The sequence below is a fragment of the Oncorhynchus mykiss genome, chromosome 13 (genome assembly GCF_013265735.2).
Source record: "Oncorhynchus mykiss isolate Arlee chromosome 13, USDA_OmykA_1.1, whole genome shotgun sequence".
Lineage (NCBI taxonomy): Eukaryota > Metazoa > Chordata > Actinopteri > Salmoniformes > Salmonidae > Oncorhynchus > Oncorhynchus mykiss.
In genome coordinates, this window is record NC_048577.1 from 31,152,696 (window position 1) to 31,285,384 (window position 132,689).

Here is a 132,689-nt window from a genome sequence, read left to right on the forward strand (position 1 = left end):
CTGTTTTGGTGGGACGAAGTTTTGGCCTGCCTGGCGGTAAATGAGTTTATAGACCATTAAGAAAGAGTTCTAAACCTCTCTGTCAATAACAGCTACTGTAGTTTTTTAGGTTTCCCCTCCCACCCAGACCACTCCTAGACAGTCCTAGCAAAATTATTTATTGAGAAATTTCCCTTTGCTAAGAAGCAATTTTTTGTTTCTTTTTGACCATTTTAAGGTTACCCAGAAATTATTTGACATTGAGATAAAAACGTCTGCATTGCACCTTTAAACATCCTGTGTTGTGTCCTTGTTCTTTTACCATATATTCTAGGCTATTTTCAGACCTTAAGGAGCATCAGGTACAGCTGGACTGTCTACCAATGGCATGTCCATCTTCTTGTGAAAAGTTACACGGGTCACTCAAAACATTTCTAAAGTACCTATAAAGTGTAAATAGCACACACTTTAGACGAGGCCATGCAAAAAGACGTAACTAATGATTATTAAATGGTTTAAATGACCTATATTAAACCTCTTACGAATGGAGTAATTATGAATAAATTATGAATAATCTATTTACTAATCCATTACAAATTCTTTATTACGTAGAGTTATTATGAAGTGCTACCAGAGTTTCTATTGGATATATTCAGGTAGGTCCCGCCCCGCTTGGTTCAGTTTGGTTTCTGTTGAAGACAGTGTGCACGACTGGAATTTTCACGGAAGTCCTTCTGTTGATTATCATTACAGTACATGTTTTGATGCAAATTATACATACAGTATAGGCCTTAATTATGTAAAGTCAAGATTTGGCCCTGTATATAGACAGTGCGTATGGACAGTGTGCGAGTAGGCCCTTTGATGAGCTTTTCATTTATGTGCATCACTGTGATGAGTTACAGTACCAGTCAAAAGTGTGGACACACCTACTCATTCAAGGGTTTTTCTTCATTTTGTAGAATAATAGTGAAGTCATCAAAACTATGAAATTACACATATGGAATCATGTAGTAACCAAAAAAGTGTTAAACAAATCTAAATATATTTTATATCTGAGAATCTTCAAAGTAGCCACCCTTTGCCTTGATGACAGCTTTGCACACTCTTGGTATTCTCTCAACCAGCTTCATGAGGAATGCTTTTCCAACAGTCGAAAGGAGTTCCCACATATGCTGAGCACTTGTTGTCTGCTTTTCCTTCATTCTATGGTCCAACTCAACCAAACCCCCCCAAAAAATGATAGTACCAGTAAGCGCAAACCAGATGGGATGGCGTATCGCTGCAGAATGCTGTGGTAGCCATGCTGCTTATGTGTTTTTTTAAAAAAGTGTGCCTTGAATTCCGCGAACCGGGAGACCCATGGGGCGGCGCACAATTGGGCCAGCGTCGTCCGGCTTAGGGGAGGGTTTGGCCGGCAGTGATGTCCTTGTCCCATCGTGCAGTAGCGACTCCTGTGGCGGGCACGCTGACATGGTCGCCAGGTGCACAGTGTTTCCTCCGACATATTGGTGCGGCTAGCTTCCGGGTTAAGTGGGCATTGTGTCAAGAAGCAGTGCGGCTTGGTTGAGGTGTGTTTCGGAGGATGCACGGCTCTCTATCGTCGTCTCTCCCGAGTCCGTACGGGAGTTGCAGCGATGAAACAAGACTACCAAAACAAGACTACCAATTGGATACCACAAAATTAGGGAGAAAATGGGGTAAAATAAAAGTGTGCCTTGATTTTTAAATAAATCACTGACAGTGTCACCAGCAAAGCACCATCACACCTCCTCCTCCATGCTTCATGGTGGGAACCACACATGCAGAGAACATCTGTTCACCTACTCTGCTTCTTACAAAGACACTGTGGTTGGAACAAAAAAATCTAAAATTTGGACTCATCAGACCAAAGGACAGATTTCCACCTGTCTAATGTCCATTACTTGTGTTTCTTGGCCCAAGCGAGTCTCTTCTTATTATTGGTGTCCTTTAGTAGTGGTTTCTTTGCAGCAATTCGACCATGAAGGCCTGATTCACGCAGTCTCTTCTGAACAGTTGATGTTGGGATGTGTCTGTTACTTGAACTCTGTGAAACATTTATTTGGGCTGCAAACAGAGGTGCAGTTAACTCTAATGAACTTATCCTCTGCAGCAGAGGTAACTCTGGGTCTTCCTTTCCTGTGTCGGTCCACATTGTTTATGTGACTGCACTTGAAGGAACATAAAAAATTCTTGAAAATTTCCGGGTTGACTGACCTTCCTGTCTTAAAGTAATGATGGACTGTTGTTTATTTTTGCTTATTTGAGGTGTAATAATATGGACTTTGTCTTTTACCAAATAGGCCTATCTTCTGCGTACCACCACTACCTTGTCACAACACGATTGGCTCAAACGCAATAAGAAGGAAAGAAATTCCACAAATTAACTTTTAACAAGGCACACCTGTTAATTGAAATGCATTCCAGGTGAGTACCTCATGAAGCTGGTTGAGAGAATGCCAAGCGTGTGCAAAGCTGTCATCAAGGCAAAGGGTGGCTACTTTGAAAAATATAAAATATATTTTGTTCAACACTTTTTTGGGTTACTACATGATTCCATATGTGTTATTTCATAGTTTTGATGTCTTCACTATTATTCTACAATGTAAAAAATAGTAAAAAATAAAGAAAAACCCTTGAATGAGTAGGTGTGTCCAAACTTTTGACTGGTACTGTTCTGTATTTATGAGTATTCTGGAGTAATCATGTATGTTCTGTATTTATGAGTATTCTGGAGTAATCATGAGCGGATGTAAATTTTCACTGTATTTGTAAAAAAACATTTGAAGTTACACAGTACAATTCATCCCTTCTAGGGGTTTAACCATAGAAATAGAATCCTGCCAGTCACGAAACGTTGATTTGAATGAGGAATGTCCATTCTCGAATGTGGTTCCAATTCTATGGTTTAAAGTTTCATCCTTCCTCAGACAAAGTGTTGCTGCAGTCCTGAGGGGCTGCGTCTGAGCTTCAGTCCTGACAGGATCCTCTGGCCCGGGCCACTCAGACCCTCCTCTCCGCCCTGTCTCCGCCTCTCACCCAACCACCCCTGACTGTTATTGGACTGGTTCACGTTCAGCTGAGACAATGTGGCTAACCGACTCCTAAGCCACGCCTCCTGAGCACCGGTGCTCGGTGTCGCTACTGCTGTTGCAACTATTGAGGGTTCTACTACCACTGTCGCCGCCCGCAGTCTGCCCTGTGGAACCTCATATGGGCGTGTCTTCTCTCTTTCTGTCTGGTTCTCTGGTGCGTGGCCTCCAGCCTGGCTGAGCAGGTGGTAGGCAGTGGTCTCGGGGTGGAGCTCCAATCGAAGGCTTCTCCTTCTCTGGCTACCAGGGTCAGGGGAGGGGCTACGACTGCTGTCTTCGCTCCTCGACTGGTTTCTCCTCCTCTCCTCCTCTTCATCCTCCTCTTCTTCATCCTCCTCTTCCCCGAGCAGCCCAGCCCTGGTAGTACCCGCGGAGCGGCGGAGACCCGGGGTGGGCTGGCGCTGGTATTTGACAGGCGGCCTACTGAAGTGGCTCTGTGGCTGGGTCCCCACAGAGGGAGAGTCCCCTGGTTCTGGACTCCACACCAGATCACCCAGAGCAGCAGCCTCTGCTGATGCCCCCCTCACAGCCACGACTGGGGAAGCAAAGGGGAGGAGAGAGGGGAGGAGAGGCGACAATAAGGCAAACCAGAGAAACACAGATTAACCACTGTATTTCACTTTTAGCTTGGCAAAGTAAATACTCTGTCTCTTTCTATCATAACATGTGTGAGTATAGCCTTGCTTTTGAGAGGCTGTTGAATTTTGGCAAAAGAAAGCAGAAAATGCCTACAGTCAAGCCAGCAGAGGGCGCTATAACATGACAAAAACAGTGAGCAGCGAGCAGACAAAATATCTGATGGTAGCAGAGAAAGGTTATGTAAAGAAATGACAGATCAGGTAAGAACAGCAAAGTCCTCTAGCCCACTTGTTTACCAACAATGCCCATTAATCCAATCATTCCTCTGATACTAAAGTACATCCTACCTACCTGCTCTCTCATTGGCTTCAGGGCTGAGCTGGTCCACTGCCTCATTGGACGACGACTTGTCAGATATATAACCCTCACTCAAGTCTCTCTTGATTGTGCGAGTCTGTTGAAATGACACAAACTCTAAGTTTTGAGGAATAGATACCAGATATTTAGGGTAGGAAGTGTTGGGAATGGAATGCTGTAGCGAGATACATGCTATAGCTCTAGGTCTAGAAAGTGAACCCCAGTGGATTAAAGAGATATTGGCAGGTAAATTGTGGATGTTGAGTAGCCTATTCATTAAACAGGGATTTTTATTCTTATTGAATAAAATCAAGTTGCCTGGTCACTGGTTCTCCTAGTTCTATTTTTCAGGCAAAACATTTGATAAATTCCTTGTGTCCCTAAACAACTCTAAATTATCATGTAGAGGGCAGGGCACTAACCTTCTCTTCCACCCCCACACCTCCCAGTATTTACCAGTGGTCAGTGTTGTGTATTTAGTGGCCAAGAACACCAATGCTAGGGCTGTGTCTCAATAGCTTTAACTTGCTTCCTCTTCTCATGTTCTTTCCTACCCATGAAACCTACAGTTTCCACAGTATCCAGTCCTTTGGTCTATCAGTGGTAATGAAGGAGAGGAGAAAGGAAACAAAGTAATTGTACAATAGAGGAGGAAGAACAGGTAGAATTTGACAATCAATTATATTTCACAGAGGAAGCCATTGACCAGTATTGAAATCCAGCCAGGATAGATCTGGTCCAGTCAGAGGTAGCGCGCGCGCACACACGCACACGCACACACGCACACGCACACACACACACACACACACACACACACACACACACACACACACACACACACACACACACCAATGTTGCACTGTGTTAAGCTTCACAAAAAAAGCATGGAATCCCTTCCGGATTGGCAACAGCAGAGTCACAGCATGGCGAGCCAGGAGCATTAAATTGGCAATCTGGGATTGGTACATCTGTTTTGGGACTTTGAATAAATTATATAGCCATGCCTTATTAGTTACATTTCTTCAGCCCCATCCCTCAGCTGTTTACCAAAAAAAGTGACTGGAGTGACCGCTTTCTTGTTGTTTGAATCCCAGATTACCTCTTTGAGACAACGACAGGTAACAGAAGCAAAAGGAAGGAAAGCAGCTCAAGGCAGCAGGCTGAGGCTGAACTCCATGAACCCTGGCTGAGAGGCAGACTTGGGTTCAAATACTATTTGAAATCTGTCAAATACTTTGAGCACTCCTTCCTGGAGTGTCAGATGGGCTGGGTGGGCAGATGGGCTGTGACTATTATATTGGTACTATTGCGGCAGGCAAGGTCAATGAAGCCTGGCGAAAGTATTTGAAATCATTTCTAATAGTATCTGAACCCAGGTCTGACTGTAGGGCATCAGGAGCCGTCCCAATGTTACTTAGACTTAGAGGACCAATCACTGGCTGACAAACCTACAGCTGCCAGACATGTGATCAAGAGGCCTCAGATTCAAAATTAAGTGTTTGATTGAGGTTAACATTGCCCTCCTATTCAAAACCTTGAAGAACATTGGAGAAAATCAGTATTTAAATTAACTTCAGTATAGGGGGTCTATGAAAAGTATTTTAAAAGTATATATTTGTCTATCAGCCCAGGGTTAACCCATCTGTTAACCAGACCTGGGTTCAAATGTTATGTTTGAATTAAAAATACTTAAGCTGCACCTGATTGAGCTTGTCTGACACAATGGTATCCACCCTCAGTGTGTCCCTTACCTCTAGAGAGCGGGGGCGTTCTCTGGACAAGGCTCCTCCAGCGGGGGGGTCCTGAGAGCCAGGGTCAGCCCCTGCAACAGTCTTCTGGGCCCCGCCTGAACACGTCGCCCGGGGAGGGGTGTCAGGGAGGGGGGTGGTGGGGGCAGGAGGTGGAGCGTTGAAGATGTGTTGGTGGTGTGTGATGAGGAACTCCACCAGTAGGGACTGGTAGGTGGTCTCCAGTAGGGCCACCATGGACACGTCTACAGACACCAGCGGGCGCAGCAAGGTCGGACCAAACACGATGCCCAGGTTACTGGGAGACATCTTGTTCTCCTCGTAGTTCTCTGATACTCTGTGGAGAGAGAGAGAGAGAGAGAATGTGAGAGGATAGAGTATGGTCCAAAAAATACCATCTGGAGGAGGGCTCAGCACCCCTCTTATGACCATGTGACCATGTGTTCTGCTGCACGCAACAATAATCTGTTTTCCCAGTGAGCTGAAGCAGAGGAATAACTTTGGGGAGCTAACACTATGAGCATGGTTCACTGAGCCATCTCCACAACAACCAGGTTTGCTAATTGTGTAGGTGACGCATCATGTGCTGCAGTGTGCAGTAGTATCTGTGTAGGTGACACATGTGCTGCAGTGTGTAGTAGTATCTGTGTAGGTGACATCTGCTGCAGTGTGTAGGTGACGCATCATGTGCTGCAGTGCGCAGTAGTATCTGTGTAGGTGACGCATCATGTGCTGCAGTGTGCAGTAGTATCTGTGTAGGTGACGCATCATGTGCTGCAGTGTGCAGTAGTATCTGTGTAGGTGATGCATCATGTGCTGCAGTGTGCAGTAGTATCTGTGTAGGTGATGCATCATGTGCTGCAGTGTGCAGTAGTATCTGTGTAGGTGACGCATCATGTGCTGCAGTGTGCAGTAGTATCTGTGTAGGTGATGCATCATGTGCTGCAGTGTGCAGTAGTATCTGTGTAGGTGATGCATCATGTGCTGCAGTGTGCAGTAGTATCTGTGTAGGTGACGCATCATGTGCTGCAGTACGTAGTGGTATCTGTGTAGGTGACACATGTGCTGCAGTGTGTAGTAGTATCTGTGTAGGTGACATCTGCTGCAGTGTGTAGGTGACGCATCATGTGCTGCAGTGCGTAGTAGTATCTGTGTAGGTGACGCATCATGTGCTGCAGTGTGCAGTAGTATCTGTGTAGGTGACACATCATGTGCTGCAGTGTGCAGTAGTATCTGTGTAGGTGACACATCATGTGCTGCAGTGTGCAGTAGTATCTGTGTAGGTGACACATCATGTGCTGCAGTGTGCAGTAGTATCTGTGTAGGTGACGCATCATGTGCTGCAGTGTGCAGTAGTATCTGTGTAGGTGACACATCATGTGCTGCAGTGCGTAGTAGTATCTGTGTAGGTGACACATCTTGTGCTGCAGTGTGCAGTAGTATCTGTGTAGGTGATGCATCATGTGCTGCAGTGTGCAGTAGTATCTGTGTAGGTGACGCATCATGTGCTGCAGTGTGCAGTAGTATCTGTGTAGGTGACACATCATGTGCTGCAGTGCGTAGTAGTATCTGTGTAGGTGACACATCTTGTGCTGCAGTGTGCAGTAGTATCTGTGTAGGTGATGCATCATGTGCTGCAGTGTGCAGTAGTATCTGTGTAGGTGACGCATCATGTGCTGCAGTGTGCAGTAGTATCTGTGTAGGTGACGCATCATGTGCTGCAGTGTGCAGTAGTATCTGTGTAGGTGACGCATCATGTGCTGCAGTGTGCAGTAGTATCTGTGTAGGTGACGCATCATGTGCTGCAGTGTGCAGTAGTATCTGTGTAGGTGACACATCATGATAAGAGTCTGCGTGTGTAGCATGAATGTACTGTGTGCGTGTGTGTGTGCTTGTGTGTATGTCTGCGTGGGCGTGTATGTGTGCTAAGGTGTGGAGAGTCAGAACAGGTGGTCAGTCCTGTTCAGTAGTTTGATTGCTTGTGGATAGAAACTGTCTCTGAACCTGTTGGTATCAGACCTCATGCTCCGATACCGTCTGCCTGTCGGTAAGGGAGTGAACGGCTCGTGGCTGTGGTGTGTGGGGTCCTTGATGATGCTGCAGGCATTCCTCAGGCACCATTTTGAGTAGATGTCTTGAATGGGTGGGAGCATGGTGCTGCACTGTGTAGTAGCGTAGTACCTGTGGAGGTGACGCATCATATGCTGCAGTGTGTAGTAGCGTAGTACCTGTGGAGGTGACGCATCATATGCTGCAGTGTGTAGTAGCGTAGTACCTGTGGAGGTGACGCATCATATGCTGCAGTGTGTAGTAGCGTAGTACCTGTGGAGGTGACGCATCATATGCTGCAGTGTGTAGTAGCGTAGTACCTGTGGAGGTGACGCATCATATGCTGCAGTGTGTAGTAGCGTAGTACCTGTGGAGGTGACGCATCATATGCTGCACTGTGTAGTAGCGTAGTACAGTACCTGTGGAGGTGACGCATCATATGCTGCAGCGTGTAGTAGCGGTATGGGGGCAGTCTCCCCAGCAGGTCTCTCAGGCTATATGTGAGGTCCTCCACTATCCCAGGAGTCTCTGCTGTCGCCTCCCTCTCACTGAGACGCTGGATCTCCTTGCCCACCCAGATGAAGTCATTGTACAGGTCAAAGGTCAACAGCGGCTCTGGAAGCTGAGGATGAAGATGGTTTTATTTCTAATAAATAATGACAATAGATTGTTATTCACACATAATAATAATAAATGCTTTGATGCATCGACTGACAATTGTACCACATGATGTTCACTAATAGGGAAATCCTGAGATAAGATATGTCCATTTTACTTATAGGCTGGCATAATCATGAAGGGGAGCTTTGTGTGAGAGTTTAAATAACAGTGTATGTCCATTCGACACTTAATTGTCTTTATTAACTGTGTCGTTGGCTCTACAGTATATTGTCTGTATTAACTATATTGTCTGTATTAACTGTATCATTGGCTCTACAGTATATTGTCTGTATTAACTGTATCATTGGCTCTACAGTATACTGTCTGTATTAACTATATTGTCTGTATTAACTGTATAATTGGCTCTACAGTATACTGTCTGTATTAACTGTATCATTGGCTCTACAGTATACTGTCTGTATTAACTATATTGTCTGTATTAACTGTATCATTGGCTCTACAGTATACTGTCTGTATTAACTATATCATTGGCTCTATAGTATACTGTCTGTATTAACTATATTGTCTGTATTAACTGTATCATTGGCTCTACAGTATATTGTCTGTATTAACTGTATCATTGGCTCTACAGTATACTGTCTGTATTAACTATATTGTCTGTATTAACTGTATCATTGGCTCTACAGTATATTGTCTGTATTAACTGTATCATTGGCTCTACAGTATACTGTCTGTATTAACTATATTGCCTGTATTAACTGTATAATTGGCTCTACAGTATACGGTCTGTATTAACTGTATCATTGGCTCTACAGTATACTGTCTGTATTAACTATATTGTCTGTATTAACTGTATCATTGGCTCTACAGTATACTGTCTGTATTAACTGTATCATTGGCTCTACAGTATACTGTCTGTATTAACTATACCATTGGCTCTACAGTATACTGTCTGTATTAACTGTATCATTGGCGCTACAGTATACTGTCTGTATTAACTGTATCATTGGCTCTACAGTATACTGTCTGTATTAACTATATTGTCTGTATTAACTGTATCATTGGCTCTACAGTATACTGTCTGTATTAACTATATCATTGGCTCTATAGTATACTGTCTGTATTAACTATATTGTCTGTATTAACTGTATCATTGGCTCTACAGTATATTGTCTGTATTAACTGTATCATTGGCTCTACAGTATACTGTCTGTATTAACTATATTGTCTGTATTAACTGTATCATTGGCTCTACAGTATATTGTCTGTATTAACTGTATCATTGGCTCTACAGTATACTGTCTGTATTAACTATATTGTCTGTATTAACTGTATAATTGGCTCTACAGTATACGGTCTGTATTAACTGTATCATTGGCTCTACAGTATACTGTCTGTATGAACTATATTGTCTGTATTAACTGTATCATTGGCTCTACAGTATACTGTCTGTATTAACTGTATCATTGGCGCTACAGTATACTGTCTGTATTAACTATACCATTGGCTCTACAGTATACTGTCTGTATTAACTGTATCATTGGCGCTACAGTATACTGTCTGTATTAACTATATCGTTGGCTCTACAGTATATTGTCTGTATTAACTGTATCGTTGGCTCTACAGTATACTGTCTGTATTAACTATATCATTGGCTCTACAGTATACTGTCTGTATTAACTATATTGTTGGCTCAACAGTATATTGTCTGTATTAACTATATTGTTGGCTCTACAGTATGTTGTCTGTATTAACTGTATCGTTGGCTCTACAGTATATTGTCTGTATTAACTGTATCTTTGGCTCTACAGTATATTGTCTGTATTAACTATATTGTTGGCTCTACAGTATATTGTCTGTATTAACTGTATCGTTGGCTCTACAGTATATTGTCTGTAATATCAGTGTTCTTTGTTGTCTGGGAAACAGTGAAGTACCTCCTTGAAGAAGTGTTTGAGGACTGAGGTGATGTCATGAGGTGAAAGGTCAGAGAGGTCGACCTGGTCCTTTTGGGTCTCGAAGACCTGACACAGCTTCTGGATGCGAGGCTTCGACCCACTGATACGATACACCCCCTGGGTGGGAGGGATGGATGGATGGGGGGAGGGAGGGAAAGAGAAAATAAGAAGGATTGAGATAAGGGCACTGTACTATCGCTTCTGCAAAACAGTTTTACTGTTTGCTTCAGTACTTATTCTAAGCCATATTACATCCAGGTTAATACAGTACCTGTAGAGTGAGGGCCCTGCTCTCTATCTCGGCCGTGCAGCGCTGGACCACGAAGGGCACTTCGTCAGGCCGGTCCCGGGGCAACAGGGAGAAACCCACCCCAAATAGAACACCCTTCCTGTTCTCACACTCATGCTGTAACACCTCCAGACACTTCCTGTGAACCGCCATGCCACACTACAGAGACGGCAGGCGGGACAGAGGACATGGATTAGCAAACCACAGGGTGGAGCTCAAATCACACCCTATACAGTGGGGCAAAAAAGTATTTAGTCAGCCACCAATTGTGCAAGTTCTACCCACTTAAAAAGATGAGAGAGGCCTGTAATTTTCATCATAGGTACACTTCAACTATGACAGACAAAATGAGAAGAAAAAAAATCCAGAAAATCACATTGTAGGATTTTTAATGAATTTACTTGCAAATTATGGTGGAAAATAAGTATTTGGTCAATAACAAAAGTTTATCTCAATACTTTGTTATATACCCTTTGTTGGCAATGACAGAGGTCAAATGTTTTCTGTAAGTCTTCACAAGGTTTTCACACACTGTTGCTGGTATTTTGGCCCATTCCTCCATGCAGATCTCCTCTAGAGCAGTGATGTTTTGGGGCTGTTGCTGGGCAACACAGACTTTCAACTCCCTCCAAAGATTTTCTATGGGGTTGAGATCTGGAGACTGGCTAGGCCACTCCAGGACCTTGAAATGCTTCTTACGAAGCCACTCCTTCGTTGCCCGGGCGGTGTGTTTGGGATCATTGTCATGCTGAAAGACCCAGCCACGTTTCATCTTCAATGCCCTTGCTGATGGAAGGAGGTTTTCACTCAAAATCTCACGATACATGGCCCCATTCATTCTTTCCTTTACAAGGATCAGTCAACCTGGTCCCTTTGCAGAAAAACAGCCCCAAAGCATGATGTTTCCACCCCCATGCTTCACAGTAGGTATGGGTATGGTGTTCTTTGGATGCAACTCAGCATTCTTTGTCCTCCAAACATGACGAGTTGAGTTTTTACCAAAAAGTTATATTTTGGTTTCATCTGACCATATGACATTCTCCCAATCTTCTTCTGGATCATCCAAATGCTCTCTAGCAAACTTCAGATGGGCCTGGACATGTACTGGCTTAAGCAGGGGGACACGTCTGGCACTGCAGGATTTGAGTCCCTGGAGGCGTAGTGTGTTACTGATGGTAGGCTTTGTTACTTTGGTCGCAGCTCTCTGCAGGTCATTCACTAGGCCCCCCCGTGTGGTTCTGGGATTTTTGCTCACCGTTCTTGTGATCATTTTGACCCCACGGGGTGAGATCTTGCTGCTTACCTATTGCAGATTCAGTCTTCCCAGCCTGGTGCAGGTCTACCATTTTGTTTCTGGTGTCCTTTGACAGCTCTTTGGTCTTGGCCATAGTGGAGTTTGGAGTGTGACTGTTTGAGGTTGTGGACAGGTGTCTTTTATACTGACTGGCTAGGCCACTCCAGGACCTTGAAATGCTTCTTACGAAGCCACTCCTTCGTTGCCCGGGCAGTGTGTTTGGGATCATTGTCATGCTGAAAGACCCAGCCACGTTTCATCTTCAAGCCCTTGCTGATGGAAGAAGGTTTTCACTCAAAATCTCACGATACATGGCCCCATTCATTCTTTCCTTTCCCCAGATCTGTCGTCCTGGTCCCTTTGCAGAAAAACAGCCCCAAAGCATGATGATTCCACCCCCATGCTTCACAGTAAGGTATGGTGTTCTTTGGATGCAACTCAGCATTCTTTGTCCTCCAAACACGACGAATTGAGTTTTTACCAAAAATATATATTTTGCCCACCGTTCTTGTGATAATTTTGACCCCACGGGGTGAGATCTTGCGTGGAGTGTACCTATGATGAAAATTACAGGCCTCTCATCTTTTTAAGTGGGAGAACTTGCACAATTGGTGGCTGACTAAATACTTTTTTGCCCCACTGTATACCTGGTTCAACCTGAACCATACTGTGCTGGCGCCACTATGGAGGATAGCGTACAGCTCAGTTCTGCTTGGCATCGGTCAGGCTCTATGGTGTGACTGTGAATCAGGCAATAATGTTATACATTTGTCATTAAAGAGGCTGCCACTTAAATGTCTGTCAGTTATTCCTCTCTCCTTCTATTCCTCCTCTTTCTCACCTCCTCACACTCGATGCCGTTGACAACGATGTAATTGTCACACTGTTTGCACTTCACCATCTTGCTCTTCATCTTCCTGAGTCGGTGTGTCAGTGCGGCTCGGGACGTAGTCCGTACCTTTCCCGCCGTACCGTTCCCTTCTGGAGTGGAGTCCACACAATCTACGAGGAACCACAGGACAGGACTCAGTCATGGTGGGAAACACTACCCACCAAATTTACCCCTAGTTCCAAACAAACCCTACTCCCTAGCAACTCCTGTAGACCTGAGAGGATTGTGGAAGAATATGGAAACATTTCCACCTAGCCAATCAGTAGACAAGAAGCAATTGCCACAATGATGATCTAATCCTCTCAGATCTACAGGAGTGGCTAGGGTGTAGGGGTTAGGGCAGCGTTTCCCAAACTCGGTCCTGGGGACCCCAAGGTGTGCACGTTCTTTTGATGTCCTAGCACTACATAGCTGATTAAAATAATCAAAGCTTGATGATGAGTTGGTTGGTTATCTGAATCAGCTGTGTAGTTCTAGGGCAAAAAAACAAAATATGCACCCTTGGGGGTGCCGAGGACCGAGTTTGGGAAACACTGGGTTAGGAGTAGATTCAGAATTCAGCAGGAGAATTTACTTATAGAGAGCCATTAGTTGGTGTCTGTTGTGGGAGTTAGGTGATGACGCTGACATTCACCTCCTTCCAGGACGGTGCCTATGTCCCTCTCATCCAGGTCGTCTGATGACATTGTCCCTGTGGAGGGGGCTTTAGGAAGCCTCCTGTTGCCATGGGCTACAGGGTTCAGGGTTCAATGTGGGTAAGACACACAGAGAAGGAGGAGAGACCAGTCAAACAGGACAAGGTGAGTTTCCCGTAAGCTTCGTAGCGAATACATTATTTCTCTCCACTACCAAATATGACATTGATGTTTGATGATTGGTCAATCTTCTGAGCATGATTAAATGAAATCTGCAAAATGAAGCACACAGGCTTACCTGGGCTGGACAGAGACTCCAGACTGCCTCCGATGCTCTCACTGTCACTGTAGCCCTTACGTTTAACCAGACTTTCTTCAGGCAGGGAGGAGTCCTGTAGAGAGCTAGGGTTGCTGGTCTTACGACGGCCACTTGGAGGAGCAACACACAGATTCGGACACACACACGCAGGCAAGCAGACACACAATTAACATTTACAAATAAAATCTTGACAGCAACTCTAAATACAAGACAATAGGCACTAATGGGACAAACAGTATCATCCATTAGAGTCGTAGCCTATAAAGAACAGGACAAATCATCCATCCGTCCGTACCTTTTGTTCTGAGGGACAAACTCCTGGAAGGTGAAGGTTTGTAGGGGCTGTTCTTGGCTTCTCTTCCTAAAGATGTAGAGCAGGTAGGGCTCCCCGGGTTCACACGGCCTGCAGGTCAACTCCAGGTTGTGGTAGCCCAGGGGAACCGGCTCTGTCTGCTGACGCTGGAAGTAGAACATGTTCACTGTGGCCTAGGGGTGGTAGAGGTACATGATAAGAGGGATTATTTGAAAATGATTAATCCCATTGAGCTCAAGACACCTCTGTAGCTCAGTTGGTAGAGCATGGCAACGGCAGCATATTCGGTTAAATCCCAATTACCACCTGTATGTAAAATGTATGCACGCATGACTAAGTTGCTTTGGATAAAATGGTCTGCTATATGAGATATATTAATATATTATTTAGAAAAGGAGACCTGGGCCATATTTTAATATATTTTTGTTGTTGTTGTATGGGCGATTGGCAGTCTTAAAAGACTATTTGAAACGGCTACTGGCTGCTTGCCTTGAGTCTATTTACTCTTATGCCCACTCTTATGCTATCACTATCCCTATTATGCACTCCACTTGTTGCATCCAGCACAGGGGATATCTCGATCTCCAATAGGCTTGGACACCCACCTCCTTGAGCACAGTGTCCCCCTGGCAGATGAGTTTGCGGGTGTGAACTATGATTTTCTCCTTCAAGCTCTCCAGCTTGTCCTGGTGGTCCTGGGCCTCACACACACACTGTCTGTACTGCATCTCTGCCTCCATCACCTGGTTGTAGGGGATGAATGAGAGAGGGAGAGAGAGAAAGAGGGATATATGCACAGTGAGTCACATGATGACAAAAAATAACAATTATAATTTTCCCATAAAAAAAAATGTAAACCTAAAAAGTGGGATATGTTTCTGTGAACCCCATGTGGCGGTTGGACCCGCTGTACCACACCTTTGACTGTGCGTCGTCACGTGACTTCCTCCTCTTGTCCAGGGTCTTGTGTCCCGCTGTGAGCTCGTCCCCGGCCTTGGCCGTCACAGCCTTGGTCTTCTCCAGGTCCTCACTGCGCTGCAGGTACTGCTGACGAGCCTTTTTCAGAGCCGCCACCGCCTCATTCTGACCGATGAGAGAAGTTGTTAGTTAACGCAATGTTCTGATCAATGGGATAAGCTGTTAAAACACACAGGCACGTGAGTGCACATACACAGTAGCATCTAAAACAGCACTTACCATCTTCCTCTGTTCTCTGGACCACTGCTCCTTGAACTCCCTGCGCCACTTATCAATCTCATTCTTCTTGGATGCCAGGGCCTTCAGAATTAAGATGTAGGATTAACCACATCATACTAAATCACTTAACATATTATTCCACATTTTCTTCTTCTTTCTTCTTTCTGCATACAGGAATGTTTGACACATTGGGCTTGCTCATTGCGCCTGCCTGCCTGCCTGCCACCCAGAGTGCCTGCCTGCCTGCCAGAGTGCCTGCCTGCCTGCCTGCCGTACCTGCCTGCCTGCCTGCCGTACCTGCCTGCCTGCCTGCCGTACCTGCCTGCCTGCCTGCCGTACCCGCCTGCCTGCCGTACCTGCCTGCCGTACCTGCCTGCCGTACCTGCCTGCCTGCCTGCCGTACCTGGTAGCAGCGTTGCTGCAGCAGTTCTGATGTCTGTTTAGTAGATTGGCTGGTCTTCACATCGTGCTCCAGGGCCATGGTGTAGATGTACTGCAGAGGCATCATGTCCTGTAACAACAGCACAGTAAGAACCAGGTCATAGATATAATTTCAATACGTTATTTATAGATATATTTCAGATATATTAGAGATATTAGATATCAGGAACATTTACTGTCTTGGTAAGCAACTCCAGTGTAAATTTGGCCTTGTGTTTTAGGTTATTGTCCTGCTGAAAGGTAAATTCATCTTCCAGTGTCTGGTGGAAAGCAGACTGAACCAGGTTTTCCTCTAGGATTTTGCCTGTGCTTAGCTCCATTCTGTTTCTTTTTTATCCTGAATAACTCCCCAGTCCTTAACGATTATAAGCATACCCATAATATAATGCAGCTTCCATTTTGCTCGAAAATATGGAGAGTGGTACTCAGTAATGTGTTGTATTGGATTTGCCCCAAACATAACACTTTGTATTCAGTACATAAAGTGAATTGCTTTGCCACTTTTTTTGCAGTATTACTTTAGTGCCTAGTTGCATACAGGATGCATGTCTTGTAATATTTGTATTCTGTACAAGCTTCCTTTTTTTCACTCTGTCAATTAGGTTAGAATTGTTGAGTAACTACAATGTTGTTGATCCATCCTCAGTTTTGTCCTATAACAGCCATTACACTCTGTAACTGTTTTAGTGGTGAAATCCTGGAGTGGTTTCCTTCCTCTCCGGCAACTGTATCTTTGTAGTGACTGGGTGTATTGCTACACCATCCAAAGTGTAATTAATGACTTCACCGTGCTCAAAGGGATATTCAATGTCTGTTTTTTTTTACCCATCTACCAATAGATGCCTTTCTTTGCGAGGCATTGGAAAACCTCCCTGGTCTTTCTGGTTGAATCTTGGTTGAAATTCACTGCTCAAATGAGGGACCTTACAGATAATTGTGTGGGGTACAGAGATGAGGTAGTCATTCAAAAATCATGTTAAACACTATTATTGCACACAGAGTGAATCCATGCAACTTATTATATGACTTGTTAAGCACATTTTTACTCCTGAACGTTTTTAGGCTTGACTCAAATATTTCAGCTTTTCATTTTAAATGAATTATTTCTAAAAACATAATTCCACTTTGACATTATGGGATATAGTGTGTAGGCCAGAGACATTTAATCAATTCTAAATTCATGCTGTAACAAAAAATGTGCAAAAAGTCAAGGCACTGCAAAACATTTTCTATTGGTAATTTAGCAGATGCTTTTATGCACAGCGACTTTCAGTGTATTCCACTAAGGTAGCTAATAATAAACCTGAAGAGTAATCTGATAGGGATTTAATACGTTTCTATGCAATATTGTACACATCATCACATGTACAACCTATACAGCCCCATACACACGCGAGACAACAAAAGCATCCATACCTGCTGAGCCACACAGGACTTAGCCGTTTCTGCTGCCTTTATGATGTTCTTGGCAAACTCTTGCTCTGTAAACAGACCAGAATAAGTCAGTATGATGGATTATGTGATTGATTTTAGTAAAAAAAGATTTATTAGCATTACAATATTGTCAGGCAGTCTTATCAAAAGCTTTTATCCAGACAAATATCAGTATGACTTTTGGAGCTGTTGCATGTTCAATTGAGGTCTTTCAATGGTGATATAACAACCAAAATGTAACATATTAGATCTCATATCAGGCAATCAGACCTCATAGAGAGGAGAGGTCAATTCAGATTGTTAGCTTACATCACCAAATATCAAAATCAATGCTCTGCTTTGGCTGCCTAAGTGCTGCCCTACTTCAAGTACACTAATCTGCAGATTAATATTGATGCTGTGGTGTCAGCATTGCAACCATTCAACCAGTGGAGGCTGGTGGAAGGAGCTATAGGAGGATTAGCTCGTTGTAATGGCTGGAATGGAATAAATGGAACGGAACATGTGGTTTCTATAGGTTTGGCGTGTGATACCTGCCCATTTATCCCATTCCAGCCCAATGAGCCCTTCCTTCCACCAGCCTCCACTGCATTCAAGTGTCCACAGTGGCTCAGACCTTTCCCTTTATGGTGACCACTACCCCTCCATTGTCACTCTGACCTCTACCCATTTCCTATACACAGCTATCCAAACGCAGGTCTGCTTGGCAGCACCTTGGTGAGCTGATCCCTTTGCCCTCCTACAGTACAGAACAGTGCAGTAACCGTATATTACAGTATTGTATTTTACAGTACGGTATAGCAGAGTACATTACTGTAAAGAAGGCTACAGTACAGAGCAGAACAGTAGGCTGTCCATCCTCCTGCGGTGGCCCGGTTAATCTGCCCTGTAGTCTCTGTGGGGTTCCCATGACAGGAGTGGCTAGCCCACTCCATGTTATCCTCATTGGCTAAAAACCCTATAGATCTACTTTGTTGTTGTTATTGCGATCATCTCTGAGTAGGTTTACCGCTCCGTAATACCCTAACAGTGTTTCTCAGGGTAGGTTTACCGCTCCGTAATACCCGAACAGTGTTTCTCAGGGTAGGTTATACCGCTCCGTAATACCCTAACAGTGTTTCTCAGGGTAGGTTATACCGCTCCGTAGTACCCTAACAGTGTTTCTCAGGGTCTGTTATACCGCTCTGTAATACCCTAACAGTGTTTCTCAGGGTAGGTTATACCTGTTACGGTGCGTGAATGAGGACCCAAAAGCGAATTAACGTAAACAGAGCTTCTTTAATAACAAAACAAAACGTAGGCTCAGATGGACCGGCAGGTTCCGACAGGACAGGACAAGGTTGCAGCAAACATGACGATAGTCTGGTTCAGGCATGAACAACACAAACAAGAATCCGACAAGGACAGGAGCAGGAACAGAGAGAGATATAGAGACCTAATCAGAGGGAAAAAGGGAACAGGTGGGAAAAGGGGTGACGAGGTAGTTAGGAGGAGACAAGGCACAGCTGGGGAAAAGAGGGGGAGAAAAGGTAACCTAACAACGACCAGCAGAGGGAGACAGGGTGAAGGGAAAGGACAGAAACAAGACACAACATGACAGTACATGACAGTACCCCCCCACTCACCGAGCGCCTCCTGGCGCACTCGAGGAGGAAACCTGGCGGCAACGGAGGAAATCATCGATCAGCGCACGGTCCAGCACGTCCCGAGAGGGAACCCAACTCCTCTCCTCAGGACCGTACCCCTCCCAATCTACTAGGTACTGATGACCACGGCCCCGAGGACGCATGTCCAAAATCCTACGGACCCTGTAGATGGGTGCGCCCTCGACAAGGATGGGGGGGGGGGGGGGAAGACGAGCGGGGGCGCGAAGAACGGGCTTGATACAGGAGACATGGAAGACCGGGTGGACGCGACGAAGGTATCGCGGAAGAAGAAGTCGAACTGCGACAGGATTAATGACCTGAGAAATACGGAACGGACCAATGAACCGCGGGGTCAACTTGCGAGAAGTGGTCTTAAGGGGAAGGTTCTGAGTGGAGAGCCAAACTCTCTGACCGCGACAATATCTAGGACTCTTAGTTCTACGCTTATTAGCAGCCCTCACAGTCTGCGCCCTATAACGGCAAAGTGCAGACCTGACCCTCTTCCAGGTGCGCTCGCAACGTTGGACAAAAGCCTGAGCGGAGGGGACGCTGGACTCGGCGAACTGAGATGAGAACAGCGGAGGCTGGTACCCGAGGCTACTCTGAAAAGGAGATAGCCCGGTCGCAGACGAAGGAAGCGAGTTGTGGGCGTATTCTGCCCAGGGGAGCTGTTCTGACCAAGACGCAGGGTTGCGAAAAGAAAGACTGCGTAAGATGCGACCAATAGTCTGATTGGCCCGTTCTGCTTGACCGTTAGACTGGGGGTGAAAGCCGGAAGAGAGACTGACGGAAGCCCCAATCAAACGGCAAAACTCCCTCCAAAATTGAGACGTGAATTGCGGACCTCTGTCCGAAACGACGTCTGACGGAAGGCCATGAATTCTGAAAACATTCTCGATGATGATTTGTGCCGTCTCTTTAGCAGAAGGAAGCGTAGCAAGGGGAATAAAATGAGCCGCCTTAGAGAACCTGTCGACAACCGTAAGAATAACAGTCTTCCCCGCTGACGAAGGCAGTCCGGTGACAAAATCTAAGGCGATGTGAGACCACGGTCGAGAGGGAATGGGAAGCGGCCTGAGACGGCCGGCAGGAGGAGAGTTACCGGACTTAGTCTGCGCGCAGACCGAACAAGCAGCCACGAAGCGACGCGTGTCATGCTCCCGGGTGGGCCACCAAAAGCGCTGGCGAATGGAAGCAAGCGTACCCCGAACGCCAGGGTGGCCGGCTAACTTGGCAGAGTGAGCCCACTGAAGAACGGCCAGACGAGTAGGAACGGGAACGAAAAGAAGGTTCCTATGGTCAGTCCAAACGACAAAAGGAACGGTCGCCCCCTCCAACCACTGTCGCCATTCGCCTAGGGCTAAGCGGATGGCGAGCAGTTCGCGGTTTCCCACATCATAGTTACGTTCCGACGGCGACAGGCGATGAGAAAAATACGCGCAAGGATGGACCTTGTCGTCAGAGAAGGAGCGCTGAGAAAGAATGGCTCCCACGCCCACCTCTGACGCGTCAACCTCGACAATGAACTGTCTAGAGACGTCAGGTGTAACAAGGATAGGTGCGGATGTAAAACGATTCTTGAGGAGATCAAAAGCTCCCTGGGCGGAAACGGACCACTTAAAGCACGTCTTGACAGAAGTAAGGGCTGTGAGAGGGGCTGCCACCTGACCGAAATTACGGATGAAACGACGATAGAAGTTCGCGAAGCCGAGAAAGCGCTGCAACTCGACGCGTGACTTAGGGACGGGCCAATCAATGACAGCTTGGACCTTAGCGGGATCCATCTTAATGCCTTCAGCGGAAATAACAGAACCGAGAAATGTGACGGAGGAGGCATGAAAAGAGCACTTCTCAGCCTTCACAAAAAGACAATTCTCTAAAAGGCGCTGGAGGACACGTCGAACGTGCTGAACATGAATCTGGAGTGACGGTGAAAAAATCAGGATATCGTCAAGGTAAACGAAAACAAAGATGTTCAGCATGTCTCTCAGGACATCATTGACTAATGCCTGAAAGACAGCTGGAGCGTTAGCGAGGCCGAAAGGAAGAACCCGGTATTCAAAGTGCCCTAACGGAGTGTTAAACGCCGTCTTCCACTCGTCCCCCTCCCTGATGCGCACGAGATGGTAAGCGTTACGAAGGTCCAACTTAGTGAAAAACCTGGCTCCCTGCAGGATCTCGAAGGCTGAAGACATAAGAGGAAGCGGATAACGATTCTTCACTGTTATGTCATTCAGCCCTCGATAATCTATGCAGGGGCGCAGGGACCCGTCCTTCTTCTTAACAAAAAAAAAACCCCGCTCCGGCGGGAGAGGAGGAGGGGACTATGGTACCGGCGGCAAGAGCTACAGACAAATAATCTTCGAGAGCCTTACGTTCGGGAGCCGACAGAGAGTATAGTCTACCCCGGGGGGGAGTGGTTCCCGGAAGGAGATCAATACTACAATCATACGACCGGTGTGGAGGAAGAGAGGTGGCCCTGGACCGACTGAACACCGTGCGCAGATCGTGATATTCCTCCGGCACCCCTGTCAAATCACCAGGCTCCTCCTGTGAAGAAGAGACAGAGGAAACAGGAGGGATAGCAGACATTAAACATTTCACATGACAAGAGACGTTCCAGGAGAGGATAGAATTACTAGACCAATTAATGGAAGGATTATGACAAACTAGCCAGGGATGGCCCAAAACAACAGGTGTAAAAGGTGAACGAAAAATTAAAAAAGAAATGGTTTCGCTATGATTACCAGAAACAGTGAGGGTTAAAGGTAGCGTCTCACGCTGAATCCTGGGGAGAGGACTACCATCCAGGGCGAACAAGGCCGTGGACTCCCTTAACTGTCTGAGAGGAATGTCATGTTCCCGAGCCCAGGTCTCGTCCATAAAACAGCCCTCCGCCCCAGAGTCTATTAAGGCACTGCAGGAAGCTGACGAACCGGTCCAGCGTAGATGGACCGACAAGGTAGTGCAGGATCTTGAAGGAGAGACAGGAGTAGTAGCGCTCACCAGTAGCCCTCCGCTTACTGATGAGCTCTGGCTTTTACTGGACATGAAGTGACAAAATGACCAGCAGAACCGCAATAGAGACAGAGGCGGTTGGTGATTCTCCGTTCCCTCTCCTTAGTCGAGATGCGGATACCTCCCAGCTGCATAGGCTCAGCACCCGAGCCGGCAGAGGAAGATGGTAGTGATGCGGAGAGGGGGGCAACGGAGAACGCGAGCTCCTTTCCACGAGCTCGGTGACGAAGATCAACCCGTCGCTCAATGCGAATAGCGAGTTCAATCAAGGAATCCACGCTGGAAGGAACCTCCCGGGAGAGAATCTCATCCTTTACCTCTGCGCGGAGACCCTCCAGAAAACGAGCGAGCAAAGCCGGCTCGTTCCAGCCACTGGAGGCAGCAAGAGTGCGAAACTCAATAGAGTAGTCTGTTATGGATCGATTACCCTGACATAGGGAAGACAGGGCCCTGGAAGCCTCCTCCCCAAAAACAGATCGATCAAAAACCCGTATCATCTCCTCCTTAAAGTCCTGATACTGGTTAGTACACTCAATCCTTGCCTCCCAGATTGCCGTGCCCCACTCACGAGCCCGTCCAGTAAGGAGAGATATGACGTAGGCGACACGAGCAGTGCTCCTGGAGTAAGTGTTGGGCTGGAGAGAAAACACAATATCACACTGGGTGAGGAACGAGCGGCATTCAGTGGGCTCCCCAGAGTAACACGGCGGGTTATTGATTCTGGGCTCCGGAGATTCGAAAGCCCTGGAAGTGGCCGGTGGATCGAGGCGGAGATGGTGAACCTGTTCTGTGAGGTTGGAGACTTGGGTGGCCAGGGTCTCAACGGCATGCCGAGCAGCAGACAATTCCTGCTTGTGTCTGCCTAGCATCGCTCCCTGGATCTCGACGGCTGAGTGGAGAGGATCCGAAGTCGCTGGGTCCATTCTTGGTCGGATTCTTCTGTTACGGTGCGTGAATGAGGACCCAAAAGCGAATTAACGTAAACAGAGCTTCTTTAATAACAAAACAAAACGTAGGCTCAGATGGACCGGCAGGTTCCGACAGGACAGGACAAGGTTGCAGCAAACATGACGATAGTCTGGTTCAGGCATGAACAACACAAACAAGAATCCGACAAGGACAGGAGCAGGAACAGAGAGAGATATAGAGACCTAATCAGAGGGAAAAAGGGAACAGGTGGGAAAAGGGGTGACGAGGTAGTTAGGAGGAGACAAGGCACAGCTGGGGAAAAGAGGGGGAGAAAAGGTAACCTAACAACGACCAGCAGAGGGAGACAGGGTGAAGGGAAAGGACAGAAACAAGACACAACATGACAGTACATGACAATACCGCTCCGTTATACCCTAACAGTGTTTTTTAGGGTAGGTTATACCGCTCCGTAATACCCTAACAGTGTTTCTCAGGGTCTGTTATACCGCTCCGTAATACCCTAACAGTGTTTCTCAGGGTAGGTTATACCGCTCCGTAATACCCTAACAGTGTTTCCCGGGGTAGGTTAAACCGCTCTGTAATACCCTAACAGTGTTTCTCGGGGTAGGTTTACCGCTCCGTAATACCCTAACAGTGTTTCTCAGGGTAGGTTATACCGCTCCGTAATACCCTAACAGTGTTTCTCAGGGTCTGTTATACCGCTCCGTAATACCCTAACAGTGTTTCTCAGGGTCTGTTATACCGCCCCGTAATACCCTAACAGTGTTTCTCAGGCTAGGTTATACCGCTCCGTAATACCCTAACAGTGTTTCTCAGGGTAGGTTATACCGCTCCGTAATACCCTAACAGTGTTTCTCAGGGTCTGTTATACCGCTCCGTAATACCCTAACAGTGTTTCTCAGGGTAGGTTTACCGCTCCGTAATACCCGAACAGTGTTTCTCAGGGTCTGTTATACCGCTCCGTAATACCCGAACAGTGTTTCTCATGGTAGGTTACACCGCTCCGTAATACCCTAACAGTGTTTCTCAGGGTAGGTTGTACCGCTCCATAATACCCTAAAAGTGTTTCTCAGGGTCTGTTACACCGCTCCGTAATACCCTAACAGTGTTTTTCAGGGTAGGTTTACCGCTCTGTAATACCCTAACAGTGTTTCTCAGGGTCTGTTATACCGCTCTGTAATACCCTAAGTGTTTCTCAGGGTAGGTTATACCGCTCCTTTATACCCTAAATGTGTTTCTCAGGGCAGGTTACACCGCTCCGTAATACCCTAACAGTGTTTCTCAGGGTCTGTTATACCGCTCCGTAATACCCTAACATTGTTTCTCAGGGTAGGTTATACCTCTCCGTAATATCCTAACAGTGTTCCCCGGGGTAGGTTATACCGCTCCGTAATACCCTAACAGTGTTTCTCGGGGTATGTTATACCGCTCCGTAATACCCTAACAGTGTTTCTCGGGGTAGGTTATACCGCTCCGTAATACCCTAACAGTGTTTCTCAGGGTAGGTTTACCGCTCCGTAATACCCTAACAGTGTTTCTCAGGGTAGGTTATACCGCTCCATAATACCCTAAAAGTGTTTCTCAGGGTCTGTTATACCGCTCCGTAATACCCTAACAGTGTTTTTCAGGGTAGGTTTACCGCTCCGTAATACCCTAACAGTGTTTCTCAGGGTCTGTTATACCGCTCTGTAATACCCTAAGTGTTTCTCAGGGTAGGTTATACCGCTCCTTTATACCCTAAATGTGTTTCTCAGGGCAGGTTACACCGCTCCGTAATACCCTAACAGTGTTTCTCAGGGTCTGTTATACCGCTCCGTAATACCCTAACATTGTTTCTCATGGTAGGTTATACCTCTCCGTAATATCCTAACAGTGTTCCCCGGGGTAGGTTATACCGCTCCGTAATACCCTAACAGTGTTTCTCGGGGTATGTTATACCGCTCCGTAATACCCTAACAGTGTTTCTCGGGGTAGGTTATACCGCTCCGTAATAACCTAACAGTGTTTCTCAGGGTAGGTTTACCGCTCCGTAATACCCTAACAGTGTTTCTCAGGGTAGGTTATACCGCTCCGTAATACCCTAACAGTGTTTCTCAGGGTAGGTTATACCGCTCCGTAGTACCCTAACAGTGTTTCTCAGGGTCTGTTATACCGCTCTGTAATACCCTAACAGTGTTTCTCAGGGTAGGTTATACCGCTCCGTTATACCCTAACAGTGTTTTTTAGGGTAGGTTATACCGCTCCGTAATACCCTAACAGTGTTTCTCAGGGTCTGTTATACCGCTCCGTAATACCCTAACAGTGTTTCTCAGGGTAGGTTATACCGCTCCGTAATACCCTAACAGTGTTTCCCGGGGTAGGTTAAACCGCTCTGTAATACCCTAACAGTGTTTCTCGGGGTAGGTTTACCGCTCCGTAATACCCTAACAGTGTTTCTCAGGGTAGGTTATACCGCTCCGTAATACCCTAACAGTGTTTCTCAGGGTCTGTTATACCGCTCCGTAATACCCTAACAGTGTTTCTCAGGGTCTGTTATACCGCCCCGTAATACCCTAACAGTGTTTCTCAGGCTAGGTTATACCGCTCCGTAATACCCTAACAGTGTTTCTCAGGGTAGGTTATACCGCTCCGTAATACCCTAACAGTGTTTCTCAGGGTCTGTTATACCGCTCCGTAATACCCTAACAGTGTTCCTCAGGGTAGGTTTACCGCTCCGTAATACCCGAACAGTGTTTCTCAGGGTAGGTTATACCGCTCCTTTATACCCTAAATGTGTTTCTCAGGGCAGGTTACACCGCTCCGTAATACCCTAACAGTGTTTCTCAGGGTCTGTTATACCGCTCCGTAATACCCTAACATTGTTTCTCAGGGTAGGTTATACCTCTCCGTAATATCCTAACAGTGTTCCCCGGGGTAGGTTATACCGCTCCGTAATACCCTAACAGTGTTTCTCGGGGTATGTTATACCGCTCCGTAATACCCTAACAGTGTTTCTCGGGGTAGGTTATACCGCTCCGTAATACCCTAACAGTGTTTCTCAGGGTAGGTTTACCGCTCCGTAATACCCTAACAGTGTTTCTCAGGGTAGGTTATACCGCTCCATAATACCCTAAAAGTGTTTCTCAGGGTCTGTTATACCGCTCCGTAATACCCTAACAGTGTTTTTCAGGGTAGGTTTACCGCTCCGTAATACCCTAACAGTGTTTCTCAGGGTCTGTTATACCGCTCTGTAATACCCTAAGTGTTTCTCAGGGTAGGTTATACCGCTCCTTTATACCCTAACAGTGTTTCTCAGGGTCTGTTATACCGCTCCGTAATACCCTAACATTGTTTCTCAGGGTAGGTTATACCTCTCCGTAATATCCTAACAGTGTTCCCCGGGGTAGGTTATACCGCTCCGTAATACCCTAACAGTGTTTCTCGGGGTATGTTATACCGCTCCGTAATACCCTAACAGTGTTTCTCGGGGTAGGTTATACCGCTCCGTAATACCCTAACAGTGTTTCTCAGGGTAGGTTTACCGCTCCGTAATACCCTAACAGTGTTTCTCAGGGTAGGTTATACCGCTCCGTAATACCCTAACAGTGTTTCTCAGGGTAGGTTACACCGCTCCGTAATACCCTAACAGTGTTTCTCAGGGTAGGTTTCACCGCTCCGTAATGCCCTAACAGTGTTTCTCAGGGTAAGTTACACCGCTCCGTAATACCCTACAGTGTTTTTCAGGGTAGGTTTACCGCTCCGTAATACCCTAACAGTGTTTCTCAGGGTAGGTTTACCGCGCCGTAATACCCTAACAGTGTTTCTCGGGGTAGGTTATACCGCTCCGTAATACCCTAACAGTGTTTCTCGGGGTAGGTTATACCGCTCCGTAATACCCTAACAGTGTTTCTCAGCCTAAGGGTTCATGGAACCAGTCCGTGATATCTTACTGTCCCTGCAATGGTTAACTGACAATTATTTTCTCTGATATCTTTTCAACCAGTTTTGCTCACCCAAAATGCAAACGGTTCCTATAACAGTCCTTGTAATACCTAAGTTCTACCACCAGAGGGTACTGTGGAGGATACTGTTCATCCTTTCACACAGGGTTCAACCACAAGGTCTATTATCCTATTACTTTAGACTCGGCTGTCTTTTCCAGGAATAGAGTGACTGACTCCTAGTCTTTCTTAGGAGAAGAGCTTTGGTTGCTGTAGTTACTGCAGTTCCATACCAGCAAAACAACTTTTGTTACAGAGTTATAACAGAGCCTTTCATGTTGTCCTAAAATTATTCTTGTTTATCTTACGTCTTGAGAAGGCTACCTGTCTATGAATGCCAGAAACATGGTATGTACTTCACATTTGGTATGTGAACTATTTCATTTGTTTACACGTAAAGCAAATAGTTAACATACAAGACCATATTTACAAATATATGTGTTTGTGAATATGTTATAGTAGTTGTAGTTGAATGAGTCTGTACCACATTACAGTGACACACTATGGGCCATGCCCTCATTTGAGATAGGTGCACTTAGCTTTAATTAAATCATGTGTTTATGTCAATGTAAGATTTGCAAATAGGAATGAGGAGACAGACAGGCAGACAGACACAGAAAAACCCACGTCTCCACTCACCCAGGCTGATTCTCTTTTCCATCCAGGCCAGCAGGTCCTTGGCGTAGCGGCACCACATCTTGGCATACTGCAGGGCCAGCTCCACGCCTCCCTCACAGCGACACAGGGCCAGGTCTGCTTCCTGGGCTGAGAGTGAGTACATCAGCATCACTGCATATCTTCTCTACCTCACCCTGATAGCCCACAGTCAGGAGGTTTCTAACCCCAAAACACACACAACTGGCCAGTCTGGACCCCCACGGGGCATCCAAGACCCCTCTCCCCCCTGACTCCCAAGGAAAAAGCTGGGCTCACAGGTATGCTTTGTGTAATCCGAATAATTTGTCATCCAAGAAACGACCACAAAGGAATAAAATTTCATCAGAAACATAGCTGTTTCCACAGCAGGTTTGTGGTTTAGCCAAACAAACTCTATGGAGAAGAGAGACTGAAAACGACTGGTCATCAGGGCTAGTCCTCAGAGTCCGCAAGGTCCAAGTGCTGCCGTTGTCCACAGGGTCTCTGTCTCAGCACAAGTGGTCACTACTACACCAACACCGGTGGAGGTCTGGTAATCTCAAAGCATGCATAGCAAGAGGTCATCACGTGGGAAATCTAAATGTCAGAAGGAAATTCTCCTGTCCAGTCTAGATTAGGCCTGGAAGCAGCTGAACAGACAGTGCTTCAGCAGTCAGAAGTACAGAAAGGAAAAGAGAGAGAAAAGGTTTGCCTGAGTGTTCCAAACAGTCTTTTTAGGTATAACTCCTCTCCCCGCTCTACCTCTCTCCTCTCCCCCTCGCCTGTTCTTTACCGCTCCCCTCCTCAGTCAGAGAGAGAGAGAGAAAATGTGACGGTCTGAGAAGATTACCGTGGCAACATCATAGCAGGTGTGTTGTGGTTGTTATGGAGTCAGGGTGTTGGTGTGACTGACAGCAGTCTGAAGTCAGTCAGCTGCTCTCTCTCTCTCTCTCTCTCTCTCTCTCTCTCTCTCTCTCTCTCTCTCTCTCTCTCTCTCTCTCTCTCTCTCTCTCTCTCTCTCTCTCTCTCTCTCTCTCTCTCTCTCTCTCTCTCTCTCTCTCTCTCTCTCTCTCTCTCTCTCTCTCTCTCTCTCTCTCTCTCTCTCTCTCTCTCTCACACAGTGAGACAGTGGCGATGTGCAACAATCCTGCAATGCATGTCATGTGCTCCCTTCCTCCCTCCCTCCCTCTCCTTTCTAATCTCTCTTTCCCCCGGTCTCGGTCCTCTTCTTCCCCTCCCTAGTTCTCTTGCAACCTCACTATCAGCACCGCTGTCCTTTCACATGTCCACAGTCGAGCTGCATGCAAAGAAATCTAGCAATACTGCAGTCTTCTGACAAGTCGAATTCCTGTTTCACTTCTTCTCCAACACAGATGTGTAGTCCTACTCTCCAATTCTGAGCCCAAGTCCTCTCTGTGTGTTGTCAGACGTCCCTCTCAGTTCCAAAAGTGAGAGCAGAGAAAATATGCTCCTACAGAGCATAGAACAGGCTTCTCTCTTGAAACAAGTAACTCCATGTCTGAGAAAAAATCCACAAAAACGGTTAAGACTCTGGAGCGAGTGTTGTTCGGCTTGATCTCGCTCTCTCTCTTGCTCCCCGTCTCGTTCTCGTGGGCACACCTTCACACTTCAGCAATAAGTGTCCCAGTGCCACCTGTGTGTGTGTGTGTGCGCGCCCGTCCCCCTTCCCTTCGCTCTGCCTGTGCTGGCTTCTGGGACTATGGATTATCCAGAGAGGGCAGGTCCAGATTGTGGAGTGACAGGCTTTAGATCACAAACAGGTTTTACCTCCTGGTGTGTGTGTGTGTGTGTGTGTGTGTGTGTGTGTGTGTGTGTGTGTGTGTGTGTCTGACAGACTCTGTCAGGAGGACTAAGAGGGTGGATGGGGTGAGGAACTGGTTAGAGCTCAGTACAAACTGTTTATTGGTGCTCCTTCTTACAGCGTTTTTTCCTGTACTTGATCTTTCCTCCCCATCTCTCTCTTTCTCACCCTCTCCCAATCTCTCCCTCTCCCTTTGTCTCTCTGTCTCAGTTGAGAGAACGTCACAGCTGTAGGTTAGTGGAGTTACAGTATCTCAGGAATATTGATATGACTGTCAGAATGTCAACTTGTGTTACACAAGTGCCAAAACTAGTTAGTTACAAAAGCTCAGAACTTGGTCCATGCTGTTATTTGCCCTTGACACCTATTAAGACAGTTAAACAACACAGTTGACACGCGCACATATACAGTGCAAGGATCAATCAATGTCAACCCGACGGGACTGACAACAGGCATTACAGAAAGCAGGCCACGCCATGGTCCACTCAACTCATCAGCCCTACCACCCTACCCCCACCGCTCGCTCCTATCCACAGCCCCACCCCTCGCCCCTCCATTTGGCTTATTACAGATAATCTCCAAACTGGTGGGGGGGTAGCTGAGAGAATTTGGGATTGGGAAGAATGGATTGGGTTAGGGTGAGGGCAGAAAACTGCATTAGATGTAACTGAATGAAGAGAGAGGAGGAGGGCACTCAGAGGGAAGGTATAGCTAGCTATATGCTTAGTAACATGATAAATAAGAGGTGCTCCGGGGTGAAGTTTCTCCAAGCTGCAGATCTAGGATCAGCTTCCCCTCCCCCAATCCTAGCCTTAATCATTTGTGGGGAAAATGTCAAACTGACCAAAATATAGTATTTGATAGTTTCAAATACATGCAACTTAAAAGTTACCTATTACGATTTCACATCTTTTGGACATCAGAGCAACCTTTAGGGAATCTTATTTGAGTCAGAAAAGGATGTTCATATGATAGGGAAGATATAAACTCAGCAAAAAAAGAAACTACATCCCACTGCCAACTGTGTTTATTTTCAGAAAAGTTACCATGTGTAAATATTTGTATGAACAAGATTTAACAACTAAGACAAACTGAACAAGTTCCACAGACATGTGACTAACAGAAATGGAATAATGTGTTCCTGAACAAGGGGGGGGGGGGGGGTCAAAATCAAAAGTAACAGTCAGTATATGATGTGGTAACCAGCTGCATTAAGTATGGCAGTGCATCTCCTCCTCATGGACTGCCCCAGATTTGCCAGTTCTTGCTGTGAGATGTTACCCCACTCTTCCACCAAGACACCTGCAAGTTCCCGGACATTTCTGGGGGGGGGAATGGCCTTAGCCCTCATCCTCCGATCCAACAGGTCCCAGGCGTGCTCAATGGGATTGAGATCTGGGCTCTTCGCTGGCCATGGCAGAACACTGACATTCATGTCTTGCAGGAAATCACACACAGAACGAGCAGTATGGCTGGTGGCATTGTCATGCTGGAGGGTCATGTCAGGATGAGCCTGCAGTACCACATGAGGGAGGATGATGTCTTCCCTGTAACGCACAGCGTTGAGATTGCCTGCAATGACAAAAAGCTCAGTCCGATGACTGACCTTCCACCTCCAAATCGATCCCGCTCCAGAGTACAGGCCTTGGCTCATTCCATCAACGATAAATGTGAATCCGACCATCACCCCTGGTGAGACAAAACCGCGACTCGTCAGTGAAGAGCACTTTTTGCCATTCCTGTCTGGTCCAGCGACGGTGGGTTTGTGCCCATAGGCGACGTTGTTACCGGTGATGTCTGGCGAGGACTTGCCTTACAACAGGCCTACAAGCCCTCAGTCCAGCCTCTCTCAGCCTATTGCGGACAGTCAGCACTGATGGAGGGATTGTGCGTTCCTGGTGTAACTCAGGCAGTTGTTGTTGCCATCCTGTACCTGTCCCGCAGGTGTGATGTTTGGATGTACAAATCCTATGCAGGTGTTGTTACACGTGGTCTGCCACTGCGAGGACAATCAGCTGTCCGTCCTCTCTCCCTGTAGCGGTCTTAGGCGTCTTTATTTCCCTGGCCACATCTGCAGTCTTCATGCCTCCTTGCAGCATGCCTAAGGCATGTTCACACAGTTGAGCAGGGACCCTGGGCATCTTTCTTTTGGTATTTTTCAGAGTCAGTAGAAAGGCCTCTTTAGTGTCCTAAGTTTTCATAACTGTGACCTTAATTGCCTACCGTCTGTAAGCTGTTAGTGTCTTAACGACCGTTCCAACAGGTGCATGTTCATTAATTGTTCATGGTTCATTGAAAAAGCATGGGAAGAACAGCCCCTAATCGTGGTATTTTGGCTTTATACCACACCCTCTCCTGCCTTATTGCTAAATTATATCAGTCATCAGTCAAAAGAGGGTGTCTTGTCCTGCTCCTGAAATCTGCTCCTGTATTCATCCCAGTCATCAGCAGCAGAGTATTGGGGTAGGTGCATGTCTGACATCAATGTTTGCACAATTACAATGGTAGTTTAATTTCCCCATTATCTCACTAGTCTTCCTTTCTGTCTCCTTTGTAGTTTTTTTTGTCTCTCAGGCTGAACAATGCTGTTTTCAATCCTCACTCTGTGCTCACTCTTCCCTTCGGTCTGTTTCTCTCTTTCCCTTCCCATCCCTTTATGGAAAAACCACATGATTTCACATGTGTAAAATCACATGATGTTTTGCACATGTAAAATAAAATGTCACATGTGAAGTGTCACATCTAAAACCATGTGGTTTTGGAACACTTCACATGTGATGATATTTCACATGATCACATAACCTTTCACATGTGGATTAACATTTTCACATGATGCCCTGCAGACAAAAATGAGTTGTAAGGATGTCGCCGGAACATCACAAAATTAGCTGCAGTGTTTTCAACTTACACACTTTGACATACATGATTACATTGTGTACGTTTATTTATACAGTAATTATTATTCAACATGTCCTCACGTGCGATTTGAACTCAGAACCTCTTGGTTCACAGCATTCCAATCTTCCTGCTACGCCACCATGTCTGTGTCATTGACAGATTTCACCTGTATTCTTATACTTTGGACTTCAAAGTAAATCTCAGCTTTGTATAATACACCCAATAAAAACAAATATATTTATCATAGTGATTCAGGAGTAACATTGAAACAGAATAATACACTTCACCAACATTAGACAACTATACAGAAAACCCTCAAATTGCAGAATTAAGTAAATAAAATCAATGATGGGAGAACAGTCAGATTAACGGATATAACAAAAGCAGTGCAGATGGCAGTCTTTTAAGTGCAGAGACGTATTATAGGTAATTAATTCATGTGTATGGAACTTCTGAGAATGCTACAGGTTTTGTGGCGCAGCAGAAAGCGTACTTCAAACCCCAGGTGGTGTCATATTGAAAAGTCAGTACTAAGTGACATTGCTTGTCCTAATACTTATATATTTCTTAATTCCATTCTTTGACTTTTAGATTTGTGTGTATTGTTGTGAATTGGTAGATACAACTGCACTGTTGGCGCTAGGAACACAAGCATTAAGTTACACCCGCAATAACATCTGCTAAATATGTGTACGTAAATTTGATTTGATGTCAAATGTAATCATATTATCGTAATTATTTTTTAACTATACTATTTTAGCTGATCAGCGTGTCAGATAACTTAAAACCCCTATACCATTTCATTATTTCCCTTAACTGTTTTCACATGTTGAGCTGACATTTTCACGTGAAAACCAAAAAAGACACATGAAGTCAGTTGTTCACACGTGAAACTACATGTTCACATGTATTCACCACCTGTTCATGTGAGGAAGAAAATGTGTTCTCACCTCACATGTGGAATATGCAGTTTCACATGTGAAAACCTAACTCTCACGTGGAATGCGTGAAATGAGTGAGTAAAAATCTAATTTGCACTATCACGTGAAAAAACGTTAAAATGTTGTCATGTGTATTTTCATGGCATCCCCATGTTGTCACATTTATTTCACGTTCTCACTTGTGCTTAAATGTTTTTACGTGTTGTCACATGTTTCTTTAACATGTTGTCGCATGTTGTCATATTAACTTCACATAAGATCACGTGAAATTAATGTCGTTTTTCCATAAGGGATCTCTCCCCCTCTCTTTTTACCATCCCTCTCATATCCCTCTGTTTTTCCCCCCTCACCCACATTTCTCCCTTCCTCTCTCCCTCTCTCTCCTGTTTGATGGATATGTCTGAGGGGTAAACTAGCGAGCATCTGTCTGCAGCTCTAATCCTCTCTCTCCCCCCACCCTCTCCAGTCGTCTCCCAATCTCGTTAACACAGAGGCAATTAGCGCCACCTCAACAAGAGAGGTTGAATAGTTGGAGATGAACCACCGTGACTGGCTGTCACCCCACTAGTCCCGCCCACACCACTCATCACATCCCACCTGGATTGGCTGTCTGTTAGTGTCAGTCACCGGGCAGTGTTTCCAGAAGAGAATGGCTTGGACTCTTGCATCCCTTTCACATAAAGACCAAAACCCCACTAATTTACCATGCCTGCATTTTTATACCAGCTTTTTTGTTTATCTGAAAAGCATAGGGGTAGAAAACATGGAAAAATAAAAGCCACCTAAAGACCTAGCCATGATTCCTGCATTTTCACAGACCCTGTAACCAAAATACAGGTATCGGGTCTGTGTGAATGGTTCTCTGATTATTTACAGGGAAATTCATTAACACTTCCATTGTTTAACACATCCCTAATTTGAAATGCCCCCATGGTTTAACCACACCCCCCCAACCCTCTGAATTACCCACTGATTACACATAAAATGGGTATACCTGCAAACAAGTGGCAAATAAAGGTCTGTTTGAAATAAACATTGCCTAAACGTTTTTCTATCGTTATTGAGGGAAGTAATTACGTTGATAATTCCTGATATTGATTTATCGCCCAGCCCTGCTCTTAGCCCACTGAGCTATAGCCTAAGTAAGATTTAGCTGTGGGAGCTAAAGCAAGTATTCATGTCTCTGGCAAAGTTACTCATCACACTGAACCAACAAACCACCTCTGTTACTCACACCAGGGTTGGGGTCAATTCGAGTCAGTCCAATACAACTGATTTGAATTTAACTAAAAAAAATGAAAAACACACATGCATACAACACACCACGTTCTGTATAAGCACACTGTGACATCTGCTGATGTAAAAAAAAGCCTTTTTAAATGAATTTGATTTCATTACAAACATACCTGATAGACCTCCATCTTTGTCATCACCATCTGGGGGGTAGACATCCTCACACTGCAGGGCAGAATACAGACCATTACACAGAGAAATGGATTTGGAGACAAGACGATACACACTGTACTTCATATCAGTAGAATATGAGCAGAACCCAAGTTCAAATGATTCCCCTGTTGGCTAGTACAAACGGTACCAAAGGTATCAACACAATGGAGCACCAGACTAGAAAAAATGTGATTGACTGACAGAGAGAACATAGTAACGATTGATTGATCGTTTGTTTTTAGGCTGGGTATCTGTAAAGCACTTTGTGACAACTGCTGGTGTAAAAAATGGCTTTCCAAAATAATTTTGATTAGTTGCTTGATTGACTGATAGTACTGCTCCCCTACCGTCAGATGATCCAGCTCAGTGTTGTCTGTGGTTTCCGTAGAGACGGTCTCAGCAATCGACTGGGAGTCAGGGTCTGGAAACATTTCCTCTACAGTGCTGATGGATCAGAGGGCCGATACATGTTATAATGGCTTTGTGAAGCCTTCGTAATGCCTAGATGCTTCACTTATTATTTATGTGCAAATTCTTACTATACTTAACAAAAATATAAATGCAGCATGCCACAATTTCAACAATTTTACTGAGTTGCATATAAAGAAATCAGTCAATTTAAATACATTAATTTGGCCCTAATCTGAATTTAAGTATGCTCTCTCTAATTCTCTCTCTCTTTCTCTCTTTCTTTCTTTCGCTCTATGGAACCCTGACCTGTTCACCGGACGTGCTACCTGTCCCAGACTTGCTGTTTTCAACTCTCTAGAGACGACAGGAGCGGTAGAGATACTCTCAATGATCGGCTATGAAAAACCCTCGACAACTACTGTAATTATTATTATTTGACCATGCTGGTCATTTATGAACACTTTAACATCTTGGCCATGTTCTGTTATAATCTCCACCCGGCACAGCCAGAAGAGAACTGGCCACCCCTCATAGCCTGGTTCCTCTCTAGGTTTCTTCCTAAGTTTTGGTCTTTCTAGGGAGTTTTTCCTAGCCACTGTGCTTCTACACCTGCATTGCTTGCTGTTTGGGGTTTTAGGCTGGGTTTCTGTACAGTACTTCGAGATATCAGCTGATGTAAGAAGGGCACACTGAGGGAAAGATTTTGTGTGTATATATCTCTGTGCTCCGTTTAGTTAGTCTGCCTTTATAATTAGTTTGTAGCTGTACAAATCAAAATATATTTGATATTTGATATTCTTCAAAGTAGCCACCCTTTGCATTGATGACAGTTTTGCACACTTGTCATTCTCTCAACCAGCTTCACCTGGAATGCTTTCCCAACAGTCTTGAAGGAGTTTCAACATATGCTGAGCACTTGTTGGCTGCTTTTCCTTCCCTCCGCGGTCCAACTCATCCCAAACCATCTCAATTGGGTTGAGGTTAGGTGATTGTGGAGGCCAGGTCATGTGATGCAGCACTCCATCACTCTCCTTCTTGATCAAATAGACCTTACACAGCCTGGATGTGTGTTGGGTCATTTTCCTGTTGAAAGACAAATGATAGCCCCACTAAGCACAAACCAGATGGGATGGTGTATCACTGCAGAATGCTGTGGTAGCCATGCTGGTTAAGTGTGCCTTGAATTCTAAACAAATCACTGACAGTGTCACCAGCAAAGAACCCCCACACCTCCATGCTTCACGATGGGAACCACACTTGTGGAGATCATCTGTTCACCTACTCTGTGTCTCAAAAAATCTGGACTCATCAGACCAAAGGACAGTTTTCCACCGGTCTAATGTCCATTGCTTGTGTTTCTTGGCCCAAGCAAGTCTCTTCTTATTGGTGTCCTTTAGTCGTGGTTTCTTTGCAGAAATTCGACCATGAAGGCCTGATTCACTCAGTCTCCTCTGAATAGTTTATGCTGAGATGTATCTGTTACTTGATCTCTGTGAAGCATTTATATAGGCTGCAATTTCTGAGGCTGGTAACTCTAATGAACTTATCCTCTGCAGCAGAGGTAACTCTGGGTCTTCCTTTCCTGTGCCGGTCCTCATGAGAGCCAGTTTCATCATAGCGCTTGATGGTTTTTGCGACTGCACTTGAAGAAACTTTCAAAGTTCTTTAAATGTTCCGCATTGACTGACCTTTATGTCTTAAAATAGTGATGGACTGTCATTTCTCTTTGCTTATTTGAGCTGTTCTTGCCACAATATGGACTTGGTCTTTTACCAAATAGGGCTACCTTCTGTATACCACCCCTACCTTGTCACAACACAGCTGACTGGCTCAAACGCATTGAGAAGGAAAGAAATTCCACAAATTAACTTCTAACAAGGCACACCTGTTAACTGAAATGCATTCCAGGTGAGTACCTCATGAAGCTGGTTGAGAGAATTCCAAGAAGTGTGCTAAGCTGGCAAAGGGTGGCTATTTTGAAGAATCTAAAATATAAAATATGTTTTGATTTGTTTAACACTTTTTTGGTTACTACATGATTCAATATGTGTTATTTCATAGTTTTGATGTCTTCACTATTATTCTACAATGTAGAAAATAGTCAAATATATATATATTATATATATAAATATATATATATAATATATATATATATATATATATATATATATATATATATATATATATATATATATATATATATATATATATATATAATATATATATATATATATATTATATATATATATATATATATATATATATATATATATATATATATATATATATATATATATATATATATATATAAAAAAATGAGTAGGTGGGTCCATAATTTTGACTGGTACTGCATGTACACAGATGTAAGCGGAAGAATATACTCGGTTTACAATCCCACGTAGGTGTACACTTCCTCTCTGGCAACTAGTAGCAGACAACCCACCCCCAACAAATAAAAAATATGTAACTAAATATGTAGCTAAATAACTCAAATGTAAAACATGTCAAGGTGTTCTGAATGATGGACTGATTATAATGTGGAGGGTGACAATGGTAATACGTGTACATGATGAGTGAATATAAAAGTCAAGACTTACGAGTTGACCAAAGAGAGTTCAAAATTATCGAAGTCCCGGAAGATCTCGCTGTAGCGCTTAGTCTCTGATTTGTTGGGGACCTTCACCTCTGGGGTAAAAGATGGATGACAAACATATGAGCAAGAGAGGCCAAATTATCACTCTTTTCTTTTCATAAAATAAACATTACACACAAAACACACAAGTTGAAATTGCTTTTTTGCAGCTCCCAAAAAAGTTATCTGTAAAAAAAAAAAAAGCTTACAAAATATCTTCTATTTTTAGAAATAACAAATAAAGGGGTAAACCAACAGCCAACAAACACCCAGTCATAAAACAATGTGTGAGGAAATAAAGAAGTTTGTGGATTTGAAGGTTGGTGGTGGTGGTGGTGGTTATTGAGGCCTCAGATGTGTGATTGTATGTTTGTGTAAAAGGCATTTGTTGTAACACTGTTGTCTTTCAATTCTCCAGCCTCTGGTGAAAAACATATACCACTGTTGGTCACCCATTATAACACACTGAGTACTGCTGAGATGGCTCAGAATGGTTATAAAAACCTTTGTGTGAATGACAGATAAGAACATTTCCTTTTTATATAACATCTAATATGGGAAGGACTGCAACTAATCTGAGAAAAAGAGAAATGCAACTCCAACAAAAGGGGTTCTATTCATTTCCTAGCCTGGTTAGGCCAGACTGAATGCTGTGCTCAGTACTGAGTGCAGTATTCAGTCTGGTTTAACCAGGCTATGCATTTACAGTATACAGTTTACAGTATAGGCTGGGGAAAATACAGGTTGATGACACCCAAAACTGAATGATGGTACATTAACCCTGAGTGAACTACAACCTAATGCTGTAGTCTCTCTCAACATACGTTTGTGGGCTAGCATCATGTGCTGAGACTGCATATGAGGCTAAAAACCTATAGGAATCTGTTACAGTTGAAGCTGACTGTGTATCACTTTAAGGGCAGTTAATATGCAAAAATACTCAACTCCCAGTGTTAACAGATGAAAAGAAATCTACATCTCTCCTCCCTCTCTTTCGCTCTCTGTCTCCATTTAGGTCAACCACATCCTGCTTGTGATGTGTGTCATGTTTTGCTCAGAAGACACAAAGTCCTTGTTTTTCACCTTAGCAGAGTTCTGTTCATATGGCAGTCGAAGACAGGTACGAGATAGTAGAACTGTACACAACCAAGCTCTGCCAAAGCGCAAATTAAATGTAAAAGCAATGTTCCTGCGTGTCCAATGAGACTGCATTCACAGTAAACGCTGCATATGTCAGCTCAATCAGAAATTAACTTCAAATGTTAAGCGAGCTATAGTGCTGAACTTTGTGATATGGATTGAATCAAGCCCTTAGTCTAACAAAAAGCAGGGCCCTATAGCCTACTGTGCATGTCAGAGTTCTAGAGGGAGCTCGAAGAGTGGGTTCAAATAGCATTTGTTTTCCTTCCAACCATTTTCTCTTAAATCATGAGGGCTGATGTCCCTGACTTAATGGTTTCAAGAGCTGAATTTTTTTTTTTTAAGTTTCACGAATGGCACACACCAATATGCAAAATGGAGGATGAGTTCAGGAGGTTCACTGATCCTGCACTGACTGGGAGGATGTAGCATGCAACCACACATGCACGCTCACACACACACACGTTTGTTTTATTATCCTTGTGGGGACCAAACAATTGATCCCCATTCAAAATCCTATTTTCCCTAACCCCTAACCTAACCCTAACCCCCAAGCCTAAAATAGCCTTTTTCCTTGTGAAGACCGGCGAAACTTGTCCGAAGTATCCTTGTGAGAACTTCTGGTCCCCACAAGGACAGCAAAACCAAAAACAAACACATACACACACCTTCCCTGAAACATTTTCTCACCTCCTTTTCTACCTAAATGGATGGTTTCCCAGACCCAGAAGGAGACTATTCTCCATTGAGCATGCTTTAGTCCAGGAGTAGGCTTAATCTGAGCACTGGAAACTGGCCCACATGATAACAATCTTCTGTTTTCTCTTGTTGTTACTCACCTGGGGTTTTGGAGTGCTCCTTCTCTTTAACTTGGGGTTCTTCTTCCCTGTCCATCTCTATTTCAGACTAAATATCAAAAGTGCACCTAGCCCCAAACTACCATATAGCACAGCAACCCCATCAATGTTCCTCGCACCACCAGCAACGTTCCATCAACCTTCTATCAATCAATCTATCAATTCCATCAACGTTAGCAATGCCTACTCGTTCACAAGACAAACAGCAGCTACAGAGCAGGAAATGAGCTCGATTTCCTCTAGATGCACTCAATCCCACTAACATTTGACTAGAACACTGCTGCTGTCTGGTAAAGTGCAAGGGTTTGACCCTTCTCTTCTTGCTCTCTCAGAGTTATCTTCCTCTAGTGCAGAGAGAGGTTGGCCAATACGGTTTCACCATCATGATAAGAGGAAGTGTGATTCTGTACAATCTAGGTCACACCTACATTGTCACACTGAACATAGAGTGTGCAGGAGGAAAAAGAGAGAAAAAGTGATTCTGCGTTTGCAGAAAGTATTAGTGCACTTGCCTCTGTGTTATACTGTTTGTGTTGTGCAGATGTTCAGAGGTCAAACTTTGACCTCTAAAATGATCTCTCTCATGGGTGTTGAAAGATGAATGATATTATGCACATCTCTGCAATTCAAACTCAACGGCAACCTCTTGAAATTGCAATATCATAGTCCTCACCAGTGTCATAGTAGGCAGTAAACATTTTGAAACTGAGTGAAATGGGAATACTAATTGTACCTTTACTAACTGTAACTATGCCCAATAACAACAAAGGTTTCCTTTTTCTGTGGCAAACGTTTTGCTACAGTGTGACCTTACACAACCCATGATAGTGAGATTAAAATGTCCAGGAGATGGATTCTAGGGTGCTGAGACTGACTGACCTGTGATGGAGCGACGCAGCATGGTGAGGGCGTGGCTGACTGGAGGTCGACCCATGGATGGGTAGCATTCCGCCAGGGGCTGGAGAGACTGCTGTAGGGCCTGGAGCCCCATGGACACATGTAGCTGGTTAGGACCACCCAGCTCTGGGAGGGAAGGTGGGAGGGAAAGAGAGAAAGATAAAATATTTAGATTGAGAGATTACGCACTGTAAAATGTAAAAAAATGTTTACTAAAATTGTCTGTGTGTGTGTTTGTGTGGTAATTTGTAAACTAAAACACTATATACGTTTCTATAGTCAATTGGCACAGTGGTGACCCGTCATTCAGGGCCTTTGGGGCAGAGCAGCAATTACAGCCTCGAGTCTTCTTGGGTATGACGCTACAAGCCTGGCACACCTGTATTTGGGGAGTTTCTCCCATTTTTCTCTGCAGATCCTCTCAGGTTGGATGGGGTGCGTCGCTGCACAGCTATTTTCAGGTCTCTCCAGAGATGTTCGATCGGGTTCAAGTCTGGGCTCTGGCTGGGCCACTCAGGGACATTCAGAGACTTGTCCTGAAGCCACTCCTGCGTTGTCTCGGCTGGGTGCTTAGGGTTGTTGTCTTGTTGGAAGGTGAACCTTCGCCCCAGGCTGAGGTCCTGAGTGCTCTGAAGCAGGTTGTCATCAAGGATCTCTCTGTACTTTGCTCCATTCATCTCTGCCTCGATTGTAACTAGTCTCCCAGTCCCTGCCGCTGAAAAACACCACCAAAACATGATGCTGTCACCACCAAGCTTCACCATAAGGATGGTGCCAGGTTTCCTCCAGCTGTGACACTTGGCATTGAACTCAGGGACATTCAGAGACTTGTCCTGAAGCCACTCCTGCGTTGTCTCGGCTGGGTGCTTAGGGTTGTTGTCTTGTTGGAAGGTGAACCTTCGCCCCAGGCTGAGGTCCTGAGTGCTCTGAAGCAGGTTGTCATCAAGGATCTCTCTGTACTTTGCTCCATTCATCTCTGCCTCGATTGTAACTAGTCTCCCAGTCCCTGCCGCTGAAAAACACCACCAAAACATGATGCTGTCACCACCATGCTTCACCATAAGGATGGTGCCAGGTTTCCTCCAGCTGTGACACTTGGCATTCAGAGCCAAGAGTTCAATCTTAGTTTCACCAAACCAGAGAATCTTGTTTCTCATGGTCAGAGTCTTTAGGTGCCTTTTGGCAAACTCCAAGTGGGTTGTCATGTGCATTTCACTGAGGAGTGGCTTCCGTCCATTCCATAAAGGCCTGATTAGTGGAGTGCTGCATAGATGGTTGTCTTCTGGAAGGTTCTCCCATCTCCACAGAGGAACTATTGAGCTCTTTCAAAGTGACCATCGGGTTTCTGGTCACCTCCCTGACCAAGGTCCTTCTCCCCCCAATTGCTCAGTTTGACCGGGCAGCCAGCTCTAGGAATAATCTTGGTGATTCTAAACTTATTCTATTTAAGAATGATGGAGGCCACTGTGTTCTTGGGGACCTTCAATGCTGCAGAAGTGTTTTGGTTCCCTTCCCAAGATCTGTGCCTTGACAAAATCCTGTCTCGGATCTCTACGGACAATTACCTCAACTTCATGGCTTGGTTTTTGCTCAGACATACACTGTTAACTGTGGGACCTTATATAGACAGGTGTGTGCCTTTCCAAATCATGTTCAATCAATTGAATTTACCACAAATGGACTCCATTCAAGTTGTAGAAACTTCAAGGAAGATCAATGGAAACAGGATGCACCAGAGCTCAATTTTGCGTCTCATAAAAAAGGGTCTGAATACTTATGTAAGTATTTCTGTTTTTTATTTATTTTTAATACATTTGCAAAAAAATCTAAAAACTGTTTTCGCTTTGTCATTATGGGGTATTGAGTGTAGATTTCTGAGGATTTGTTTTTATTTAATCAATTTTAGAATAAGTCTGTAACGTAACAAAAAAAAGTAAAGGTGTCTGAATACTTTCTGAAGGCACTGTATTGTTTATATATATATATATATTTGTTGTTGTTCTTGTCTGTTTTGCATGCTATTTTGGCATTAATATGTGTCCCATATCAGTTTGCAAACAATGTAAAAAAATATATAAAATCATTGCGTTAATAAAGCTGCATACAAACATGATCTCTTTTTTGCTTTGTTGAGTAAGGCAGCTCCAAAATGCAGGTGTTGCCATTGGTTTAGTGTTGGTTTAGTGATTTACAAGATTTACATGCTAAAATCGCCACTGAATTGGCATATCAGACAGTATGCCTGCATGCCCTGCAACTTGCATTGGAATCGGAAGTAGGATGGCGACCCCTTGAGGCATGGTCGGTAGTCACATGAATAACACTATTTAACATGTCAAATAGTATACATACGATATGAGTAATGTAAGATATGTAAACATTATTCAAGTGGCCTTATTTAAAGTGACTAGTGATCCATTTATTAGTGTCCAGTAATTGGGTCTCCATGTAGGCAGCAGCCTCTCTGAGTTAGTGATGGCTGTTTAGCAGTCTGATGGCCTTGAGATAGAAGCTGTTTTTCAGCCTCTCGGTCCCAGCTTTGATGCACCTGTACTGACCTCGCCTTCTGGATGATAGCGGGGTGAACAGGCAGTGGCTCGGGTGGTTGATGATCTTTTTTTGCCTTCCTGTGACATCAGGTGCTGTAGGTGTTCTGGAGGGCAGGTAGTTTGCCCCCGGTGATGCGTTGTGCAAACTGCATCACCCTCTGGAGAGCCTTTCGGTTGAGGGCGGAGCAGTTGCCGTACCAGACTGTGACACAGCCCGACAGGATGCTCTCGATTGTGGATCTGTAAATGTTAGTCAGAGATTTGGGTGACAAGCTACATTGAATCAGCCTGCTGAGGTTGAAGAGGTGCTGTTGCGCCTTCTTCACCACACTGTCTGTGTGGGTGAAACATTTCAGTTTGTTGTTGAGGTGTACGGCGAGGAACTTAAAACTTTCCACTTTCTCCACTGCTGTCCCTTCGATGTGGATAAGGGGATGCTCCCTCTGCTGTTTCCTGAAGTCCACGATCATCTCCTTTTTTTGTTGACGTTGAGTGAAAGGTTGTTTTCCTGACACCACACTCCAAGCGCCCTCACCTCCTCCCTGTAGGCCAGGCCTGGCCAACCCTGTTCCTGGAGAGCTACCATCCTGAAGGTTTTCGCTCCAACTCTAATCTAGCGCACCTGATTCGAATAATTAGCTGGTTGATAAACTGAATCAGGTTAGTTACTACTGGGGTTGGAGCGAAAACCTTCAGGAGGGTAGCTCTCCAGGAACAGGTTTGGGCAGCTCTGCTGTAGGTTGTCTCGTCGTTGTTGCTAATCAAGCCCACTACTGTTGTGTCGTCTGCTAACTTGATGATTGAGTTGGAGGTGTGCATGGGTGAACAGGGAGTACAGGAGGGGGCTGAGCATGCACCCTTGTGGGGCCCCAGTGTTGAGGGTCAGTGAGGTGGAGATGTTGTTTCCTACCTTCACCACTTGAGGTGGCCCATCAAGAAAGGCCAGGACCCAATTGTACAGGGCGGGGTTGAGGCCCAGGGCCTCCAGCTTGATGATGAGCTTGGAGGGTACTACGGTGTTGAATGCTGAGCTGTAGTCAATGAACAGCATTCTTAAATAGGTATTCCTTGTGTTAAATATGCTTGTTGATTAATCAGGACCTGAATATGACTGCACACAATTTAATAATTTAACACATTTTTTACGTACTTATTACGCATTGATTACACTATCACTCGTATTTCATATGTCACAACGATTCATTGATGCATATTCTAGGATGCTGGTAAAGTTTTGTCCAGAGCCTCTGCTCTCCACTAGCTCTGTCTGGACAGTGCTGGTCATTAAAAAAAAGCTAGCTAGCTGATGACTGCAAACAATGTTATTCCCCAAAAACATAGCAAAACTTCATCATCTGTTTCAGTAGATATAGTTAGCTAGTGTCATCTAAAATAACCCTAATTTATAAGAAAGTTATCATTTGATTTATGGTGGTCGAACCCATCTGTATGAAAATATCCACAATAAGGAATAGCCACAATAGTGTAATTTGCAATTAGCCTTCAAAATAAAAGTCTGTCATTGACAGTGATGCAAATGAATACAAATAGTGGAATTATGCCATAATTGAATAGATCATGCTAAACGAAGTTCTAATGATGTTATATAAATTCAACAAAATACAATAATTTGTTAATTTGACAAATCTGCTGAAATCGCACTATGTATTAGACTTCAGAATTGCATTGGGGGCATACTTATTTCACTGTACCTATGGATTGTGGATCAATGACATTGGGTATCAGTCTACTCAGGGATACGCAGAGAACATTAGTGTTGTAGCTCTTATTGCGGGACTCTGAAACCGGTGAGAATTGAGCCACATTTATTGTACCAGTTACGCATTGTGTATTATACCACTATGTGTATTGAAGGCTCCCGAATGGGATCTCAGTGCAATATTTGAAGAATCTAAAACACTTTTTTGGTTAGTACATGATTCCATATGTATTATTTCATAGTTTTTATGTCTTCACTATTATATTACAATGTAGAAAATAGTAAAAAATAAAGAAAAACCCTTGAATGAGTAGGTGGGTCCAAACTTTTGACTGATACTGTATATATAATTTATGAGTCCAAAAATGGGATGTCTTAACTACAGATTGCCCCTTTAAGTCAATCAAAAGTTTGCAAGTTTGAGCATGTGTCCATTAGGCCTATGGATAATTTTTTTTTTTTAATATCGGCATGAATGAGAAAGCCCCACTTTTATTCCATAGGCTTGGATCTGCACTATGCATGTCCACCGGTTTCAAAAATATGTTTTTTAACCTTTATTTAACTAGGCAAGTCATTTAAGAAAAAGTATTATTTATAATGACGGCCTACCCCGGCCAAACCCTAACGACGCTGGGCCAATTGTGCGCCGCCCTATGGGACTTCCAATCAGGGTCAGTTAAGATACAGCCTGGAATCGAACCAGGGACTGTAGTGAAGCCTCTAGCACTGCGATGCAGTGCCTTAGACAGCCGCATGACTAGGGAGCCTGAAATGATTGGTAGGCAGCTTAAACTTCTTGAATTCAAGCATTATTTGGTTCAAATACACATTTAGATATGTGAACAGCCATCCACAACAACAATCCGTAAGGTGCAAAAAGATAAATGAGAGAGCAGCAGTGTGATTCACATCCATGCTCTATGTAGATATCAATAATAAGTGATATCTGTATCGCCGTAGATTACACCACTACTGTCATCCTTACCTCGAAGCGTTTATTCAAGTTGGATAATCTTTGAATGCCAACAGCAGTCGCACCATTGGAAGATATACCGTTGAAGTCGGAAGTTAACATACACTTAGGTTGGAGTCATTAAAACTCGTTGTCAACCACTCCACAAATTTCTTGTTAGCAAACTATAGTTTTGGCAAACTACTTTGTGCATGACACAAGTCATTTTTCAAAAAATTGTTTACAGACAGATTATTTCACTGTAGCACAATTCCAGTAGGTCAGAAGTAACAATACACTAAGTTGACTGTTCCTTTAAACAGCTTGGAAAATTCCAGAATATTTTGTCTTGGCTTTAGAAGCTTCTGAGAGGCTAATTGACATAATTTGAGTCAAATGGAGGTGTACCTGTGGATATATTTCGAGACCTACCTTCAAACTCAGTGCATCTTTGCTCAAGCAAAGCATCATGGGAAAAACAAAAGAAATCAGCCAAGACCTAAAAAAAAAATTGTAGACCTCCACAAGTCTGGTTCATCATTGGGAGCAATTTCCAAATGCCTGAAGGTACCACTTTCATCTGTACAAACAATAGTTGGCAAGTATAAACACCATGGGACCACACAGCCGTCATACCGCTCAGGAAGGAGGTGCATTCTGTCTCCTAGAGATGAACATAATTTGGTGCGAAAAGCACAAATCAATCCCAGAACAGCAGCAAAAAACAGACAATGGTTTGCAACTGCAGATGGGGACAAAGATCGTACTTTTTAGAAAAATGTCCTCTGGTCTGATGAAACAGAACTGTTGGCCATAACGACTATCATTATGTTTGGAGGAAAAAGGGGGAAGCTTGCAAGCCGAAGAACACCATCCCAACAGTGAAGCACGGGGGTGGCAGCATCATGTTGTGGAGGTGCTTTGCTGCAGGAGGGACTGGTGCTCTTCACAAAATAGATGGCATCATGAGGAAGGAAAATTATGTGGATATATTGAAGCAACATCTCAAGACATCAGTCAGGATGTTAAAGCTTGGTTGCAAATGGGTCTCCAAATGGACAATGACTCCAAGCATACTTCCAAAGTTGTGGCAAAGTGGCTTAAGGACAACAAAGTCAAGGTATTGGAGTGGCCATCACAAAGCCCTGACTTCAATCCTATAGAAAGAACACTTGACTGCAGTTTCTACTGGTTGTTGTTTTCAGGCTGATTGTATTGGTGCTAGCTAGCTACCAAGCTAAAGCTAGCTACCCCAGAAGTTGCGATCAAACCAATGATGCTTTATTACGAACGCGGTATTGTAAACACATTGTTCGTGGCCGGTGTTTGCAGACATTTTTGTACAGCTTTGACAGTGCTACTGATAGTAGTGGTGGCGCTTGGCTTGCACGGGCAAATTCAGAACACACAACATTCTATAATAGAACTGTGTTATTTGACGTGTCAAATGAAAAGCTTATTTAACGTGTCAAATTGTATTTATTTATTTTATTTCACCATTATTTATCCAGGTAGGCTAGTTGAGAACAAGTTCTCATTTACAGCTGCGACCTGGCCAAGATAAAGCAAAGCAGTTCGACACATACAACAACACAGAGTTACACATGGAATAAACAAACATACAGTCAATAATACAATAGAGAAAGTCTATATACAGTGTGTGCAAATGAGGTAGGATAAGGGGGGTGAGGCAATAAATAGGTCATAGCAGCGAAATTATTACAGTATGGCAAATTAAACACTGTGGTGATAGATGTGCAGAAGATGAGTGCAAGTAGCGGTACTGGGGTGCAAAGGAGCAAAATAAATGACAATATGGTGTTGAGGTAGTTGGATGGGCTATTTACAGATTGGCTATGTACAGGTGCATTGATCTGTAAGCTGCTCTGTCAGCTGGTGCTTAAAGCTAGTGAGGGAGATATGAGTCTCCAGCTTCAGTGATTTTTGCAGTTTGTTCCAGTCATTGGCAGCAGAGAACTGGAAGGAAAGGTGGCCGAAGGAGGAATTGGCTTTGGGGGTGACCAGTGAAATATACAGTGCCTTGCGAAAGTATTCGGCCCCCTTGAAGTTTGCGACCTTTTGCCACATTTCAGGCTTCAAACATAAAGATATAAAACTGTATTTTTTGTGAAGAATCAACAACAAGTGGGACACAATCATGAAGTGGAACGACATTTATTGGATATTTCAAACTTTTTTAACAAATCAAAAACTGAAAAATTTGGCGTGCAAAATTATTCAGCCCCCTTAAGTTAATACTTTGTAGCGCCACCTTTTGCTGCGATTACAGCTGTAAGTCGCTTGGGGTATGTCTCTATCAGTTTTGCACATAGAGAGACTGAAATGTTTTCCCATTCCTCCTTGCAAAACAGCTCGAGCTCAGTGAGGTTGGATGGAGAGCATTTGTGAACAGCAGTTTTCAGTTCTTTCCACAGATTCTCGATTGGATTCAGGTCTGGACTTTGACTTGGCCATTCTAACACCTGGATATGTTTATTTTTGAACCATTACATTGTAGATTTTGCTTTATGTTTTGGATCATTGTCTTGTTGGAAGACAAATCTCCGTCCCAGTCTCAGGTCTTTTGCAGACTCCATCAGGTTTCTTCCAGAATGGTCCTGTATTTGGCTCCATCCATCTTCCCATCAATTTTAACCATCTTCCCTGTCCCTGCTGAAGAAAAGCAGGCCCAAACCATGATGCTGCCACCACCATGTTTGACAGTGGGGATGGTGTGTTCAGCTGTGTTGCTTTTACGCCAAACATAACGTTTTGCATTGTTGCCAAAAAGTTCAATTTTGGTTTCATCTGACCAGAGCACCTTCTTCCACATGTTTGGTGTGTCTCCCAGGTGGCTTGTGGCAAACTTTAAACAACACTTTTTATGGATATCTTAAGAAATGGCTTTCTTCTTGCCACTCTTCCATAAAGGCCAGATTTGTGCAATATACGACTGATTGTTGTCCTATGGACAGAGTCTCCCACCTCAGCTGTAGATCTCTGCAGTTCATCCAGAGTGATCATGGGCCTCTTGGCTGCATCTCTGATCAGTCTTCTCCTTGTATGAGCTGAAAGTTTAGAGGGACGGCCAGGTCTTGGTAGATTTGCAGTGGTCTGATACTCCTTCCATTTCAATATTATCGCTGGCACAGTGCTCATTGGGATGTTTAAAGCTTGGGAAATGTTTTTGTATCCAAATCTGGCTTTAAACTTCTTCACAACAGTATCTCGGACCTGCCTGGTGTGTTCCTTGTTCTTCATGATGCTCTCTGCGCTTTTAACGGACCTCTGAGACTATCACAGTGCAGGTGCATTTATACGGAGACTTGATTACACACAGGTGGATTGTATTTATCATCATTAGTCATTTAGGTCAACATTGGATCATTCAGAGATCCTCACTGAACTTCTGTAGAGAGTTTGCTGCACTGAAAGTAAAGGGGCTGAATAATTTTGCACGCACAATTTTTCAGTTTTTGAATTGTTAAAAAAGTTTGAAATATCCAATAAATGTCGTTCCACTTCATGATTGTGTCCCACTTGTTGTTGATTCTTCACAAAAAAATACAGTTTTATATCTTTATGTTTGAAGCCTGAAATGTGGCAAAAGGTCGCAAAGTTCAAGGGGGCCGAATACTTTCGCAAGGCACTGTACCTGCTGGAGCGTGTGCTGCGGGTGGGTGCTGCTATGGTGATCAGTGAGCTGAGATAAGGCGGGGCTTTACCTAGCAACGACTTATAGATGACCTGGAGCCAGTGGGTTTGGCGACGGATATGAAGCGAGGGCCAGCCAACGAGAGCATACAGGTCACAGTGGTGGGTAGTATATGGGGCTTTGGTGACAAAACGATGGCATTGTGATAGACTACATCCAATTTATTGAGTAGGGTATTGGAGGCTATTTTGTAAATGACATTGCCAAAGTCGAGGATCGGTAGGATAGTCAGTTTTACTAGGGTATGTTTGGCAGCATGAGTGAAGGATGCTTTCTTGCGAAATAGGAAGCCGATTCTAGATTTAATTTTGGATTGGAGATGCTTAATGTGAGTCTGGAAGGAGAGTTTACAGTCTAACCAGACACCTAGGTATTTGTAGTTGTCCACATATTCTAAGTCAGAACCATCCAGAGTAGTGATGCTGGACGGGTGGGTAGGTGTGGGCAGCGATCGCTTGAAGAGCATGCATTTAGTTTTGCTTGCATTTAAGAGCAGTTGGAGGCCACGGAAGGAGAGTTGTATGGCATTGAAGCTTGTCTGGAGGTTAGTTAACACAGTGTCCAAAGAAGGGCCAGAAGTATACAGAATGGTGTCGTCTGCGTAGAGGTGGATCAGAGAATCACCAGCAGCAAAAGCGTCATCATTGGTGTATACAGAGAAAAGTGTCGGCCTGAGGATTGAACCTTGTGGCACCCCCATAGAGACTGCCAGAGGTCCGGACTACAGGCCCACCGATTTGACACACTGAACTCTGTCAGAGAAATAGTTGGTGAACCAGGCTAGGCAGTCATTTGAGAAACCAAGGCTGTTTAGTCTGCCGATAAGAATATGGTGATTGACAGAATCGAAAGCCTTGGCCAGGTCGATGAATACAGCTGCACAGTATTGTCTCTTATCGATGGCGGTTATGATGTCGTTAAGGACCTTGAGCGTGGCTGAGGTGCAGCCGTGACCAGCTCGGAAACCAGATTGCATAGCGGAGAAGGTACGGTGGGATTCGAAATGGTCGGTGATCCGTTTGTTAAAACGTGGCTTTCGAAGACCTTAGAAAGGCAGGGTAGGATAGATATAGGTCTGTAGCAGTTTGTGTCTAGAGTGTCTCCATTTTGAAGAGGGAGATGACCGCGGCAGCTTGCCAATCTTTGGGGATCTCACACGATATGAAAAGAGAGATTGAACAAGCTAGTAATAGGGGTTGCAACAATTTCGGCAGATAATTTTAGGAGGAGGGGGACAGATTTTGCAGCTCTTTCAGAATATCAGCTATCTGGATTTGGGTGAAGGAGAAATGGGGGAGGCTCGGGCAATTTGCAGTGAAGGGTGCAGGGCTGTTGACCGGGGTCGGGGTAGCCAGGTCGAAAGCATGGCCAGCCATAGAAAAATGCTTATTGAAATTCTCAATTATCGCAGATTTATCGGTGGTGACAGTGTTTCCTAGCCTCAGTGCAGTGGTCAGCTGGGAGGAGGTGCTCTTATTCTCCATGGACTTTACAGTGTCCCAGAACTTTTTGGAGTTAGTGTTACAGGATGCAAATTTATGTTTGAAAAAGCTAGCCTTATCTTTCCTAACTCCCTCTGTATATTGGTTCCTAACTTCCCTGAAAAGTTGCACATTGCGGGGGCTATTCGATGCTAATGCAGTACGCCACAGGATGTTTTTGTGCTGGTCAAGGGCAGTCACGTCTGGAGTGAACCAAGTCCAATATCAGTTCCTGGTTCAACATTTTTGGAATATAGCATGCTTATTTAATATGGGGAGGGAAGCACTTTTAAAGAACAACCAGGCATCCTCTACTGATGGAATGATGTCAATATCTTTCCAGGATACCCGGGCCAGGTCTATTAGAAAGGCCTGCTCGCTGAAATGTTTTAGGGAGAGTTTGACAGTGATGAGGGGTGGTTGCTTGACCGCAGACCCATTACGGACGCAGGCAATGAGGCAGTGATCGCTGAGATCCTGGTTGAAGACAGCAGAGGTGTATTTGGAGGGCAGGTTGGTTAGGATGATATCTATGAGGGTGCCCGTGTTTACAGATTTGGGGTTGTACCTGGTGGGTTCATTGATCATTTGTGAGAGCATCAAGCTTAGATTGTAGGATGGCTGGGGTGTTAATTAAGCATGTCCCAGTTTACGTCACCTAGCAGCACGAGCTCTGAAGAAAGATGGGGGCAATCAATTCGCATATGGTGTCCAGGGCACAACTGGGGGCAGAAGGTGATCTATAGCAAGCGGCAAGAGACTTGTTTCTGGAGAGGTGGGTTTTTAAAAGTAGAAGCTCAAATAGTGTTATTTGATACATCAAATAGTGTAAAGGCGTTCCATAATATGCAGACTGTGGTTACTACATGCCACACCCACTACATCCTGCGCCCACTACATGCCACACCCACTGCCATTGACCTACTATATATTTGGCCCACATTTCTGCACAGTAGGTGGCGGTGCAATGTTGGATGCCAACTGACAAAAAAAAAACATTGAAGGAGGCTAAATAAATGTGGCTTGTTACCTAAAACCCTCACAAACTTTTACAGATGCACAATGGAGAGCATCCCGTTGGACTGTATCACTACTTGGTACGGAAACTGCATCACCCACACCCGCAGGGCTCTCCAGAGGGGGGGGGGGGGCATAATGCATCACCGGGAGCAAACTACCTGCCCTCCAGGACACCTACAGCACCCGATGTCACAGAAATGCCAAAAAGATAATCAAGGACAACAACCACCCGAGCCACTGTTCACTTGCTATCATCCAGAAGGCGAGGTCAGTACAGGTGCATCAAAGCTGGGACCGAGAGACTGAAAAACAGCTTATTTCTCAAGGCCATTCATTGGCCACTTTAATAAATGGAACACTAGTCACTTTAATAATGTTTACATATCTTGCATTACTCATCTCAAATGTTGTTGCAGGAATTAAATTCCTCTGTTTTAATACCCAATTCAAATTAAACACTCTGTCAATTCATAAGAATTTGTATGACTCCTATTTGTATAAAATGGACAGAGCCCAGTCTTAAAGTCAATCAGCAGCGTTTATTCACTTTTAGTACTAGCCCGTGTCATCTCCGCTCCAGTACAATGGCTGTATGGTTCTCACATCGTCTCTCCCTATTAAGATAATATATGACCGAGCCAAGGCCAGCTTGTGTAGATAAGTCTTTAGCCAGTCTGGCTATAAGTTCATTCATTTCTACCATGGTACAGACAGTCATTGTTCTAATTCTTGATTATATTTACACACATTATATTCAGTACTAGGATTAAAAAGAAAATTCATACATATACAGTAACATAATAGTATTTTGATTAGTCAGTCCTGATTGAAATGTATACATAATTAGTCATCATTGATAAAAATTCCCTTAACAAGTGTATTCTATACTATTCAACTGTATCTTAGTCTATGCCGCTCTGACATTGCTCATCCATATATTTATATATTATTAATTCCATTCCTCTACTTAGATTTGTGTGTATAGGATATATGTTGTGAAATTGTTAGATATTAATTCTTAGATATTGCTGCACTGTCGGAACTAGAAGCACAAGCATTTCGATACACCGGCAATAACATCTGCTAAACACGTGTATGTGACTAATAAATTTGATTTGATGCCCATCAAGAGTGGCCACGGCATATAGTAAGTGACGCGTAGTGGGCATAGCATGTAGTGGGCACTGCAAAGGAGGAACGTATGATACCCGACTCAGCAGACTGTCAACCAATCGTGTTCACGTTGTGATGCTGCGTCGTATGGTTGCTAAACTAAGAGCCAATTTATGCTTGATCCAAAAATGTGGTTGAAGGTGCAATGATGGTGTGACGCATTTGCGGCGCCTCCGGAGATATACAGAGGCCAAATTGAGCTCTGTACTGCATCACCGTGCACCACCCACATTTTTTTACCAATGCGGAGGGCTCCATATACAGTTGAAGTCGGAAGTTTACATACACCTTAGCCAAATACATTTAAACTCTGTTTTTCACAATTCCTGACACTTAATCCTAGTAAAAATTCCCTGTTTAAGGTCAGTTAGGATCACCACTTTATTTTAAGAATGTAAAATGTCAGAATAATAGTAGAGAGGATGATGTCCTTTGTTGTCCTTAAGCCATTTTGCCACAACTTTGGAAGTATGCTTGGGGTCATTGTCCATTTGGAAGACCCATTGCCACCTAGCTTTAACTTTCTGACTGATGTCATGAGATGTTGCTTCAATTTAATTTAATTTTCAATATAACATAATTTTCCTTCCTTATGAAGCAACCTATTTTGTGAAGTGCACCAGTCCCTCCTGCAGCAAAGCACCCCCACAACATGATGCTGCCACCCCTGTTCTTCACGGCTTAATTCAGACAGGTTTGAGGCAGAAATGGGGTTGAGCAGACGATGTCACATAAGTAATATTTTTTTATGTTATAGCAGCCAGTGGAGGCTGTGGAGGGGAGGACGGCTCATAATTCACTGGAAGAGAGTAAATGGAATGGTATCAAACAGCTTTGATACAATTCAATTCCAGCCATTATTAGGCTATGAGCCGTCCTCCCATCAACTGATTGCAAAAGTAGCCAGACTACTTTCAGTGGTGTAAAGTACTTAAGTAAAAATACTTTAAATACTTTAAATACTTTAAAGTACTACTTAAGTCGTTTTTTACGGTATCTGTACTTTACTATTTATAGTTGACAACTTTTTCAACTCAATTTGAAATTGTACTTTTGATACTTAAGTATATTTAAAACCAAATACTTTTAGACTTTTACTCAAGTAGTATTTTACTGGGTGACTTTCACTTGAGTCATTTTCTGTTATGGTATCTTGACTTTTACTCAAGTATGACAATTGGGTACTTTTTCCACCACTGACTACTTTAGATCTATCCCATTACCCTTCGCAGGCGGAATCCAAAGCGCTATCTGATGTAGACAATGAAGCCATAGGCAGAACTTTACCGCAATCATGACTAGGTCAGTTGGCGGGAAATAAAAGGATAGGCCTTTTCACTTTTATTTTATCAGGGAGTCAAGGTCTCTTTTACAGATGAGCCCTGATTTACATAAATCACTGAAAATACACATCAATATAAATACAAAATGCAAGCAGAAAGAAAAACAGCCATAAAAAAAACAACACATTCTTCAGTAATAAGGTCCTCAATCCGCTTTCTGAATTGCCCTAAATGCACCGTTGGCTACACATCGTGACGTGTTTCATTACGCCGTACGTCATCTTGCCTATTAGCAATCCACAGATCATTGGGCAAGACTGCGTGAAGATGACGTACGGCGTAATGAAACACGTCACGATGTGTAGCCAACGGTGCATTATGCCGCGTTCAGGTGCTAGTTGGGACAAGGAAACTGACATTTCGGACTTGCTTTTTGAACGCGGGATGTGCATAATTACAACAAGTTAGCAAGTCTGACATTTCCGAGTTTCCTAGTTACGACTAGAACATGAACAAAGGTTGGTCCTTTTGTTTGTCCAAGAATGAATTTGGCTATGTGTGGTATGCCTTGGCAAACGCGAAAATCTTCAGATAACATGACAGAACTGCATAGTCATAGGCCTATTCGTCTTGTCTGTAAATCATTAGACCTACAAAATCAAAACAGGTGTGAAAGTCGTAAATATGTTCCATTGACTTACCGCAACAGTCCTCAAAAAGCAGCCGTAGTTGTCTCAGACATTCCGCCACTGTGCGGAGTCTTGACACTGTCCATGTAGCATCGTAGTATTTAATTCTAAGAACACCACTACCGTTTTGACACGGGATAAATGTGGTGTTCATTCCCGGTAAATGAGAATCATTCTCTCCCTGTTCAGTAGGCGTATGTTTTACCCCACGCCGCTGGCGCAGGTGTATATTCAACTCCAACAAAGACATTTCTAGCTGTCTGATTCCATGTAGGCACGCAACACAAAACAATCAGGCATTCAATAGCCTAGCACAAAATGTGGTAGGCTATACATTTAATGCAATGTAGAACAATTATTATTTATTTTTTTATCTATCCATTTCCCACAGAGGTGTGTAATTGTCCGTTTGAATTGGCAGTGTCCTTTGAGCATCACTATAGCCTGGCCCAGAGTCCACTCAGCCGTTATCGGTTGTCTCATATCCGCCGACTGATTTCCTCAATCCCTTTGAGAAGTAAAACTGTGTCATAGAACAATCTTTTCAGGTCTATCAACTAGGGTTTTCCGTCCCTACATACAGTCTTGTTCCGCTAAGCATCTTGTCCGACCGCATTCCTATGTCGCAACATTATTGGCGTCAACTCAACCCTGTTTTTAATTATTTTTCTGAGGGATATAAATAACAGCAGGCGGCGTGACCGTCACGCAAGGGCATTTTTTTGAATGTTTGATTCATAAACCACTTGAAAATTACAGCTTTGGGGCACAATGCCTATCAAGGTAAAATTTTCGAGGGCCATCACACTGGGAGCAAAATAGCAGGTTTAAAGAGCACACACGAAACAGAGTAGGCCTAGCCGGATATGTCTTATTCCCATTTTGCAGGCAGTGATTTAAAAAAAAAATATTTAGAGTTCCCTGACTGTAGGATTCCATTTTTAGTAACTTGTTGGTAAGTAGAAAGCATGGAGATCCCATAGTTATTTTGAATTCTGTTAGTTTGTTCACTGAGGAGTTATGGCACATGTAAAAAGGAACTCTGAAATTATTGCACAGAATATGAGGGGGATGGCAATTTGACACCCAACAACCCTATAATCACAGACAGTAACTTTGATAAGGTTTCAGTGGTGCAACATCTAGCCAATTTGGTCATGACATATCAATATCAAATTAGAAATCTCTAATTTGACAATCTGGAGGAAATGAGACCATAATTATATATTTTTTAACAAAATATTTTATTATTTGGTAAGAAGTTACAAAAACACTGTTATGACAGACAATGTAATCTCTTAGACTACTATGAGTTAATCTCAACTGAATCTTAATATCTCCCGGGTAAATCTCAAAAGTATTTTCCTAGAACCAATGCCTTGGAAGGCAGGGCTACAGCTAGAACCAACACCTTGGGAGGTCCCCAGACCAGGAGTGTCAAGCTCTTTTTTTTATCCTTTCAATTAATACCTAGACAACCAGGTGAGGGGAGTTCCTTACTAATCAGGGACCTTAATTCATCAACCGAGTACAATGGAAGAGCGAAAACCCACAGACACTCGGTCCTCCGTGGAATGAATTTGACATGTGCCCTAGACCAGGGTTTTCCAAACTCGGTCCTGGGGACCCCCGTGGGTGCACGTTTTGTTTTTTTGCAGCTGATTCAAATAATCAACTCATCATCAAGCTTTGATTATTTGAATGTGCTGTTTAGTGCTAGGGAAAAACCCTAGGGGGGCGGGCGGGGGCAGAGCCAAGTTTTGGAAACCATACCCTAGGCAATTCCAGTCCTCGAGGTCCTGATTGGTGTCACAGTTTGCCCCCAGCTAACACACCTGACTCCAATAAACAGTTTAGAATGCAATTTGATTAATCAGCTGTGTTTGCTGGGAAGGGGAAAAAGTGTGACAACGATTAGGCCCCGGAGGACTGGAGTTGCCCACCCCTGCTCTAGATGGACACTTCTTCCGACAGGCCAGCAATAAATAACTAAAATATGAAAAGCATGACGATCCATTGAAGCTTTGTCTCTTATCTGTTAAACACAGGCTTCTATTTAACTGCTACACTACACGGTCCAAAGTGTTTCTGCTTTCCACCTTAATTCCGAGGAGAGCGAGGTGGTGACGCAGGCCGACCGACCAAGTTTGGATGTGGCTGGGAGGAATCACATGGCTCCTCCTCGACCACAAAAGTGTGAGGCATCTACTGCGGTCTCTCCCGCCTGTGACCCTCTGTGTGAAGGCGACAAGCCAGTAGCCTGGAAACAGACCAGAGGTGGCAAGTGGGGGAAAGGAGTAATCCACTGCTATAAACAGCTCTACTGTAACTCAATGGCCATGGACTGACAGGGAAGGCGGATAGGGGTGAATCCTAACGTCCACTTAAATACATTTTTTACTTATAGTGATGCATTGATGTCAATTAACAGATAAAGAAGATTTGACTTAAGTGGAAGTTAGGATTCTACCCATAGTTATAAACATTGGGAGCTGTTGTTTTTTAATGAGATGTACTCCAAAGCTATAAAGAGCACTACTGTAGCTCAATGGTTAGGGTCTGATAGGGAGGGCGGGTAGCCATGTCATTCCTTTTGGGAGATGTTGCTTTTTAATTACTACTGTTTTGGTATTAATCTCATTTGTCATATGATAGGACTTTGAGCTCCGTGGTGAGGTTTTCGTAAAACTATGGGACTTGTTTGCGAAGCAGCACACACAACTTTCAAGCATAAATCTCTAATTGATGCAATAGATGTTAGTTCTAGCTATAGTTTTACAAATGGAAAAAGGTCCTCTTAAAGCTATCTCCAAAAAGCATGCAGATGCTTGTCTTTTCCAGTCCTTTCAGAAAGACTGCTACAGTTCACTGTTATAGTACATGCACACACGTTAATTGATTAACAATTAATAAATGAATTATTCATTCTAGAGGTGACAAGGTCTCGGGTCAGTTGTGAGATTTGGCATGATGAACTAGGCTATAAGGCACTTGAGGAATGGGACCAATCAGAAACAAAGTTCCAGTTCACAGGCCAATCACATCACTGAAATATAATAGACAGTCCAACCAGATCACTGTTGACATACAGATCCCACCCTGTATTTGGGTCTTGTAAATGCAGAAAAAAAAAGGTGAGTCCAACATATTTCTGAAATGAAAAAGTAAAAAAATAATGCAACTAATCCCTTTAACTTGTAATCTTTGGTTAAAAAAGGAAACAAAAACAGGCGCCTACGTATACTATATGTCATGTTGCTGCAATGATGCAAAGAAACGGGGGAAAAAACCCCTAAGAACCATCACTTATGATGGTTCTTAGTCTTCAGCATCTCTCTCCATCGCCAATCCAATCCCCTTCCTCTCCACCCGTTCTCCTCTCATAGTTCATCCCGTGTGGCTGTGCTGTCCAGAGGTGACTGGAGTACGTCAGAGTTCTGGGCCTCGCTGCTGATCTCCGCCTGCTCCTGGGTCTTCCCCGAGCGGGCCCGGTCCCAGTCCGTACGCACCTTCTCGTTGTCCCACACCACGGAGGTCTCTGTGTCGCTGATGTAGCCCGCGTCTCCTGTGTAGTGAGTGGGGAACACTAGCAGGGGCTCGGCCGAGAAGGCCTTCAGGTCCCGCTCCTCAAAGTGCTCCATGTAGTCCAAGCTGGAGAGAGAGGTAAGAGAGAGGAGATAAAGATGTCACGGGATACATTGAAAAGAGGAATGGGTGAATCTCAAGTCTTTTCCTTGATTCCCTTTGTCTTCTCTCCTCGCTGCCTCCTTAAACTGTGAAGGGGAGCTTCGAGAAGAGAATATCTTTCTCCTCTCATGCTCCCTTAGTTTCCTGCAGACACTTTGAAAAGGACGCGAGAAGAGAGGATTCAAGGAATCCAGGAAAATACTTTTGAGATTTACCCGGAGAGACAGGCGACAGAAAGACAAAGAGAGAAAGGGTGCAACAGAAAGAGGTAAACTTACACAGGGTGTTTATTGAACATGACAGGGAGGAACTCATCCACGGGTAATATCCTCTTCAACGGCTCTGCCCTCAGCAGCTTCTGGGCTCCTTGTAATGACATCATATAGCCCAGCGTCCAATAGGAGTAGTCGGCCTCCACCAGGTTGTGTATATTGGGTACGGACTTCTCAGGGCGGTCCACCTGCATCCTCTTTCTGCCGATATAACTGGGAGGAGGAACAGTTGGGGAAGAGAAAGTTGAAGTTTACACCACATGGGAAGGGTAGACAGTAAGTGCAGAGTCAGCAAGCTAGAACGGGGTGCTTAATTCTTAAAAAGGACAGCTAACATTACAATTAACACTTAAGAACTAACCAAATACTGTATCATATGTCTGAGAGATCGGCCAGCGACATCCCAGGGACCAATGCCTGTCCACGGACCAGAGGTTGAAAATCACTGACCTAGAATAGAGGATATCCCGTGTGTATAGTGGATGATGTACAGTCTATGGAACACTTACATCAGGTCCCAGTCTAGACCCTGGCTCTCCACTTCACTCATCAGGTTCATCAGGCGTCGCTTGAAGAAGACCTCGAAACGCAGATCGTCCTCGATCACCAGGGAACTCTTTAGACCCCGCTCTGAGATCTGTACACACACACAGAGATAAAACAGTGACCCTCACATTCAGAGGACGCAAAAATAAACTTCTGTACACCATCTATACCTTAGTGACAGCCAGAGGTGTGTTCCAGGGTTGGGCTCAATTCAGAATTGGCTCCCAGTCAACTCATGAGTTGAAATTTGAATTGAATAGGCCACACCCCACAGGATGTTGAATTTGAGTGAAGTATAATTTAATTCAAAGAAATACCAGTCAGTCATAGAACATGAGTTTCACTGATTCCGACAGGTCACACTTCCAGATACCAAAGACTACATCACTAGAATAGCCAATTATATTTCCACAAACCATTTTATTTCTTTGGCTTCTTTTTGAAAGCCTCAGGGTCAACATGATGGTTAAACTAATACTTTGTGAAATATTGTATTTTCCCCAAATTGAACAAAGTTTCAGTGATTCATGAAATATAGGTTATTCACATACAGGTCAATGTTATTTTTCAATGTTATTCGCATACAGGTTTTGACTTCCTTGACCATTAATTTTAAGAGTTTATCCCGCATGTTTGATGTTTTATGTGGAAGAGGCATTTGAATTTCATTGAATTAAATTCTATTTCCTTTCATTCAAATTTGAATTGCAATTTTGTATCCAGTTTACTACTTCAATTCAAATTCAATAAAAATTCAGTTCAAGAATTGATTTGGAGCATTCTCAATAGTATGATGAATTGAGCCCAACCCTAATGTATTCATTCGGAGAGAACACTGTAGCCAAATTTAAAACAAATAATTAAAATCGGTGTTCTTATTGGACAAGTTCAGATACTACCCCCCCTGTTTCACACAGTTTCTAAAAATGTTCTCCCTACTGAACTCTACCCGGGCCTGCAGCTGCAGGGCTCACCTCTTTCCAGATGTTGTAGTGTGAGAGGAAGCAGCCCAGCTCTCCCTTGGTGAGGGGCCTACCGTGGTACGGGTCACTGTAGCCTGGTAGCATGTGGATCCCCAGGGCATTGATCTCACTGATGTTCATCGCTCTGAGGAGGAGAGAGGGAGGGGCAGGAGAGAGGGGGGTGAGGGAGAAAGAGACAAAGAGACACACACAATAGAGATGGAGAGAGAGATAACGCGGTCATTTTGAGCGCTTGAAGACTTAGCGATATGACATCATAAACAGTGGGGCAACTTCTGCTGTGTGTGATGATGTACCATCACTGAGTCTACCTTTATCGGTACAAGAAGTATATGACGGGCAGAGAGAAGAGTGCCTTCAAAAAGGTCAACTTACTTGCCGTCTACCGCTTGAATGACCTTGCAGGCAATCTCTTGCTCGTACAGAGTCCTCAGCATGCGATCCCGCCGGTCGGTCCGTTTCTTTAAGTTGATCATGAACACCTGCACACACGCAATACATTGGCCTTACTGTACGGTAGTGAGAATACATGCAATACCACATGACACCCACAGAGGGAGACATTTAGAGCTGAAGGGTACAAGAGACATTTTGAATTCTAGTGATAAATTCCAAAACGACAGCTACCCTTAGACACGTGGAAACAATTGGATAGGTGTATGAAATGTGGTGACAATTCAACTGAGCCTACCAGAAGACATGGTGAAGCAATTGCCTTATTGCTTAAACCCATTAGATCCTTACACATCTTCAGGAGTGCCTAGGGCAGGGCTGACAAACTCATCTCATAGAGTGTCTGCTGTTTTTTGTATTTTTATTTCAATTGTGTCCAATTAAGACCTAGACAACGACATGAGGGGATTTCCTAACTAATCAGTGACCTTAATTGAGCAATCAAGTAGAAGGGAGGAGTGAAAACCTGCAGACACTCAGCCTCCATAGAAAGAGTTTGACATTGTGGGCATAGGGGCTCAAGGTCAATAAGGAACAGCAAACATATTCTGAGCTGGCTCATATCCCACCTCATCAAAGCCCAGCTTATCTTGTATCTTTACGGGGGCCGGGATGTACTCCGAAGGCAGCACATGAGGGTTCCGCACTGACGTGAGAAAGGAGAAAAATGATAGGAATGATAAAGAACTCACATGCCAACCAGTAACATTAGTTTGAGAAAAACGAAAAGCTCCAACTTCCAGCTGTGTTCCGATATCCACACTGGCCTACTACTTAGAATGAAGCAATGTATTGAGCATCCATCCTAAGTGGTAACCCAGTGAGATGTCAAAAATACGTAATGTTAACCAGTTTTGCCCATTCGGATGCTAGTATGGACATTAAAGCCTTTTGACCTGTGACAATATGACATAAGACTCACCATTGACCTCCAACAAGGAATGCAGGAAGCTGTCTGCTTCATCTGTCAGGGAGTTGTGGGCTCGCAGTGGCACGGGGAAATACCCATACGTCTCTCTGTTACATAGGAACATCTGCACATCTGAGGAAGACGGAGAGTGTAGAGGGAGAAGAGAAGTTTGTTATTAATGACAAGGTTACTACAAACATTTACACGTTTCTATGCCTATTCACACTGCAAGTCTCACTATAGATTAGGTTCTTTGAGTCACACCTCAAAATATCAACCTTCAAAATTAGACACTTATTTATGCAAAAGTGTATTAAGATATCTTACATAAAGCATACCCTATGTCCACGAATGGAATTAGAAAAAAACAGACTCTGGGAACTAACCACTGTCTGTTAAACCCCCAGGAATTTTGCAAAAAAAACATGCGCAGTGATTCGCCCCTTAGATTTGAGAAATACGTTTCCTGAGGGGTGGGGCAGGGATGAAAACTATGTAGTCGTAGCCTCAGCCTATTCACAAAGCACCTCGAGACCCGGAGAGCTGATCTAGAATCAGGTCCTCCCTGTCCATATAATCTTATTCATTACCGTTGTGGAAAACTCAGATCTAAAAAAGGCAGCAATCCTGAATAACCACATTAGACATACCTGCCATGTAAACAAAATAACAGTAGGCCTACCTGCCATGATAACAGAATAACAGTAGGCCTACCTGCCATGATAACAGAATAACCACATTAGACATACCTGCCATGTGAACAAAATAACAACAGTAGGCCTACCTGACATGTGATCAAAATAACAACAGTAGGCCTAGCTGCCATGTGAACAGAATAACAGCAGTAGGCGTACCTGCCATGTAAAACAGAATAACAGCAGTAGGCCTACCTGCCATGAGAGCGTAGAGGGCAGACACAATGAAGTGTACCAAATCATTATCATGCTGTATGTGAAAGCTACTAAACAGGATAAAAGCGGGAGAACACATTAACAGTACCTGCCATGTGAGCGGAGAAGGCGAAGACAATGATGTCATCGAAGGCCCAGCTGTAGTCTGGGTGAGGGGGGTGGAAGGCCAACTGGCGTGACGCCTCCTTCCTCAAGTCAATCAGGAAGGTGGAGTGCACCATGGGAACTGCGAAGCATCCTTTACGCACCTGCTTTCTCATAGGGATGTAGGCCGGGGTGCGCTTATAATAACCCTGGAGGAGGTAGAGGATACGATGAGTACTTCTGTTTCAATCAAGGTTATTGTGCTAACACTTTAGTGCATGATTGCACGCAAAGTATCTGGGAGGACACGACCGCACGCGCAAACACACACACACACACACACACACACACACACACACACACACACACACACACAGTAGCGTACCTGGGAGGTCATGCCACACCAGAAGTTGGAGTAGGCTGCACGGGACTCTAACATGGGAGCTACGATGGTCTTGTTCTCCTTGATGAGCTTCCACAGTACATTAGGATTGGTCAATAGGTTATCACAGTCCACCACCTAGACAAGAGAGAGTGGAAGTGTGTGTGTGTGTGTGTGTGTGTGTGTGTGTGTGTGATGGAAGGGGGAGCGGGAACAGGGAGACACTTTAACCACTTCAAGCTTTAAAAATCACTCTGCAACATCAACCCTCTCTAGTGACACTTTGAACAATGGATGTCATTGTAGCGGCAGCCTAAGTCCAGCCACCAGAATCAGTGTTAGAATGAGGCAGCATAGGCCACAGCCTTGGGTTCAAATAGTATTAGTTTTCATTCATAAACTTTAGCTGCTCTATTTTAACCCAGTTCTAATTGCACAACATTACTGAAGACAAAAGGCACATTTCAAAAACAAAACGACCTCATCTGTGTTTTCACTCTATCATAAAAAGTACACCCCTGCGGTTCCTGGACAATGTGTTCATGCTTAGGGGTGCAAGAATAGAACTCAAAGCTGTCATATTTCAGATTCTGGAAGGTTTGTTCCAGAATGTTAAATCGTAACACCAAGCCAGATGAATTGGTTTACTCTAAACCAGACGTGAGATAGGAAAGCATGACTCTCGCAGTTCTCTTATTGCGTTATTGTAAGGAGAAGTCTGCGTCTCTGTAAAACAGGGCGGGTAGTCATGGAGAAAGACTTGACTGTATCCCAAATTGCACCCTATTCCCTACATAGTGTACGGCTTTTGACCAGGGCCAATCTGAGTCCAAAATGGTACCCTATTCCCTACACACTATGTAGGGAATAGGGTGCTGTTTGGGAAGCCCACTGTTTATCTGTAAAAGAGGGTGAGGTCGTCATGGAGACTGGAGAAAGAAGTACCATGAAGTAGTCTGCCCACATTTCTCTTGCGGAGTCCAGTGCTGCCTGCCGCAACTTCATCACGTGTGCGTAGCGGAGGTTGGTCCACTGCTTCGGGCTGTCTGCATCCTGGTACTCTCTGAGTGACAAACGTAAACAAACAGGACATTCAGTACATCCTCTCTGGGAACAATTTACAGCAAGGTGCCTCTCCGTAACACTTTACATTAAGGTGCCTCTCCGTAACACTTTACATTAAGGTGCCTCTCCGTAACACTTTACATTAAGGTGCCTCTCCGTAACACTTTACATTAAGGTGCCTCTCCGTAACACTTTAAAAAGGTGCCTCTCCGTAACACTTTAAAAAGGTGCCTCTCCGTAACACTTTAAAAAGGTGCCTCTCCGTAGCACTTTAAAAAGGTGCCTCTCCGTAACACAATACATTAAGGTGCCTCTCCGTAACACTTTACATTAAGGTGCCTCTCCGTAACACTTTACATTAAGGTGTCTGTGAAGGAGGATGCTAAGTGTTTATACGTATTTTGTAGACAGTCAATTAGTAGTTTATAAATCACATATTAACCATCTAGAAATTATTTATAAATGTAATGTAAAGTGTTCCCTCTCACACACACAGTTTATAAAGTGAACATGAGAGGAACTCACGTGGGCTCCTCCTGCGGCCTCCACTCCACATAGTGGTAGAGTTTTTGGACCTTGACGAGCCAGTCACGCAGGATGGCTGTAGTGTTGTCCACATTGTGGTCCGTCGCTACCCTGCACAACACAGAGACAGAGGCACATTATTATTACAGGCACGATTAATTTGTTCCTTTTCTGGTCAACAGTGTAAGGGGTCATAAGCACACAGACACACAGACGTTTATAGGAGCAGTGGCATTGGAAGTAGATCTGAGTAAAGTACAGACAGTGACTGTGAAAGATCATATCAGGGCTCAGGTGACAGTACTTCAGTGTTCACTTCATTGTGGCCTATTGTCAGGAGCCGTGGGATACTGACTCCAGCATTGAATGCCATACAAGCATGTCGTACACCCATACCAAAGCAGCTCTAATATCCACCACCCATCCTTGCCGGTTTACTAAAAAACTGAAAATATACTAAATAAGCAAAAATGCTGGAGAAGTGAAACTTCATGGTTATTAGCTACTGAAAAGGACTGTGTGTGTGTTTGAGAGACTTCTTGTGCCAGACTGACAGTTTGCGTGCCTGATTCCATTCTGCTGAGGTTCCAACTAAAACCACATCTTTCGGTCTATGTGAATAGGAACTGGGAATCCTGTTACAACTAGAGAACGACTGATAAATCAGCCGAGCTGATATATACCCGCCGATATTGGCCTTTTCCAGTTTTTATTTTGTACTTTTCACCCCAATTTTGTGATATCCAATTGACAGTTACAGTCTTGTCCCATCGCTGCAACTCCCGTATGGACTTCGGAGAGTCGAAGGTCGAGAGCCATGCGTCCTCTGAAACACGACCCTGACAAGCCGCACTGCTTCTTGACACACTGCTCGCTTAACCCGGAAGCCAGTCGCACCAATGTGTCGGAGGAAACACTGTACAGCTGGCGACCGAAGTCAGCGTGCATGCGCCCGGCCGCCACAAGGAGTCGCTAGAGCGCGATTTGACAAGGACATCCCAGCCAGCCAAACCCTCCCCTAAACCGGGCGACACTGGGCCAATTGTGTGCCGCCTCATGAGTCTCCCAGTCATGGCCGGCTGCGACACAGCCCAGGATGACTAGAGGTCAACCGATTAATCGGAATGGCCGAATAATTAGGGCCGATTTCAAGTTTTCATAACAAATCGGTAAACGGCATTTTTGGACACCGATTGTGGCCGATTACATTGCACTCCACGAGGAGACTGCGTGGCAGGCTGACTACCTGTTACGCGAGTGCAGCAAGAAGCCAAGGTAAGTTGCTAGCTAGCAATAAACTTAACTTATAAAAAACAATCAATCTTAACATAATCACTAGTTAACTACACATGGTTGATGATATTACTAGTTTATCTAGCTTGTCCTGCGTTGCATGTAATTGATGCAGTGCCTGTTAATTTCTCATCGAATCACAGCCTACTTCGCCAGACGGGTGATGATTTAAGAAACGCATTCGCAAAAAAAGCACTGTCATTACACCAATGTGTACTTAACCATAAACATCAATGCCTTTCTTTAAAATCAATACACAAGTATATATTTTTAAACCTGCATATTTAGTTAATATTGCCTGCTAACATGAATTTCTTTTAACTAGGGAAATTGTGTCACTTCTCTTGCGTTCCGTGCAAGCAGAGTCAGGGTATATGCAGCAGTTTGGGTCGCCTATCTCGTTGCGAACAGTGTGAAGACCATTTCTTCCTAACAAAGACCGTAGTTAATTTGCCAGAATTGTGACATAACATTGAAGGTTGTGCAATGTAACAGCAATATTTAGACATAGGAATGCCACCCGTTAGATGAAATACAGAACGGTTCCGTATTTCATTGAAAAGATTTGACCATATTAATGACCTAAGGCTCGTATTTCTGTGTGTTATTATGTTATAATTAAGTCTATGATTTGATATTTAATTGAGCGGTGGTAGGCAGCAGCAGGCTCGTAAGCATTCATTCAAACAGCACTTTTCTGCAATTGCCAGGAGCTCTTTGCTGTGCTTCAAGCATTGAGCTGTTTATGACTTCAAGCCTTTCAACTCCCGAGATTAGGCTGCTGTAACCGATGTGAAATGGCTAGCTAGTTAGCGGGTGCGTGCTAATAGCGTTTCAATCGGTGACATCACTCGCTCTGAGACGTTGAAGTAGTTGTAGCTGCGGCTTTGGAGTGATGGGTAACGATGCTTCGAGGGTGGCTGTAGTCGATCTGTCCCTGGTTCGAGCCCAGATAAGGGCGGGGAGAGGGACGGAAGCTATACTGTTACACTGGCAATACTAAAGTGCCTATAAGATCATCCAATAGTCAAAGGTAAATTAAATGCAAATGGTATAGAGAGAAATAGTCCTAGAATTCCTATAATAACTACAACCTAAAACTTCTTACCCGGGAATATTGAAGACTCATGTTAAAAGGAACCACCAGCTTTCATATGTTCTCATGTTCTGAGCAAGGAACTTAAACGTTAGCTTTCTTACATGGCACATATTGCACTTTTACTTTCTTCTCCAACACTTTTTTTTTTCATTATTTAAACCAAATTGAACATGATTCATTATTTATTTGAGCTAAATTAATTTTATTGATGTATTATATTAAGTTAAAATAAAAGTGTTTCTTTCATTATTTTTATTTTTTTGTAATTGTCATTATTACAAATATATATATATTTTTTAATTGTCCGATTTAATCGGTATCTGCTTTTTTTGGTCCGCCAATAATCGGTATCGGCATTGAAAAATCCTAAATCGGTCGACCTCCAGTAGTGACGCCTCTAACACTGCGATGCAGTGCCTTAGACCTCTGCGCCATTTGGGAGGCAGGCCTTTTCTAGTCTATCGGCTATTTTCTCATACCCTTTGTCCAATGAACTAAGGCGGAGTTAGTGCCTACAAAAATATGTCTTTACTATTGCTCTCTAGCTGGCTAGATAAACATGGTGCTAAGATATCAGATAGGAGCTAATAGAAAATGTGGCTAGCTAGCTACATGCACCATTTTCGGCAACGAGCCATCTGGTTTGCTGATCTGACCAGCCGCAATCGTATCCGTATATTGACATGCATCATCGTTTCATAGGTAGGAAAAACTTCGCTCTCCTTGTAAGATATTATGCACATTTATGGCTTGGTAGCAAATGTCATCGCCATTGAGCTAGTTCTCGTTGTAGCAGTAAACAGCACCAAGTGATACACTACATGACCACGAGTATGTGGACAGCTGCTCGTCGAACATCTCATTCCAAAATCATGGGCATTAATATGGAGTTGGTCCCACCTTTTCTGCTATAGCAGGAAGCTATAAGAGCATTAGTGACGTCAGACACTGATGTTGGGCGATTAGGCCTGGCTCACAGTCGGCGTTCCAATTCATCCCAAAGGTATTAGATGGGGTTGAGGTCAGGGTTCTGTGCAGGCCAGTCAAGTTCTTCCACACCGATCTCGACAAACCATGTCTGTATGGACCTCGATTTGTGCACGGTGGCATTGTCATGCTGAAACTGGAAAGGGCCTTCCCCAAACTGTTGCCACAAAGTTGTAAGCACAGAATCGTCTAGAATGTCATTGTATGCTGTAGCATTACGATTTCCTTTCACTGGAACTAAGGGGCCTAGCCCGAACCATGAAAAACAGCCCCAGACCATTATTCCTCTTCCACCTAACTTTACAGTTGGCACTATGCATTCGGGCAGGTAGCGTTTTTTTGGCACCGGCCAAATCCAGATTCCTCCGTCGGACTGCCAGATGGTGAAGTGTGATTCATCACTCCAGAGAACCCGTTTCCACTGCTCCAGAGTCCAATGGCGGCGAGCTTTACACCAGTCCAGCAGACGCTTGGCACTGCGAATGGTGACCTTAGGCTTGTGTGCTGCTGCTCGGCCATGGAAATCCATTTCATGAAACTCCCGACGAACAATTATTGTGCTGACTGACATTGCTTCCAGAGGCAGTTTGGAACTCGGTAGTGAGTATTACAACTGAGGACTGATTTTTACATGCTTCAGCACTCGGTGGTCCTGTTCTGTGAGCTACCACTTCGCGGGCTGAGCTGTTGTTGCTCCTAGACGTTTACACTTCACAATAACAGCACTTACAGTTGAGTGGGGCATCTCTAGCAGGGCAGAAATTTGTCGAACTGACTTGATGGAAAGGTGGCATCCTATGATGCCACATTGAAAGTCAGTGAGCTCCTCAGTATGGGCCATTCTAATGCCAATGTTTTCCTATGGAGATTGCAAAGCTGTGTGCTCAATTTTATACACCTGTTAGCAAAGGGTGTGGCTGAAATCGCTGAATACACAAATTTTAAGGGGTGTCCCCATTCTAGAGTATGAGCGATGGAGAGAGATATGAGAAGATGTGAAAGGGAGCGGAGTTACAGCCTCGCTCTATCCAATCGTAGCAGTAGGATCAAGTTACAACCCACCTATTTCTTAAGGGGGCAGTATTTTCATTTTTGGAAAAATAACGTTCCCAAAGTAAACGGGATATTTTGTCTGGACAAGATGCTAGAATATGCATATAATTGACAGCTTAGGATAGAAAACACTCTAAAGTTTCCAAAACTGTAAAAATATTGTCTGTGATTATAACAGAACTGATATTGCAGGTGAAATCCGGAAGTGCCTCATGTTTTGAAAGCTCTGTGTTCCAAAGCGTTCCTATTGAGCAGTGAATGGGCTATCAACCAGATTACTTTTTCTACGTATTCCCCAAGGTGTCTACAGCATTGTGACGTAGTTTTACGCCTTTATGTTGAAGAATACCCGTAAGCGGCAACATTGTGTAAGTGGTCACCTGATGGCTCTCCGAGTGATTCTCATGTAAAATACAGAGGTAGCCATTTTTCCAATCGGTCCTACTGAAAAACCAAATATATATATATTGAATAGATATTTGAAAAACAACTTGAGGATTGATTATAAACAACGTTTGCCATGTTTCTGTCGATATTACGGAGCTAATTTGGAATATTTTTCGGCGTTGTCGTGACTGAAATTTCCAGTCGATTTCTCAGCCAAACGTGAAGAACAAATGGAGCTATTTCGCCTACAAAAATAATATTTTTGGAAAAAAGGAACATTGGCTATCTAACTGGGAGTCTCGTGAGTGAAAACATCCGAAGCTCATCAAAGGAAAACAATTTAATTTGATTGCTTTTCTGATTTTCATGACCAAGTTACCTGCTGCTAGCTGGACATAATGCTATGTTAGGCTATCGATAAACTTACACAAATGCTTGTCTTGCTTTGGCTGTAAAGCATATTTTGAAAATCTGAGATGACAGGGTGATTAACAAAAGGCTAAGCTGTGTCTCAATATATTTCACTTGTGTTTTCATGAATAGAAATATTTTCTAGTAATATTTATGTCTGTTGCGTCATGCTAATTAGTGTCAGTCGATGATTACGCTCCCGGATCCGGGATGGGGTGTCACTAGAGGTTAACACATAGCTGAAATAGCAGATTGAGTTGTTTGGAATTTTGTCCTGCCAGCTGAGTTGTTTAGAGATGCTCCTGACAGCTGAAAAAAAAAGTATTCCCGGTCATGGAAAATGACAAAAGAAAACTAGTTTCATAAGCATCCGTGATCACAAATCATAATGTTACGATGGACCCATTTGCAATGAACAGATGTTATTTTATATTCTCAAACTAAGAGCAGTGCCTATAATGATGTCCTTCTATATAGGTGTGACATGCTGGAGTGATACTTCTATGCAAACGTTGATCAGTAGCAGGGATACAAAATACAATTACAACATACAAGATACAAAATACCATAAAGATCAATGTATCAAAATAAACTACAAAAAGTGCATTTTATAATGTATTGAATTAAAATACATTATTTTTGTTTATTTAAATACAAAAATACATTTGCAAGTAGCTGGCCCGAACAGCAACAACATTCTCAGTAACGGTTACAAAAACGTTTTTCTTGCTATGACTATCATATGTTGTTGTTCATCTACATCAGTTGAGCAAGTCAGTCTGGATAAGAGTGTCTGCTAAATTACCAAAATGTATATGTCAACAGAACATGCCAAAATGAACTGCAAAGCACACTAGGTATTATTATTGGCCTTGTTTCAGGGCAGAGCTCATTAAAATAAATCAAATCAAATTTGCAGATGTTATTGCGAGTGTAGCGAAATGCTTGTGCTTATAGTTCCGAAAGTGCAGCAATATCTAACAAGTAATATCTAACAATTTCACAACAAATACCTAATACAGACAAATCTAAGTAAAGGAATTCAAAATATATAAAATATATGGACGGGCAGTGTCTGAGCGGGATAGACTAAGATACAGTAGATAGTATAGAATACAGTATATACATATGAGATGAGTAATGCAAGATATAAACATGATTAAAGTTACATTATTTATAGTGATTAGTGTTCCATTTATTAAAGTGGCCAATGATTTCAACTCTTTTTGCAGGCTGCAGCATCTCTGTGCTAGTGATGACTATTTAACAGTCTGATGGCCTTGAGATTGAAAAATAGCTTCTGTCTCTTGGTCCCAGCTTTGATGCACCTGTACTTACCTTGCCTTGTGGATGATAACTGGGTGAACAGGCAGTGGCCTGGGTGGTTGTTGTCCTTGATGATCTTTTTGGCCTTCCTGTGACATCGGGTGCTGTAGGTGTCCTGGAGGACAGGTAGTATGCCCCCGGGGATGAGTTGTGCAGACCGCACCACCCTCTGGAGAGCCCTGGGGTTGTGATCGGTGCAGTTGCCATACCAGACTGTGACACAGCCAGACAGGATGCTCTCGATTATGCATCTATAAAAGCTTGTGAGGGTTTTATGTGACAAGCCAAAATTCTTCAGCCTCCTGAGATTGAAGAGGCGCTGTTGTGCCTTCTTCACCACGCTCTCTGTGTGAGTGGACCATTTCAGTTTGTCTGTGATGTGTACGCCGAGGAACTTAACTTTCCACTTTCTCCACTGCTGTCCTGTCGATGTGGATTGGGGGGTGCTCCCGCTGCTGTTTCCTGAAGTTCACGATCATTTCCTTTGTTTTGTTGACGTTGAGTGAGGTTATTTTCCTGACACCACACTACCAGGGCCCTCAACGTTGATGGTAATAAAGCCTACTACTGTTGTGTCATCTGCAAACTTGATGATTGTGTTGGAGGCGTGCATGGCCACGCAGTCATGGGTGAACAGGGAGTACAGGAAGGGGGCTGAGCATGCACCCTTGTGGAGCTCCAGTGTTGAGGATCTGCGAAGTGGAGGTGTTGTTTCCTACCTTCACTACCTGGGGGCGGCCTGTCAGGAAGTCCAGGACCCAATTGCACAGGGTAGGGTTCAGACCCAGGGCCTCGAGCTTGGAGGGTAATATGGTGTTGAATGCTGAGCTATAGTCAATTAACAGCATTCTTACATAGGTATTCCTCTTGTCCAGATGGGATAGGGCAGTGTGCAGTGTGATGCCGATTGCATCGTCTATGGACCTATTGGGGCAGTAAAGCAAATTGGAGTGGGTCTAGGGTGACAGGTAAGGTGGAGGTGATATGATCCTTGACTAGTCTCTCAATGATGACAGAAGTGAGTGCTACCAGGCGATAGTCATTTAGTTCTGTTACCTTTACATTCTTGGGTACAGGGACAATGGTGGCCATCTTGAAGCATGTGGGGACAGCAGACTGGGAAAGGGAGAGATTGAATATGTCAGTAAACACACCAGCCAGCTGGTTTGCACATGCTCTGAGGATGTGGCTAGGGATGCCGTCTGGGCCGGGAGCCTTGCGAGTGTTAACACGTCTTAAATGTCTTATGTCGGCCACGGAGGAGGAGAGCCCACAGTCCTTGGTAGCTGGGAGCAAGGCGTCGGTGTCTGCGACGTAGCTGGTTTTCCTTTTGTAGTCCGTGATTGTCTGTAGACCCTGCCACATACGTCTCGTGTCTGAGCCGTTGAATTGCGACTCCACTTTCTCTGTACTGATGGTTTGATTGCCTTATGGAGGGAATGGCCACTCTGTTTGTATTCTGCCATATTCCCAGTCACCTTGCCATGGTTAAATGCGGTGGTTCAGTTGCCCTTCAGTTTAGGGCAAATGCTGCCATCTATCCACGGTTTCTGGTTAGTGTAGGTTTTAATATTCACAGTGGGTACAACATCTCCTATACACTTCTTGATAAAATCAGTAACCGTTTCGGTGTACACGTCAATATTATTCTCCGAAGCTACCCGGAATATATCCCAGTCTGCGTGATCAAAACAATCTTGAAGCGTGGATTCCGATTGGTCAGACCAGCGTTGAATAGTCCCTTAGCATGGGTACTTCCTGTTTGAGTTTCTGCCTATAGGAAGGGAGGAGCAAAATAGAGTTGTGGTCAGATTTGCCGAAAGGAGGGCGGGGGAGGGCCTAGTATGCATCCCGAAAGTTGGAGTAGCAATGGTCGAGTGTTTTTCCAGCGCAAGTGCTACAGTCGATATGCTGATTGAATTTAGGAAGCTTTTTCCTCAAATTTGCTTTGTTAAAATGCCCCTCTACAATAAATACAGCCTCAGGATATATGGTTTCCAGTTTGCATAAAGTCAAGTGAAGTTCCGTGTCTTAACAAAGGGTCTGAATACTTAAGTACTGACATATGTATAAAAAAAAATATAAAAAAATAAAAAATAAAAAATTTTTTAAAAAACTTTTTTTGTTTTGTCATTATGGGGTATTGTTTGAAGATTGATGATGAAAAAAATGTATTGAATCCATTTTAGAATAACGCTGTAACGTAAGAAGACAAAGTCAAGGGGTCTCAATACTTTCCGAATGCAGGTGAGACAACAACATATCACAATTGTATGAAGTACTTTTTCCCTCATCAAACATTTAAACATATACATTTAGTTAATTTAGCAGACGCTGTTATCACACCATAGTGTATCAGCCTTCTGATACATACATAGTGAACCACTATAAACATTTTTAATAGAAAACTATTTTGTATTTTGAAAATACATTGGAGTGTAGTTCAGCCCAGTGTAATTCCAATTCCAAAGTACTTAAAATACGTATTTCAAATTCATGCAACAGAAATACTGCCCATTTTGGATCAGTTGTAGGCTAAATATAAGTCCCAAATGGAAGACAAATGGATTTTGTTACCTGTAGCACCATAGCTACACTCCACTGATAAGCCAAAACAAGCTCAATAACTCAATGCATGCAGACACTCATATTGAATATGCATTCACCTGCATTGTGAGTATGTCTATGCCATCTTAATTTACCAAGTTTATCAAGAGATTTACCATTCAAGTAAAATAATATTATGTAGTTAGATTATTTTTACCAAAGTCAAATGTATTGTGTGATTTTAAAATGTATGTATTAACGAATACACACTGCTGTCTTACACTGCTGTCATTTTGTCATCAAAATGTTCAAATGTAATGATATTGAATATCAGCCTAAAATAATCGCCCATCGGACTCCTTGACCCCAAAAATTGTTATTGGCCGTAAAAAAAATCCATATCTATAAGGGCACAAGGCGAGACCCAGATGCATACACAGGAGGCAGATGGTAAGAGTCTTTGAAGTTTATTAAATCCAAAAAGTAGTAGGCAAAATAATGGTTGTGTAAAGGCAAAAGGTCAAAACCAGTTCAGAGTCTAGGAGGTCCCGAAGGGCAGAGAGGCTCCAGGTCAGGGCAGGCAGGCGGGAATAGAGTCCAGAAAACTGGCAAGGGTCAAAACTGTGAGGACTCGCAAAAAGAGAATAGAAAAGGAGTACGGAAAACACGCTGGTTGACTTGAAAACATACAAGACGAACTGGCTCAGAGAGACAGGGATAAATACACCAGAGAAAATAAGTGAAACCTGGAGTAGTTGGAGACAATCACAAGGACAGGTGAACCAGATCAGAGTGTGACAATATCGGTCGTTCTCTAGTTACAACACCTATCACTGCTCCTGAGCCCTAGGCCCCGTCAAGAGACAACCCCTATCCCCTACCTCCTTTGGGCATGTAGATCTGAGAGGATTGGCTAGGTAGGCTACTCTGTAAGCATAGGGCAACGAGGAGCTAACTATCGTCATGTGTAATCTGCAGGCCTTCCTGTCAAATTCTTCCAGATCAGTGCCTAGGGGTTAGGTGCTAGGGGCTGCTTCTAGATGGGGCCCAAGGGAGGAGCTACTTCCCATATTAACCTTTCCAAATCATGCAGAATAGTGCCTAGGGGTTGTTTCCAAACAGGCAACAGAGTCAGAGTGCTGGTCTGGCCTAAACCTCTAGGCACAACAGTGCCACCGACAGCACAGCTTATAATTCTCCAGTCCTAATAGCAGGCAGCCAAAGCAGGTTCTATCTTCTCAGTGTTAAGTGGATTGCTGATGTCACACTGGTCTGTGAAAACACTGCAGGTCCTTGCTAAGTTTGTTCACTCCTGTATCCTCACTCTAGCTGTCCAAGATTTACTTACATACTCAACAAACTCCCGATTACACAAACCAAGACCTCTCCAAGTCGTGTACAGTCGAAATCCGCTCCTCCTCTGCTCTCCAGAAACCATATGCATGGGTAGCCAACAAAATGTAATTCTGTCATTGGTTGTGTAGATCCAGATAGGCCTATGCCTTTCATATTGGAGCTGAGGCATATATAGTTGAAGTCGGAAGTTTACATACCCCTTAGCCATATACATTTAAACTCAGTTTTTCACAATTCCTGACATTTAATCCTAGTAAAATTTCCAGTTCTTTGTATATATATTTTTTTACCTTTAACTAGGAAAGTCAGTTAGGTCAGTTAGTATCACCACTTTAAGAATGTGAAATGTCAGAATAATATTAGAGAGAATGATTTATTTCAGCTTTAATTTCTTTCATCTCATTCCCAGTGGGTCAGAAGTTTACATACACTCAATTAGTATTTGGTAGCATTGCTTTTAAATTGTTTAACTTGGGTCAAACGTTTCAGGTAGCCTTTCACAAGCTTCCCACAGTAAGTTGGGTGAATTTTGGCCCATTCCTACTGACAGAGCTGGTGTTACAGAGTCAGGTTTGTCAGCCTTCTTCCTTGCACACGCCTTTCAGTTCTGCCCACAAATTTTCTATAGGGTTGAGGTCAGGGCTGTGTGATGGCCACTCCAATACCTTGACTTTGTTGCCCTTAAGCCATTTTGCCACAACTTTGGAAGTATGCTTGGGGTCATTGTCCATTTGGAAGACCCATTTGCGACCAAGCTTTAACTTGACTGATGTCATGAGATGTTGCTTCAATATATCCACATAATTTTCCTGCCTCATGAAGCCATCTATTTTGTGAAGTGCACCAGTCCCTCCTGCAGCAAAGCACTCCCACAACATGATGCTGCCACCCCCGTGCTTCACGGTTGGGATGGTGTTCTTCAGCTTGCAAGCCTCACCCTTTCCCCCCCAAATATAACAATGGTCATTATGGTCAAACAGTTCTATTTGTGTTTGATCAGACCAGAGGACATTTCTCCAAAAAGTACAATCTTTGTCCCCATGTGCTGTTGCAAACCATAGTCTGGCTATTTTATGGCGATTTTGGAGCAGTGGCTTTTTCCTTGCCGAGTGGCCTTTCAGGTTATGTCGTTATATAGGAATTGTTTTACTGTGGATATAGATACTTTTGTATCCGTTTCCTCCAGCATCTTCACAAGGTCCTTTGCTGTTGTTCTGGGATTGATTTGCACTTTTCGCACCAAAGTACGTTCATCTCTAGGAGACAAAATGCGTCTCCTTCCTGAGCGGATGACAGCTGCGTGGTCCCATGGTGTTAATACTTGCGCGCTATTGTTTGTACAGATGAACGTGTTACCTTCAGGCGTTTGGAAATTGCTCCCAAGGATGAACCAAACTTGTGGAGGTCTACAATTGTTTTTCTGAGGTCTTGGCTGTTTTCTTTTGTTTTTTTCTATGATGTCAAGCAAAGAGGCACTGAGTTTGAAGGTAGGTCTTGAAATATATCCACAGGTACACCTCCAATTGACTCAAATGATGTCAATTAGCCTATCAGAAGCTTCTAAAGCTGTGACATAATTTTCTGGAATTTTCCAAGCTGTTTAAAGGCATAGTCAACTTAGTGTATGTAAACTTCTGTCAATGGCCCCTTGATGTCCAGACGGGGCGGAGGAACCTCCCGCACCTCAGACTCCTGGAGTTGGCCAGCCACCACCGGCCTGAGGAGAGACACATGAAACGAGGGGTTAATACGGTAAATCGGTGAGAAGCTGTAACCTGTAACTCGTTCAGTCTCCTCAGGACTTTAAATGGCCCCACAAACCGCGGACCCAGCTTACAGCAGGGCAGGCAGAGGAGCAGGTTTTGGGTCGAGAGCCAGGCCCGGTACCCCGGTGCAAACACCGGGGCCTCACTGCAGTGACGGTCTGCGCTGGATTTCTGGCGCAGCACGGCGTGCTGAAGGTGAACATGGGCGGCGTTCCATGTCTCCTCCTCGCGACCCGGAACCAGTCGTCCACCGCAGTAGCCTCGGTCTGACTCTGATGCCAAGGAGCCAGAACCGGCTGATACCACAGTACGCACTTGAAGGGGAAGAGGTTAGTGGAGGAGTGGCGGAGCGAGTTCTGGGCCATCTCTACCAGGGGCACGAACACCGCCCACTCCCCCGGCTGGTCCTGGCAATAAGACATCAGAAACCTACCCACATCCTGGTTAACCTGTCTAGGACTGGGGTTCCGCTAACAGCCAATGAAATTGCAGGGCGCCAAATACAAAATCAACAGAAATCTCATAAATCAAATTTCTCAAACGTATAAGGCACCATTTTAAAAGATAAAATTCTCATTAATCCAGCCACAGTGTCTGATTTCAAAAATGCTTTACAGCGAAAGCTCCACAAACGATTATGTTAGGTCACCACCAACTCACAGAAAAACGCAGCCATTTTTCCAGCCAAAGAGAGGAGTCACAAAAAGCACAAATAGAGATAAGATTAATCACTAACCTTTGACGATCTTCATCAGATGACACTCATAGGACTTCATGTTACACCATACATGTATGTTTTGTTCTGTAAAGTTCATATTCATATCCAAAAATCTTATTTTACATTGGCGTGTTATGTTCAGTAGTTCCAAAACATGCAGTGATATTGCAGAGAGCCACATGAATTCACAGAAATACTCATTATAAATGTTGATGAAAATTAAAGTGTTTATGCATGGAACTTTAGATACACTTCTCCTTAACCTCTCTGCGCACGGAACCCGCTAAGCGGGCTGAAATTCCACAACATACGGTGATCGCTACATAAATAGTCATATTAAACATTCATGAAAATACAAGTGTCTCACATGTATCGAAAGCCTAGAATCTTGCTAATCCAACTGCGTTGTCAGATTTAAAAAGGATTTACTGCGAAAGAATATGATGCGATTATCTGAGCATAGAGCCCCATAAAAAAATGTTTTTTAACCAGCACAGGCGTAACAATCAAACTGCATTAAAATAAATTGTTTACCTTTGATGATCTTTGTCTGTTTGCAATTCGAATGCTCATTGTTACACAATGAATTATCTTTTGTTTGATAAAATCAATTTTTATAGCCTAACATGAAACATTTTGTGAACCGCTTATGTCGTGAATTCCGTCTCATTCCATTTTCGACGACACATTCCAGGTAAATATGTTTTCTTTCAAATGGTACCAAGAATATGCATATCCTTGCTTCTGTGCCTGAGCTACAGGCTGTTAGATTTGGGTATGTCTTCAGGCGGAAATTGCACAAAGTAGGGGGGGAGCTGTAAGAGGTTATTAATGCAACCGCTGTCAGATTTCAAAAAATCTTTACGCAAAAAGCATAATCTGAGTATGGCGCTTAGAGCCCAAATCAGCCAAAATAAATATCTGCCATGTTGCGCAGTCAACATTAGTCATAAATAGCATTATAAATATTCACTTACCTTTGATGATCTTCACCAGAATGCACTCCCAGGAATCGCAGCTCCACAATAAATGTTTGTTTTGTTTGATAATGTCCATAATTTATGTCCATTTATGTCCAAATAGCTTATTTTGTTAGGGCGTTTGGTAAACAAATCCAAAAGCGCATTCAGGTCCAGTCGGACGAAAAGTTAAAAAAGTTATATACCAGGTCAAAGAAACTTGTCAAACTAAGTATAGAATCAATCTTTAGGATGTTTTTATCATAAATGTTCAATAATGTTCAAACCGGAGAATTCCATTGTCTGTAGAAAAGCAATGGAACGAGAGATATCTCTCATGTGAAATGCGCGTGACTGAGAACGAGGCTGCTGGCAGACCCATTAGTCAAACAGCTCCCATCCGGCCCCCCTTCACAGGCGAAGCCTGAAACAACGTTCTAAAGACGGTTGACATCTAGTGGAAGTCTTAGGAAGTGCAACATAACCCATATGTGAATTCGATTGAGGTTTGTAGTTTTTGAACCCGATTTACCCACTTCCTGTTTGGATTTTTTCTCAGGTTTTTTCTGCCATATGAGTTCTGTTATACTCACAGACATCATTCAAACAGTTTTAGAAACTTCAGAGTGTTTTCTATCCAATAAAAATATTAATATATTAGCATCTGGGACTGAGTAGGAGGCAGTTTACTCTGGGCACGCTATTCATCCAGAAGTGAAAATGCTGCTCCTCTGTGTCATACAGCCGGGACAGTGCGTCTGCCTTCACGTTCTGGGAACCTGGTCTGTAAGAAAGGGTGAACACAAAACGGGTGAAAAACATGTCCCACCTTGCCTGGCGAGGGTTCAGTCTCCCCGCCGCCCGGATGTACTCCAGATTGCGGTGGTCAGTCCAGATGAGAAAAGGGTGTTTATCCCCCTCAAACCAATGTCTCCACACCTTCAAGCCTTGACGACAGCCAACAGCTCCCGGTCCCCCACGTCATAGTTTTGCTCGGCGGCGTACCCGAGCGCTGAGAGCTCACGGCTCCTATCCACCTCCACTATGAACGCCAAAGAGGGATCCGGATGGGCCAGCACGGGAGCCGAGGTAAACAGAGCCCTCAGGTGACCAAAAGCCCTGGCTACCTCAGCCGACCACTGCAAACGTACCGGGCCCCCCTTCAGCAGTGAGGTCATGGGAGCCGCGCTACCTGACCAAAATCCCGGATAAACCTCCGATAGTAATTGGCAAACCCTAGAAACCACTGCTCCTCCTTTACCGTGGTGGGTCGGCCAATTACGCACGGCTGAGATGCGGTCACTCTCCATCTCCACCCGAGGTGGAAATGCGGTACCCTAGGAAGGAGACAGACTGTTGGAAGAACAGGCATTTCTCAGCCTTGGCGTACAGGTCATGCTCCAACAGTCGACCAAGCACCCTGCACACCAGGGACACACGCGTGTAGCGGAGTAAATCAGAATGTCATCAATATACACCAATACACCCTGCCCGTGCAGGTCCCTGAAAATCTCGTCTACAAAGGCTTGGAAGACTGATGGAGCATTCATCAACCCGTACGGCATGACGAGGTACTCATAATGCCCTGAGGTCGTACTGAACGCCGTCTTCCACTCGTCTCCTTCCCGGATATGCACCAGGTTGTAAGCACTCCTGAGATCCAGTTTGGTGAAGAAGCGCGCCCCGTGCATTGACTCAATCACCGTGGCGATAAGAGGTAGACAACACGGTACCCCACCGTGATCTGATTTAGGTCTCGGTAGTTAATACACGGGCGCAGACCTCCCTCCTTCTTCTTCACAAAAAAGAAACTTGAGGAGGCGGGTGAAGTGGAGGACCGAATGTACTCGACACAGGGATTCGGAGACATATGTTTCCATAGCCGCCGTCTCCGCCTGTGACGACAGGGGAAACACGTGACTCCTGGGAAGTGCGGCGTCTACCAGGAGATTTAGTGCACAATCCCCCTGTCTATGGGATGGTAATTGAGTCGCCTTCTTTTTGGAGAAGGCGAGAGCCAAATCGGCATAGTCAGGGGGAATGCGCACGGTGGAGACCTGGTCTGGACTTTCCACAGTAGCACCTACGGAAACCCCTAAACACCTCCCCGAGCACTCTCGCGACCACCCTGTGAGAGCCCTCTGGTGCCGTGAAACAGTGGGGTCATGACAAGCTAACCAGGGTAGGCCTAGCACCACGGGAATCACAGGAGAGTCAATGAGAAAGAGACTGATTCTCTCTGTGTGACCCCCCCTGTGTCACCATGCCCAGAGGAGTGGTGGCCTCCCTAATTAACCCTGACCCTAATGGTCGACTGTCTAAAGCGTGAACTGAGAAGGGCATAGCCACAGGAACGATGGGGATCCATAAACTATGTGCAAATGATCTGGCTATAAAATTCCCAGCTGCGCCTGAATCGACGAGCGCCTTATGCTGGGAATGTGAGGAAAACTCAGGAAAAGTAACAAACACAAACATGTGTGCAACAGAGGGCTCTGGGTGAGAATCGTGCCTTCTCACCTGGGGTGATGCCAGAATGCCCTGCCTGCTGCCTCGACCACCAGAGGAACCAACCAGGCACCGACCGGCAGTGTGACCTCTGCGGCCACAGATGGTGCACGAGACGGAACTTCCTCCGGTCTCCCTGAGCGCAGCACCTCCCAACTCCTTGGGCATTGGAGCAGTGTTGCTGGGGGATGGAACGGACAGACCCGCTCTGGACGTCCACGGGTAGCCAGCCGGTTATCCAGCTGAATGGACAGGTCCACCAGCTGGTCGAAGGGGAGGGAGGTGTCCCTGCAGGCCAACTCTAGACGGACGTCCTCGCGCAAACTGCAACGATACTGGTCAATCAGGGCCCTGTCATTCCATCCCGCTCCGGCAGCCAGGGTCCGAAAGTCCAAAGCGAACTCCTGTGCGCTCCTCGTACCCTGACGCAGGTGGAAAAGACGTTCACCTGCCGCTCTACCCTCGGGCGGGTGGTCGAAGACTGCCCGGAAACGACGGGTGAACTCCTCAAAGTGGTCCAGCACCGCATCTCCCTCCACCCACATGGAGGGTGCTCGACCAGTCGCGAAAATCAACATCACCCACGCCCTAGTCAGTCCAGGTACATTGGCCTGTACACAACTCATTCACTAACAATATATCTATATCAGTAGTAGCCTAACCATAGTAGAGGTTCCAAGTTAGTGTTTATTTTATTTACCTCAAAACATCATCAATACACTTTTTAGCAATAGGCTACACAGTATTTTATCTGACCCCGGAGGTTAATACCAAGAAATACTCCAATTGACCTCCATCCCACCACCCACTCATTTAGACTGCTAAAATATAAAGATCCACAGTCCCCTCGCCGCTTTCATCATGGGGGACAATCAAGAGATTTTCTGTGGCTATATTTCCTGTAGTCATCATCTCAGTTTAATAGCTGAACTATCTGATCAGTATCTTGCCTATCCCTTAGGGCGACACATTCATAAATCTGACTAGTGAATAGTCTGCAGACTGGGGGTATATGCTCTACTTGGCAAAGGTGAGGAGAAATACAGTAGAAGACGGATAGACAGGTCTCAGCTAGTTACAAGGAGGGGGCTCTATCCTTTCTGTGTTTCCAATGGGTGAATTATTACCACGTAGGCACTGGACAGTAGTAGCTGCTACTACCTCAACAGAAATGCGAAACATGACCAATTCAATTGAACACTATGCACCATGCAGGGCACTCAACGTAATTAATTCGAGAATATGGTGACGTTGCAGGAAAATGACTACCTCGTTTTCCCCCTAAATACTTTCCCAGGCAGTGCAAGACTCAATGAAAGTCGCGCCCACCTCGACTGGATTCATCTTTCCGGAACCTTTGTGATGATAGCTGTAATTCTGATGTTGCATATGTACAATGTGGTTGGAGCTAGGAAAGTTGCTTTTGACTGTCATCTAAAAAATAATTAAATTGACCAGTAACGAGGAATATGACACCCTGCCCTTGTAAATTACAGTAACATTAGCTATCGAACATGCTAGCCACAGCAATACCATCATAAAACAGAGACCATACCTCACATTTAAACTGAGAAACTTACCAAACTGCCACGCGGTCCTTGGGATAATTCAGACGTTCGATAGTTCCAAGGAAATAAGGCAGAGAATGTTCAGAGTTGCGGCAGACAAGGGCAATGAGGACCCGAGGGGCAAGAAGTGGTGATTCGGGGCTCCAGCGTTCTTCGGGGAAGTATCCTTGAGCTGGTCCGGAAAACAGTAACGTCAGGGCGATGGACAGAAGGAAGATGTACCGGTGCATCGCAAAGCACAGCAAATGGAGAAAAAGCAAGTTATACACTAACAAAGACGCACACTATGCAGAAAGAGCAAATATTTCACTGACTTGAAGCCCTTTCAGGAAAATATGTCACTACCGACAAAAACGCAACACCTCAGTGACAACGCTGCAAATAGTCTCAGGCTCTACTCAACCAGAGGATTAAAGGGAATGTCGTTCAATGTTTAAAGGGGATGGGCCTAAATTACACGGTGGTTGTTACAATGTAACAGCAAGTTTATGACAGGTTGAATAATCCTTTTTACATGTGGAAACTATTGGGAATTGAACAAATTCATTTTTTTTAACCTTTATTAATCGATTTGTAATGTTAATATTGATAATAATTCTGTACAAATATTCACTTATTTTCATCACTGTAACCTTTAGCCAAGAAGGGCATGTGCCATTTCAGTTTATCATCAAAATCATAAATGTTTTGGCTAGACAGAAGTGCATGTCATCCATTTTATCGCCCACTGATAGTCCAATGCAAAGTCGGACTTCAAAGTACTGCGGTCAACAGATTAGTAACAAAGTAACAAAGTAAACACTTTCTGGCTGAGGCTACCATTCAAGCAGCTTGTTGGAATCCCATACAATTCCATGAGATAGTACACACTAAAGAACCCTGAAACTTTAACAGTAAATCTATTTGTATTATTATGACATTACACCGTTTCCTCTGAAATTAATCATCCAGCAACTACTTCAAATGGTTTCCCCATCATTATACATACATTCAGCACTGTTCTACAACTGATGTGTAAACAATCCAATGTTTTTCTTAATCATTCATGAATTCACTTAAATCCCATTTTCCTGGTAGGTAAGGGTTTAATCTCATGCCTAAATCATAACACTGTCAAATAGAAACAGGAATGTTCAGTGATATCCTGTACATTTTTCTCTGTGGGTGTTGAGTTTCTGAGCTCCTTTTTGTCCTTCTCTTTGGTCTTTAGAGTTTTGCTGCAGAGCCTGGTCTCTCCATTTGGAGTGTCAAGGAAGCAGTGGCTGGTTCATCTGTGAGCCAGAACAGCTCACTGTGGCTGGGGACCACTCTGGCTGCAGGTAGGGCCGGGCCTTCACCACCCTCCAGCACTTGAAAGGAAAAGCTCACTTGTAGTAGGGTTATCAACAACCACAGAAATGCTCTCAATCCATTACTGTTTTACAGTGAGATCTATTTTTGGGATATATATATTTTTTTTAACAGTAAATTACAGGTAAACATAAATACAAATAACCTGAATCAAGTCTTCATAGTGACATTTCTTGATGCTTAATAGGTTAGGATCAGGGTTAGATATTATTGAGTCAGAGAGGATGCCAGTATGTATGGAGGATAGGATACAGTACCTTTAGCACTGGTGCTTTGCTGCCCCCTGTTGACACAAAGACCACACAATGGGCTAAGTTCACCATGGGAAATGTCATGCTCACACGTTGTGGTGGGGGCTTGGGCGAGTCACAGATTGGGGCCACAATTTTCTAGGTTTCCTAAAAGAGGAGTAAACCCAAAATACAAGAACGGTCCATACATAGCCAGTGGAGTGACTAAAACAACACATGCATGGCAGGACAGGTGTATCCATGTGTGTGACGAAACACATTAAATAAACACTCTACTGGTCAGAACCAGTAGATTTTTTAAAACCTTACACTGAGATGTCACAAAATACTGGCTATACATTCATTTATAGCCCGAAACCTCTGAATCCATATTTTAACCTACTGCATATTATCTATAAGTGTCTTTAAAATATGTTCTAATTATGATAGACTGAAGGGTGGGTTCCCAGGGGGATTTATAACAACGGGTGTTTGAAGTGGTGTGAGATTTTCTAACATGGTTAAAAGCCCCATATGTCAGTATGACAGTCATTTGCAATCATGCATTCATGGCTTTGCACTACAATACATTATGTTTGTGTCGACATGAACGTCTTCCCTTACATGTGCTAAACATAACTATTTGTATTCAACTAACTGTAGAGTGGTTATGGCTCATTTCCAGTTCAGATAACATGAAACTGGGAGAGGGCAGCTGCTTGGGACATGTATGCTGAGGGTTTTCTGATCTCCCATAACAGAAGACAGTTCTTCCTTCATGAAAGACTATCTGATGAGAATAGTACCTAACAGCTTTAATTACACCCAGACCAAGCAACGCCTTTTTAACATTTTTTAACCCCCATTGAGAACAAATGTAATGTCATGATCTGATCTTCACAAGACCATATGGATAAAAAAAGAAGACGTATTAGTAACATTGATGTAAATAGTTATCCGTTTTAGCTCCTTTGATACCAGAATTACAACCTAATGAGTGATACAGGTGGCGTTCCAGGTCGTCTGAGAAGATTTCTTTATCATATAAAATGCTAAACTCTTCTCCAGGCATTGTGAGATTTGATAAACAGTGCAACGCGACTGCAAAAAAAGACAACCTGGGAGTCAACATGGCTACAGTGCAATAAAGACGACCTGAAACTGGGCTGTAGACTGTGCTCACCTACAGCGGGGGATGGTCTGGGAAGAGGGAACAGGTGTGTCCATCAGGCCCCATGTCCAGCAGCAACAGATCAAACACAGAGATATCCTCCTTCAGGCCACAAGCAGCACTGGAGATATTGAGATGAACGAGATGCAACACTTTGCTCTCACACAGTCGCACAAAGTATCTACACGGGTTCCCTTCACACTGTTCACAGCGTGGTAGACAGGGCACCAAATCAGCAGAGAAGTTGAGTCTTGCGATTCAACACTCTTAGTTGTTGCGGACATTGACCCACTATGCTGTTTACTTTCTGCATCTACGTCATATCGCTGAGTCTACCTTTAATACCAAAATAGATTATAATATCTCAATGGTTCATGTCATAACTTTTCTTTGTTTCATAACCATACAAGTGATAAATGAACTGTGTGTGTGTATATATACCTCCTTCAGTTTGCGGGCATAATCCTGTACAGATAAAGAGGGGTCAATCGCCAGGACCCCACTGTCTGGGATGTTGATTTTGGAGAACAACTGATTCTGTTGACAAAAACAAAACATGATTGAATATAAATAGTTATTTAACCTGATCGATGCAGAAGAACTTTCCTTACTTAAGTTTGAATGAGAACTAGAAAAAGGTAAATGCCCTGCCCCTGAATTAAATATGTGTGCTCGCAGAAAAATACAGACATCAGGCTGTAGATAAGAATATGCACATGCATTAACTGTACAAAATATTAGGAACATCTTCCTAACATTGAGTTTACACCTCCCTTTTCCCTCAGAACAGCCCCAATTTGTCAGGGCATGGACTCTACAAGGTTTAGAAAGCATTCCACAGGGATGCTGGCCCATGTTGACTCAAATGTGTCAAGTTGGCTGAATGTCCTTTGGGTGGTGGACCATTTTTGATACACACAGGAAACTGTTGAGGGTGACAAACCATGCAGTTCTTGACACACATTTGAACTGGTGCGCCTGGCATCTAGTACCATACCCCGTTCAACAGCACTTAAATATTTTGTCTTGCCCATTCACCCTCTGAACGGCACACATACTGCACACAATCCATGTCTCAATTGTCCTTTTTCAACCTGTCTCCTCCCCTTCATCTACTCTGATTGAAGTGGATTTAACAACTGACATCAATTGGGGATCTGATAGCCTTCACCTGGTCAGTCTATCATGGAAAGAGCAGATGTTCCTAATATTTGTACATTCAGTGTATATTAATTGTTATATTTTCTACATATCAGGTTTACAGTAAACTCTGTGATTTTAATATATGCAGCTGCCGAGGCAAGGACCAGTAAACTATGAGATTCTGTTACCTTGTGCAGTCCATAGGTATTCTCTCCATCGTCAAAGGGAACAAGCCTGTCATCACAGAAACCTACTAGCCAGTGGCTGCAGTCCAGGTCTGGCAGGGCAGGCAGCTCCTTGCTGAGCATGGACACCTTGTCAGCCCGAGATGCTACCATGTGAGCCAGAGCTGGACCAAGCTCTGCTGCTGAAGAGAACACCACTACTCTTCTGCCTGACATCCTGACTGGAATAGAAGAGGGAAAACAAAGAAGGTTGAGGTAACGGAAAACATTTTATTTTATAATCAGTGATGCACTTACTATACCAGCAAGGAGGAAGTGTCACTGTCAATCCACATCATTGTTTTAAAATACACCATGATATTGCAGAATTTCCCCAATTCCAGAGAAGAGGGCCAGCTACCAATAAATATAGAAAAAAAAGGCAAGACTGGACTGGTCTATAATAATAATGATGATGATGGTGGTGAGTACTCTTCGGGGGAACTTCACATCTCACTGTAGTCAGAATGTGACTACGCTTTCCATTGCCTGTACATCAGCCTAAGTTAAAATGTAATTGTATTAAACATTCTGGCTTGTACAGAAACTTTCCACATTTTTGCAGTGCTTAGTTTCAGGCTGTGTAACCAGAAACTGGTATAACAGTCTGATTTATTAGCAGAATCTCACCGATGCACGTTGTAATAGTGTCCACTATGGCGCATGTAAAAGAGCTTTGCAGTGCCATTGACAGCTTGCATCTCAATCTGGAGAGTAGGTGAAGCTCACCAGTTCCAGACAGGTATCAAATTCATACTATTAGCCATAATAAAGCGTGTGGAAAAGCAACATTTTACTCAAAGTTAATCTTGTGGAATTACTATATATTTTTTTGGGTCGGCGAACATTTTGCCACTCGCAGCACTTCCTGAATCTATTCATCCACTAGCCAATCAAATATCCAGAACCGCCCTGTTATGTTGCATTCTGGTAATTGTAGTAAATGTGATTACCTCAAATCCTATGTGTGTTATGTGCACTGCATATGGATTTAAGCCTAAAAACTGTCTTTACTACACTAATAATCGTCTTTGATTATCTGGATCGTATACAATATTAGATGGAAATCAACCAACTGATAATTAACAGTTTATGAACTACTTATAATAATTTAACCTCCCTTTACTCGATATAGTTATGGTAGTTGTTAAATTAAAATGTTCTAAAATTATTCTCCCAAATGATTTTTAGATACAAAGTTGCCACTTCTCTTTGCTGCGATTTCCCCTCCGATCCTGTAGATGGAACCATGTGTCTTTGTTGTGTGCATGTTTGTACAAAGAACTCGAGGCACACATTGTTATATTTAACAAACTAAATATTTGACAGCTCGTTGAAAGTAATATATACAGTTATCAGCATATTTTAGTTGTATATATACTTTTGCCAAAATGTCGACAGCTTTTTGTTTTCAAGCACAGCTCGTTTCGGTCATGGACGCGTTATCAAAAACAGCTGTTTCAGAAATAAGCAAACTGGTCGACATCGAATCAAAGGTTTTAAAATTAGAAATAACGCGTGGTCAGAATGAAATAGCAGCACTTACAGAGAAACTGCAGTTGATGGAGAATTTGCTTTGGATCGACCGCGGGCACAGGCAGCACGCAACCGCAGATACACGCACGAAAACACCAACAAGAGTGAGAGACGGTTCAATGAACGATTATTGTGAAATACCTCAGTCTGAGCCCAAAACACCTGCAATCAAAAAAAGGTTTGCAAAGTTGACTCTTATTCAATATTCTATGGGCAGGTAATGTAATTGTGTGTGAATGTGAATATATCTGGGTCAAATACGTGTGCTGTGTTTAGTCCCCAAAGTGCACATGCCTAATTTGCTATAGTTTTTAACCCAGGTCTGGATTATACTGGCCACAAATCACAGATATTAGAATGATTCTGCATGAAACCCTGTGCTGCTTGAATCCTGTGGCTTCTGCTTGCTCTTTGGGTTTAGGCTGGGTAACTGTAAAGTAGTTCTTGATAAATGCTGATGTAAAAATAATTGTATCAAATACTTTATTTATTGATTGAACCCAACCCTTTTTATCTGTCAGAATTTAATATATTTGTTTTCTTGTATGCTTAGTGAGAGTTCCTGGGAAAACATTTGTCCTCCCCAAGAGATGCACGTCATCCATCCGGTTGAAGATAGTGCTCTTGTTTTGGAAACAGTGGTAAGTTATGAACTGTCATTCCTTCTGTCAAGTAGCCTTACTGTAATGTCCTTCTAGTTACCATTTTTTGCTGAGCTATTGTTATTTACCCTAAAGCCTACCACAGCGGTGAGAGACCAGCCTAAATTGATTGTGATCAAGGAGGAACCTTCAGAGGTGGACATATGGGGTAGTGGGCCAAAGACTGAACTCATAAATGAAAAGGGTGAGTGTTGATGGGTTAAATCACGAGGGCCTGGGTGCCAAATAGTACACTGTCAGGGAGGACAATGACATGTGTTGGCATTGCTGAACAGTTGGGTAACCTAGACGGTTGGGTAATCTAGTGCAATAATTACAATAGGCAAAATGCAGAAGCATTGGCTTGTCTTGTGTAACTGAATAAAGATTGAACTGTTTAATTCTGTTCTAAAATATATACGTATACATGCCTTCCTGTGTCAAACAGGAGCAGCAACATCACTTGATACAGATGTTGGGTGTCTTGATGTGCATTGTCCAGACGGCTCAGACAAACACGCTATGCTTACTGAGAGCCAAGTGAACCACAGCACTCCGCCCTCATCCAGAGTGCAATTGGAGGACCTGGACACACATTGGATGCCGCCTGCATGTTCACAGAGCCAGGATGCACAGCAGATCACACCTGCTGCACAGAGAAACTCCATAACTGGAAACAGCTCTGGTGGTATAACAAATGTGCCCTTTCAGAGTTTCAGTGTGGCAAAGTCAAACATGAAGATCCACAGCCTGAGAACGTCAGGAGCTAAAAGATTTGGCTGCATGCAATGTGGCAAGAACTTCAGGTGTTACAGTCAGCTGGAAATACACCAGCGAAGTCACACTGGAGAGAAACCGTACCGATGCACGCTGTGTGGAAAGAGATACGCACAGAAAGGGCATCTTTATACCCACCAACGCACCCATACTGGAGAAAAACCATATCGCTGCCTCGACTGTGGCAAGAGCTTCATTCAAAAATGCACTCTCGATATGCACCAGCGCACCCACACTGGAGAAAAACCTTATGTTTGTGTGAAATGTGGGAAGGGATTTACTAAAAACTGTAACCTTAAGAAACACATGGGTGTACATACAGAGTTCAGCATGCATGTTTACAGTGAGTCCAGTTTTCAAGAGGACAGATGGTAAAATAGACCATCAGTACTAGTACCAACCAACCAGCCTCTGCAGTGGATTTGATGGACTTCAGTCATTAAAAGTTTTCCTCATAGAATAGAAGTTTTTGCTTTTCAGAAAAATAAAGGTGTCCCTTTTTCAACATTTGCTAGGTCTCTATTTTGCTGTCTGTCATATTTTTCCTCATTTCAAATGGGTTTGGAGCTGAAATATAGACCTGAAAGTAACAGCCAACTGCCAAGGTGTCTAGTTTTTTAAATTGGCTCTAAACATTACTGCATTGAATTATGGGATATTTGACAGTAAACCATGAAATAAAGCTCAACAGAAGTGTGTCCGTGAAAAAAAAGTCATCGTGACCTTTACTTAATGGTTTACGGTAAAGTATCCCACAATTCAATGCGGTAATGTTTCGATTAATGAGCGAGAGGTCTATTCAGAGATACTTTTGAGAAGATAGGAAACTCCATTGCATTCTTATTAACGTCCATTATCTACGTTGCTCGCGCGTCGTCAATGAGCCGCGCGGTGTATTCTGGGTGATTCTGGGACAAGGAGTGTATATATATATATATATATATATATTATAATAGTTTATATATATATATATAGTATAATATTTTCTTTCAATTAGTGAATGGGAGTCAATTGGGCGCTAGCGCAAAACCCCAATATTCGTCAACAAGAAGTACAACATTACAAATATTTTCCAAGATGTAAGATATTTAACGTGTTCTCTGTAATATCGTATAGCTTTTGCATCGTGACATTACGTACTGTCGAGGAAAATAGGCATACCCCGACTTTGAGAAGGGATTGTGTGACGATTAGTTTAGCAACTGCGTGACAACTTGAACGCGATTGGTCGAGAGTCTGCTGGTGATGCGTTTTATAGGTTATCCATTATTTTTCTAATGGGATTCCTATCTCCTAATGTATCTATTATCTCTGGTCTGTTTGAGCTAGCTAGCCACCCAATCAATGTCTATTATTATTCAGTTTTATTAATATAGCCAGCCTATCATACGCGTTGGACTTAGTTTCTTTTTAAAAACAAAACCATGAATACGATGATAAATCGGGGAAGTTTTCAGACCCAGTTAGTTTCCATTATGGAAATGCTAAGCAAAGCTGCTGTGGTTGAAATCGGTAAACTTGTCGATGAGTGCTCGGCGGTTCTCCGTTCTGAAATATCCCAACAACACATGAACGAGAACGAGGCATTAAAGAAGAAATGTTACCTGCTAGAGATTGAATTAAAGACGGTAAAACTGCACGAACGTAAAAGGGTCATTGCCAGCCGTTGTCAGAATGGAGTTCAGGTCTCGGGACAAATATTTACGCATCAAGCAACTGAGAACCGAGGTGAGCATTTTTAGACTGTAACGTTAGATAGCTTTAATCCACGATAGGTTGCTAGCTAGCAACTGTAGCCGATTAAAATACATTCCATGATTTACGATTTAGACAAGTGTGGGCGGGCTTTAAAGATACACCTAGTGATTTCAGCACCCAAAGAATAGCCCGCAATAGCTGCACACATTGTTCTGTGTAATTGCGGGCTATTCTTTGGGTAATGTAATCAGTACATTATGTTGGTTTTTGTTAACTTTTTATGTGACATCGGCCGAACAGCCACGTACTCCATCTAAACTCAATTCTCAATTTCGGGTACAGTTCTAGAAACATAAAGCTCTCTACTTTCATATCACATCAAAAACATGAAACAAATTCAAATTGTACAGTTAACGTTACTGCACTGTTTTAACACCGTTGCAGCCGACAGTATTTTTCGGTGACAACATGTTTGTTGCGTCCATCTTCCGTTTACACCAAGGTGTTCGGAGACGTCTTCCAGCTGTTTTCCGTAATCAAGCGATGTAAACATGGACATTTGGCACTGTCAGAACCCTAACAATGTGAAGGTGTGTAGTAATTTAACCTTTTGATTTTTGAAAATTATTTCTCGCCGATATGAAAGATGCGTTCCTTATGTTTCCAAAATCATACCGCAAGCGATGCATTTTAACGTTCATAATGAGTGTGGGTGTCTTAACAAACTTCCCACGCCAGACGATCTGATTATCAATATGTACTAATTAGTAGTTACATCTACTAATGTACTAGTTAGATCTAAACCAGGGGAGACTTTAAAGTCCAGACGGATTACCAGGACGTGTACTCAAAGCATGTGCTGAGCAGCTGGCAAGTGTCTTCACTGACATTTTCAACCTATCTCTGACCTGGTCTGTAATACTAACTTGCTTCAAGCAGACCACCATAGTCCCCTTGACCAAGAATTCCAACGTAACCTGCCTAAATTACTATCACTCTGTAACAGTTGCATGTATATAAATGCTTTGAAAGGCTGGCCATTGCTCAAACAGATGACGCAATCTCTATTGCACTCCACACTGCCCTCAGCCATTTGGATAAATGGAATACCTATGTAAGAATGCTGTTCATTGACTAGAGCTCAGCATTCAACATCATAGTCCCCTCCAAGTTCATCACCAAGCTCAGGACCCTGGGACTGATCACCTCCCTCATCAACTGGATCTTGGACTTCCTGACGGGCTGTCCCCCTCCAGGCGGTGAGGGTAGGCAACAACACATCTGCCACACTGACCATCAACCCGGGGCCCCTCAGGGTTGTGTGCTTAGTCAGAGACCTGGCAATGTGGTGCCAGAGCAACAACCTCTCCCTCAACGCCAGCAAGAGAAAGGAGCTGATCGTGGACTACAGGAACAGAGGGGCGAGTATGCCCCCATCCACATCGATGGGGCAATAGTGTAGAGGGTCGAGAGCTTCAAATTTCTTGGTGTCCACATCACTAAGGAATTAACATGGTCCACACATTTGGGAAGAGGGCATGACAGCACCTCTTCCCCCTCAGGAGGCTGAAAAGATTTGGCATGGGCCCTCAGATCCTCAAAGTTCTACAGCTGCACCATTAAGAGGATCTTGACTGGCTGCATCAATGCATTGGAATGGCAACTGCAAGGCACCTGACCGCAAAGCGCTACAGAGGGTGGCGCGTAAGGCCCAGTATATCACCGAGGCCGAGCTCCCTGCCATCGAGGACCTCTACGCAGTGTCAGAGGAAGAACCCAAAAATTTGCAGACTCCAGCCCCCCCCAAGCAATATGGGCTGTTTTCTGCTACCGCACGGCAAGTAGTTCCAGTGCACAAGTCTGGAACCAACAGGACCCTGAACAGCTTCTACCCCCAAGACATAAGACTACTAAACAAGACTTCTAAATAGCAAATCAAATGGCTACCCGGACTACCTACATTGACCCTTTTTTTGTACTGACTCTATACCCACACTGACACCCCAATATACACACACTACATAAGCCCACACACTTTCACACTCGCCACATACGCTGCCACTGTCTTATCTATCCCATTGCCTAGTCACTTTACCCCTACCTATATGTACATAGCTACCTTAATTACCTCGTACCCCTGCACATTGTCTCAGTACGGGTATTCGCTGTATATAGCCATGTTATTTTGACAAGTTATTCACTGTGTATTTATTTATTCCGTATGTCACTGTTTTTATTATTATTAAAACATGTATTTTTTATTTAACGACATTGTTGGGCAAGGAACCGTAAGCAAGCATTTCACTGTTAGTCTACACCTGTTGTTTACGAAGCAAGTGACAAATACATTTTGATTTGATATGACAGATGTCCTCTCTATGCCCACAATGCTTCCATTCATCTTCCCATTAGACAAATCTGCAAGCATATATGACCATCCAAAAAAGGTCTAAATAGAAATGTATAAGCAACCAGAATTGTTTTCAATGTATTGTTTTTGACTGGAAGAGCTACCAAAAGGTACCTCTTCTGGTAAAAAACAATATTTCATTATTTTTTTCAGTTGCTTGTCAATTTTTATTTAAACCTTTTTTGGAAGTACATACCGGGCGTAACAGCAGTAAATGACGATAGTTGCCTGCATATTTGGACATTATAACGCTTGCAGAGCTGTTTAATGGGAAGATGAATTGATGCCGGTTCAGCCACGGTCATTATATTCATGATAGACGTTTCCATTTTCAGAAAAGCAGTCTGCCCCCGCCATAGAGGGTGTCTTTGGTAAGGACTGGTGCATGGACCTATGGAGAAATGGAGGCTCTATCCCTCAGGATAAAGAGACAATTGGATCGGTCATTTTGGGCGATGATGACGTCACTCAGGTCAGATGTATTAATATCCTTGAATAGTGCATCTCTGCTAGCCAGGCTGTCCTACTTTGTTCCCTTCCCCTGACCTTAGTCCTACAATGTTTGCAGATCTGTAAGGTGACAGACCAAGCAATATGGTGGAAGCGCCACACACCCCCACTGGTGTTTATACCTATTCAGATCCAAGGGTTAAGGAGCGAATTGGGACTGGGAAGGGTTATACTCTTGGATCACAACAAAGGTTCCAAAGGTTCTTCTGTTACAGTCGGAATAAAAAAAGAACCATGTGTTGTCTAATAACGGTCACTCACCTGTCTTGTGTAGGCAATAGACTTGGTGGACAATGAGCCCGAGTTGGTGTTTATCAAAGAAGAGCTGTTTGAGGATCAGCCAGTGGACCAGCAGAGGGGACATGCAAGCAACAGAAAAAGTATGTGTGTCGTGATCATTGAGAAATTCTGACAGCTCATTCATATGTAAAATAAACAACATCCTTTCATGACGGATGGGGGCAAGTTGCAATTGTAAGTCAGCATGGTATGCTACTATGACTACTTTAAGGAAATAGGGCTGTGGCGGTCATTACATTTTGTCAGCCTGTTATTGTCATGCAAACGACTGCTGGTCTCACGGTAATTGACTGTTAATCGCCAGGCTCCACTCATACAAGCCACTGATGCGTGCCTATGGAAAGTCTCCATTTTAAAAAAAATATGAATAAATCAATTGACTACAAATCACAAATTCATTCTTTTAGGCAGAGCTAAAAAAACATTATGAAATGAAGAAAATGTATTTCAGAGGAACAGAATGAGTTGGACTACTTACTGTATGTTATCTGGCTATGCACCACGCCATAGGCTTGTTTATTTAGCAGACAAGATATGCTTATAAGATGCGTGCCAGTATTTTAAATTATTTTAAAGTAAGAAGAATATAATTGAACTTACCTGAATAAAATAGAATTTACCTGAATAAAATAGAATGGATGTTGCTCATATGAAGTGGCTATGTTGAGCGTAAAATGTATCATTTGAAACAGGTCATATACGCTAGATTTAGAGTTATTTGGCAACTTTAGTCGTGAACGATTACAAGCCTTAGAAATTAAGACATATGGGCTGCTTGTGCTCTTGCCTCAGGTTGCACATGCTGTTCTCTCATCAAGTGATCATATTTTCACCCATCAGACTTTTCTCAATTTAATCTTGTCTTTACGGCTATGGAAATCAGTTTAGATTTATAAATCCTCATTTATCAAATGGGCAAGATAAAAAATAAAATAAAGACATGTCATCCATATGCACTGGAAAAGTGGAGGAAACTTTACCGTCTGTATGTTTTTCACTCATGTTGGGTAGGCTACTCCAGTAATTTCACTGCGCCACAGATGATACACCCCCCCCCCCCCCCCCCCCCCCCCCCCGTACTCTTTATGCCAAGGGCTCTCCAACCCTGTTCCTGCAGCTACCCAGTGCTTAATTTGGGAAACCAAGTGAAATCTGTTCAGGAACAAGGATAGTAACATGTTTTCTAATGTTTCAACCTATTGTTGAACTTCTTTCTTCAAATTGATTAATCTCAGTTTTAAAAGCACATACTGTTTTGATGTGATTTTTTTGATTGCGTTTGCATTGTCTGTGGTTGGAGGTGAAGTAGTGCCCTGAGTACCAGGCCGTTAGCGACCTGATGAATTAGCGAGTTGGGTACTACTAAGGAGATTACCATGACTCGACTGTCACATAGAATTTTACTGCCGTCGTGACTCACTTATTGAATTGTTTCACAGCTGTGATGCCGGTGTTGAGATTGTTTTAATTTGTACTGTACAGGGAGTGTAGCAGTGGAGGATGCTCCAGCAGTAGAGAGAACAGTTGCCAGTCAACTTCACCTATACCAGGGGGACTTGAACACATACCCTGCAGGCAGCCATCAGGTACAGCCTGACACAGAGCAGCCCACATCCGTTGAGAGCCTCATGGAAGACCCCACTCTGGCTGGTCTGGTTGACAACACACCAGAGCCTGGTCCTGACACAGCCGATGGAATGTACATGGACTATCCTCCCCACAACACATACGCACCAAGAAACCGGCCAAGCCTCCAGCAGGGAACTGGAAAAGACCTGAAGCAGCAGTTTGACTGTTTGTTTTGTGGGAAGAGCTTTGGTTATTTAAGCTACTTGAAAGTCCACATCAGACGCCACTCTGGAGAGAAACCGTTTGGCTGCACAGTTTGCGGGAAGCGCTTCGCTCAGAAGACGTACCTGAAGCTGCATCAGCGTACACACTCTGGAGAGAAACCCTACAGTTGCACAGAATGTGGGAAGAGTTTCTCTCAGAAGAGTTCGTTGAACGTCCACCTCCGGAGTCACACTGGGGAGAAGCCTTATAGCTGTGTCGACTGTGGGAAGAGCTACACCTATAAACACGGTTTTAACACACACCAATGTTTCAATTAAGGGATTAGGGAGTAGTCAATTTGTTTTTAATTTACATTTCAACCTTGTTTTGAAAACTGGCAACCGAAACATCTTTAACCTTATTGTAATCATGGTGGTTTGCAGTAGGTCAAGTTTGTTTTTAAACTGTTGCGCTACTGTGTGCCCTAATGAACATTACCCAGCTGTTACTCTTCACTACATGGCAGAGAACTGTTCCATTCAAGTTTTCCCTCTGCGCCGTCCGTAGGATTGCACACACACTGCCTTCTTGTCACACAATTGGCAAGAGACTATGCCCCACTGTTAGATGAGATTTGAGTGACATTTTTGAACAGTGGTTGTCCTGATACCAGTTTGTGCTACTGTGAAGAATGCCAGTGTGGTAGACCGATCATGTAAACGTGTGCCAAATAATTCTGTCATGAATTATGAAATTAAAGTAATACATTTACTTATTTGTTCACATTACATATAAAAATGTAAACATGGCAAAGATGAAGTTATACCCTTAATGCTGCTTTAATTATGAAAGTTTACAGCAGATAAATATTCCAGAAAAACAACTGACACAATCATGGAAGCATTATGTACAAAATGCACTGCTGGGAACAGAAATTGAAAACATACATTTCATGAGATCTTATGTCAATTGTACCAATGTATACAGAGGACAATGCAGATACAGTACCAACTGCCATCTTGCACCAAACATTGGCAGGTTCAATCCTTGAGCCTAAAATATAGAACAGTGGTAAGTGAACATTACAGTACTTATGAATAGTGCAATACTCATGCACCACATAAAATAAAACTTCATAATTTATCTTTTGTAGGTAAATCATACCAGATCGCCTAAAACATCCTGTTAGTGTTTTAGCTAATTCAGACAAATTAAGTGTAATAAAAAATACACTTAAAGGCTACAACATATTGTAGCGTATTTGGGGGGGGGGGGGACTCCCAGGTCCAGCATCCAGATCCGAACCCCTTGACAAGGTCGTTGGGTTAAGGTCGCGCCAATATTGTGAAGTATGACGTACATTAGACAGTATTTGGTTCTCCAGTTTGAGCAGACACACAATCCTTTAAAGGGGTAATCAGCAGTTCAGATAGAGGCCTCCCCACCCGTTTCAGTAAAAAGCTGAGTGCTGGGCCTTGAGAAATGTAGGCTAACCACTCATTCATAGAGCTATGGATGCAAGGACTGACCATCCATACCAAAATTATAGTTTTAACCATGTTTTGAGGCTATTTAGAGTGGCATGTAGCCTAGTGGCTGAGAGCGTTGGGCCAGTAACCAAAAGGTCACTGGATCAAATCGCAGAGCTGATAAGATGAAAAAGCTGTCGATGTGCCCTTGAGCAAGGAACTTAACCCTAATTGCTCCTGTTAGTCGCTCTGGATAAGAGCGTCTGCTAAATGACTAAAATGTAAAGTGTTTATTTACAAGCTTATTTTGGGTTCTGATGGTGTACAACAGTTCAACTAAGCTCATGAGGGAGGCATAAATAAGTTATGGATTCAAAAATGGATGAAGCAACTGTAGATTGTCCTTTTAAGTCAAGAGTATTGCAATCAACCAAAAATACTTCATTTATTTTTATGAACAGCCATGTGTGTTTGGAGCAGTTGCTGATTGACGAAAGACAACTGACACTTAGAACATTTGTGCACTTGCGTCTTCTTTTTCTTATTTTCTTCCTTTTGACCGTGAGCTTTGGCCAAGTGCTGAGTGAGGTATACTTTCTGGGTAAAACCAATTTCACATGTGAGGCATTTGAACGGTTTCTCACCAGTGTGAAGGCGCATGTGACATTTCAGATTGCCCTTCTGTGTGAATCCTCTCCCGCAGACAGTGCACGTGTGGGGTCTCTCCCCAGTGTGCACCAGGTGGTGTATCCTCAGGCTTGACGGACAGCTGAAAGACTTGCCGCAGTAATGACAAAAGTACTTTGAGGTGTTCGAGGCCAGATAATCGGGAGCAACACATTTGTGTTTTTTGAGCTGAGTTTTCCCAGGATAATAGTTCTTACACACACTGCAGTACAGTGACTTGTGAGATTTCATATGCATCGTCAGATGGTTCTGCCGCAAGAAAGTCTTCTTACAAATCACACAACTTAACTTGTTTGTGTCGGATTTACTATGGGAGTGCAAGTTAAACCTGTTAAAGTAACTGAAAGTCTTCCCAGCTTTGCTTTTTGACTTTGCTAAAGACTTCTTTGCATATGTTGGCTTTGTGATGTGTTCATCTTGTCCTTCATTGGGCAACAGCTCGGTATCGTCTGGTAGGAACTCATTTGTCTCATCGTCCTCAATGGGAAAGACATGTTCGCCATATTCCTCCTCCAATCCGTCAATGGATATGAAACGTAAAGTGTGTCCTGTGGAGACATCCGTAGTAGACATCTCCAGTACCTGTTTATCCCGTCTCTCTGGCCTGTCCTGCCGGAAGGAATCAAAGGATGGATACACGTTGGAGGGCCCTTCTCTTCCATTGTCCACTAAGTCGTCATCTCCTGAAGCAACAGATAAAATACAAAAGTAATACAAATAAGAGTTGTGGTTTCGATTGCCTGTCCACCTATTCATGAAAAGCAATGTCCAACCTCCATGATGACCAAATAAGAGTCACATTGGCTTAAACGCATAGAGTTAAACCTATATGATTTAGCACTACACCAGCCAGGCAAATCAAAAATCTCAGATTAAAACCTCTAACAACTTACCATCTAAAATTATTGTTGGTCTTTCCTGTGGGTCTCTGTTTATGATTTCCACCTCAAAATCCTCCTCTTTAACATCAGCTTGGCCTGAAGGCACCCCTGTTGACTACGAGAATAAGATAAATATTTTTAGAGCCACTTGAAAAATGCAGACACTAAATAATAAAATGCATTGAAGGAAAAAGACTTCTAAATATGACAGTAAGAGTAAGTGTCCATAATGTAGGGTAGCCTCGGATTCACTCATTTCAAAGAGCTGGGCATCTGACAGCATGTCCTCTGGTAAGCCTGAGTCCTCTGTTGGTTTCCACAATCCTGCCTAGTGCTTTCTCATATCAGTGTAGATGAAGGACAGCAGACGAGGCAAGGAAAACTCCTGTCTCCTCACTCACTTTGGCAGTGTGTTGTGGACTGTTCTCTGTGCTGTTGGGATCCCCATGGTTCCATAGATCAAGACACCATTCCTTCCCAAATATTCCTTCGATAGTGGGGGATCCGTTTAGCCCTGGAAGAGAAGGCAGAACTGAATTGACACTTGGGCATATTGTGTCATAAACACATTGTCCCCTATAGGGTAAAGACACTGTATAGACTAAAAGGGAAAGGAATGAAGACTATAATATCCCCATTCTGCATGCACCCTCGTCACGGATGCATTATAAGAGGATCACAACATACCTCTGTCTACTCTGGTGATAGTTTCACCAGTTTGAACACCAACAGAGCGATAGTTTCCAGCCAGCTTGGGAGCTGTGCTTTTCACAATTGTCAGTTCACTTTCCAGATTATGCAATTTCTCAGTGAGAGACTCATTTTCTAAAGATATTCCAGTGTATTCGTCGTCAACCAGTTTACACACATGAGCCATTGCGGTTCTAGACAGTATTTCCATGATGGAGGACAGTTGTGTGTGAAAAGAAGCGCGTTTAGACATGGCTCTGCGTTAATTGTCCAAACACCGTTTGAATTGATATTAAAGTTGTTTAAACTAACCAAATATCTCGCCAATTTCGAACACAAAAAGCTTACCTAACCCAGCTGCTGAACAGTATCTAACCGGGAACAAAAACAAGAGGCAATGGAAATTCAACTTCCGGCCGACGCATATGTATGACGTAAAACAGATTACAATAGCATACATGTGGATAAAAATAGACGTTAACTCGATTTTTTTTTGGGGGGGGGATTAAACATATAACATATGGCTGTGACCCCATCTACTGGTCCAAAATTATTTTACTGTAAAAAAACTTTTTTTTAAAACAACACTCCACATCAGTAAAAGTACGCAAATCAGAGGAAAACAATATTTTTTAAATGACAATCTTGAAACGACAATTGTTGATGCATATTTAACCTGGTCCCAGGCTCTCTTCTCTCTCAGAGAGAGATGGCTGAAGGAGATGAAAGCATATGGTCAAAAAAGCTAAAATGTACTTATTTGAGCAGCAAGATTTTATTTTTATCAACCTTTCTGAGAATCTGAAATGTTGGTGAATTATCCATCCATCATATTGGACAAAAATTCATTTAAAATACATCCCTTAATTATTCAACACGTTTGTCAGAGCCAATTAATGACAGAATGAAAACATTTCCCAGTGATTTGACAAGAGCAACAATGCATCACAAAATAGCTGCTTAACTAAATCCACAAATTAATCTTAGAACATTGAAAAGTACAAAATAATGAGATCCACAGGAGTCTGAGGAACAAGTGGTGTCTACTTCCACAAAATTGGCAGTTCTAGAAAAATAAATAGACAAAACTGGGACAAGGAGCCATGGCTAGAAGGGATCAAGCTTTTGTAAAATTAACGTGAGATTTGGTTTTTCATAGCAGGTTAGGATAATTAGGCTAAGGTTATGAAAAGGGTTATTCATGTGCATTTTGTGGTATTGAGCTAGCGCCCAATTGACTGCCATTCACTCCTTGAAGGAGAGCTCTCCTTGTCCCAGAATCGCCCAGAATGCACCGTGTGAGTCTACTGGGTGAAGCGTTATACATTCCTACATTCATTGCCCAATGGGACTCCCATTTCATCCTTTCTCTAATATCTCTGGTACAGTCTCAGCTGGTCTCAGTTCGATTCCTTCCCCTCCCTTTGCCCCTAACCATTTCACGCTTGCATGTCTGTAAGGTGGAAGAAATATGGTGGAAGATTTACCCCTAGCTACACTGCTTATACCGACCCAAAAGATAAAGATACATGCCAACATTGAGGGGTTATGGCCAAGGGGAGACATATGGCAACAATATGGGATCAGATGTCTGATGTCACAGACAGGCTAGTGGCTGGAAGCAGGCCTCTTCACTCCCATGACACTGAAGGTGCTGCTAGCTATCTTCTCGTAGAGCAGGAACATGAGGGCAGCGGTCAGGACGGTCTGCAGGAGTTTAGCTTCCAGGCCTTTGAACAGGCCCAGCATGCCATACTTCCTATGGGTGGGGGAAAGCATCAAAAAATATAATATGTAGGCAGTGGTAGAAAAAGTACTCAGTAGTCATACCTTAATAGAAAATGACTCAAGTCACCCAGTAAAATACTACTTGAGTAAAAGTATTTGGTTTTAAATATACTTAAGTATCAAAAGTAAATAGAATTGCTAAAATGTACTCAAGTGTCTAAAGTAACAGTATAAATAATTTAAACTTCCTTATATTAAGCAAACCAGACAGCACAACTTTTATTTTTATTGACAGATAGCCAGGGGCAAACTCCCAACAATTTACAAATGAAGCATGTGTTTAGTGAGTTCGCCAGATCAGAGGCAGTAGGGATGACCAGGGATGTTCTCTTGTCAAAATGTAACGAGTACTTTGGGTGTCAGGGAAAATGTATGGAGTAAAAAGTACATTATTTTCTTTAGGAATGTAGTAAAGTAAAAGTTGCCAAAAATATAAAATAGTAAAATACAGATACCCCAAAAAACTTTAAAGTATTTTTACTTAAGTACTTTACACCACTGTATGTAGGAGATGAAAGCATTGGCTGCGATCCAGGTAGTCTTAATTGCAATGGTGCTGCATAGATGATCAGCTCTCACAACTCCTGGAGAAGTGTTTGACATCTCAAGAAACACATTAATATGGTATAGCAATCCTCGGAGATGCACAGCACGATGGCAATAAAGACAATCTGGAACACAACCACTGACTTTAAGTCTGGGTGTGGTACCAGTCATGGTGCTTTTGAAATAAGGTAGGCAGGTGTGTGCGTGTGTGGACCAACCTCACTCTATTGATCAGCAGATACAGCACACTTCTCAGGCTGTTCAGCAATGGTGATCTGTCTGTGTGCTGCTTGTGTTGACCAAACTGAGAACGAGATGCAGACAACGAGCAGTGAAATTAGCACCCAGAGCTTATTCCACTGGAATTAACACTAAACATTGGGATAACCCAATGTTCAGAGCAGAGCACTAAAACGCAACATCCACACTGGCAGGCAAACATATACACAATCACATTATAGACAGACAACCCTCATGAAAAAGTACTACAGAATTACTACACAAAACCTATTTGTGCATTAGTGGCAATGTAGAGACTTGAAGGGATTGTGTAGTTTACACACTACTCAAGATACACAAGTATGGTTTTGTAGTGGTCAGTAGGAAAACAGTGTTTCTAGTGGTAATCAGGTAGAGATTTTTACTACTTGATGTTGGTAGCTGAGGTGTTTGCTAGCACCGTTGAAATGTAGCCCGTTTTTGTTATGCTAGTTAATAAGTAGGTGTTCGTATGCAAATGTACAGTAAGTTCATATTGGTATACTTACCTCCTTTGACCTGTTGCCAAGGAGGCCCTCGACAGAAGACTGGAGGCCATTGTTGGTAAGGTTAATATTGCTTATCAAATATTTATTTGTTTGTCTTATGTGACTTCTGTTAGCAGTGGATTGATAATGGCTTATAATTGTTTGTTTCTTGTACTTGTCTTTATACTCTAAATACAGATAAGGCTTTAAAAGGATTAAAAGTGTAAATATATAATAATTTTTCTATTACATTTGTATAAATGTATTATTTCTTGTTATGATATTAACTACAGTTAAACTCAAGGAAATAACATGCGCACTAGTGTAGTAGTGACACAGAGTGAAACAAGGAGATGTCATTAGTGATTTTGAATAGGCAAACAGTAGTAAATGTGTCAGTTTTCAATAGTCATTCAAAAGGGTTTAATGTAGGAAATGAAAAGGTATCAAGAGCAAATCATTACTGACACAACACTACACACTGAATGTGTAGGCATTATGTACTAAAATAGTGAACTTGTAGGAATTGTGGTAGAATGTGTAGGTTTTAAGTAGTAGATACCCAAAAGCTCAGTAGTTGCACAGTAACTAGAAAATATATAGTGTTCACAAGTCTTGAAACGTCACAATTTATCACTCATTACTACTTACATCACTACTGGTTTACTACACATCTCAATTAGTAAAACCCAGTAGGCTTGTGTAGAGCTTGGGTAGTAGTGACTCAGTAATACTTTTTCATGAGGAACATTCTCACAATCACACGCACGCACGCACACCCACCCACATACATACTGTTCTTACCCTCAGGATGGACTGTACAGTCTGTAGTGGATATGTGAATGTGGTGGCCACTGCTTTGGCTACAGCACCAATCAGAAATATCTCCAGAGACAACAGCTAGAAAAATGGACAGACAACAGTATCAGGATCAGTTAGTTCCAGTTTAATAGGGTTGGGCAGGTATATGATAATACAGAATACCAGGGTATTTTTTTATATTGGAGGTATGACTTCCAATACAATGGAAACGTTTGTTAATAAATGTCAATATTTGTACTTTTTAAAATCAATATTTTCAATCAAAGTGTGTACTGATGCTTATTTATTAAACCCTCTTAGGCCTCACTCCCTGCTATCTGAGATACTGCAGCCCTCATCCTCCACATACAACACCTGTTCTGCCAGTCACATTCTGTTAAAAGGACCCCAAAATACACATCCCTGGGTTGCTCCTCTTTTCAGTTCGCTGCAGCTAGCGACTGGAACAAGCTGCAAAAAACACTCAAACTGGACCGTTTTATCTCCATCTCTTCATTCAAAGACTCAATCATGGACACTCACTGACAGTTGTGGCTGCTTCGCGTGATGTATTGTTGTCTCTGCCTTCTTGCCCTTTGTGCTGTTGTCTGTGCCCAATGTTTGTAACATGTTTTGTCCTGCTACCATGTTGTGCTGCTGCCATGTTGTGTTGCTTCCATGTTGTTGTTATGTTGCTACCATGCTATGTTGTTGTCTTAGGTCTCTCTTTATGTAGTGTTGTGGTGTCCCTCTTGTCGTGATGTGTGTTTTGTCCTAAATTTGTATTTTATTTTGAATCCCTGCCTCTGTCCCGCAGGAGGCCTTTTGCCTTCTGGTAGGCCGTCATTGTAAATAAAAATGTGTTCTTAACTGACTTGCCTAGTTAAATAAAGGTTAAATAAAAAAAATGTAATAAAAAGTACCGGTAGAAAAATAAAACTAATGATTCCACTTTGCTTTTCAGTTATACCATTTTTTGTTAGTGAGGGAGGACTACAGGGCTTTTTCCCATCAATGAGAATTAAATCTAATTGATAATTCTGCCCAGTCTGAAGTACATCCCCCCCTCCCATTACCTCTCTGTGAACCAAGCTTCTCAGCTGCCTCTTCAGGCCCTCATAGATCATGAACTGGACAGCCGGGTTGAGCACCAGCAGGAGAGAGGGGAATGTCCCGTTCCACAGGGCCCCCACCCCTTCGTCCTCAATGATCTGCACAAAGGCATCTGAGAGGAGAAGAGAGGGATACTGTTTAACCTAGAGACAATCTGACATAGTGACAAAGAAACCAGACTAGGAAAACAGTAGTACAATGTGTGTTTTCATGTGTGTGTCTCAAATAGAAAGAGAAAGAAAGACAGAGGGAATGTGTATGTGCGCGATACTTCAGTGAAAGAAAGAATGACATCTACAACTTTATCTGTTTCCAACACGCATACTGCTGCTGCCTTTACCCATGATGCCTGAGTAGTTAGTGGGACGGATGTCTGCATTGCGAAACTTTGCTCCTTGAAGCTTGAGTCGTGTGTTGACCACCCACAACGGAGTGGTCACAAGCACGTTCACTACACCTGCACACACAGAGAGAGAAACAGAGAAACCGAGAGAGAGCTTGGACTCATTCATTGACACTAAGTGTTAATCAAATCAAACTTTGTCACATGCGCCGAATACAACAATTGTAGACCTTACAGTGAAATGCTTACTTACCAACGGTGCAGTTCAAAAAAAAAAGTTAAGAATAATATTTACCAAATAAACTAAAGTAAAAAATAAAAAGTAACACAAAATAACAATAACAAGGCTATATACAGGGGGTACCGGTACCGAGTCAATGTGCAGGGGTACAGGTTAGTCTAGCAGCAGTGTCAATGTAAAGAGTCTGGTGGCCATTTGATTAATTGTTCAGCAGTCTTATGGCTTGGGGGAAGAAGCTGTTAAGGATCCTTTTGGCCCTAGACTTGGCGCCCTGGTACTGCTTGCCGTGCGGTAGCAGAGAAAACAGTCTATGACTTGGGTGACTGGAGTCTGACAATTTTTGGGGCTCTGACACACCTAGTATATAGGTCCTGGATGGCAGGAAGCTTGGCCCCAGTGATGTACTGGGCCGTACACTACCCTCTGTAGCGCCTTGCGGTCAGATGACGAGCAGTTGCCATACCAGGTGGTGATGCAACCGGTCAGGATGCTCTCGATGGTGCAGTTGGATCACTTTTTGATCATCCGGGACCCATGGAAAATCTTTTCAGTCTCCTGAGGGGGAAAAGGTGTTGTCGTGCCCTCTTCACAACTGTCTTGTTGTATTTGGACCATGATAATTTGTTGGTGGACACTCCACTACAGCCCCGTCAATGTTAGTGGGGGCCTGTTTGGCCCACCTTTTCCTGTAGCCCATGATCAGCTCCTTTGTCTTGCTCACATTGAGGGAGAGGTTGTTGTCCTGGCAGTGTCTCTGACCACCTCCCTATAGGCTGTCTCATCGTTGTCGGTGAATAGGTCTACCACTGTTGTGTCGTCAGCAAACTTAATGACGGTGTTGGAGTCATGTTTGGCCATGCAGTCATGGGTGAACAGGTACCAGGAGGGCACTAAGTACACACCCCTGAGGGGCCCCAGTGTTGCGGATCAGCGTGGCAGACGTGTTGTTGCCTACCCTTACCACCTGGGGACGGCCCATCAGGAAGTCCAGGATCCAGTTGCAGAGGGAGGTGTTCAGTCCCAGGGTCCTTAGCTTAGTGATAAGCTTTGTGGGCACTATGGTGTTGAACACTGAGCTGTAGTCAATGAACAGCATTCTCACATAGGTGTTTCTTTTGTCCAGGTTGGAAAGGGCCGTGTGGAGTGCGATTGAGACTGCGTCATCTGTGGATCTGTAGGGGCGGTATGCGAATTGGAGTGGGTCTAGGGTATCCGGGAGGATATTGTTGATGTGAGCTATGACCAGCATTTCAAAGCACTTCATGGCTACATATGTGAGTTCTACGGGGCGATAGTCATTTAGACAGGTTACCTTAGTCCCTGTGCCAAAGGAAGTGAAGTTAACATGCCTAAATGATTACTGCCCCGTAGCACTTTAAACGGGTTAACATTCCCAAGGCCACAGGGTGCGTACTCCGAGCATGCATTGACCAGCTGGCAAGTGTCTTCACTGACATTTTCAACCTCTCCCTGACCCAGTCTGTAAAACCTACGTATCTTCAATCAGACCACCATAGTCCCTGTGCCGAAGAACTCTATGGTGATCTGCTTGAAATATGTAGATATTACAGACTCGGTCGAGGAGAGGTTGAAAATGTCAGTGAAGACACTTGCCAGTAGGCCCACGTATGCTTTGAGTAAATGTCCTGGTAGCCGCGGGCCAGACGGACTTTGTGAATGTTGACCTGTTTAAAAGGCCTTGCACACATCGGCTACCGGGAGCATTATCACACAGTCGTCCAGAACAGCTGGTGCTCTCATGCATGCTTCAGTGTTGCTTGCCTCAAAACGAGCATAAAAGGGATTTAGCTTGCTTGGTAGGCTCACGTCACTGGGCAGCTCGCGTCTGGCTTTCCCTTTGTAGTCCGTAATAGTTTTCAAGCAATGCCACATCCGACGAGCGTCAGAGTAGTAGGATTCAATCTTAATCCTGTATTGACGCTTTGCTTGTTTGATGGTTAGCCTGAGGGCATAGCGGGATTTCTTATATGCGTCCGGATTAGTGTCTCGCTCCTTGAAAGCGGCAGCTCTAGCCTTTAGCTCGATGCAGTTGTTGCCTGTAATCCATGGCTTCTGGTTGGGATATGTATGTATGGTCACTGTGGAGACGACGTCGTCGATGCACTTATTGATGAAGCCGATGGCTGAGGTGGTAAACTCATCAATGCCATTAGATGAATCCTGGAACATAGTCCAGTCTGTGTTAGGAAAACAGTCCTGTAGCGTAGCATCCGCATCATCTGACCATCTCCGTATTGAGCGAGTCACTGGTACTTCCTGCTTTAGTTTTCGCTTGTAAGTGGGAATCAGGAGAATATTTGTCAGATTTGCTAAATGGAGGGCAGGGGAAGAGCTTTGTATGCATCTCTGTGTGTGGAGTAAAGGGGTAACTTGGTAAGTTAGCTAATATCAGCGTCTGGGTCTTATGTAGGCCTACCTGCAGCAATGCCCATTAGCAGGTCTCTGCTTGGAGTTGACTTGTGTCCCCGGAGCCAGCTGGCTCTCAGGCTGTGGAAGCAGTAGAAGTAGACGAAGTTGGAACAGCAGAGACTGCAGATCACTGGGAGCCAGCCCCTGTAGGGCGCCAGCCTGCAGAGGACAGGCAGGGGGACAGACACAACCTCGGGTGATTCTGTTCAAATAAATAAAAACTGCTAAAAGAGCAGAGAGAAAGCAGAGCGAGGGAAAGACAGAGCTCTTGTTTACTCACAACCCTTCTTCCTTGACAATCTCTGACAGAATGGCAGGAGTGGACCTTGCTTTCCTCTTCTCATCCACTATAGAAAAGGAGGAACAGAGAGAAGAATAGACATGAGACTTGCACAGAGATATCTTATGTCCTCTATTCAGTTTTGCACAAAGGCGTAAAGATATAGAGGTAGCTAGCCTTACCTTGCAGCCGTAGTCTTGCAGTGTCAAGTGGGAAGAAAACGGTCATTGCCGTCACACTCCCCTAAAAACATATAATCCTATACTGTCAAATGTAGGGTCTTCAAATGTGAACATTTGCTGATATCAGGCTAACCTTATTTATAGGGGATGCCGGTTTGGCAGTAATGGCCTGTCAGATAGCAATGTAAAGAAAAAAAATACTGCCCCTTGTTTTCATGTATTTCAATAACCTACTGTTAAAAAAAGGCAATGCACATGAACAAAGTTACTTACCGCTGCTCCTGCCATTGCATGCACCAAGCTTTCGTACGAGAAAACTTCAGCAAATCGAAAGGCTTCAGTGCTCATTTTGATTGCGGTAGATACAAATGTAAACTTGACAGTTCTGCTTGCAGTCCACTATGCACAATAGTTAGGGAATAGATATAGTTTTTTTTCCCCCCAGTTCATTCCAGAAAACAACAACGCAGCTGAACTCTTGTGATTGCTTCTCATAGACGTTAACCCAGAATGCGCTTCTCGCTCGTTTTACATCCAGGTCGTTCGTATAGCCAATGGTAGATAGAGTCCCCTTTCCCAATAAGGTGATTGGGCAATAGGTGATTCCGCTTGTTCATTTGATTGGCTTTTCCTTTTGTCATTCAAACAAATGAAACAGCAGGTTTGCGTTCAGTATGGTTTTAAGTTCTGGAACGCTCAATTGAACGGAAACGGTGCTGGACTGAATGATCAGGTGAAGAACGCGGATGGGTTTGTGTCATACTGTACTGTATTTGGTTGGGGAACGCCGTCCGCACTGTCCTTTAAAAACACTCAATAATTCAAGCCACACCCACCAAACGTACCTCAAAGTCTGCTCAAGAACGTTGTGGGTAAACGTGTCGTTCAGTACAAACCGTTCCGCAACGTAGAAAACGTTCAAGGGAACTGAACGCATCTCAGGCCTGTCCAAAGAAACGGTACTGCAGATAGAACAATGTGTTAGTTATTCTAGGCTGACGAGGGGAGGAAGGCTCATGTCTGTAATGGAGCAAATGTAATGGCATCAAACACGTGCAACCACGTGTTTGATACCACTCAATTCATATTCCATTAATTCCGCTACCAGCCACCAATCTCCTGTGGTTTGGAGTTACTTTTCTCTAAAATCTTTGGCTTGGTGCTTCTCCCACAATGTTTTTCGGTCGTCACAGTTACCACACCAGTCATAAACTTCGCCTATTTCTAAAATAAAGATTCTTAAAATGTGATTTTAAACATAACACTTTTTATTTGTTTATAAAAAATGTATTTAACTAGGGAAGTCAGTTAAGAACAAATGCTTATTTACAATGATGGCCTACCCCAGCCAAACCCTCCCCTGGACCAATTCTATGTTGCCCTATGGGATTCCCGATCATGGCCAGTTGTGATACAGCCCGGGATCGATCCAGGGTCTGTAGTAACGCCTCTAGCATTGTGATGCAATGCCTTATACCACTGCGCCACTCGGGAAGCCTAACACTTAACTTTATGGCTAACCCTAACCTTGAATTAAGACCAAAAAGCACATTTAGGTTTTCATAATTTTTTTTAATGAAAGCCAATTTTGACATTGTGACTGTGCTATCTAGTGGAAACCATGTTTTCATAGTCTTGTTCATTCTCCAGGCTAGCTGCTACATCTGTCTGTGTTCTGAATTCTAAACTTCTAAAATGTGATCCTTTCCAGAAAAGGGTATATTGTTTTGTGTTTTTAAATATTAAAGTTCACTACAAAATGTGCTTTCTGCAGCGAGAGAAAGAGAGCGGCCAGACCCACCACTACCAATAAGGCCCCTACAAACGCCCTCAGACATCCCATGATGCTCCAGCATCTTTCCCCCTCCTCCTGTTTTTCTTAGCGAAAGGTGAAACCAGTATCTGGTTATCTGATATCCCACCCCCTCATTCGTGGATCAGTTTCTTCAGTCTGTCTCATGTGGACCACTGAAGGTGCCTCTTCTAAGGAGATCCCTCTCCATCACTGGGGTACTGGTTGCATCTATAGGTCAGAGAACCACAATGGAAATAAGTCAATATTTTTGTGTCATTCTCAATTATTTGATTTATGCACCTTGGCTTTACAGTATGTGTTTTCTAAATTATTTTTACAAGCTGGGAAAACTACAAACACACATTTAGTAAACATTGCTCTCATTTAAGATATTCTTTGTCAAACAATTCACTTTACTGTTGCTACAGGCGCTGTTCTCTAAGGTTGTTAGCCTGCCATCAGAGTGTCTGCATCTGCCTCGGTCTGAATCGGCCTCATAACATGCTGCCTGACAATCAAACAGTTGAGATGACCGTGTCTGTTTTGGGAGTTACTGGTTGGACTAGATGCCAGACTAGTGAGTATAAGTTTCACCTACTATTTCACCATCCTTATCCATCTGTGTAGGCCTTAAATGGTGGTTTCCACTCGCCACACCGGTTTCTCCAACAGTAAATGCTGCAACCAAATGCTGTTATTGTAAATTACTTTGATTATCATGATCAATCATTAATTAATAAACCATTTAATCAAAATTGTTATTCCATTGTAAATTCTACAACAATCAATCTTACCTCCCTCACTAGCTTTAAGCACCAGCTGTCAGAGCAGCTCACAGATCACCGCACCTGTACATAGCTCATCTGTAAATAGCGCATCCAATCTACCTCAACCCCATACTGTATTTATTTATCTTGCTCCTTTGCACCCGTGTCTCAACTTGCACATTCATCATCTGCACATCATACCATTCCAGTGTTTAATTGCTATATTGTAATTACTTTGCCACCATGGCCTATTTATTGCCTTTACCGCTCTTATCCTACCTCATTTGCACATGCTGTATATGATTTTCCTACTTTATTATTGACTATGTTTGTTTATTCCATGTGTAACTCTGTGTTGTTGTATGTGTCGAACTGCTTTGCTTCATCTTGGACAGGCCGCAGTTGCAAATGAGAACTTGTTCTCAACTAGCCTACCTGGTTAAATGAAGGTGAATATATATATATACACACACACACATATATATTTTAATTAACATTATCCGAGTCTGCATCCGAACCCTTTTGCTTACATTAGGCAAATTCAAATATGGACCTGAAACCAAGTTCCACTGCTAATTTTCATTCTTCCCCTCTAATCAGGGATCGATTTTGACCTGGGACACCAGGTGGGTTTTACTGCTAAGTAGCGCAATATATAACGAAAAACACTGCCACTTCGGTCGCATGCCGAGTCAGCCTCCCAGTCTCTCTCGGCCAGTCATGCAGTATGCCGATTACAGTGTCACGTCAGCTAGTCTCTGCAGAAGGGTTTCCACTAGATTATATAGCCACAAAGTAAACATTAATGAAAACAAAAATAAGCTTTTTGTCCTTAATTTAAGGTTAGGCATAATATTAGTAGTATGGTTAATGTTAGGTTTAAAATCCAATTTTAAGAAGATAAAGTCAAAAATAGGCAGGGTTTATCCATAATTATCGCTATAGAAGTTAGAGACAACCCTGCAGCAGGGCGATGACTGTCACTTCCCGTCCCTCTCGGCCAGTCTCTGCAGCAGGGCAATGACTGTGTCCTGTTTGGAGGAGAGCAGCTCCAGAGCTGTGGCCATCCTTCCCAGGGACTCTGCCATGCACACCTCCCTCCTCTCATACCTCCTCCCCTGGGCCTCTGCCCTGCTGCGACAGACCTGCTCCTCCTCAGCATGCCCTTCCTGCCTCCTCAGGAACTCCTGCAGCAGGGAGGTGCCTTCTCCTCGCTTCTGCTGCTGGACCAGAGGGGAGGTAATGGAGGAGCCCTTGGAGGTAGAGCTGGAGAAGCAACCACGCTTCTTTCTGCGGAGGTGCACGCGGCTGAGGTTGGAGGGGAAGTGACAGGAGGCAGGGGGCTGTGCGACCGGAGCAGGGGAGGGGTTTGGCTGTACAGGGTCTGTGTTATTAGCTATTCTGGGGGAGGGTGTGTCCAAAGGGTTGGGTAGAGGGAGGGAGGAGCAGACAGGGGTGGGGGGGGATCTGACAAAGGTGTAGAGAGGGAGGGTGGAGGGAACTGGTGTATGGAGTGGGAGGGAGGAGGGGACAAGGGTGAGTGTCCGAGTGCAGGCAGTGATGAGGTTGCCATGGGGAAGGAGAAGGGGCTTCTGCTCGGTTTTGGTGGTTTCCGTGGCGACGTTCACCTTAGGGATGCTGGTTACTAGGGTAGGGCTGCTAGTGGTCTCGGCACCGATGGTGTCACCAAGCATGGCATCCATCATCTTATGAGAGCGAGAGACACACAAAGAGAGATGGAATGTTGAGATAAGAGGGTCTTGTCAGCACCCTTGGGCAGCTTATAACAATCTTGTTTCTTACCTTCATAGTACACCCACAATGTCACTAGAATTGTTGAGCATTCACCAGTAGACCACTATGACCACAATAACAACATTTAACCAAATGAATAGACGGCTGCCTGAGAACGTCATGAAAATGATGCGTGAACAACGCAGGAGTAGAAGGCTGTGCGTTGCTGTGATCCTGAACAGCCAGACAGCTAGCAACAATGACAAGAAACTGCCATGTGGGGAATCATAGGTGGCTTGTTTCAGTTAATTGTATCTTGTTCTTGATAGCATTTCTTGTTTGAAGGCGTTTTGACTTATACCACGTCTATGATAATATGTCTCAAATTTGCTAGCTAGCAGCACTGTCTGATGATATTCTCTTCACAATGTATTTGAGAGATAAAAAGTGCTTACTGTGCAAATGCATGCATGTTTTCAATAAACATTTGGAGACTAAATACAGTTTCAATAGAGCCACAAGCATTGGTTCTTGCTAAACACCACAAGTATATTATTATAAAACAAACAAGTACCTCAAAGTACTCCCAGGAGGTTCTGGCCTGGCCGGTCTCCCTGCCTCTGTATTTGACCCTCTTATAGGTGACAATCAAGTTGTTCCACTTGCGGCGGATCTTCTCAACAGGGAGACAGTGACCCTGCTCCTCCAACTCCTTCTGCACGCTCTGGAAGAGCTGCGAACGCTCCCGGGTTCCGTACAGGCTCCAGCGGCACCCCACTGCTTCGATCAGGTACACGATGGCCTGGGAGGAGAACTCTGGGGAGGAGGTCGGGAGGGTCATGACTGGGGCTGAGGAGGAAAGGAGGGATGTTTAATAAGTACTGTAAGTCCAGAGGATCTGCTAAATTACCAAAATGTAAATCCTCTCATGACAGAGTTAACCATACTAATGTTATCAACCAGCTAGCCAGCATGCACAAGATATTTGGTTCTGGGTGCTGCAGATAAATGGTACATCTACAGTAGGTGCTTAGACCAGGAAATATAGGAAGGGGTAGTTAGATTCATTTTAGGATCCCTCTTTATTTTACTCCCCTCTATCTTTAATTGGGAAAATAGGACTCACCTGGAGCTATCTTTAAGATGGTTTTACCATCTGCAGAAGTGACGTTAGAGGAAAAGAAACAGTCAGCACTCACAGGATCTAGTGTACAGAAAGAAAGACGCAGATGCCACATGCAAAACAGCCAAAGAGCAAATATGTTTGCGATAGCTCATAATGTCAATACAATTCTGATATTTCATTATAGATTGCACTAATGTTTCTGAAGTGTGCAGACTTTTTCCTGTTTCTCCAGGTTTGCATTTTGCGTCCAGAACGTTCACTATTCAGCTCCGGGTGTGCGGTAGATTCCGCCTATTATCTAATAGTAGTTCTAAAGTAAAATATCCTGTGAGACAAGAAAAATATGCCACGTCTGTCTGATTATACAGTACCAACAACTTACACAGTACTATGGGTTTGCTGGTCGTTTTAATTGCCAGCCGCCCATGCTGTGTTGAATACCCTGCATGGTCTTCTATTGGACCGCCTTCTCCCGGAGAAATATCGTGACGAGCTGCAGACTCGGAGCCTCTTTTGCCTGAAAGCAGCGGAGATGATTCGTCTTCTTCGTCAAAGGACTCGGAGTCTTCACTTTTCACAGTGATATTCAAAGACATTACCGCGTCTACCAAGCGCACTTTCTTGGCTATAGTATGGAATCGCTCGACCCCGTCTAAATATGCTACATATTGGTTGTTTCTCTCAATGCTTATTCGAAGGAAAACGTTTTAGTCTCTCAATTAGATATAAAGAAGACCCAACATCAGCCACTATTGCAGTATTTGCATTCTCGGACCTGTGGCTTTACAACAAGATGAAGTGAAATGGCTGCGTAGTTTTCACCATGGCTGCGTAGTTTTCGCCAGGTCTGCGCAACTCTGCTACGCAGCTCTGGGCAGGGATTCGCTGCTGGCAATTATGGTGACGTGTACTAGCGTGCGCAGGCTCTGCACAGTGCAGAGACGCAACGCAGACGATGCCCAGGCTGCCCTGAAGAGGGCGCTGCTGCTCTGTCTGATGATATTCTCTTCACAATAAGCATTCTGGTAGGCTATGCACAGTCAAACAAGTAGACCTACATACAGTACGTTGTGCAATGTTTTAGAAAATCTTTGGTGACATCCTATGTGTTTTGTCTTAAAAAAAAAATAGATAGAATATTTCATATAATAAATATATTCAAATACAATGCTTTTTTTTGACACTGCAATATCATATGAACACTTCTGGGTTTAAGCATCATTTTTTTAAATATATTTTTCTTTTACAATTTGTCTTTTACATAATCTCTCTAGTCTGAGTGGACAGCGGTAACTCCGAGGTTCAGCATCACTGGACAGCTGAGGTCTCAGAGAATCCAACTCTGTGGAGAATCCCTGGACATAAATCCAGTAAAGCTTAACCAGAAGTAAGACGTCTAGAGGCCTGGAAGGTAACAACTTACATGATAAGTTTGGAGAGTGACATTCACTGTATGAAATGCAATGTTATCACCATCATTCTATTTTAATGGTTATCACACACCAATTTTGGCTGCTAGAATGAATGAAAGGAATGAATAAAATGACTAGATAGATGACAGTGAATAATGTACATGCATGGAAAATAAGATGGGTACAACTTGGTGTACGCGTCTGTATGAATGCTGTATAGAAAGACCAGGGCATGGTGAATATTCCCTGTTGTCTCATAGTGAGATAACAGTACAGACTTGATGAAGGCTCTACTGGCTATTGGATGTCGTTGGATGCTGAATGTACTCTTGAACTCTCTCTCAACTAGATCCTTCAATCCTTCGCCCATTTCACGGAACTCTGCATTATCCTTCAGAAAAAAAAGAGACACCGTTGTATAGAAGACATAATAAACAAGCTAGAAATGCAATTAACACAACTCATTTAGCCTGTGCAGCTGTGTTAGTGTTATTCATGCATTAGCACAAGTAAAGTTGATTAGCATGTCCAACATTTTTTTTTCAAAATTTTAGCCCAGAGGTTTCACATTGGATATTGCAGTAGTGCAGTCTTACCCTGTTAAATGTGGCACAGTTGGTGAAGATAAGCAACACGTCAGACACAAAGTGTTGCACTGTTTGGTAGAGATTCTGCTGCAGCTTCTCCACAACCCTGTCCAGCCATGTAGGGGCCTTAATCACACTGGTGTAGTTTCTCACCGGCAATGAAACATACAGACAGATGTGACACACACACAGATACACACACGGACGGACACACAGACAGACACGGACGTACGATCAGACGGACGGACGGACAGATAGATAGACTGGTTGATGAATTGATTGATTGTTCGGCAGGCAATTGGCCCAATGATAGCATTCATTCATCAGGGCTCCTCACCAGTAGGTGGTCAGAGATTCGGCAGATCAGACCCACCTGGTAAGTCTTTTGACTGGGGTAACGCCACGACTGACTGGCCCTCAGTACAAAGAATGTACACATCCACATAAGATTATCACTGTGATTACACACACACACACACACACACACACACACACACACACTAAGCTGACAGCTAAGTGTACCTACACAGAACAAACAGACCTCTCTTCTATCAATCTCTTTCTCTCACTCTCTCTCTATCAACCCTTCTCACCCCAGCATAGAATCATCCACATTAGGATGGATGGAAGGAGCGAGGACACTTATCACAGCATATCAAGCTACCCTGGCTCATCATCCTGATTGTGCTGCCAAGACAGAGAAGAGAGGAAGGTGAGAAGGAATTGGTTAACAATCAAGCAACAACTGCCTGTTTGTTTGTTAACGAATATTGTACAGATTTGTTTCCCACACCCTCGAGTGTAAAACAAGGAGACACCTTAACACCAACTGTGTTTGCTATGTTTATTAATGCTTTGGCAACATTTTAATATTGGAGTGAGATATGATGAAGAAATGCTAAGTACTCTCTTATATGGTGATGATATTATTTTGATGGCAGAAACTGAACAAGACCTGCAGAACATGATATTAAATGCAGTCGTGCAAAAGATGGAGACTCCTGATCAATCAGAAAAAAACAAAGAATGCATTTTAGAAAACCAAGTACTAAGAGAAGAGTTTTTCAGTTTTGTTTTGGTGAAGAAATGATTGAGTTTACTAGCAATTATAAATATTTGGATAATTAATTTGATGAACATATTACCTTTCATTACGGCACATCTGCCCTGGACGACTCAGCAAGTACAGCTCTTGGGGGAGTTATAAAAAACAATAACACTCAAAGATATTGAGTATGCCATGTATTCCCAACTGTATCAGACATGTGTGTTCTGTTCTGGACTATTCAGCAGGGGTGTGGGTTGCTAAGAGGTATCTCACAGCAGTCTGTTATTTTTTAGGTGAACACAAGTTTGCAACTATACTGGCAATAACTGGGAACACGGGCTGGGAACCCTGTGAGGTGAGATGGAAGACGTGCATGGTGAGACATTGGAATACACATTTTTAATATTTTATAATATATACATTTTTAAATATTAAAACATACAATCATACATACAGTGCCTTGCGAAAGTATTCGGCCCCCTTGAACTTTGCAACCTTTTGACACATTCCAGGCTTCAAACATAAAGATATAAAACTGTATTTTTTTGTGAAGAATCAACAACAAGTGGGACACAATCATGAAGTGGAACGACATTTCTTGGATATTTCAAACTTTTTTAACAAATCAAAAACTGAAAAATTGGGCGTGCAAAATTATTCAGCCCCTTTACTTTCAGTGCAGCAAACTCTCTCCAGAAGTTCAGTGAGGATCTCTGAATGATCCAATGTTGACCTAAATGACTAATGATGATAAATACAATCCACCTGTGTGTAATCAAGTCTCCGTATAAATGCACCTGCACTGTGATAGTCTCAGAGGTCCATCAAAAGCGCAGAGAGCATCATGAAGAACAAGGAACACACCAGGCAGGTCCGAGATACTGTTGTGAAGAAGTTTAAAGCCGGATTTGGATACAAAAAGATTTCCCAAGCTTTAAACATCCCAAGGAGCACTGTGCAAGCGATAATATTGAAATGGAAGGAGTTTCAGACCACTGCAAATCTACCAAGACCTGGCCGTCCCTCTAAACTTTCAGCTCATACAAGGAAAAGACTGATCAGAGATGCAGCCAAGAGGCCCATGATCACTCTGGATGAACTGCAGAGATCTACAGCTGAAGTGGGAGACTCTGTCCATAGGACAACAATCAGTCGTATATTGCACAAATCTGGCCTTTATGGAAGAGTGGCAAGAAAGAAGAAAGCCATTTCTTAAAGATATCCATAAAAAGTGTCGTTTAAAGTTTGCCACAAGCCACCTGGGAGACACACCAAACATGTGGAAGAAGGTGCTCTGGTCAGATGAAACCAAAATTGAACTTTTTGGCAACAATGCAAAACGTTATGTTTGGCGTAAAAGCAACACAGCTCATCACCCTGAACACACCATCCCCACTGTCAAACATGGTGGTGGCAGCATCATGGTTTGGGCCTGCTTTTCTTCAGCAGGGACAGGGAAGATGGTTAAAATTGATGGGAAGATGGATGGAGCCAAATACAGGACCATTCTGGAAGAAAACCTGATGGAGTCTGCAAAAGACCTGAGACTGGGACGGAGATTTGTCTTCCAACAAGACAATGATCCAAAACATAAAGCAAAATCTACAATGGAATGATTCAAAAATAAACATATCCAGGTGTTAGAATGGCCAAGTCAAAGTCCAGACCTGAATCCAATCGAGAATCTGTGGAAAGAACTGAAAACTGCTGTTCACAAATGCTCTCCATCCAACCTCACTGAGCTCGAGCTGTTTTGCAAGGAGGAATGGGAAAACATTTCAGTCTCTCGATGTGCAAAACTGATAGAGACATACCCCAAGCGACTTACAGCTGTAATCGCAGCAAAAGGTGGCGCTACAAAGTATTAACTTAAGGGGGCTGAATAATTGTGCACGCCCAATTTTTCAGTTTTTGATTTGTTCAAAAAGTTTGAAATATCCAATAAATGTCGTTCCACTTCATGATTGTGTCCCACTTGTTGTTGATTCTTCACAAAAAAATACAGTTTTATATCTTTATGTTTGAAGCCTGAAATGTGGCAAAAGGTCGCAAAGTTCAAGGGGGCCGAATACTTTCGCAAGGCACTGTACCTGCAGTGAAGCCGCTCAACATTTACATTACATTCAGTCATCTAGCAGACTCCCATCCAGAGTGACCCACAGGAGCAATCAGAGTCAAGCGCCCCGCCCAAGGACATGTCGACAGATCTTCCACCAAGTCAAATCGGGGGCCCAAACCAGCGACCAATTGGCCACCGGCCCAAGCTCCCAACCTCCAGGCCACCAACCATCCAAGATCCCCCCCGCCCCCCACAGTTCCCAGAGAGCTGCCCCTCTTCGATGGAGACCGTCGCTGTACAGCTATTTTCAGGACTCTCTAGAGATGTTCGATCAGGTTCAAGCCTTGCATTGGCTGGGCCACTCAAGGACATTCAGAGACTTGTCCCGAAGTCACTCCTGCATTGTCTTGGCTGTGTGCTTAGGGTTGTTGTCCTGTTGGAAGGTGATCCTTTGCACCAGTCTGAGGTCCTTAAGTACTCTGGAGTAGGTTTTCATCAAGGATATCTGTACTTTGCTCTGTTCATCTTTCCCTCGATCCTGACTAGTCTCCCAGTCCCTGCCGCTGAAAAACATCCCCACAGCATGATGCTGCCACCACCATGCTTCACCACTATGTCAGAGTGACCATTGGGTTCTTGGTCACCTCCCTGACAAAGGCCCATCTCCCCTGATTGTTCAGTTTGGCCGAACGACCAGCTCTATGAAGAGTCTTGGTGTGTAAGGGTTGTCGTCGGTGGAAGGTGAGGACCAAAGCGCAGCGTGGTAAGTGTTCAACTCAGAACACTAAGCAGAAAATAACAACGTGAATTTACAAAACCGAAACAGTACCGTGTGGCCAAAACACTCACACGGAAACAAACACCCACAAACCAAAAGTGAAACCCAGGCTACCTAAGTATGATTCTCAATCTGAGACAACTAACGACACCTGCCTCTGATTGAGAACCATACTAGGTCGACCACAAAAACCAACATAGAAAAATAAACATAGACTGCCCACCCAAAATAACAGAACTATGGTCAAAACGTGACAGTACCCCCCCCCCCAAAGGTGCGGACTCCGGCTGCAAAACCTGAACCTATACGGGAGGGTCTGGGTGGGTGTCTGGACGCGGACCCCACTCCACCATAGTTTTTTTGCGCCTCTTAGCCCGCCTCCGTGGCCTCTTTAGAGCGGCGACCCTCACCGCCGACCTTGGACTGGGGACCCACGCCACGGGTCCCGAATGGACGGGAGACTCCGGCCGCGCCGGACAAGCGGGAGGCTAGGGCAGCGGGAGGCTAGGGCAGCGCCGGACAGGCGTGAGACTCCGGCAGCTCCGGAGTGAAGGGCGATTCTGGCATCGCCTGGCTGACTGACGGCTCTGGCAGCTCCTGGCTGGCTGACGGCTCCGGCGGCTCCTGGCTGACTGACGGCTCCGGCGGCTCCTGGCTGGCTGACGGCTCCGGCGGCTCCTGGCTGGCTGACGGCACCGGCGGCTCCTGGCTGGCTGACGGCACCGGCGGCTCCTGGCTGGCTGACGACTCCTGGCAGACTGGCGGCTCCTGGCAGACTGGCGGCTCTGGCAGCTCCTGGCAGACTGGCGGCCCCGGAGGCTCAGGACAGACGTGAGACTCCGGCGGCTCAGGACAGACGGGAGACTCTGGCAGCTCAGGACAGACGGGAGACTCTGGCAGCTCAGGACAGACGGGAGACTCTGGTAGCTCAGGACAGACGGGAGACTCTGGCAGCGCTGGGCAGGAGGAAGACTCTGGCAGCACTGGACAGGCGGGAGCACCTGTAGGGAGGAGACGGAGAGACACCCTGGTGCGGGGGGCTGCCACCGGAGGGCTGGTGCGTGGAGGTGGCACTGGATAGACCGGACCGTGAAGGCGCACTGGAGGTCTCGAGCACCGAGCCTGCCCAACCCTACCTGGCTGAATGCTCCCCGTAGCCAGGCCAGTGCGACGAGGTGGAATAGCCCGCACTGGGCTGTGCTGGCGAACCGGGGACACCATGCGTAGGGCTGTTGCCATCCGGCCCGAGGAGACGCACTGGAGACCAGATGCGCTGAGCCGGCTTCATGGCACCTGGCTCGATGCCCACTCTAGCCCGGCCGATACGAGGCGCTGCTATGTACCGCACCGGGCTATGCCTGCGCACCGGGGACACCGTGCGCCTCACTGTGTGCCTGCCCGGTCCCTCTCTCTCCACAGTAAGCACGGGGAGTTGGCGCAGGTCTCCTACCTGACTTCGCCCCCAAGACATTTTTGGGGCTGCCTCTCGGGCTTCCAACCGCGCTGCCGTGCTGCCTCCTCATACCACCGCCTTTCGGCTTTCGCTGCCTCCAGCTCTGCCTTGGGGCGGCGATACTCTCCAGCCTGTGCCCAGGGTCCCTTGCCGTCCAGCATCTCCTCCCATGTCCAGGAGTCCTGAGATCGCTGCTGCTGCCCGTTACCACGCTACTTGGTCCTTTGGTGGTGGGTGATTCTGTAACGCTCGTCTTCTTCCTCTGAGGAGGAGTAGGAGAGATCGAACCAATGCGCAGCGTGGTAAGTGTTCATAGCTTTTAATGACGTACTAGAACACTGAACAAAACAATAAATAACAAACAAACAATCCCGAAGGTGAAATACAAAAACACTAAACAGGAAATAAGCACCCACAACTCAAAAGTGAAACCAGGCTACCTAAGTATGGTTCTCAATCAGGGACAACGATTGACAGCTGCCTCTGATTGAGAACCATACCAGGCCAAACACAGAAATTCCAAATCATAGAAAAAAGAACATAGACAACCCACCCAACTCACGCCCCCTGACCATACTTAAAACAAAGACATTACAAAAGAAAGTGACAATCGGAGCACGTAACAGCTGCCCTTTAAATACAAACAATGATAGATAAATCAACAAATGAATCTAGGCTTATGATGCATTGAAATAAAAGATAGTAAGACTACTTATAAGAACGTTAAAGACAACAAGGTGAAAATCTGAACAAGGCAGTTAACCCACCGTTCCTAGGCCGTCATTGAAAATACGAATGTGTTCTTTATTGATTTGCCTAGTTAAATAAAAGGTATAAAAAAATTGGCGCCTAAAAATAACGATTTCCGATTGTTATGAAAACTTGAAATTGGCCCTGATTAATCGGCCATTCCGATTAATCGGTCGACCTCTAATATAATAAGGATTCTTGCTTTAATTGAGCCATCTATGTATTCAATCTTAATTTATTCAACCATCCACTATAACCATCCATCAAATCAAGTTACTTGCTCAAACTGTAACTATATAATATCTTGTGTTTCACCGAGTTGTTGCTGAACAACGACTTGGATAATATACAGTTGGCTGGTCTTTCCGTGCATCGGCAAGACAGAACAGCTGCCTCCGGTAAGACAAGGGTGGTCTGTGTCTATTTGTCAATAACAGCTGGTGCGCAAAATCTAATTTTAAGGAAGTCTCGAGGTAGAGTATGTCATGATAAGCAGTAGACCACACTATTTACCAAGAGAGTTTGCATCTCTATTTTCGTAGCTGTCTAAATACCACCACAAACCGATGCTGGCACTAAAACCGCAGTCAACGAGCTGCATGAAGCCATAAGCAAACAATAAAATGCTAATCCAGATGCGGCACACCTAGCGGCCGGGGATTAATGCAGGGAAATTTACATCCGTTTTACCAAATTTCTACCAACATGTTACATGTGCAACAAGAGGGAAAAAAAACTCTAGACCACCTTTACTCCACACACACCACACACGTACAAAGCTCTCCCTCGCCCTCCATTTGGCAAATTTGACCATAAATCTATCCTCCTGATTCCTGCTTACAAGCAAAACCTAAAGCATGAAGTACCTGTGACTCGCTCAATACGGAAGTGGTCAGATGACACAGATGCTAAGCTACAGGATTGTTTTGCTAGCACAGACTTGGAATATGTTCCGGGAATCATCTGATGGAGTATACCACATCAGTCACCATCATTATCAATAAGTGCATCGACGACATGGTCCCCACAGTGACCATACGTACATACCCCAACCAGAAGCCATGGATTACAGGGAACTCCCAGAGCTAAAGGGTAGAGCTGCCGATTTCAAGGAGCGGGATTCTAACCCGGACGCTTATAAGAAATCCCGCTATTTCCCTCAAACGAACCACCAAACAGGCAAAGCATAAATACAGGACTAAGATTGAATCCTACTACACCGGCTCTGATGCTCGTTGGATATGGCAGGGCTTCTATTATGGACTACAAAGAGAAGCCCAGCAGCGAGCTCCCCAGTGACACAAGTCTACCGGACAAGCTCAAAGACTTGTATGCGCGCTTCGAGGCAAGCAACATTGAAGCATGCATGAGAGCACCAGCGGTTCCGGACGACTGTGTGATCACGCTCGTCGTAGCCGATGTGAGTAAGACAGTTAAACAAGCCAACATTCACAAGGCCACTGGGTCAGATGGATTACCAGGACGTGTGCTGACCAAATGCCAAGTGTCTTCACTGACATTTTCAACCTGTCCCTGGCCAAGTCTGTATACCTACAGGTTTCAAGTGATGATATACACAAATGTATAGTTTGTAGAGTTTTGGTTTCACACATGTACATTCTCTTGATTAGAAGATATGTACTGGAAAAACACAATGGAAACCTGATACACAACATGTTTGAAATATCTTTAAATAATGTCTGAGGTACAGGAAAACAAACACTCACTTAATAGGGCTGACTGACCTCTGACCTGACTTTTCACTTCATGTGTGTCCAAAGGGGGAATTACCTGCCCCCTGGGGCCCTTTGGAAAATATGCTAAATTCATTTTCTTCACATAAAAAGGAAAAAATTGATTTAGGTAATGGATGACAGTTACTTCAAATTAATTGAAGTTTTTCCCACCTCAGGTGATAGTATTGCTGTTTTGTTTTGTTTCTTTGTTTTTGTCCTGCTTCAATAACAAATCTCACCAGATTGGGATTTCTCCCTAAGGATTAGCCCTCTGACTCCCTGACCTGTAACGCCACAGTGAGATCGCCAAGATGATAGGGGAGTATAAGCCAACTTTGGGGGGGATGGTTTCAACTGTGTGTTGTTATTCTAAACTGAACTGTTGTTCTGGCCTGTTGAAGCTGGTATTTAGATGCATGGAAGGTAATTTGGCCGATGAACAGTGTGAACCTTATCACCCCCTCTAACTGGCTGAAGATGCAGAGAATAGCATTCAGTATGGTCCTTCACCACTTCTACAGTGAAACCTGAGTCTGAACCAGCAACCTGTACACAGCAGTCGAAGCTATCAACTGCCTGTTCTCTCATGCTTTTTCTCTCAAGAGTGCGTGTGGAGATGCATGGAGAGAGATCCAGTCCAAACTTCTCTCATGCTCTTCTTTGGACACTGTGTTAACAACCCTCCAGGCAAGCTTCAATGCCATTCAACTCTCCTTCCGTGGCCTCCAATTGCTCTTAAGTACAAGTAAAACTAAATGCATGCTCTTCAACCGATCGCTGCCTGCACCTGCCCGCCTGTCCAACATCACTACTCTGGACGGCTCTGACTTAGAATACATGGACAACAATACCTAGGTGTCTGGTTAGACTGTAAACTCTCCTTCCAGACCCACATCAAACATCTCCAATCCAAAGTTAAATCTAGAATTGGCTTCCTATTTCGCAACAAAGCATCCTTCACTCATGCTGCCAAACACACCCTTGTAAAACTGACCATCCTACCAATCCTCGACTTCGGCGATGTAATTTACAAAATAGCCTCTAATACCCTACTCAACAAATTGGATGCGGTCTATCACAGTGCAATCCATTTTGTCACCAAAGCCCCATATACTACCCACCATTGCGACCTGTACGCTCTCGTGGGCTGGCCCTCGCTTTCTACTCATTGCCAAACCCACTGGCTCCATGTCATCTACAAGACCCTGCTAGGTAAAGTCCCCCCTTATCTCAGCTCGCTGGTCACCATAGCATCACCCACCTGTAGCACGCGCTCCAGCAGGTATATCTCTCTGGTCACCCCCAAAACCAATTCTTTCTTTGGCCGCCTCTCCTTACAGTTCTCTGCTGCCAATGACTGGAACGATCTACAAAAATCTCTGAAACTGGAAACACTTATCTCCCTCTCTAGCTTTAAGCACCAACTGTCAGAGCAGCTCACAGATTACTGCACCTGTACATAGCCCACCTATAATTTATCCCAAACAACTACCTCTTTCCCTACTGTATTTATTTTATAATTTATTTATTTTGCTCCTTTGCACCCCATTATTTTTATTTCTACTTTGCACATTCTTCCACTGCAAATCTACCATTCCAATGTTTTAGTTGCTATATTGTATTTACTTTGCCACCATGGTCTTTTTTTGCCTTTACCTCCCTTATCTCACCTCATTTGCTCACATCGTATATAGACTTGTTTATACTGTATTATTGACTGTATGTTTGTTTTACTCCATGTGTAACTCTGTGTCGTTGTATGTGTCGAACTGCTTTGCTTTATCTTGGCCAGGTCGCCATTATAAACGAGAACTTGTTCTCAACTTGCCTACCTGGTTAAATAAAGGTGAAATAAAAAAATAAAAAATGCTGCTGGTGTACTGAAAATATATAAAGACATAATTACTGTAAAGGACAGATGAGAGACATTATCAAGGGCCATTCACTTTAAACATCTGCCATTAAAAGGACAAACTGAAACACTATCTGAAGAAGAACATGAAATGCCAGGAAAAGAAGAATGAGTGCAGTGAAGGGGGTGGTCAACCGTGCCCATAATTGATTTAAGCTTATCCAAAATTGATTATTTGGGGTATCAGGTTGATTGTGGAGGTCTGCACACTGTAAAATGTATAGTAATTTAGACTAAGAATGCATTGAGATACCAATATGTCCTTACCACAAGGGATGAGAAAAGTGAGGGTCTTTAATTAAAGTGATTGAACCAATGTGAAGCACTAAGAACTGTCATTCTAAATTTGGGTTGGGTAATATATCAATAATTATAATTATGATATGGAAAGTCAAGGCTTCTAGAGGCAGAGCTGTGCCCTAAAAATGTGAGGAGAGACACTAGATTGTAGCTTGGACTAACCTGCCCCAATCTCATTCTTAGCAAGGTTAGTGTGAAACTGTTATAACGTGTTCTCACTCTCTTCCCTTTGAAATGTTATTTACATGTTGTAAGGCGATCTGTGCCTCTCTGGCTGAAAAGATTTCAGCAGCTATCATGTTTTCTACTCCTCCTGATGGTGAAACAGTTAGATGCCAACTCAGGAGGAGCTTACATTTCCCCCTGTAGATACGGATGATGAGTATTGATTGAAGGTTGTTTTCTTTTAACAAGTTGAGGGTAAGGTCATCTAAACCCTTAACCTGTTTACATTATGTGGAACACTGAGCTGATGAGCAAGTTAAACAACTGACTTTTGTATTTTGACTAGGTGGAGGCTCCAGAAACAGTTACTGAAAACATAGGTCAATGCAACACGATTGTAGGGCTGGGCAGTATACCGTATTTTATGATATATTGACATTACATGTATTGATGCAGGGACCGGTTTGGGATTTTACTTTACCTTCTATACCGGTTTTTGAATGTTTGGTTTGTTAAATGTGATACGCCATGTGTAATGTCAATTTTTATAGTTTACTTCGCCACTTGCGATCAGTCTGCATGGTCAATACAGCACATGCAACAATGTTGATGACAACAATGTTGTTTTCACCTTTCTTCTTAATATGAATCCACTAGAGTTCTGTAATGACACTATTAGTTTGTGTTTCTTACATCAGCAAACAGCTAGTTTGTCTTTTCTTAGCAAGTTGCCCTAAATCTTGTGAAACATTAACTGTTAGCCGCAAATGCAAATAGCTAGCTAGCTAATAAATTTACTGAGTAAGAGCAAACGTAGCTAGCTAAATCAGCATGTTGTTTGTTCAACAGTATCTTCTAAATCAAAGAGGAATATGCAAAGGAAGAATGTGTTAGCTACATGAAGTACCTAAGAGAAAATATGCAATGTAGCCAAAACTTATAGGGTCCCATAGGAAACACTTATCAACACTTTAGTTCCTACCTTGTCACAATAACTCCTCCCTGGCATTTTAATTTGTTGTCATCTCAAACAACACTGTATTCAAAGTGCCCACTATTATATTCTAACTAAATCATTAGAATAGTCATTCTATTTCCATGATTCCAACAGTTTTGCTCTAATTCGCAAGTCAAATCGCAACTGCAACATTTGGTTAAAATTAAGTCCTAGATTAATTGCCCATATTGTGCAGCCCTACGTGGATTATCTCAATTGAGCAGTGGTGTAAAGTACTTAAGTAAAAATACTTTCAAGTACTACTTAAGTAAAAATAATTTCAAATACTACTTAAGTTGTTTTTTTGGTATCTGTAATTTACTATATTTTTTGGACAACTTTTACATCACTACATTCCTAAAGAAAATACTGTACTTTTTTACTTCACCTAAAAGTACTTGTTACATGTGGAATGTTTGGCAGGACAGGAAAATGGTCCAATTCACACACTTCACACACAAGATAACATTCCTGGTCATCTACTGCCTTTGATGTGGAAGACTCACTCAACACAAATGCTTTGTTTGTAAATTATGTTTGAGAGAGTTTAAATAAAGTGGTGCCATCTGGTTTGCTTAATAAAAGGAATTATTTATACTTTTACTTTTGATATTTATGTACATTTGATCAATTACATTTACTTTTGATACTTAAGTATATTTAAAACTAAATACTTTTAGACTTTTACTCAAGTAGTATTTTACTGGGTTACTTTCACTTTTACTTGAGTCATTTTCTATTAACGTATCTTTACTTTTACTCAAGTATGACAATTGGGTACTTTTCCCACCACTGCAATTGAGTGCAGGAAATGCAAAAATAATTAAAGTGCTGAAACTTATTTTGGTTGAATTTGAATTGAACAGTATAAAACAATCAGAATGGAAAAATACTCATTAAAATCTCTTGGAATGTATGTGTTGCCACCCTAGGATCACTCACTACTCATAAAGCAAATGTAGAACTTTTATTATTCAAAAACTAAAAATACCGTCAAATACTGTCATATCGTTCCAATTATTTTTTTAAATACCATTATATAATATTTTGGCCATATCGCCAAGCTCTACCCGGTTGTGGTAAGAAATAATGAAACAATTATGAACTTTTTTGGGATGGGGGCAGCATTTGGAATTTTGGATGAAAAGTGTGCCCAAAGTAAACTGCCTGCTACTCAGGCCCAGAAGCTAGGATATGCATATAATTGATTTGGATAGAAAACACTCTAAAGTTTCCAAAACTGTTAAAATAATGTATGTGAGTATAACAGAACTGAAATGGCAGGCAAAAACCTGAGGAAAATCCATCCAGGAAGTGCTATTATTTTGAAATGGGTGTTTTTCCATTGAAAGCCTATCCACCATTTAAAGGGATATGACCCAAATTCTGTTCCCTATGGCTTCCACTAGCTGTGAACAGTCTTTAGACATTGTTTCAGGCCTTTATTCTGAAAAATTAGGGAGAATGAGCAGTTTCAATGAGAGGCCAGTGGAAAGTCCCCAATCCCGATAGCGCGCCTTTCGTTGTTTTCTTTTATATTGACAACACTATTGTCCAATTGAAATATTATCGATTTCTTAGGCTAAAAACAACCTGAGGATTGATTATAAACATCGTTTCACATGTTTCTACAAACTTTACAGATACTATTTGGAATTTTCATCTGCCTCTTGAGACCACATTTGAGCCATTGGATTGCTGAACAAAACGCGCCAACAAAATTGAGGTTTATGGATATAAAGAGGGACTTTATTGAACAAAACAAACATTTATTGTGTAACTGAGAGTCTTGTGAGTGTAACCATATGAAGATCATCAAAGGTAAGTGATTCATTGTATTGCTATTTCTGACTTTTGTGACTAATCTACTTGGCTGCTAACTGTTTGTAATGTTTTGTGTGCTGAGCGCTGTCCTCAGATAATAGCATGGTTTGCTTTCGGCGTAAAGCCTTTTTGAAATCTGACACGGCGGCTGGATTAACAACAAGTTAAGCTTTATTTTGATGTATTGCACTTGTGATTTCATGAAAGTTAAATATTTATAGTATTTTTAATTTGAATTTGGTATTAGCGTCAGTTTCTTGGCAATTTCTCACATGGAATAGCCTTCATTTTTGAGAACAAGCATAGACTGACAAGTTTCAAAATAAAAGTCTTTGTTTAAAATTATAAACTTGGATTAGCTAACAACGTGCCATTGGAACACAGGAGTGATGGTTGCTGATAACGGGCCTCTTTACGCCTATGTAGATATTCCATTAAAAATCAGCCGTTTCCAGCTACAATAGTCATTTACAACATTAACAATGTCTACACTGTATTTCTGATCAATTTGATGTTATTTTAATGGACAAAAAATGTGCTTTTCTTTCAAAAACAAGGACATTTCTAAATGACCTCAAACTTTTGAACGGTAGTGTACATTTGAACTAAGCTCATGAGACATTTACAAGTTTTATTTTTCAAGAATCAATGGATATATATGTAGTACCAGTCAAAAGTTTGGACACACCTATTCACTCAAGGGTTTTCTTTATTTTTACTATTTTCTACATTGTAGAATAATAGTGAAGACATCAAAACTATGAAATAACACATATGGAATCATGTAGTAACCAAAACAAGTGTTAAACAAATCAAAATATATTTTAGATTCCTTCAAAGAAGCCACCATTTGCCTTGATGACAGCATTGCACACTCTTGGCATTCTCTCAACCAGCTTCATGAGGTAGTCACCTAGAGTGCATTTCAATTAACAGGTGTGCCTTGTTAAAAGTTCCTTTCAGGAATGTATTTCCTTAATGTGTTTGAGCCAAAGAGTTGTGTTATGACAAGGTAGGGGTGGTATACAGAAGACTGACCTATTTGGTAAAAGACCCGGTCCATATTATGTCAAGAACAGCTTGTTGTTGGCAGTGACTCTGCTTCCACTGGACTCCCCTTCTCCTCTGTCTTCCAATCCCAGTGCTGTCCATGCTTTAGGAGAGAGAGAAAAAGCTCCCAGTAAGGCCCTTACAAATGCCCTCTGACGTCCCCCTCCTATGTCCTCCTTGTGTTTTCGATCAGTCTCCGTGTCCTCTTCCATTGCTTCTTTTCATTAACAATACTTTTTTATTGAATGGCCTAAACTGTACAGTCAGTGTGCGAGTTTGAGCAGATAATTTTTGTGAAGTCGGTGACCATCGTTGGTCATCACCGTTCAGTGTGTTGCATTATGGGGTAAAAAACAGACTTGGGGTAAAAACCAGACATGTCGCCTGCATGAACTTTACAAAATGTGATCTAAGGTCATGAATTTTTGACTGCAAGTTTCTGCAGTTGCATTTGACCAACTTCATCCTAAAGCCATCGCCTGCATTGTGGGAGGATCTATTTTCAACCAATCATTAAGTTGTTTTTGTTTGATCATGTCTTTGAGACCAAAGACATGAATGTGATATTTGAGGCTCTCTGTCACTGATTGATTGTACAATGTAGACCTACACACATATGATTTCAGTTTGTGAGTGTGTGATAATATACTGAACAAAAATATAAACGCAACATATAAAGTGTTGGCTCCATGTTTCGTGAGCAGAAATCCCAGAAATGTTCCATATGCACAAAAGGCTTATTTCTCTCAAATTTTGTTCACAAATTTGCTTACATCCCTGTTAGTGAGCATTTGTCCTTTGCCAAGATAATCCATCCACCTGAAAGGTGTGGCATATCAAGAAGCTGATTAAACAGCATGATTATTACACAGGTGGACTTTGGGCTCCAGAGTGGCACAGCATCTCAGTGCAAGAGGAGTCATTATAGTACCTGGTTCGAATCCACATCCAGCCGTGATTGGAAGTCCCATAGGACGGCGCACAATTGGCCCAGCGTTGTCCGGAGTAGGCCGTCATTGTAAGTAAGAATTTGTTCTTAACTGACTTGCCTAGTTAAATTTAAAAGACCTTTAACAAATTGTGCTGTGGACAATAAAAAGGCCACTTTAACATGTGCAATTTTGTCACACAACACAATGCCACAGATGTCTCAAGTTGAGGGAGCGTGCAATCATCATGCTGACTGCCGGAATGTCCACCAGAGCTGTTGCCAGAGAATTGAATGTTCATTTCTCTACCATAAACCGCCTCCAATGACGTTTTAGAGAATTTGGTAGTACGTCCAACCGGCCTCACAACCACAGACCATGTGTAACCACGCCAGCCAAGGACCCTTCTTCACCCGCAGGATGGTCTGATACAAGCCACCCGGACAGCTGATGAAACTGTGGGTTTGCACAACCAAAGAATTTCTGCAAACTGTTGAAAACCTTGACCTGACTGCATTTCGGCGTCGTAACTGACTTCAGTGGGCAAATGCTCACCTTCGATGGCTACTGGCACGCTGGAGAAGTGTGCTCTTCACGGATGAATCCCGGTTTCAACTGTACCGAACAGATGGCAGACAGCGTGTATGGCGTCGTGTGGGCGAGCGGTTTGCTGATGTCAACGTTGTGAACAGTACCTCAATAGTGGCGGTGGAGTTATGGTACGCAAAGTCATAAGCTAGGGACAACGAACACATTTGCATTTTATCAATGGCAGTTTGAATCACAGAGGTACCGTAACGAGATCCTGGCCCATTGTCGTGCCATTCATCTGCTGCCATCACTTCTTGTTTCATCAAGATAATGCATGGCACTATCTCGCAAGGATCTGTACACAATTCCTGGAATTTGAAAATGTCCCAGTTCTTCCACGGCCTGCATACTCACCAGACTAGTCAACCATTGAGCATATTTGGGATGCTCTGGATCGACAGCGTGTTCCAGTTCGCTCCAATATCCAGCAACTTTGCACAGCCATTGGGACAACAATCAACAGCCGGATCAACTGTCACGCTGCATGAGGCAAATGGTGGTTACACCAGATACTGACTGGTTTTCAAAAAACACACCCCTATATTTTCTTAAGATATCTGTGACCAAAAGATGCATATCTGTATTCCCAGTCTTGTGAAATCCATAGATTAGGGCATTATTTATTTCAATTGGCTGATTTCATTATATGAACTGTAACTCAGTAAAATAGTTTATATTTTTGTTTAGTATATAAATATATATTTTTTATAAACAATGGCACTGCCATGGTGATCTGAGCCTTGCTGTTGGAAAACCACATTAGTGCCCAACTTTCGGGACAAGTGCCACCACTACTGGGCCGCTGCCCAGCCACGACACACCTGCTCCCCCGGTCTCCTCAGGAAATCCTGGAGCACGGATGT

At 43.5% G+C, this 132,689-nt stretch overlaps 8 protein-coding genes and 2 long non-coding RNA genes across 18 annotated transcripts; 3 read left to right on the forward strand and 7 right to left on the reverse strand.

Annotated features, from left to right (window-relative positions):
• Nucleotides 1–2,591: 2,591 nt before the first annotated feature.
• On the reverse strand, nucleotides 2,592–39,929 carry LOC110486106 (GEM-interacting protein). 2 transcript variants are annotated; one of them, XM_021557466.2, is made up of 20 exons: nucleotides 39,558–39,929; nucleotides 37,544–37,631; nucleotides 34,883–34,979; nucleotides 34,496–34,547; nucleotides 27,432–27,557; nucleotides 17,201–17,265; nucleotides 15,747–15,854; nucleotides 15,344–15,424; nucleotides 15,065–15,229; nucleotides 14,752–14,889; nucleotides 14,129–14,319; nucleotides 13,813–13,943; nucleotides 13,514–13,609; nucleotides 12,829–12,989; nucleotides 10,676–10,852; nucleotides 10,384–10,521; nucleotides 8,245–8,447; nucleotides 5,780–6,113; nucleotides 4,023–4,125; nucleotides 2,592–3,627 (listed from the first exon to the last, which is right to left on the reverse strand). In XM_021557466.2, exons 1-20 carry the CDS (start codon nucleotides 39,610–39,612, stop codon nucleotides 2,927–2,929), a joined length of 3,210 nt encoding a protein of 1,069 aa, XP_021413141.2. In that variant the 5' UTR covers nucleotides 39,613–39,929; the 3' UTR covers nucleotides 2,592–2,926. The 2 variants fall into 2 exon arrangements, with proteins under 2 accessions (XP_021413141.2, XP_036796653.1); XM_036940758.1 differs by lacking the exon at nucleotides 4,023–4,125 and having other exon boundaries at nucleotides 3,175–3,627; nucleotides 39,558–39,928.
• A 16,353-nt stretch (nucleotides 39,930–56,282) lies between these two features.
• LOC110486107 (procollagen galactosyltransferase 1) lies at nucleotides 56,283–83,236 on the reverse strand. Its single transcript, XM_036940759.1, has 12 exons — nucleotides 82,866–83,236; nucleotides 64,876–64,986; nucleotides 64,231–64,348; nucleotides 63,289–63,423; nucleotides 62,908–63,112; nucleotides 61,921–62,040; nucleotides 61,568–61,644; nucleotides 60,921–61,027; nucleotides 60,537–60,669; nucleotides 59,526–59,653; nucleotides 59,023–59,229; nucleotides 56,283–58,708 (listed from the first exon to the last, which is right to left on the reverse strand). The coding sequence occupies exons 1-12, from the start codon at nucleotides 83,081–83,083 to the stop codon at nucleotides 58,438–58,440; spliced, it is 1,830 nt and encodes a 609-aa protein (XP_036796654.1). The 5' UTR covers nucleotides 83,084–83,236; the 3' UTR covers nucleotides 56,283–58,437.
• A 162-nt stretch (nucleotides 83,237–83,398) lies between these two features.
• On the reverse strand, nucleotides 83,399–88,640 carry LOC110486109 (6-phosphogluconolactonase). 4 transcript variants are annotated; one of them, XM_021557472.2, is made up of 6 exons: nucleotides 88,518–88,640; nucleotides 86,936–87,153; nucleotides 86,046–86,141; nucleotides 85,617–85,633; nucleotides 84,461–84,486; nucleotides 83,399–84,202 (listed from the first exon to the last, which is right to left on the reverse strand). In XM_021557472.2, exons 2-6 carry the CDS (start codon nucleotides 87,146–87,148, stop codon nucleotides 84,060–84,062), a joined length of 495 nt encoding a protein of 164 aa, XP_021413147.2. In that variant the 5' UTR covers nucleotides 87,149–87,153; nucleotides 88,518–88,640; the 3' UTR covers nucleotides 83,399–84,059. The 4 variants fall into 4 exon arrangements, 3 of the variants coding, with proteins under 3 accessions (XP_021413147.2, XP_021413146.2, XP_021413148.1); XM_021557471.2 differs by lacking the exon at nucleotides 88,518–88,640 and adding an exon at nucleotides 87,602–87,862; XR_002468034.2 differs by lacking the exon at nucleotides 88,518–88,640 and adding an exon at nucleotides 87,602–87,862 and having other exon boundaries at nucleotides 84,080–84,202; nucleotides 84,461–84,601.
• Nucleotides 88,205–90,432, forward strand: LOC110486108 (zinc finger protein 572). The gene is made up of 4 exons (XM_021557469.2): nucleotides 88,205–88,685; nucleotides 89,061–89,148; nucleotides 89,245–89,353; nucleotides 89,597–90,432. Exons 1-4 carry the CDS (start codon nucleotides 88,363–88,365, stop codon nucleotides 90,298–90,300), a joined length of 1,224 nt encoding a protein of 407 aa, XP_021413144.1. The 5' UTR covers nucleotides 88,205–88,362; the 3' UTR covers nucleotides 90,301–90,432.
• Nucleotides 90,433–91,169: 737 nt separating this feature from the next.
• On the forward strand, nucleotides 91,170–97,387 carry LOC110486110 (zinc finger protein 205). 2 transcript variants are annotated; one of them, XM_021557474.2, is made up of 4 exons: nucleotides 91,170–91,653; nucleotides 94,369–94,505; nucleotides 94,818–94,923; nucleotides 96,326–97,387. In XM_021557474.2, the coding sequence occupies exons 1-4, from the start codon at nucleotides 91,350–91,352 to the stop codon at nucleotides 96,952–96,954; spliced, it is 1,176 nt and encodes a 391-aa protein (XP_021413149.1). In that variant the 5' UTR covers nucleotides 91,170–91,349; the 3' UTR covers nucleotides 96,955–97,387. The 2 variants fall into 2 exon arrangements, with proteins under 2 accessions (XP_021413149.1, XP_021413150.1); XM_021557475.2 differs by lacking the exon at nucleotides 91,170–91,653 and adding an exon at nucleotides 92,085–92,213.
• A 54-nt stretch (nucleotides 97,388–97,441) lies between these two features.
• LOC118936291 (zinc finger protein 808-like) lies at nucleotides 97,442–100,939 on the reverse strand. 2 transcript variants are annotated; one of them, XM_036940761.1, is made up of 4 exons: nucleotides 100,692–100,939; nucleotides 100,055–100,167; nucleotides 99,666–99,768; nucleotides 97,442–99,455 (listed from the first exon to the last, which is right to left on the reverse strand). In XM_036940761.1, exons 1-4 carry the CDS (start codon nucleotides 100,801–100,803, stop codon nucleotides 98,527–98,529), a joined length of 1,257 nt encoding a protein of 418 aa, XP_036796656.1. In that variant the 5' UTR covers nucleotides 100,804–100,939; the 3' UTR covers nucleotides 97,442–98,526. The 2 variants fall into 2 exon arrangements, with proteins under 2 accessions (XP_036796656.1, XP_036796655.1); XM_036940760.1 differs by having other exon boundaries at nucleotides 100,341–100,939.
• A 163-nt stretch (nucleotides 100,940–101,102) lies between these two features.
• Nucleotides 101,103–109,740, reverse strand: slc25a17 (solute carrier family 25 member 17). Its single transcript, XM_021557478.2, has 9 exons — nucleotides 109,087–109,740; nucleotides 108,814–108,874; nucleotides 108,632–108,698; nucleotides 108,359–108,510; nucleotides 105,678–105,794; nucleotides 105,301–105,449; nucleotides 104,228–104,323; nucleotides 102,896–102,981; nucleotides 101,103–102,102 (listed from the first exon to the last, which is right to left on the reverse strand). The coding sequence occupies exons 1-9, from the start codon at nucleotides 109,159–109,161 to the stop codon at nucleotides 101,952–101,954; spliced, it is 954 nt and encodes a 317-aa protein (XP_021413153.1). The 5' UTR covers nucleotides 109,162–109,740; the 3' UTR covers nucleotides 101,103–101,951.
• A 624-nt stretch (nucleotides 109,741–110,364) lies between these two features.
• Nucleotides 110,365–111,452, reverse strand: LOC110486113. The gene is made up of 3 exons (XR_005035515.1): nucleotides 111,403–111,452; nucleotides 111,207–111,286; nucleotides 110,365–110,836 (listed from the first exon to the last, which is right to left on the reverse strand). It is a non-coding gene; the product is annotated as an uncharacterized LOC110486113 (long non-coding RNA).
• Nucleotides 111,453–111,837: 385 nt separating this feature from the next.
• LOC110486112 (PH domain-containing protein DDB_G0287875) lies at nucleotides 111,838–115,093 on the reverse strand. 3 transcript variants are annotated; one of them, XM_021557479.2, is made up of 4 exons: nucleotides 114,618–115,092; nucleotides 114,236–114,313; nucleotides 113,684–113,958; nucleotides 111,838–113,081 (listed from the first exon to the last, which is right to left on the reverse strand). In XM_021557479.2, the coding sequence occupies exons 1-4, from the start codon at nucleotides 114,829–114,831 to the stop codon at nucleotides 112,356–112,358; spliced, it is 1,293 nt and encodes a 430-aa protein (XP_021413154.2). In that variant the 5' UTR covers nucleotides 114,832–115,092; the 3' UTR covers nucleotides 111,838–112,355. The 3 variants fall into 3 exon arrangements, with proteins under 3 accessions (XP_021413154.2, XP_021413155.2, XP_021413156.2); XM_021557480.2 differs by having other exon boundaries at nucleotides 114,236–114,265; nucleotides 114,618–115,090; XM_021557481.2 differs by lacking the exon at nucleotides 114,236–114,313 and having other exon boundaries at nucleotides 114,618–115,093.
• Nucleotides 115,094–115,126: 33 nt separating this feature from the next.
• On the forward strand, nucleotides 115,127–117,736 carry LOC110486114. Its single transcript, XR_002468036.2, has 4 exons — nucleotides 115,127–115,260; nucleotides 115,510–115,646; nucleotides 116,833–116,946; nucleotides 117,576–117,736. It is a non-coding gene; the product is annotated as an uncharacterized LOC110486114 (long non-coding RNA).
• Nucleotides 117,737–132,689: the final 14,953 nt, after the last annotated feature.

Coding starts and splice junctions, on each gene's coding strand:
- LOC110486106 (XM_021557466.2), bottom strand. CDS start 39,612: ATGGACAGGGAAGAAGAACCCCAAGTTAAAGAGAAGGAGCACTCCAAA. Junction 15,230..15,343: donor CCAGAGAACAGAGGAAGATG/GTAAGTGCTGTT, acceptor CTCATCGGTCAG/AATGAGGCGGTGGCGGCTCT. Junction 3,628..4,022: donor TGAAGCCAATGAGAGAGCAG/GTAGGTAGGATG, acceptor TTGCTTCCCCAG/TCGTGGCTGTGAGGGGGGCA.
- LOC110486107 (XM_036940759.1), bottom strand. CDS start 83,083: ATGCACCGGTACATCTTCCTTCTGTCCATCGCCCTGACGTTACTGTTT. Junction 60,670..60,920: donor ATTCAAGCGGTAGACGGCAA/GTAAGTTGACCT, acceptor TCTCCTCCTCAG/AGCGATGAACATCAGTGAGA. Junction 58,709..59,022: donor ATGTTCAATAAACACCCTGT/GTAAGTTTACCT, acceptor CTCTCTCTCCAG/CTTGGACTACATGGAGCACT.
- LOC110486109 (XM_021557471.2), bottom strand. CDS start 87,659: ATGGCACTGCAAAGCTCTTTTACATGCGCCATAGTGGACACTATTACA. Junction 86,142..86,935: donor ATACCTATGGACTGCACAAG/GTAACAGAATCT, acceptor TTTTGTCAACAG/AATCAGTTGTTCTCCAAAAT. Junction 84,203..84,460: donor GCAAAGCACCAGTGCTAAAG/GTACTGTATCCT, acceptor TTTCCTTTCAAG/TGCTGGAGGGTGGTGAAGGC.
- LOC110486108 (XM_021557469.2), top strand. CDS start 88,363: ATGTCGACAGCTTTTTGTTTTCAAGCACAGCTCGTTTCGGTCATGGAC. Junction 88,686..89,060: donor ACACCTGCAATCAAAAAAAG/GTTTGCAAAGTT, acceptor TTGTATGCTTAG/TGAGAGTTCCTGGGAAAACA. Junction 89,354..89,596: donor TGAACTCATAAATGAAAAGG/GTGAGTGTTGAT, acceptor TGTGTCAAACAG/GAGCAGCAACATCACTTGAT.
- LOC110486110 (XM_021557474.2), top strand. CDS start 91,350: ATGAATACGATGATAAATCGGGGAAGTTTTCAGACCCAGTTAGTTTCC. Junction 91,654..94,368: donor TCAAGCAACTGAGAACCGAG/GTGAGCATTTTT, acceptor TTCCATTTTCAG/AAAAGCAGTCTGCCCCCGCC. Junction 94,924..96,325: donor ACATGCAAGCAACAGAAAAA/GTATGTGTGTCG, acceptor TGTACTGTACAG/GGAGTGTAGCAGTGGAGGAT.
- LOC118936291 (XM_036940760.1), bottom strand. CDS start 100,596: ATGTCTAAACGCGCTTCTTTTCACACACAACTGTCCTCCATCATGGAA. Junction 99,769..100,054: donor GTCCACAACACACTGCCAAA/GTGAGTGAGGAG, acceptor TTATTCTCGTAG/TCAACAGGGGTGCCTTCAGG. Junction 99,456..99,665: donor ACCAACAATAATTTTAGATG/GTAAGTTGTTAG, acceptor CTGTTGCTTCAG/GAGATGACGACTTAGTGGAC.
- slc25a17 (XM_021557478.2), bottom strand. CDS start 109,161: ATGAGCACTGAAGCCTTTCGATTTGCTGAAGTTTTCTCGTACGAAAGC. Junction 108,699..108,813: donor TGCAAGACTACGGCTGCAAG/GTAAGGCTAGCT, acceptor CCTTTTCTATAG/TGGATGAGAAGAGGAAAGCA. Junction 108,511..108,631: donor ATTGTCAAGGAAGAAGGGTT/GTGAGTAAACAA, acceptor TGTCCTCTGCAG/GCTGGCGCCCTACAGGGGCT.
- LOC110486112 (XM_021557479.2), bottom strand. CDS start 114,831: ATGTCTTTGAATATCACTGTGAAAAGTGAAGACTCCGAGTCCTTTGAC. Junction 113,959..114,235: donor CATCTTAAAGATAGCTCCAG/GTGAGTCCTATT, acceptor TTTCCTCCTCAG/CCCCAGTCATGACCCTCCCG. Junction 113,082..113,683: donor CCTCCTGGGAGTACTTTGAG/GTACTTGTTTGT, acceptor CGCTCTCATAAG/ATGATGGATGCCATGCTTGG.